The following is a 106219-nucleotide window of genomic DNA, read 5'->3' as shown; positions in this document are numbered from 1 at the left end:
CCCACATCTATTAAAACGTTTTTATCGTTTCTTTCCATCAACGAAATAGTCCCTCCTCCTTCTCCCCTCAAAATAGAAGAAGCAGAGGAGGAGGAGGAAGAAGAAGAAGAAGAAGACGAAGACGAAGACGAAGAAGACGAGGAAGAAGAAGAAGAAAAAAATGAGGAAAATAAGGAGGTAATTTGGTCTTTTACTATATTTTTAATAACAGAAATAGACGGAATAACTATTTTGTTGACGGAGAGAAAACATAAAACGTTTTAATAGGTTTCTGTAGGTACTGACTTGTTAGTAATGACAATACCCATGGATTAAATTATTAATCTCTCAAAAAAAACATAATCACTATAAAATTAATTTATTTGAAACAAAATATATTTTATTTTATTTTATTTTATTTTTTATATTTCATTTCATTAATTTCACAATTTATTATTTAAATTTATAAAATAATTAATTTTTTTAATTTAACGAAAATATTAATGTCATGAATTTTATGAATACAATCTCATGTGAGTTTAATTCTTGCAAAATTAATGGATGAAAAATTCAATTAAATTGAGGTTTTCTATAATGAGTGTATTAACTATTATATAATCAAATGGCCATTAAATAGAGCAAAATGAGTAGTGAAATTTAAAATTCATAAAAAAAATAATTATATTATAATATTTCAAGTATTTCTAAAAATATAAAAATCGAGATTTATTTATAATATTATAAATTAATATCTTAAAATAAAAATTATATATAATTGATGTAGCTAAAAATAAGTTTAATATATTGTACATTTGCAACCACTCTAACACTTAACTCAATAATTTATCACAAAAAATTATTATAAAAATAAGTATAAAAAAATATATTGAGATTAGAATGAGTGTATAATAATGTCTTTACTTTTATAATGTAATAAAATAGAATTAATTAGTGAATTTTTTAGAAATTCGATTGATACTGACTAATAGATAAAAGATCTTGTATTTATAGGCATAACTGAAAATTTATTGGAACATATGTTTCAAATATAAACTATTATAATGTTCAAATCTTATTTTTTATGGGTGAGACTTCTATCACTCTGTATTATAATTTATTAGAATTTTATCATATGATTTTATTTTATGATGATAATTTATAATATATTTTAAACGATTGTTATATCGTGTCATTAATATACATTGAATATAAAATAAAATAAAAAATAAAGATGATTTGATTATATTCACTAAGGAGTAATAATATTCACTACAAAATTGTAACAAATAATAGTGGAGTAAGTGAGAATTAAAATAAAATAATTATAAAATACCCTTATCAGAATTACTGTAAAAATGTATATTTTTATAATATATTAAAAAATATATATGCAAAAATAATCGTGTGATTAATTTAAAATAATTTGAAATTAAAAATTTAGTTGTTATTTAATATTTAATTTTTCCAAAATACTAACTACAAATTATATGTAGTCAATTAACAAAAGTAGTATTTATGTATGTTTTAAAATATTTAAATATATACTTTTATAACCAGTGTAATATAACGTTATACTAAATTATTATTATTATTGTTATTATTATTATTTAATTTAATAATAATGAATTATATATGATTAACGAGTTATATTTAATATATTGAACTTTTAAAATAATGTATTAGAATATATACTTTAAGATTGTGCATATTTTATTTTTATATTATAACAAAATAAAGTTAGTTAATGATATGGAGTAACTAACTTTAGACTTTACGGCAGATTTTGATTGAACCTAATTTTTGCTGCCGACATCTGATAGAGATCGTTTAGGGGTTAATTTTGCTTTTTAATTATTTTTTTGGATATTTTAATTATTTTTATAATTTTGCATATTAGAGTTTTGTTTTCTATTATAAATAGCCTCCCTTAACTATTATAAGCTCACTTTACAATTTTTGAGGAATTTCAATAAGACTTTTAGTCTTTTAACTTATCTTTTCTCTTATTTCGCCTTAGCCAAATGATATTGGTTAAAACTCCTAACGAGTCTAAATAGTCCTTAATCAGATTGGTATCAGAGCAAAGTTCGACCATGGCAGATAACCAAGAGGTGCGATTTGCTGCGATTGAGGCATCTTTGGCAGAATTGAGGGAGATGATCGGACAACTGATCCTGCAACAAAGAATCCACCAACCCGCTGCCGCACACCCCCAGCCAGTCGCCAATCCTATGGTCACCAATCCTGTGCCTGCAAATCCCCAACAGAATTATCATGAATGTAACAAGATCAAGGTAGACCTTCAAAACTTTTCTGATGACGAGGAAGTGGATGACGATGACGGATCTATTGCTGGTTCTGAAGATGGAGAGGTCACCTATGTGGTGAAGAAAATCTTATGCTCAACAAAACAGGAGGATGAGACGCAAAGGAGGAAAATTTTTCAGGCAAAGTGTCAAGTAGGAGAGCCAATTTGCAGGCTAATTATAGATAGCTGCAGTTGTGAGAATCTGATAGCTAAGCAATTAATGGAGAAATTGCAGTTGCCCACACAGCCGCATCCTTCACCATACAAAGCCAGATGGATTAAGGAAGGTCCGACAATTGAGGTCAATAGAATCTGCAGTGTGCCTATCTCGATCAGTAAATCTTATACTGAATTTGTTAATTGTAATGTTGTGGATATGGATTGTTGTGAAATTTTGCTAGGTCGCCCTTGGCAGTTCGATGTTGATGCTTTGCATAAGGGAAATGAGAATTCATACATGTTCGCGTGGAATCAAAAGAAGATTACTATTTTGCCTTTCGGTTCTGCGAAACATTCTAAAGTGGAAGGGAAGAATGTTGTTGCTGTTTCTACGGGAGTGCAAAAGCTATTAGGCGCAGTTGAGAAATCTGGAGGCATACTGACTTTATTGGTGAGAGCAAAAAGTGCAATGGAGCATGCACCACCTTTACCACCACCCGTCAAAGAGCTGTTAAAGGAGTTTCCTAAGATAGTGGAGGAATCATCCAAGCTTCCACCTCTGCGGGATATCCAACATCAGATTGATCTCATTCCTGGATCAAAATTATCGAATCTGCCTCATTACAAGATGAGTCCAAAGGAGAGTGAAATCCTCCAAGAACAGGTTGAAGAATTACTTAAGAAGGGGCATATTAGGGAGAGCATTAGCCCCTGCGGAGTACCTGCCCTATTAGTTTCAAAGAAAGATGGGACTTGGAGAATGTGTGTGGATAGCAGGACCATCAACAAAATTACAATCCAGTATCGATTTCCTAGTCCACGACTGGATGATATGCTGGATCAGCTATCCTGATCTAGAGTCTTTTCTAAAATTGACCTTAAACCAAGTTTGTGTAATACCCGGCTAGACTCCGGTATCGGAATTCCTACCGTCCGGTGGAATCTCGGATGTCAGAAACCTCTAGAAGGGTAAAATCATGTTTTCAAAATATGTTTTAATGTATTTTATGGTTTTAAGCAAGAAAGAAATTGAGTTTTGAATGAAAAAGACTATGGAGGCATTCCTAGGTTCGGCCGCCGAACCTCAAGTTCGGCCGCCGAATATTGGATAGTTTAGGGGGGCAAGTTAGGCTTCCGAAAGTAGCAAAGGTTCGGCCGCCGAATCTCATGTTCGGCCGCCGAACTTGCATGAGTTTTGGAGGCACTTTAGGCTGCCGAAGGGTGGTCTGGCCAGCCCATATATAAGGGCTCCATGGCCGAAACGGGCGAGCTTTCTCCCCCTTTTCGGCCAACGGTGAGTCCATGCTCTCCTATGGTCGTTTTTTATGTTTTTCCTCCAATCTTTCGAGTTTTAACGAGTTTTATCTTGGTTTGAAGATATTTGAGCAAAAAGAGTGAAGTTGGTGACTTGGAGACCAAAGGAGCGAGATCTCCCCCATCTCCGAGTTGGATCGTCTTCCCTCTCGATCTTCAAGAGGTAAGAGTAGATCCTCACTTCTTTTCATGTTTTGGTTAAGTTTCATGAAAGTTTATAGGGTAGAAATGCATGTTTAGGTTATTATTGAGTTTATGGGTTTATGTTGAGTTTTTGAGCAATGTGAGTTGTATATGTATGGTTGATGTGTTGTAGTTGGGGTTTAGGATAGTTTGAAACCCCTAGGAGCTTATGTATGTGTGTATGCATGTTGTAGAATAGGTAAATGCATGATTGAATGGATTGGGAGGCTTTTGTGCATTGTGGAGGCTGAGTTCTGCCCTTTGGAAGAACTCAGGTTCGGCAGCCGAACCTGCCTGTGGAGGCAAGCCTTTGGCTGCCGAACCCTGCCCCCGAAAGTGGACTTTCGGCTCTGGAAGGGAGTTTCGGCCGCTGAAGGTGCCGCCGAACATGCATGAGTTTCGTCTCTGGAGGGAACCTTCGGCCGCCGAAGGTGCATGACTTTCGGCTCTAGAGCGACTTTCGGCCGCCGAAAGTGCCCTGTTCAGCCTTCCTTTGTATGATTTCTAGGATTGTTTTAAGGTGTTTTAGGGGGTTTTTGGGGAGTATTTTAGAGTCATGTTCATGTATGTTTGGTTCCTCATTTGAGTCCACCTGTGTAGGTTCGGACCCGAGGAACCGAGGACCCCAGCAGTGAGTCAGTTGCTTCAGTGTCTTGTCAGAGCTAGCCTAAGGTGAGTGGAATAACTCTTTATGATTTAAAGTAAATAAATCAGTTCTTAGCATGATTCACGCATCATGAATGCCATGAGATATAGTAGGGTGCTTGCATTAGAATTCACGAATATGTTGCATTGCATATTATGTTGATGATGTGGATGAATGTTGGATGATCCTTTAGCCCCCACTATGATATGATATGATTATGGTACGGTACGGAAGACCAGTGAGGCCCATTCTACGCCCCTGGCACTATGTAAGAGAAAGACCAGTGAGGCCCATTCTACGCCCCTGACACTATGTAAGAGAAAGACCAGTGAGGCCCATTCTACACCCCTGACACTAATGGAATGTTATGTTATGTTATGCTATGTAAGAGAAAGACCAGTGAGGCCCATTCTACGCCCCTGGCACTATTGGAATGTGTAGAGGGCTATTGGTGACAAATTCATCCTTGATGTGATTTGTTTGTGATGTGATGCATTCCATGATATCATATGTTTTAAATATAGTGTTTTATTATTCTGCTCACTGGGCTCTAGTAGCTCACCCCACTCCCTTAATCCCCCAGGTTTGCAGGTACGGGATAGACCAAGAGGTCAGCTAGAGTAAAGTCATGGTTATGTAATAGCTAGTGGTGGACATGATAAATATTAAAATGTATTGAATAGTATTAAACAGTTATGTAATGTAATGGTGTTATTGAGGATAGAATTGTGCTTGACCCTAGTATGTTGTTAATCCCTTTTTAGTACATGATTTTAATGATGTTTATGTGAACCAAACTTAATACATGTTATGTTACCCATTAGAGCATTGTTGAGGACTCCAAGGTGGGGTTGATATTTATGTTTATGAGTTGTGCATGCACAGGTTAAGTTTGGAGAATGAATGAGAAAGTTCAAAATTTTTATGTAATTGTTGATCATGTATGGGATTAAACAGGTTTACAGGTTGTATGTTAGGCTTGCTACGGGTCCCGGCGGCCTTAAGCCGATCTGGATCCTAGCGCCGGTAGCGGTCCGGATTCCGAGTCGTTACAGTTCGGATCAAGGAGGGAGATGAATGGAAGACTGCCTTCAAGACTAAGGAAGGCTTATATGAGTGGCTGGTTATGCCCTTTGGTTTGACGAATGCACCTAGTACTTTTATGCATCTCATAAACCAGGTTTTGCGTCCTTTCTTACGCAAATTTGTGGTTGTTTATTTTAATGACATCTTGATTTTTAGTTGCAGCAAAGAAGAACATTTACAACATCTCCGTCAAGTCATGACAGCCTTGCAAAAAAAAAGAGTTGGTTGTTAATCTTAAAAAGCGCATTTATATGACGAAGGGCGTTCTGTTCCTGGGGTTCGTTGTTAGTGCAGAAGGGATACATGTTGATGAGAAGAAGGTAGAAGCAATACGGAATTGGCCCGTCCCTAAAACTATTTATGAAGTTCGCAGCTTTCATGGCCTTGCCATTTTCTATCAACAGTTTATCAGAAATTTCAGCAGCATCGTTGCCCCTATCACAGATTGCTTGAAGAAAGAGAGAGTGCAGAAATTTGCATGGACTGAAGCTGCCAACAAGAGCTTTAAAGGGATTAAAGATAAGCTTACTTCTGCCCCTATTCTTACTCTACCCGGTTTTGATAAATTGTTTGAGGTTGAATGTGATGCTTGTGGAGTTGGGATTGGCGGAGTGTTGTCACAATCTAAAAGGCCTATTGCCTTCTTTAGTGAGAAACTGAATGAAACTAGGAAGAAGTGGTCTACTTATGAGCAGGAGCTATATGCAGTATTCCGGGCTTTTAAAACTTAAGAGTAGTATCTGATGGGGCGAGAGTTTATTATTCACACAGATCATCAATCTTTGATCCACATGTGAATAAGATGCATTCTCGATGGGCAGCTTATTTTTGAGTCTTTCATTATGTTATAAAACATAAGGCTGACCATAGTAATAAGGTGGCAGATGCTTTGAGTAGGAGAGCTGCTTTGTTGATTACAATTAATCAGGAGGTTGTAGGTTTTGAATTCCTGAAGGATTTGTATGCTACATATGATGACTTTGCTGATATATGGGCTAGAGTCCAAACTCAGCAGTCTATTGATGGGTTCTTGATATATGATGGCTTTCTTTTTAAGGAGAACAGATTATGCATTCCTCGATCTTCTTTGCGGGAAAAGCTGATTCGAGAGATCCATGAAGGAGGTTTGAGTGGTCATTTGGGGCATGATAAGTCTATTACTGGGTTGGAGGAGCATTCTTACTAGCCACAATTAAAAAGGGATACAGGTCAGATGGTCCAGAAGCGTCCAATCTGCCAAACTCAGAAGGAACATTCGCAGAATACAGGCTTATACACTCCATTGCCAATTCCAGCACATCCTTGGGAGGACTTGTCTATGGATTTTGTTCTTGGTCTTCCACGTACTCAACGTGGATCTGATTTCATTTTTGTTGTTGTTGACAGGTTCTCTAAAATGGCACATTTTATTTCTTGTAAGAAAACTAATGATGCTTATCATGTGGCAAAACTATTTTTCCAGGAGGTTGTTCGCTTACATAGCGTCCCTAAGACTATTACTTCTGACAGAGATGTGAAGTTTCTAGCTCATTTCTAGGTGACTTTATGGAAATGTTTTGGAACTGAACTTCGATACAGCAGTGCTGCCCACCCCCAAACTGATGGACAAACTGAAGTGGTGAACCGCACGCTTGGCAATCTTTTGCGCTGCATCTGCAGTAACAAGAAAACTGCTTGGAATCTTGCTATTGCCCAAACAGAATTTGCTTACAACAGTGCTATCCACAACTCCACAAAGATGTCACCATTTGCTGTTGTGTACAGGAAAGTCCCAATGCATACAATTGATCTTATTGCACTTCCCACAGGTTCTCATAACAGTATTGCAGCAAGCAACTTGGCAAAGCAGCACGTGGATGTTTTCAAACAGGTACAACAATGCCTTACAGAAGCCAATGACAAATATAAAGATACAGCTAGTAAACATAGGCTTTTCAAGTCCTTCATTGTCGGTGACCAAGTCATGGTATATTTACACAAGGAGCGTGGTGGAGGACAGAAAAAGCTTGACACAAAGAAGATTGGTCCATTCCAGATCATTCAGAAGATTAATGACAATGCCTATGTTCTTGACCTCCCACATGAGATGAAAATTTCTAAGTCGTTTAACGTGGCGGATCTATTTTAGTACTATCTTGCTGATAACAACTCGAGATCAAGCTCTTTACAAGTGAAAGGGAATGATATGAAGCAACTAGCTTTGGACTTTACGGCAGACTTGGATCAGACCTAATATTTGCTGCCGACATCCGATAGAGATCGTTTAGGGGGTCAATTTTGCTTTTTAATTATTTTTTTGGATATTGTAGGTATTTTCGTAATTTTGCATATTAGAATTTTGTTTTCTATTATAAATAGCTTCACTTGACTATTAGAAGCTCACTTTTCAATTTTTGAGAAATTTCAATAAGACTTTTAGTTTTTTAATCTATCTTTTCTCTTATTTCGTCTTAACCAAATGATAGTCCTTTATCAATTAATGACTTTTTAAAAAATACAATTAGTATGGGCCAATAGATAAGAGACATTGTGATTATAACTGTAATGAGAATTTATCATATCTGAGATATATAAAACAATTTTGAATATCGATCAAGTATTTGACCGAATTTTTTTTATAAGTAAGATTTTGATAACCAATAATCACGATTTATTAAAATTCTATCATGTTGTTCCATAACATAATAATAATGCATAATATCCTTGGTTATTATGTTATAAAATATTGATTATTTATTTAAAAAAAATACTAAAATAAGCAAATTTTCATGGAAAGTTTTTTAAAAAATGCATGAAAAATTGTTTGAAAATTTCTTTTATTGTTTCCTATTTGGAAAATAGTTTTTACTGGAAATTTCTTAATAAAACTTTTATAAGAAAAATGTTTCATCAAATGATAACTCACACTGTTTTAAACACGTTGATATAATGAAATTAAAAAAAAAAAACTGAATTTAATAATTAAAGCATGAATTTTGCAATTTTAACATTTTTTTAACATTTTACTGATTGAGTTATGTGTAATATGCTATTTTACTGAAGAATCTCCAATATTTTTTTTTAGTTTAATAAAATTAAAATTTAAAGATTAAAACTATTTATTTTAGAAATAAGTGAATATGATTATTAATTTTGACATATGATAATCTAAAATTTAAAAAAAAATAAGGTTTTTTTGTATATGAATAAATTTAGTCTGAATAGTTCACATATTTCTTTTTTATTCATTTTTTTTATTTTTTAATGATCCATAACTGCTACTCTGCATTAGTACCGTCTTTCTCCTTTATTCTTTTTTTTTAATTATTTTTTAATGACTTATAACTGCTATTATGTAATAGTACCGTCTGTTACTGTCGTACAAAACTGTACGTGTGAACATACTTGCCTTTTTCATTATTGTTAGACAACCATTTAATTTGCTTTCAGCGCTCATGCTGATAGGATCGTGATATAACTGAATCTGTTTTGGGTCCTTTTTTTATGAGCCCTGAACCCCGATCAAACTAATCTGCTTGATGGTAGACGGAATTATACGCTAATGAATTATTTTACGTAGTGAGTTTTAATGAGTTTTAGGCGAAGTATCATATAAAGGCTCGTATCATCAACATATATTATGGATTAAAACATTTAACATATTTATTGCATTTTGGTCCTTTCAAATGTACTTAACGAAAAGTTAGACAAAAATAGCTTCAATTTGATAGAATCTCAATAAAAGAATTAAACTGTTAATTTTAAAAATAAAGTGATAAACTCTATTTGACTTCATAATTTTTTTTTATCTTTCAATTTTTAATTGTTTTAAAATATTATTTGCATTTATTTTTTATATTATAATTAATATATAAGTTTATTATTATAATTCAATTTAATTTATCTTATTTAAATATGATTTTTTATTAATTATCTATTTTTTAAATGAGAGTTTAAATCATTTTTAAATATTTAATTTAAAAAATATATTCTTAATAATAATTTTATTTTTTTCAATAAAACTTGATGTCTTTATTGTATATTGAAAATTGATATAATTAGAAAGTTTATAAAATAATTACCATTGAATTAAAATAATTATTATTTTTTATATGTGTAAAAAGTTAAAGTAAATAAAAATTATATGATTAATGAAATATTTATTAATTTTGATGTGTCTCATATATATAAGTAAATTACCTTTTAAAAAATAAATAGTGTAAAGCATTCTAAATTTTATAAATTTTGTTATGAAAAATAAAAATTTACGAGTTTTTAAAAAGTAATTGAGATTTATTAGGTATGATTGTTTTTCTATTTGAAATAAAATTTCTATTTATTTGATAAAATTTTATTAATACAACTATTAATCTTGCTTTAAAAAAAAGTAATTGAGATTTGAAAATATTTATAATTTAATTTTAACTTTTTAATAGTAAATAATTTAATTTATGAGTTTTTATTTCATGAATAAAATATTTTATGAAATTTACTATTAATTAAAGAAGTTAATTTAAATTAAAATTGTTAAATTATTATAAATATTAAAATTATAAAAATTAATTTATTATAATAATTATTTTATTAATAAAATAAAAATTTTAAACTAAATTATTTCTCATTAAAATAATAATAACTAAATAATAAATTTTATTAAATCGCAAACACTATATTATAAATGACCTTTTTATAATAAAATTTTATTATTTAAATTTTAATTAAAATTTTAAAAATTAATTTTTAAATATTATCTATTATTTTTTACAATAAAATCGTGAAAAATTATAAAAATACATTATAATTCTTTATAATTAAAATTAACAAATATTAAAAAAAATATTTATATATGATACTAAATTTAGAGCTCTTTAGAACGCAAACATAATCAAATCTCATAAATCAATTCAGTCATTACAAAATCAAAATAAATAAAAGTATCTAAAATAAAAAATTGATGGTAGGAAGGGAACCTAACAATTAAATTAAGAGAGAAGTTTTCGTATAGAAAAATACAGTACATAATAATTTATCTCCTTACTTTAAAGAATGAATTTTTTATATCCAATATGTATTTTTTAAATGAATAAAAGTTTTAGTCATACTTAAAATTTATAAAGAAAAATAGTATTTTTCCTTTTTTTCAAATGGATTTTGTGAATATTTTCCATTGACTTTGACGAGAAAATCTAGTGAATGTCACTTTTCCGAACGACTTTGATGAATGCAAACATTGTAAGATTCCATGAAGAAAGATAGCTGAAAAGGGAGAGAGGAGTGGAGATGGCCTTTATTTTTATTTTATTTTATTTTATTTATGACAGTTTGCCTGCTTCGCAATAATTTATTGTATCCACAATTGTTTAGTATTATATATTAATTCATATATTTTATTGCAAAAACTAAAGTTTGTACAAAAATTATACTTTTCAATATTAAATTTGTTTATACAGTTGAGAGTTTTAATTATAAGAGGTGCACAAAATAATTAAGGTATAATTATTGAAATAATGTTTTTTTAAAAACAATTTTGATGTTTTAAAATTCGAAAAATAGAGTTTTACGATGGTTGAATAAGTTTAGTATGAGATGAGGGGATTCCTCTCATTTTATTCTTTTCTTTTGCCTGCCAGTAATATGTAACGGCTTAATTATCATTGGACCACATGTCTCTGTCATTCAGATATGGACGTACGAAAATATCAGACACCTGCTCCATGTATAATGCCATTTAATTTTTTTTGGCATGCGTACGAACGGACCCACTAGGTGAATGGACTGATTACCTCTTCCTCCCTTGACTAGGCTGGAAGGAGAGATTGAAATTGAAGTTCAGGGAGGTCTGATTTTAGAGTCAAACGAACTAAATCGACCCATTCAGGAGACTTAAAGACCCTCAGATGGAGATCATCATTATCGGTCCGGTTTTATAACAAGATGGTAAAATTTGCCGGTGATCAAATTTATTAAAACAATGCAAAATCAACAACTTCAAAAATAATAATTACTTTAAAAAAACGTCACTACATTTTTAAAAACAATAAAAACGTGAATTTAATTAGCAATTTTACAAGCATAGTCCCATTTTCTGTAATTTTAAAATAAAAAAAATTAATACTCATAAAAATATCAATGCAACTGATATTTTACAAGTATATATATATTTTTTTAAATTTAATAAATTCATGTAACAGATAAAATAACTATTGAATTCACCGTATATTTTATGTTAAACTAATAATTTATATAACGGAATCGAGTAATAGTATATCAGAAAATTCCCGACTGTTGCCATCCTACTTGCGAAAGACCAACGTGTCAAAGACATGAGGCTTAAAACGTAAAAGCAAAGGGCTTAGAGTGGCTGCTGGCTTTGCAGTGGATCCCTATTCGTGCAAAACTTCAACAGTTGAAGACACCTCCAATCGGAAAGCTTCGACGGTTACCGGCGTTCTCAATAGTGCTCTTTCAAAGTCACAACTTCAGACGAAGAGAGGTAGAGGGAGGGAGAGATGGGGGAGGAGAAGAGACACCAGATGATGCAGAATCTGTTCGGCGATCAGTCTGAGGAAGAGGAAGAGATCGATTCCGAGCACGAATCGAATCCCCAGCCTAATTATGCCTCTGTAGTAATCTCTATCCCTATCCGCTCTAATGCCTCTACGTGCACACTCGCTTGCTGTACTCTTTTGTTGCTAGGTTCTGTGTGTGTGTGTATGTTTTCGTCTCCACAGGATTTGAAGCGTGCATGTTGGCTTATGAGTTCATTTTTTTTGCTTGTTTTTGCCTCATTGCGCTGGTGGATCGGAGCGTGGAGCTGCTAAGCGCCAGTTGTGTGTGTATTTTTTTTATATGGTTTTGTGGGGATGTTGTGTTCATTAGGGTTGTTTATGTGGTAGTGGAATTGAAAAGTGGACAACTTTTTAGAACTAGTTTTGCATAAGATCAAAGCATTATTTTGCAATGTGCAATTTGTTTCATTTTTGTCTTGGATTAATGGAATATATAGCTTGAGAAAGCTGATTCTTACATTAGGATCAAATTCAAACTATTTTCTAAAATAAATATTTTATTTTAAATGAGGAAGAACAAGAAGAAGAAGGGCGGCAGGGGCCTGAGTGTAAGGTGGTCAATCACAATAAACTGCTTCTTCTTACAACTTTATTTTTGTGATGATTTCTCCAGGATGAAGCTGAAGGAGGGCTAAGGAATGAGGGTGAAGATGAAGTTGAAGGCGAAGATGAAGTGGATGGGCATGGCGATGTAGAAGTGGAGAGCGAAGATGAAATGCAAGAGGTAGAACCTGATCCAGGAGAAAGTGAGGGTGAAAGAGAACCAAGTTCTGAAGAAGTAGATATTGGTGATGAGAGGGAAGAGAGTGAAGCAAAGGATGCAGAAAGTGATGAGAAAGAAGATTATGGTCATAGAGTGGCAATGAGCCGGAGAAATGATATAATTGAAAGTGGGTCAGAGAGATCTGAGGAGCAACATTATGCTGACCGTGAAGACGAGGAGGTTGATCAGGCCAGAAGCCCAAGGTTATTTCCTTTTTGTCTAATATGTAGTATTGCTAATAATGTGCACTGTTGTGTGTCTCCTTACAAAAATAATCCTAGATGTTATTATGTGTTTCATGCCTGTCTAGTTTTGAAGTTTACCTCATTGATTGGTATGGGAAAATTATGTGATAGCAGCAAATCACCTGATGGGGAAAAGGATCAAAATCCCATTTCACAGTCGGCCGCTGAGATTCGTGATGTGTTTGGCGACTCAGATGATGAGGAAGAGGCCGGGTATGCGGTTAGAAACGAAATTGAGCATGATTCACATGTGAGTATTGGATACCAAAAACAGTTAATCACAGTATTGAATACCAAATCGAGTACGATAAAAAAAAAATCAAATAGAGCACAATGTTTGTCGCTGAGAATGATGCATGTCATTTTAATTCCTCAGAGGTCTCCAATGGAAGAGGAAGGGAGCTATGAGAATAATTTAAGACCGGAGGATATGCTGATGGATGAAGATGCTCGATATGGGTCAGAAGAGGACACTGAGGTTAAATCTAAAGAGAAGCCGGTTGGCCCCCCATTAGAGCTAGAGATTCCATTTCAGCGACCTCCAGCTGATCCTACCAAAGTATATAATTCTTTATTCTATCTGCTATATTTTTTTTTTCTGAAGCCGTTGCATTTCTTGGCTGATTGATTGAAGCTACTGTTATTTGCAGTACCATGTTTGGTTATACTGAAAACAACATGGGAGAAGTTTTTTCTTATTTCAATAGATCTGACTGGAATGTTTAATGTTTATATTTCTGTTACAAAGTGGCATGGTTATACGAATGTGCGGTAATTTTCTTTCCTAATTATTGTATCTATGGCAAATATTTCTTTCCCAATTCTTGTATCTATGGCAATTTATTGCCATTAATGATTATATTAAATATATATGCATGCATATTTATATGTCTTTATGTAGTATCCTTATAGAAAAGATGCAGCAGAGAGAAGGTTTGCAGGAGTTGCCTAGTTGCTTATACTATACCTAATTGTATCTGAATTATTACTTAATTTAATCATCCTATTGTTAAAAGAACATTTCTCGAAGACAATCTTTTAGTGGAAAATGTATTTGCTGGCAGTTGTTCTTCTTAGTGCTTTCAGTTTATGTGATGCTTTTGATATGTTAATGCCTATACACATTTTCACATGAGGTGAATTTATTACTTGTTTGCAGATGAATATGATCAAAGTTTCCAATATAATGGGCATTGACCCAAATCCATTTGATCCTAAAACATATGTGGAAGAGAAAACATTTGTGACGGATGAATCTGGTGCCAAAACACGTATACGCTTGGAAAATAACATTGTACGGTGGCGGACTGTTAGAAATCGTGATGGCAGTAAATCCGTAAGTAGATTCCTTGAATTGTATACAGTATATTTTGGAAGAAATGTTTCATAAATTGAAGAAGAAAAATTTAGATAATGATTTCATGGTATGCAATAATCTATTCCTTAACCCCCCCCCCCCCCCCACCCACCCCACACCAACAATGGGGAAAAAATATTGGTAATCTTTTTGGGGAACTTTGTTATTATGAGTCAAAAGAGTTCTTACTAGCTTTTACTGTTCAGTTCTCTACTTGTATTGGTGTTTGGGGGTCTAATGAACCGTGCTTAGTTTCCTTTGTCCAGGCTGAGTTTCTTCTATGGCTTTTATTGTATTTCTTTAAGTCTTAATTTGGCCAACAAATTTCAAATTTGCTTAAATTGGCATGACATGGGTGAGAGCATGCTTTTGATTTATTATACTTAATGTGATCTAATAATAACTGGAATGTTTTTATCCTCTGCTTTTGATATGTAGATTGAAAGCAATGCTCGTTTTGTGAGATGGTCAGATGGCAGTTTACAGTTATTAATCGGGAACGAAGTGCTTGATATATCTGTGCAAGATGATCAGCATGACCAGACACATCTTTTTCTTAGACATAACAAGGTGATGTCCCATGCTTGAACCACACATGTTACATGTGTGGTTCAAGCATATTATATCTTCAAATTTTTATCTCCTTATTCCTTTCTATTCTTGCTCTTTCTATTTATGTTGTGGTGGCTGCCAAGCATCTGTTATGTGCAAGACTTATTAAGACGTTTGATGGCCTATTAAGATGCATTTTTTGGTCATTGATTTACTTCAGTCTAATTGAGTTGTCAAAGCTTCTACATTTTCTCATGTATAATTTATGTTGCTTCCTTATTTCTCTGCAATCAACCTGTGGCTGGATTTTTTTCTTTGCACGTGTAATTTTTATGTGTAGTGGAGCCTAACTAGTTGGGGATTTAGTATTAGTTTTTGCCAGACCTAGCCACTGGTCCAGTTCAAAATGTGAACTGGAACCGGTCAAATGGTTCCGGTTTACGAACTGGACCAGACTGTTTATTAGAGTGCTGGTTACAGGTCTTCCCTCCTTAAACTAGGACTAGAACCGGCTTATCCAAACCGTAGCCAGCCTAACTTTTTTTCCTTTAATAATTTATTTTGGTCCCTTTATTTTTTTTTACTATAGAAACTAAAGAAATGATGTGCTAAGATCTAAATCTTATATATTTATGTATATGTATAAAATATTAATATCATTGTAGTTTTAAAACTTTCGAACCAGGGCCGAACTGAAACCACTTCAAACCTAACCTTTCCAAAATACCGAACTGGCAGTTCCATCCGAGCCTGATTAGTTGCTGCAGGTTCTGTTATTGCAATTTTGTATTTATGCAATGGTTGAAAAGGATTGGGAAATTGCTGCAAGTAGAAGACCTTGAGTTTGACACCTATTTTCTGTGGGATTTTTGTGCCATTGTGCATTCTGATTGAGAAATAATCTGGGAATTTGAAATTATTTTTTGAGAAAGGAATTGTAAGTTTATTTGTATTATCTCTGTATTCTTTTCTCCATTTGCTTATGGAGCCTTTGCTATTCTGGATTGCAATGATCAGCTTCCAAACTGAGGTTTTCTTGAGCTGGATGTTGGGGCAACAATTGTTTAATTTATTATGTAGAATCCCTATGCATTAATTGTTAAACTGGACTTTTGCAGTCTATGAAGGTCATATGCAACACACATCTATATTTATTTGTGCCAAACTCAGAATAAGTACTATTGAATTTGAGTCTGTTCCTATGAACAGATCTTGAGCTAGAAACACTTGGATTTGGAAGCTACACTTTTGAAACTTCATGTCCAATGCGGTACTTTAAGTTTGAGTGTTAAATTTTGGAGAGAATATTGGACAAATTACATTTTAATTCATTTTAATATGGGTTTATACAAGTGATTGAGTTGCTTTGTGCATCAAATGACTAGCCCATTTAACCTTGCAACTCAATGATTTATATTTTGCATTTCATTTTATAGATTTCCAATGTGTGATCCTGATGCTAAGAAAGTACATATCTTCTATTTTATTAAAATATGGAAGCAGACTTCGTTTTGACAGCCTATATGCATATGTTGAAAACAATAGTCCTTTTCTTTGTCTTCCTTGCTATGTTTATGTGCTATTAGTTCCTCTGTCTTCTCCTTTTTTTGACCTTAGGCCATATTGACAAGGGAAATCTAGCTTCCTTCCCTCTGAAGTGCATTTATTAGATCTGCTCCCAAGTCTTCTACTTTAGGGGCCATTCCAAATCTTTATTTGTTGGTAAAGAAAGAATGTAAAAAATCTTTGCTTCTGCTTTCAGTCACTTCTTCAATCACAAGGAAGAATTCGGAGGAAGATGAGGTTTATGCCATCATCATTGACATCAAATTCTCACAGGCTCTTGACAGCTCTTGTTGACTCACGGCATAGAAAGGTTTATAAAGTCAAGAACTGCATCACCGACATTGATCCCGAGAGAGAAAAAGAGGAAAAAGAAAGGGTAATTGGTTGCTTAAAGCTTTAGTGCCATATATTAGCTCTGTTGTGTTCATGGATTTTCAATTTATGTAGTCCTTTTGATTTTGTAGGCTGAAAATCAAACAATTAGAGCAAATGTACTTCTTAATCGGAAGAGGGAAAAGGTAAGCCGAAAGTATACACAAACTGTAGAGCGAAGGCGTCAGCTCTCGCCTGGGTTCTTGGAGGGTGCTCTTGATGAGGTTAGCAGTTGCCAAATACATTGCTTATATTGCTTCCACATTTTGTTGCTCATTTGTTTAGTTTTAAACCTTAAGGTATGTCTCATTATGTTTCTCATATTATGCTTGAATAATATAGCTGTTGGCACTTGGCACTCCCTTTATGCAATTTTAGTTTATTTTCTTCTTCTGTGCTCATGCATGTCTGTTATGCTTCTCATCTTAAGATGCGTTTGAGCATAAGACACTTTTTCTTTGCTATGTTTGGATCAACATCGGTTTTCTTTCTGCTCAGAAATCAAATTGAATCTTCTATACCTATCTAACCTTTTGACCTTTTTCAATCAGGATGATGAACCAGATTACTTTGACTCTCGTCGTTCTCGCTACCGCTTTGAAGAAGATATGGAGGTGGAAGCTCAAGCAGAGAAACGGATTATGAATGCTAAGAAGGTCTTGTAACCTGAAGTCAATGTGTAATTGCCTTTTACTGTGAAAATGTACTCATTTTAGTTGTTGCACTAAAATAACAGGGACACAAAGATATTCTACGCAAGTCATCTTTGCCTACTGTTAAATCATCGAAGCGCCCTGTGAATTTCTCTGATAGTGAGAGAGAAGAGTCTGAATATGAAAGCGATCGGGAGGAATTTGAAAGATCTCCCGCCTGGAAAAGGGTTGAGGAGCCAGAGCAGGATTATGAAGAAGAAGAAGAGGAGGAAGGACGCTATGAAGAAGAAGCAGAAGTGGATGGAGCCTCGGAAGAGGAAGAGGAGGCTGAGGTATGCATCAATTTGTTATAGATATACTCAACTATTTGTTTCAGTATGACATGTAATTCATCTTCACAGTGTTGAATGTTGTTCTACCATTGTGATTAGATGCACAAGAACATTTGAATAATTGATACTTTGATAGTATTACTATCTTGTAGTTTAAACATTTTCTCACCTCAACTCCTCACATTTATTGACCTAAATCTCCTCTGTACATATTTTAGGGTATTAAAAATTGATCAAAGTTAAATTTGACGTATTTGAATCTAAGACATCCAAACAACTGAACATCGTTTCTTTAATCATCTGAAAACTTTCTTTTCCAAGAGATGGCTTTTTGACCTTCCTACAACAAAATGCCAAATGGAGCCTAAATCACTGGTTGTTTGTACTACACAATTGAGTATTTTGGGTTTTTGAAACCTTGAAAACAAGTTCCTAAACTCCTGGGGTCCTGTTGTGTTAGGACTGCAGTAATTGTGATTTTTCTTATTTACATCTATTGTATTGCTTCTCACACGGATGAATAAATTTGCTTCATATTATTAGGAAAATTTTGTAATGCTTTCATTAGATAAAATTGCAAATGTTTCTTTTCTTGTTGAATGCTGCCTAGTGAATGGTAGATCAGCACAATAGGTAGTAATTGATTTCCTTGGAGTTGAGGTCCATAGTTCCCTGGTCCGAATCTGTATCTGACATAATTACTAGAAATGCTCTTGTAACCTTAGTTGGAGAACAGATTAAAAGCTCATTGTTAAGTTGGAGGTCAAATTTCCTATTTGATAACGGCAGATGCAATAGAAGAATTTTATTTAATGTATTATTGTGATTTTAGTCCATATTATTGTTGTTAGTTATCTTGTTGGTATCAAGTACATAACTTCAAATTTTATGTCTGTTATTTTCCAGGAGCCAAAACAAAAGTCCAAGGAGTTTGGAGGTCGTCACAAACGAGCAGGAATTGAATCAGATGAGGAATCCCCTCCAAGAAAGATTTCAACCCACCGGCGAATGGCAGTAGTTTATGACAGTGATGAGGAATGAATAGTCCTTGAGTTGATTATGGTATTCTTGCCTATGATTATTGTTTATAATTTTTTTTTTTTGTATTATGTGTACTGACCTTTTAAATATTAGTTCATGGGATATGTGAAGTAGAAGCTTGGTTAACTATAATGTGCATAAGATATTCAGGCATTTGATTCATTATGTAGTAGAATCTCCTTGCAAATTACAAAGATGTTTAAATGAAAGGTTAAAACATGCTGATGGGCAACTCTAATTTCTACTGATTTTAGCATTAACCTATTGAGGAGGTCAGTCCTCGGCTCATCCTTGTTAGGTGTGAGATTTTCATGTTGGGAAATTGCAGAAAGTTACCTAATTATATGAATTACGTACACACTTGATTGTTTTCAGAAGTAAAATTCGAATCTTGTGTTTGACAAGTGAACTAGTCAAACGTTTAACAAAAACTTTAACAGAATTAGTTCAGTTTGGGTTGCATTTCTTTTTTACCTTGGTTAATAGAATAGTTTCGTCGTTTCATCTGAGTTCTAATAATTTCTATCTTTAATACATTAAGAAAATGCTAAGTGTCCCTTAATTCGTACTCGGCTAGAAATCACATTTTAAACTTGTCCGAAGATATTTTTATTCACCAGACGAGCTATAGAATGTGATCATTATTAGCAATTGGATAGACTATTTTCTTGTCGGCAATAGAAGACTCCAGAAGGTTGGAGATCTTGCCTAAATCGGCAACGTTTTGTTAGTCCATCGCTATCGTCAATTCCTGCTCCCTCATGTCGATGGACTTTCCATCCACAGCGACTCATCTATCTTCTAGAGAAGGTGCCCGTGTCCCCATGGTGGTTCACAACATCAGCTCCAAGCCTCCAATGACCGTGATGAAACTGAAAGCAACAAATTGAAGAAGAGAAAGTGAAACTTAGAAGCGGCTTTCAATAACCTAGATGGAAGATCGGCATTTTGCTTAGACGAGAAGGAAATAAATTCAAAAAGCAAACTTATTTTTTGAATAGTAAAATTCTAATTTTACCTTGTAAGTATTTAAAAAAAATTAAGGGTACTTTTATCATTTTAAACTCTTTTCTCTCCCTTTGTAGAATTTAAATTTATTTATTTTTTATCCTTCTTTCTATTTTTTTCTCATTTAAATATAAATTAAATTGAAAAAAAAAAAGTTTTTTAAAATTTTTCTCACTCGTGTTTACTTTCAGGTCCTCCAAGAAAGCGCAAAAGCCGCATGCATCTGAATCGGAAAAAACAGAAACCTTAATGGATTTGAAGGTTAAGCATTGGGTTTTTACTTATAATTTGTGTGCAAGTGTCTGAATCAAAGGCTCTCAAATTAACCGCAACGATATTTATCCTTTTTTATTTAATTGCTTTATAAATTGAGAGAGTAGCAGAAGAGATAATTAGAAGAATTAGCAAAAAAATTGGTAGCATTACCTTTTTCTCTCTCTCATTTAATTAAGCTTATAATAGAAAATGAATTGAAATTATATCAAAGGACTAAAGTTAACAAAAAATTAAGAATACTTTACAAATTTTTTAAAATATAAGACTTTGCTCACAAATTTATAATATACAGAAATTAAATTATAAATACTATTTAAATAGTTAATTTCGGTTTAGAAATTTAAATTTGAAGATAAAATTGTTAGAATAATATATTTAAATATTAAATACTTCTAAAAAGAATAAAAACAATAATTTTGATGTGAATAATAATTTTATTATTTAAATTAATTTAAAATTAAAAAATTTTAAATTTTGGGATATTTATAAATACTAAAAATAAAAAATTTTGAGATGAAATAATTAAAAAACACATTGAAATATTAAATTAGACATTATAAATTAATAGATAATAAGTGGTTTTTTAATTATTAATAATTAAATTTAAATTTTAAATTAAATATTAAATAATTTTTGAAAAAATAATATAAACTCGTCGATAGCTTTATCATTTAATTTTTAATTTTTAAAATGGGTGACATAATTTAAACTATTTTAGAGTTTCTTAAAAAAATTTAAAGGATATATACAAATATAATAAGATTATAATTTTGTAAAATATAATATTTCTAAATTAGATGATAAATATATTATTTAAATTAATTTTAAAATTTATTAGTACATTTTAAAATGATATTACAAAAATATAACAAAATTAAATTATTTATACAGTAATTTAATTAATTTTTACTGTTTATTTTTCTAATTACATCTTAATTATTTTAATCATTTAACTATTAAATTTTCAACAATAATTATTATTATTATTTATAATAAAATATAATTTCATTATAATTAAGATATTATAATAAAATTTTCTTCTATTTATTTTTTTATAATAAACAATGCTTTAAAATAAATTATTTGTTCTTTTATTATAATACTAAAATGGTAAGTATAACTATTACTGTCTAAAATTTATTAAAAACTTTCATACACTTTTTTATAATACTTATTTAGAGAAATAATTTATTGAAATTACAAATTAATTTATAATTCATCATAATTTAATATACCATAATTAAATTTAATATATGTTAAATTTCAATGTAATTTATATCGTATTTAATTTATTTTAAATCATTAGATATATTCTGAAAAAAATTGAATATATATAATTTATAAAACTATTTTTTTTATAACTATGTTGGAAAGAAATAATATTATTTATATTAGAATAATATTATTAGATTGAAGTAAAATTATAGTATTAATTTGATTGAATTTAAAATTTTAATGAAATTTTAAAGTTAATTTCCAATAAAATTAATTTAATTAATTAAATAATATATGTTCATGTAATTAGTTAAAAAATAATAATTTTAATTGAATGAATATAAAAGTGTAATGTAATTAATTTTGATTAAAAGTGTATTATATTTCATAAATTTGATATAAAACAAGAATAAAAATTAAAGTATATACATATATATATTTTCTCTTTTGACAAAAATCGAAGTATAATTTCTTTTAAGAAAGGTTTTACTTTGGACACGTCAGAATATGGGTGAGCAGTATTCGGTTTAAATCGAAAAAATTGATCGAATCAAATTGATTTAAAAATTTAGTTTGATTTTTTATATATTTTAGTTCGGTTTGCTTTTTAATTTTAGAAATTTTAGTTATTTCGGTTCGGTTTGGTTTTTATCAGAAAAAAACTGAAAAAACCAAACCGAACCGATTAGTAATAATAATATATTTTTTCAATAATATTGAGAAATTAAATCATATTAAAATTAAAATATTTTAATTAAATTTTAAAATATTAAAAATAAAGTGTAAAAAATAAAAAAAATTATTAAAAATCAAAACCGATCAAATCGAAATGAATCGAACCGAATCAGACCGGTTCGGTTCGATTCGGTTTATATATTCCAAATATTAAAGATGTAAATTTAATTGAAATAATGCTAGTATGGGCATCCACACCTTCACCACATTGTTTAATCCAATGAGAATAAAGAAAAATTGGAAAAGAAAAATTTTTAAAAGAACAATACCAGAAGTAACTATTGCTAATTGGCTAATTTTGGGCAAGTCTAGGAGGTTCTGCTTGCACCAAACCACAAGTGTCTAGTAGATTCTAGCGCCACGTATCTAGTTCCTTCCAGATGTCTCGCTTTCTCTCATATAAAGTGTGCTCTCCCTGCCTCACTCTGCAATCAAATCCAACAAAGAAGCGAAGCCAATTCTCTAAATATTTGATACTGCTAACGCTCTCGGTTTGAAATCCAAGCATTTCTCTCTGCAATCAGTTTCGTTTCAAGTCGTTTTGTTTTTGATACAAAGCTGAGGTTAGAACTCAATCCATCTGTCTTTCTTTTTGCTTTACTAGTTTTTTGGATTCTATTATGTGTTTTGGTCTCTGAATCTTTCTCTTTTGTGAGTTTTCTCTAAGTTCACGAGTGATCGGCTTTGTTGGTTTATGTTGGGTAGTATACTTCATTGGTGTTTGCTGAGTTTCTACTGGCTGTGTTAATGGTTCTCTGTTCATCTGCCATTTGCGTTGTTGTTTTACCTTCTTGTATGTGCTCTGTTTCTGTTTTAGGCGCTGTCCAGAGGAATGGGTTGTTGATTTTTTAATATTGTCTATTTTACTATTCTGGTATTTCATAACATTTGTGATTGTCACGCACTGTTTGGCACACTTGAGGAAAAGAAAACGAAAGAAATTTAGTAAGGGATAAGAAAAGAGATGACTAGAAATTTGAATTTTCCTTTTATTTTTTGGATTTTTTACCTGTACATGGAAAAAATCATAAGCTGGAAACTGGTATTGACTTTGAAAAATGGTTAGTGGAGTATCTCCCCCTTAGTTCCTTTCTTTTTCTTTCTCTTTACCTTTCTCATCTAAGTGCTCGAACAAAAGAAATGCTTTTGAGTATGTGGTGTCTTATTAATGATTTCTGTAACAGATATTTGTTAGGTAGTGAAAACTCTTAAGAAATGGATCCGGGAAAATTTACCCATAAGACGAATGAGGCTCTTGCTTCGGCTCATGAGCTGGCAATCAGTGCTGGCCATGCCCAGATAACACCTCTGCATCTTGCTGTTGCTCTGATTTCGGACCCTGGTGCAATCTTTAGCCAGGCAATCTCCAATGCTGGTGGTGAATCTGCCTCGCAGGCAGCACAAAGAGTATTCAATAATGCCATGAAAAAGCTTCCATCTCAGTCTCCTCCTCCTGATGAAGTTCCACCAAGTACTAGTCTTATTAAAGTGATAAGGCGTGCCCAAGCATCACAAAAGGCACAAGGTGACTCCCATTTAGCAGTTGATCAGCTCATCTTAGGTCTCCTTGAGGATTCCCAAATTGGGGACTTGTTAAAAGAATCGGGAATAGCTGCTGCAAAAGTAAAATCTGAGGTTCAGAAACTTCGGGGAAAAGAAGGGAGAAAGGTGGAGAGTGCTTCTGGAGATAGTACATTTCAAGCCTTGAAGACTTATGGGAGAGATCTTGTGGAACAAGCTGGAAAGCTTGACCCTGTCATTGGAAGAGATGAAGAGATAAGGAGAGTTGTTAGGATTTTATCACGGAGAACCAAGAATAATCCAGTTCTTATTGGCGAGCCTGGAGTTGGTAAAACTGCTGTTGTTGAAGGTTTGGCTCAAAGGATCGTGAGAGGAGACGTGCCAAATAACCTTGCTGATGTGAGGCTTATTGCATTGGATATGGGTGCTTTAGTTGCTGGTGCAAAATATAGAGGAGAATTTGAGGAGCGATTGAAGGCTGTATTGAAGGAAGTGGAAGAGGCTGAAGGGAAAGTGATACTATTTATTGATGAAATACATCTTGTTCTTGGAGCTGGTCGAACAGAGGGGTCTATGGATGCTGCTAACCTTTTCAAGCCCATGCTTGCTAGAGGGCAGCTCAGGTGCATTGGTGCAACAACACTAGAAGAATACAGGAAGTATGTGGAGAAAGATGCTGCATTTGAGAGAAGGTTCCAGCAAGTTTACGTTGCAGAACCTAGTGTTAACGACACAATCAACATTCTTCGAGGTTTGAAAGAGAAGTATGAGGGTCACCATGGTGTTCGAATTCTAGATCGAGCTCTCGTAGTTGCTGCACAGTTGTCAAGTCGATACATTACTGGTATGCATTAACTGCAACTGAGTTTCATTGTGTAGAATAATGCATTAACTGCAAAAGTATCTTCGAAAAGAGCTAGGTTGTAATATGCATGTGTTTTTTTTATTTTTCAGGCCGTCATCTGCCTGATAAGGCAATTGATTTAGTTGATGAAGCCTGTGCAAATGTAAGAGTCCAACTTGACAGTCAACCTGAAGAAATTGATAATCTGGAAAGGAAGAAAATCCAACTTGAAGTGGAACTCCATGCGCTTGAGAAGGAGAAGGACAAAGTTAGCAAAGCTCGACTTGCTGAGGTAGCTGGCTTCTCTTTAACAAAATTTGGAATTTTTTTTTTTGTTGTCTCTTCTTACGCTGATTATTGCGTATTCTACCTTCTCTTTTCTGTAAATCCAACTTTTTGTATGATGCATTTCAGGTGGTAAAAGAACTTGATGACTTGAGAGACAAGCTTCAACCTCTGATGATGAAATACAAAAAAGAGAAGGAGAGGATAGATGAAATCAGGCGTCTCAAGCAGAAGAAAGAGGAGATACAGTTTGCAATACAAGAGGCAGAAAGAAGATATGATTTAGCTAGAGTTGCTGATTTGCGATATGGGGCATTGGAGGAAGTTGATGCTGGCATAGCTCGGCTTGAAGGAAGCACAGATGAGAACTTGATGCTGACAGAGACAGTTAAACCAGAACATATCGCTGAAGTTGTGAGCCGATGGACTGGCATTCCTGTTACAAGGCTTGGTCAAAATGAGAAAGAGAGGCTAATTGGGCTTGCAGAGAGGTTGCATCAAAGAGTGGTGGGGCAAGACCAGGCAGTTGATGCTGTTGCAGAGGCTGTGCTTAGATCAAGGGCTGGCTTGGGAAGGCCACAGCAACCAACTGGTTCATTCCTTTTCTTGGGTCCAACTGGTGTTGGTAAAACTGAGCTTGCTAAGGCCTTAGCTGAACAACTTTTTGACGATGAGAATCAGTTGGTGAGAATTGACATGTCCGAGTATATGGAGCAACACTCTGTCGCTCGACTAATTGGTGCTCCTCCTGGGTAAGTGTTAATGTGCTTTAATTCCACTGTATTTGCAAGTTTAGGTTACCGTAATAGTATCTCACGTTTGTGTTCATATTCCAGGTATGTGGGACATGAGGAAGGTGGGCAGCTTACGGAGGCTGTGAGACGAAGACCTTACAGTGTTGTCCTGTTTGATGAAGTGGAAAAAGCTCACCTTTCTGTGTTTAATACTCTCCTACAAGTTCTGGATGATGGACGGCTGACTGATGGCCAAGGTCGCACTGTAGACTTTAGGAACACAGTAATTATAATGACTTCCAACCTCGGAGCAGAGCATCTGCTATCGGGATTGATGGGCAAATGTTCAATGCAAGTCGCTCGAGATCGTGTTATGCAAGAGGTAAGCTGAATTGCCTCGTCTCTTTATGTGTTTAATAGTGAATCTCAAGTTGCCAGTATATTAAATTGCTCGTATCTGTATTGTTATTTTGACAGGTGAGGAGGCATTTCAGGCCAGAGTTGCTAAATCGGCTTGATGAGATTGTGGTGTTTGACCCACTTTCTCATGACCAATTGATAAAAGTTGCCAGGTTACAAATGAAGGATGTAGCAGTCCGTCTTGCTGAGAGGGGAATTGCATTGGCAGTGACTGATGCTGCATTAGATTACATATTAGCAGAGAGTTATGATCCTGTAAGTATTATTAACATTATCTAAAGGCTAATGCTTCCAGTGTTATCTGCTTGGAAAAGATGGTAACAGTATCCCCTCCTCTTGTTGCAGGTATATGGTGCTCGACCAATCAGAAGATGGCTTGAGAAGAAGGTGGTTACAGAGCTGTCAAGAATGCTCGTAAGAGAGGAGATTGATGAAAATTCAACCGTCTACATAGATGCAGGGTCAAAAGGAAATGACTTGGTTTATACAGTGGAAAAGAATGGAGGACTGGTTAATGCAGCCACAGGACAGAAGGCAGAGGTGTTGATTCAGATACCTAGTGTCCCAAGGAATGATGCAGCACAGGCAGTAAAGAAGATGAAGATTGAAGAAATCATCGACGATGATGAAGAGATGATGGAGTAAATGACAATCGGGGATCGTACAAAAAATAAGTTGTTTTTTTGCTGTATTATCTTCGTCTAGAGACGTTAGTAAGGTAGGGGGAAGATTCCCTCTGCTGTTTAATAGCAAGTGTTAATTACTGGTGGATCTGTGTTCTGATTTTGAACCCTGAATGTAAATGTGAACGTATTTGAACATATTTTTTCCAATTTTTTCTTTTTCAAGTTTTATGTCCCAATTTAATTGACTTTTAATTGTCCTTTGTATTCAAACTGGAACTTAATTCAAGAATCAAGACAACGTTTTGTTTGGATAGAAATCAAAAAGAAAATCGAACAGTTGGCCAAATGTATTTCCTTCCATAAAAGCATGCCTCGTTTAGTTCCATTTCTAAACCTTGGCTTCCTGGGAGCCAAAATTTGAAAGAACTTGGGGGATTGGAGTTTGAATGCCAAAGTTGCTCGCGGTTCAACTGGCATAGCATGTCTCAGAAATCGAATTGCGCAAATTGATTGTCAAATTCTTTATTTTATGAGTTTCAAATTTAAAATCGAAGTGTATGCGAGAGGCAGATATCATTTGAAGGGGACAAAGATTACAAGACTGGGCTTGATCATATAAAGGAATAATTTCAGCTAAATCTGTACATATGCGCGAGTTAAAAACTAAAATATGCCTTGCAATATTTGAATTTAATTTAATAAATATATTAACATTTTTATGTGACATTTTTCTAAAAATTTACCATTTAATTTGATAGTATTTTAAAAATTTTCAAGTGGGATATTAAGGGATTGAACATCAATACAATATAAAAAAGGTTCAAAAACCTCCAAATGCTCAAATAATGCAAGAAATCAAATTATATCTATTATATTATATATTTATTTAAATCAAATGATGCACATTTTCATCAAAATATTTTGAAAATTAATAATTCTTATTGACTTGTATTTATATAAAAGATTAAAGAAGTATAGAAGTAAATTTTTTTTCCATGGAACTAACAGAAATAATACTATTCAATATCTTACATTATTTTCTCAAACTACATAACATTTGAACACACAAAAAAAAATTTGAATTCTATATAAGGATGTGTCGTGTTGAATTTCATATTTAGTTATATAAATAAAATTTCAAATTTAAGTAATACATGTTTAATTATATCAAACTATTGTCAGAGATGAATGAAAAAAAGAAATGCTTACAATAATCATTTTAGATTCAGATGGTCTAATTAATTAAAAAAATAATAATCAATATAATAAATACTTTTCAATTAATATATTTCATCTATTTCATAATTTTTATTCATTTTATTTTTTATATATATTAAAAAAATTTATTTATTATATTTATTTTAAATATATTAAATATTAAAAATATTATAATATAAAAATAATAATAAAAAAATATGAACAAAAGGAATAATAAAGAATGTAAAACAATCAATTTTGAGAATGACCGTAACCAGTATAAGAATATAAAATAATCAGTTTTGAGAGTGAACGTAACCAGTATTTTTCATAGAGAAAAAGTTGATTTACTATTTATTCATCCTATGATATAATTATTCTAGACTTTTTGCCATTCATTCCTGTTATAAAATTAAACTCTCAAACCAAAACGGGCTAAGGCTAGCACTATACCTAACAAGGTGTATTAAAAGTACGCGTGCTGCATATTAAAAATGGGGTAAATTTTAAAATATGGCTCTTGGTATATAATAAAAAAAAAAATTCTGTTTAATTCACCATTAATCAATCATCAATTGAAACAATTAACTTAAATTATTCTAAATTTTTTTCCAACTAATATTATCCTCAAATTAATAATTATTTTGACAATTATAACATCCCACCAAAGCAGGATGGAAAATAAATTAATATTTTTATTTAATTATTATGATTTTTTTATAACTCTAAGTTTTAATTAAATTAATATTTTTATTTTAAATGTTTAATGAGTTAATATAAAATTATATAAATATGAATATGTATTTAATCTTATATTTATTTACAAAATTAGAAACATGGATTAAAAGTGTAAAAAATGGAATATTTTTAGGTATATTCCCTTTTCTTTTTGTAGTACTGAAGCACTTGTTTGTTAGACCAGAAACATTTTTACGTTTATGCCCTTGCGGCCTCACCTTATTTATTTTTTTACCAAAAAAAAAATCCATATTTTTTTAACTTATTTTTTTTATTTACTTCACAGTTGGCTTCTATTATAGCTATGTTGGTTGGTTGTGATTCACGTCAGAAAAAGTAGTTGGGTCATAAATGTATCTAGTTAGGTTTGCTTTCACTTTTTCTTTTTATTTTTACTTGTTTAATTATAGGTTATTTGTTTTATTATATTAGTTTATTTTTAATATATTATTTTAATTATATTAACAATTTAAAATTAAATAACTCAATATTATTAAATATAATAATTTTATTTTCAATATATATAAACTAAAAATGTGTTAAAAATTATTATTTTTGAAAAAATAATAATTTACATTTTGAGTGGAATAAATTAAAAAAAATGTATATTCAATGTAAAACTAGTTCTTAAATAAGGGGGTAGTAGCCGGCCCGATTTTGATTTGAAATTGACTGTTACAGCCAAACCGGGTCATAGATGAAAACGACTTGGCTATTTGTCACTTATATGAATTATAGGAGTTGATGGCCCACATAATTAATAATAATAAAATATATAAATAATTTTATTCGGATAAATTGATTTTTTTTACTCTAAAAAAAAAACTTTACGCACTTTTTTGATAATTTGTTAGGATAATTTTCAGATAAATGCAGAGATTTTATTTATTTATTTTTTAATAAAAAACGTATTTTCATGTATTTCGTGACCAGATAAATTTTTCTCAAATTGTTATATGAATTAACTGAGAATAATAATATTTTAATTATTTCACATATTTATTAACCGTTTGAGTAAATAGTAGAATTAAATAGTTAATATTTTAAAAATACAAAACTTAGAGATGTGTTGACAGTAGAGGACTACGTGTTAGTTTCATTTACCACGAAACTAAACAATAAAATTTCATATATATTATTATATTTAAATAGATAAAATTAAATAATGGAACTCTCCTTGTCTTCGAAAGGACAAAAGCAGTGGTACATCTGCAATGAGGGTGAAAGGACGCGATGGCTCCATTAATGCCCAAAAGTATTTTCATGGAAAGATAAAAAGCCAGTATTTACCTCGTCAAATATTTAAATTTTTAATAAATTAACATAATATTTACGTTTAAAATGTATTTTGTTTAAATGTAATTTTAATAAAAAAATTAAGATATGAGAGTTTAAATAGAATATTTTAATATTTTTAAATATAAACTAATTCCATAATATTAATTTATATTTAATAATAATTAAATAATATATTTAATTTTAAAAATAATAATCTAAATAATTTCCCATAAAATTTTTTTATTATTTTGTAATTCAATATTCTCGCTTTTTTCTCATTTTTAAACTTAATTTCTTCTTTTCTTTTACTCATAAAAAACGATCTATGTCAATTAACTATTAATGAAGAAAAAGATGTTGTCCTACATTAAGAGTTTCATAGATATTTCGATTGTCACTAATGATTTCTGTATGGTAGAAATATTTCTCACATACAATCCAATGAATTTTCTTCATTATTTAGCAGATTTATGATATTTTTTAGATGAATATTTATTATAAAATTAGAGGTAAAAAATATTTATTTTGATTTTTTTAATAATATTGATTTTGAAAATATAGGAAATTGAGGCCATTGATTATATACTCAATTCCTGCTTGTTTGGAAAGAGATACAAGGTAATGAAAATTCTCTCTATATCCCTCTAATTCATTCTGATTTTTGGATTATGATTAAAGACCTCAATTCTGATTATTATAACGAGACATTGGCTAAATTAATCGAGAATTTTGTTGGCCACTATAAATAGTATGATATGAAAAATATTTCGGTTATGTCGCTGGATCCTATGAGAGTTAAAATTTGTTTGGACATTCGACAACTTTTGAAATGGCGAAAGAAGTTTGTTGGAGATATGATATTGTATTTACTGTAAAGTTTTAATACAAAAAGTTTACTATTTTTCGCTATCTATATGGAAAACTGAATCATGTGAATACTTTCTGTAACTTGCGGTTGAGATTGAAAAAATAAGATATTAAATTTAGTTGGGTGATTTTCTTAGAGCATCTGTTCGTCGGAATTAGAGACCGACAAGTATGTGACTGTGTGATTCCGACAATTTTACTCCGCCGATCAAAATTGGCATCAACTAATAATTTTGAAAACACTAATTTAGCAATATATAATAGGCAATTCTCTTTCTTTGGTAAAAGTTATAATAATATTCTAATCGCTAATATTTTGACTTCGAAAATCTTTTAGGTATAATTATTTCTCAGTTTCAGATGATATCTCTCTTTATTTTATAATAAAATTTTATTAATATGCTATGTGGTTTTACTTTAAAAAAATTTATTAATGAATTAAATATTTATAATTTTAAAATTATATATATCGAATAATTGTGTCTAAAATTTAAAAAATTAAATAATTATATGATTTAAAATTATAAAAATTAGATAATGCGTTTTGTAGTTATATGAATTAACTGAAAATAATAATATTTTAATTATTTCACATATTTATTAACCGTTTGAGTAAATAGTAAAATTAAATAGTTAATATTTAAAAAATACAAAACTTAGAAATGTATTGAAAGTAGAGGACTACGTGTTAGTTTCATTTACCACGAAACTAAACAATTAATTCCATATACATTATTATATTTAAATAGATAAAATTAAATAATGGGACTCTCCTGGTCTTCAGAAAGGACAAAAGCAGTGGTACATCTGCAATGAGGGTGAAAGGACGCGATGGCTCCATTAATCCCCAAAAGTATTTTCATGGAAAGAAAAAAAAGCCAGTATTTACCTCGTCAAATATTTAAATTTTTAATAAATTAATATAATATTTACGTTTAAAATGTATTTTGTTTAAATGTAATTTTAATAAAAAAATTAAGATATGAGAGTTTAAATAGAATATTTTAATATTTTTAAATATAAACTAATTCTATAATATTAATTTATATTTAACAATAATTAAATAATAATCTAAATAATTTTTGAGAAAAATTTTTTGAAAATTTTTTTTAACTCGATATTCTCGCTTTTTTCTATTTTTAAACTTAATTTCTTCTTTTTCTTTGCTCATAAAAGACGATCTGCGTCAATTAACTATTAACGAAAAAAAATGTTGTTGTCCCATATTAAGAGTTTCAAAGATATTTCGATTATTACTAATGATTTCGTATGGTAGAGATGTTTCTCAGATACAATCCAATGAATATTCAGAATATATAAATCTTTTTGGCAGATTTATAACATTTTTTAGAGGGTATTTATTATGGAATTAGAGGTAAAAAATATCTGTTTCGGTTTTTTAATAATATTGATTTTGAAAATATAGGAAATTGGGACCTTTGGTTATATACTCGATTTCTACTTGTTTGAAAGGAGATACAATGTAATGAAAATTCTCTCCATATCCTTCTAACTCATTCTCATTTTTGGATTCTGATTAAAGTCCTCCCTTCTGGTGATTATAACGAGACATTGACTAAATTGGACAGGAATTTTGTTAGTCACTGTAAAGAGTATAATATGAAAAATATTTCAGTTATGTTACCGGACCCTATGAGAGTTAAAGTTTGTTTGAACATTCGACAATCTTTTGCAAAAGAAGTTTGTTGGAGATATGATATTGTGTTTACTGTAAAATTTTAATACAAAAAAGTTTACTATTTTTCGCTATCTATGTAGAAAACTGGGTCACGTGGAGACTTTTTGTAAATTGCGGTTGAAATTAAAGAAAAAAAATATCAAGTTTGGTTGGGTGATTTCCTCAAAGCATCTGTTCGTCAGAATTAGAGACCGATAAGTATGTGACTGTGTAATTTTGACAATTCTGTTTTGCCGAGATTTGTATCAGAATTGACATCAACTAATAATTTTAAAAATATTAATTTAACAGTATATAACAGGCAATTCTCTTTATTTAATAAAAGTTATAATACTATTTTAGTCGCTAATATTTTAATATGAAAATCTTTTATATATAATTATTTTTTTATTTAAAATAATATCTCTCTTTATTTTATAAAAATTTATTAATGTATAGAGTAGTTTTACTTTAAAAAAATTTAAATAAAGAATTAACGGAGAATTTACTGATATATAAAAAAAGAATGAGAGATATGGCAAGGGCGAGGGCTGGGGTCGAGGAAGGAATCAATTGAAATTTTACTAATTTTCTTACTATTTCTTGCACTTTCTCATTGGTGTGTATTTTAAATGCTTATATATAATATTTTTTTTTTATCTGTATAGCAATATATTACAATAAAAATTACAAAATAAAAATTAACGCTTAAATGAAAAATCAAAATCAAAATTTTATTTAATTGAGAATAATTTAATTACAAAATTTTAAATTTTTATAAAATATTAGAATTATGGCGATTTGATTAATATTTTTATTTAATTTTTTAAAATAAAAAAATGTTTTTTTTTCGTGGGAAAATTACTTCTGTCAGCCAGTTAAATTATTTTCAAAGAGATTTAAACTTTTTACTGTGTTATTATATATAAATAAATAAATACGTCAAATCAAATAATGGATTCTAGGACAATTATATGCAGCAAATGTTCAGAAAGGACAAAAGCAGTAAAGGGCGCAAGGGCTCCATCAATGCCCAAAAGTCTTTTCATAAAAGAAAAATGCAATAATAATAAACTTGATTTTTAGTAATTCCCCTTCTATATTTGAAAGTATTTTCTTAGTTTTTATTAGTAAATTATTGAATACTCTATGTAATGTACATGTATTTTCGTGTGAATAAAAAGTAAATGATGGTAAAAACCAACTTCGCATGAGTCAACATGCACACATGTATTGTGTCACGGTTTCAGATTTTGATACTGATTTAGAACCGTGTGATACTTGATTTGAACTCTTTTCAAGCCAAGTCAGCCAAACTCTCTACACATTCACCTGGATAAAGAAACGTAAAGGTTAGAACCTCATGTCCCATTCTCATAAAAATAAAGAAAATCACAGTTATCATATGAAAATATCATGATCGGATAATTATAGCAATATAAGCACATCAACAAACAACCAAGCACAGAAATTTATTGAATGGGCTACTTATTTTATTCTAGAGGCAAAATAGTCATTACACAATCATATCAACGATCTATTCCCAACTTGCAGACTGAGGAGAACGCCTGCAAGAGAAGAAGGCACAATCCAGGGACTCAACAAGCCTACGGTGGCCAGTCGGGCCCAGCCCTTGCTGGTGGCCAACTAGTCACTCCCCCCTAAAGAGCCTTAAAAACAAGTAGAACTATGGTGGGAGGAGATATCAATATATCTAAGGTGACACTCCCTCCTTAATAAATAAATAAAAAGGAATTACAAGAAATTGACATGACCCTTTTCTTACTACTAATTTCTACTAATTTATCCCATTATTGTTTTTCGAAAATTCTAATATTGGAAAATTACAATTTTGGTCCTTGAAACTCTATGACCATGACACTCCCCCACTTATGGTCGACGTCCTCGTCGAATGAGCATTAATGAAGTCCACAATCTTGTGTGCGTATGCCTGTAGGCTTGACTTCTTCTCCCAACTGGTTTCTTCATCACCAAGGTCATTCCACTTGACAAGGTACTCTTTGTGTGGTGGACGCATGGTGGACTTGACGACTCGTTCCGCTAAGATTTCTTCCACTCCTTGATTGACAGGTGGTGCGCGGGTTACCGCTGGTCGTGATGTTGTGTTACGATTTGCATCAGACTCATCGGCATTATATGGCTTCAATTTGCTGACGTGAAATACTGGGTGGACTGTTATCCACTTTGGAGGTTCAATCCTGTAAGCGGCTGGTCCAATCTTGGCGACTACTGGTATTGGTCCTTTATACTTCCGGACTAATCTCTTGTCACGGTTGCGAAGGAATCTCAGCTGCTCTGGCAATAGCTTCACCATCACCAAGTCACCAACTGTGAACTCCTGCGGGCGCCGGTTCTCATCTGCCCATTTCTTCATATGACTCTTAGCTTTCTCTAACTGAGCGCAGGCAAGCTCCACATTTTGTCTCCACTCCTTACTGAACTGGAATACTTTCGGATTGCGGCCGGAATAAGGCCCATCTACATTATAAGGTGCCAACGGTTGTTGACCTGTCACAATCTCAAAAGAACTTTTGTTAGTAGTAGAGGTCTATAAAGAATTAAAACAAAATTGAGCAACGTCAAGGAGGGAAACCCAATTCTTCTGACTGGCACTAACAAAGTGCCGCAGGTACTCCTCCAACATTCCATTAACTCTTTCCGTTTGTCCGTCTGTCTGAGGATGATAACTTGAGGACATCGCCAGGTTGGTGCCCAACAGCTTGAACAGCTCTGACCAAAATGACCCTGTAAATCTTGCATCACGATCACTAACTATGCTCTTCGGGATCCCCCAGTATTTTACCACATGCTTGAAAAATACTTTAGCAATCTCCTCTGCCGAGCAATATTTTGACACCGGCACGAACGTGGCATATTTGAAAAACCTGTAGACAATCACCAGGATGTGATCAAATTCCCCTACTCGTGGGAGTCCAGCGATAAAGTCAATGGAAACACTTTCCCATGGCCTACTCGGCACTGGTTGTAATACCCGGCTAGACCCCAGCATCGGAATTCTCACTTTCCGGCGGAATCTCCATTGGAATCTGGAATTCGAGGATGTCAGAGTTTCCTAGAAGGGTAAAGAAAGGTTTTCTAAAATGTTTTAAAGTATTTTTAGTGTTTTGATTAAGAAAATTTGAAGTTTTGAAAAGAAAAGACCAAGGAGAGAAATGTAAGGTTCGGCCGCCGAACCTCACTTTCGGCCACCGAAGGTGGCTAACTTTCGTTGCCACCGAAGCCCAAGTTCGGCTTCCGAAGGTGGTAAAGCTGTGGAACTAGCTTTGGCCGCCGAAGGTGGTTGACCGGCCACCTATAAAAGGGCCCCTTATCCGAATTTGAGGTGAGTTTTCTCTCTCTTTTCGGGTATAGGTGAGTTCTTGATCTTCCTTGGTTGATTTCTTGGTTTTCTTCAAAGTTGAGCAAGTTTAAATGGTTTTTATGTTGGTTTTGAAGTTTTTGAGCAAAGAAGCAAAGTTGTGAGGCTTGGAGGTTCTAGATCAGTTTTTCCTTGCATTTTCGAGTTAGACCATAAATCCTCTCGATCTTCAAGAGGTAAGCATGGATCCTCACCTTTCTTGATGTTTTAAGTGAGTTTTGAAGGGTTTTTGCATGGTTTGCATGGATAGGGTTTATGTTGATCATAAGCCATATGTGTGAATATGTGTTATTTTTGGGGTTTGAGCTAGTTCTAAGCCCCTATATGTATGAAGAAGAGTATATGCATGTGTTTAGGAGCTTGGTTGTGAGTTGTGCATGTTTTGGAGAGGTTTTGGAGGCTGGAGACTTCAGGTTGGATCGAGTTCTGCCTTCTTGGAGAACTCATGTTCGGCCGCCGAACCCCTTGAGGAGGTTATTTTGGCTGCCTAAACCCGCCCCCGAAAGTTTGGACTTTCGGCTCTGGAGTGGAGTTTCGACCGCCGAACATGCCGCCGAAGGTTGTGACTTTCGTCTTTGGATAGGACTTTCGGCTGCCGAACCTACCTCCGAAAGTGCCTGACTTTCGGCTCTGGAGGGACCTTCGGCCGCCGAACCTGCCGCCGAAAGTCCCCTGTCCAGCCTTCCTTTGCTTGTTTTTCCATGCATGCTTGAGATATTTTAGGGGGTTTTGGGAGGAATGTTTAGAGTTATGTTAGAGTTTGTTGGTACCTCATTTAAGTCCTCCATTATAAGAGCGGACCTGAGGAACTAAGGAGGCCCTCAGAGTTAGCTGGTTCAGTGGTATTCCAGCGTCTACTAGAGGTGAGTAGAAAAGAACTACGTTTTCAATGAAATGAAATGTTTTAGCATGACTCATGCACCATAAATGCCATGTATATGTTAGGTTGTATGCATTAGTATGCATGACTCATGCACCATCAATGCCATGTTTATATGTTAGGCTGCTACATTAATATTCACGAAGATGATGCAGTGCATAATACTTTGTTGATGTGGATGGATATTAGAGAATCCTTTAGCCCTCAAAGTGATAAAGAAGACCAGGTGTGGCCGTATCGCCCCTGGCACAGAGTTTATGATATGTAGAGGGTTATTGGTGACAAGTCCATCCATGATATGAGTTATTTGTGATGTGATGCATTTCATGGAAGCATGTTTTATTAAATGATTTTATTAGTGTTCTACTCACTGGGCTCTAGTAGCTCACCCCTTTCCTTAACCCCCAGGTTTGCAGGGCCAAAGATAGCAATGAATAGCTACAGGAGAAAAGTTTATGCAATAGCAGTAGTGGACATATATTGTAAAATGATGTATAGTCATGTAATGTCTATGGATGATAGAATTGTGCTTGGCCCTAGAGTTGGTAGATCCTTTTTGTACATGATCTGTATATTATTATGTTTCATAATGATATGTAATGAGAACCAAGCTTAATATATGAAATGATGACCCTGCTAGAGTATTAATGTGGGCTCTAGTATGGGGTTTTATATTACAGAGATAGTGTGCATGCACAGGTTAAGCTTGGTTGTAACAGCCCGGCCCTTTCACCGGCACTGTTACCGTTCACGGCCCAAGGCTATCCCTCGCCTGGCCTCGTGCCACCTCGGGCTTTCCACTGGCGTCGTGAATAGCTTTTAACATCCATTTACCCTCACGGGTTCCTGGCAGGATTTGTCCCCTTGGGTTCTTGCATCGCATCCTTCCCCAAGTGGATTTGGCCCAAATTTCCCTTTGAAAATTAGATCGCCTCCCCCACTACTCGAACCCTTGACCTCCCACTTTAAGGAAATAGTCTGGTGAGAGTGAGTACCAATTGTTCCATGCAAACCTGGGGGATAAGGGGAAAGGGGTGAGCTACTAGAGCCCAGTGAGCAGAATAATAAAGCATTTAAAACACATGCTATCATGTAATGCATCACATCACAACTAATCATATCAAGGATGAACTTGTCACCATTTAGCCCTCTACATATTCCAATCATGCCAGGGGCGTAGTGCAGGCCACACCTGGTCTTTCTCTTATACATAACATAACATACATAACCAATGATGCCGGGGGCGTAGTGCAGGCCACATCCGGTCTTTCTCTTACATAGTGCCAGGGGCGTAGTGCAGGCCATACCTGGACTTCCATATCATATCATCATGTGATAACATCTGAGGGCTAATGGATCATTCAACATTCATCCACATCAACAACATATTATGCAATGCAACATATTCGTGATTTCTAATGCAAACAACCTAAAATATCACATGGCATCCGTGATGCATGATTCATGCTAAGATTTTCATTTATAAAAAGATAAGAGTTTATTCTACTCACCTCTGGCTAGCTCTGACACAGACTGAAGCAGCTGATTCACTGCTGGGGTCCTCGGTTCCTCGGGTCCAAACCTACACAGGTGTACTCAAATGAGGGACCAAACATACATGAACACAACTCTAAACTATTCCCCAAAAACCCCCCTAAAACATCATGAACAACCATAGAAAAACATGCAAAGGAAGGCTGGACAGGGCACTTTCGGTGGCAGGTTCGGCGGCCGAAAGTCCCTCCAGAGCCGAAAGTCAGGCAGGTTCGGCGGCACCTTCGGCGGCCGAAACTCCCAGACAGAGACGAAACTCATGCATGTTCGGCGGCACTTTCGGCGATCTGGATCCTAGCGCCGGTAGCGGTTCGGTTTTCGGGTCGTTACATTGGTAGATGTAAAAGTTCAATTTTTTATGGAAATTGTTGATCATGTATGGGATTTACCAGGTTTATAGAATGTATAGCAGGCTTACTACGGGTTTCGGCGGCCTTAAGCCGATCTGGATCCTAGCGTCGGTAGCGGTCCGGTCTCCAGGTCGTTACACTGGTAATGGCTGTAACAACCCTGCTGATTTCTGTCTGTCCGTCTTATCCTGTTGACACACCAAACAAGTTTTTGTATACTCTTGGACATCATTCGCCATTTTCGGCCAAAAGTACCCCTGCTTTAGAAGTGCTAACGTACGCTGCCACTCTGAATGGCCAGCCCACCTAGTGTCATGATATTCCTTTAATAACAAGCGTCTATGTAATACCCGGCTAGACTCCGGTATCGGAATCCCTACCGTCCGGTGGGACCTCGGATGTCGGAAACCTCTAGAAGGGTAAAACTATGATTTTATGAAATGTTTTCATGTATTTCGTGTTTTTAAGTAAGAAATTTAATGAGTTTTTACATGAAAAGTCTTTGGAGGAAAACCCAGGTTCGGCCGCCGAAAGTCAAGTTCGGCCGCCGAACATGCATGCGTTTTGGAGGCACGTTAGGCCCCCGAAAGCATGAGTGAGGGAAGTCCAGGTTCGGCCGCCGAACCTCATGTTCGGCCGCCGAACATGGCATGCATGCGGAGGCACATTCGGCCCCCGAACGTGGTCTGGCCAGCCACTATAAAAGGGTCCCTTAGCCAAAAACGGGCGAGTTTTTCCCCATTTTCGGCCAAGGTGAGCTTTCCGCCGCCCCTCACCCATTTTTGATGTTCTTCCTCTAAATCTTTCAAGATTTTCACTTGTTTTCCCTTGGTTTTGAAGATTTAAGCTTTTGAAACAAGTTTTGGAGCTTGGAAGTCTTGGAGCTAAATCCCTCCATTTTCCGAGCTAGGGTCGTTCTTCCTCTCGATCTTCAAGAGGTAAGCTTCGATCTATGCTTCTTTTATGTTTTATGCAAGTTGATGGGGTAGAATGCATGTTTAGGCTTGTTGTTAGGTTTATGGGTTTATGTTGTGATTTGAACAATGTATGTTGGAAATGTGTTGTTTGAAGTGTTGTAGTTGGGGTATATTATAGTTTGAGACCCCTAGGTGTGATGTATGATGTGTATGCATGTGTAGAAACAAGTTTATGCAGGTTTTGAGGCGTTTTGGAGGCTGTGGACACAAGGGAGCCAAGTTTCTGCCCTTCGGCAGAAACTCAGGTTCGGCCGCCGAAGTGACTTTCGGCCGCCGAACCCCCTTGTGGAGGCAGTTTCGGCTGCCGAAGCCTGCCCCCGAAACTCAAGTTTCGTCTCTGTCTGGGAGGTTCGGCCGCCGAAAGTGCCGCCGAACCTGCATGACTTTCGGCTGCAGAGGGACTTTCGGCCGCCGAACCTGCCGCCGAAAGTGCCCTGTTCAGCCATTTCTTGCATGTTTCATGTGATGTTTTCAGGATGTTTTAGGGGGTTTTTTGGGGAGTATTTTAGAGTCATGTTCATGTATGTTTGGTCCCTCATTTGAGTCCACCTGTGTAGGTTCGGACCCGAGGAACCGAGACCCCCAGCAGTGAGCCAGCTGCTTCAGAGTCTCTTCAGAGCTAGCCAGAGGTGAGTGGAATAAACTTTAAGTTTTAAAGCAAATTAGTGAAATGTTTTAGCATGATTCACGCATCATGAATGCCATGAGATATATTAGGTTGTTTGCATTAGAATTCACGAATATGTTGCATTGCATACTTTGTTGTTGATGTGGATGAATGTTGAATGATCCATTAGCCCTTGTATGCCATGATAGCCTATGTGAGTCCAGGTGTGCCTGCTACGGCTCTACGCCCCTGGCACTATGACTGATTATGGAAGTCCGGGTGTGCCTGCTACGGCTCTACGCCCCCGGCATGTATAAGTAAGAAAGATAGGGGCTAAATGGTGACAAGTTCATCCTTGTTGTGAAATGTTTGTGTTATGGCGCATACATGAAAGCATGATTTAAATTAAGGTTTTATTATTCTGCTCACTGGGCTCTAGTAGCTCACCCCACTCCCTTTATCCCCAGAGTTGCAGGTACAGGATAGATCAGGAAGTCGGCTAGAGTGAAGTCAAGTCATGTATGTTGTAATAGATAGTAGTGGACATGAACATGATGTAATGAGTACTTATGACCATGTAATGAAATGAATAATTTAATGATGTATTGAGGATTTTAGTAGTGCTTGACCTAGAGGTGTGTGAATCCCCATGATGTACAGAGTGTTTAATGAGTAATGATGTTAATGACCATGATTATCCAAGCTGATATGTATGATGATGATACCCCATTGGAGTATTTGATGAGGACTCCAGTGTGGGGTTTATGTATGATTTTGTGCATGCACAAGTTTTGCTTGGATAAGAGAAAAGAAAAATTTTTACAGATCATGTATATGTTGATATGTATGGGATTCCACAGGTTTACAGGAGGTATGTAGGCTTGCTACGGGTCCCGGCGGCCTTAAGCCGATCTGGATCCTAGCGCCGGTAACGGGTCGGATTTCCGGGTCGTTACAGTCTAAGTCCCCCTGCTTTGGGAACATAGATTTTGTTCCCTCTTGTCATGATCAAGTCCGCTTCTAACCAAAATTGCCTTGTTTTGCCATTGTCTATTAGTTTCCTCAAGGCCATGGCTTGGGGATCCTTTTGTAAGTCTTCCCGAATCCTTTCTTTCAACGTTGTCTCTGCTACGCTCTGCGACAAATGAGCTATCCACTTCAGAGTTGCTATCTCAAGTTTTCTGCTTAAAGCATCGGCCACCCTATTAGAACTTCTTGGGTTGTACACAAACTGAAAATCAAACTCAGATAAATATTCGTGCCACCTTGCTTGCTTAGGTGTTAGTCTCGGCTGAGAAAAGAAATGGCTGACACCCGTGTTGTCTATCTTGACTACAAACTTCGACCCCAATAAGTAATGTGTAATACCCGGCTAGACCCCGGCATCGGAATTCCTATTTTCCGGTGGAATCTCGGATGTCGAAAACCTCTAGAAGGTAAAATATGTTTTTCCAAAATGTTTTTCATGTTTTTGATGGTTAATTTTTAGTTAAAGTTTAAAAGAAAGGAAAAGAAAGAGAATGAAGGAAGAGCCCAGGTTCGGCCGCTGAACCTCATGTTCGGCCGCCAAACATGGGGTGCATGCGGAGGCACGTTAAGCCCCCGAAGGTGGTCTGGCCAGCCACCTATAAAGGGGTCCCTAGTCCAAAATGGGTGAGTTTTTCTCTCCCCATTTTCGGCCAAGGTGAGACTCTGCCATCCCTTGTCGATCTTGAGTCCTTCCTTCAAGTCTCTCATGATTTTTATGAGTTTTTAACTTGGTTTTGAAGATTTACGAGTAAAGAACGAAGTTTTGAAGCTTGGAGACCCGGAGTTCTATTTCTCCCATCTCCGAGTTTGGATCGTCTCCCCTCTCGTTCTTCAAGAGGTAAGAGTAGATCCTACCTTTCTTTTATGTTTTATGAAAGTTTTGAGGGATTTTAGGAAGCTTTGATGCATGGTTAGCTTAGTTGTTAAATGATAGGGTTATGTGAGTTTAATGATGCAATGTATGTTCATTGTTTGATAAAATGTGATGTTGTTGGGGTATAGGCTAGTTTTAAGCCCCTAAATGCTTAAGGATGTGTTTATGCATGTTTAGGAGTGTTGTGTTTGAGTTTGGAAGGTTTGGGAGGCAAAAGTGTGCATGAGAGGCTGAGTTCTCCCGTTCTGGAAGAACTCAGGTTCGGCAGCCGAAGCCATGTTCGGCCGCCGAACCTGCCTGTGGAGGAGTGTTTTGGCTACTGAACCCTGCCCCCGAAAGTTGGACTTTCGGCTCTGAAGGGGAGTTTCAGCCGTCGAAGGTGCCACCGAACATGCATGAGTTTCGGCTCTGGAAGGAACTTTCAGCCGCCGAAGGTGCCACCGAAAGTGGCTGAGTTTCGGCTCTGGAGGGACTTTCGGCCACCGAACCTGCAGCCGAAAGTGCCCTGTTCAACCTTTCTTTGCATTTTTTCTATCAATGTTTTGTGAGGTTTTAGGGGGGTATTTGGGGAGTTGTTTAGAGTCATGTTAGTGTATATTTGGCACCTCATTCGAGTCCACCTGTGTAGGATCGGACTCGAGGAACCGAGGAGCCCAGCAGTGAGATAGATGCTTCAGAGTTAGATCAGAGTCAGTCAGAGGTGAGTATAACTGAACTATGTTTTAAAATAATAAAGTTTTGAGCATGTTCATGCATCACGAATGCCATGATATATTTTAGGTTGTTGCATTAGAATCTCACAAATATGTTGCATTGCATAATATGTTGTTGATGTAGATGGATGTTGGATGAACCATTAGCCCTCAATATGATATGATGATTAATGAAAATCCAAGGCTGCCCATGTCCACACGTCCTGGCATTTGTTATGTATGATTTATGAAAGTCTAGGGCTGCCCATGTCCACGCGTCTTGGCATTGTGTTATGTTTAAGAGGAAGTCCTGCGGAGCTCCGTCGAGGGCCGGGCACATTGGATATGTAGAGGGTTATTGGTGACAAGTCCATCCGTGATGTGAATTGTATGTGTTGTGATGCATTCCACGAAAGCATAATTTACGTATATGTTCTTTTGTTCTGCTCACTGGGCTTTTTAGCTCACCCCCTTTCCCTTCACCCCCAGGCTTGCAGGTTCATGATAGACCGGGGAGTCTTCAAGGTTGAAGTCAAGTTAAGTGTAATAGTTAGAGTGGACATGTATTGTAAAATGATTTTATGTAATGTAATGTATTTGAATGTTATGAGGTTTAGTATTGTGCTTGGCCCTAATGTTATGTTAATCCCCTTTTGTACATGATCATTATAAAATGTTTTAATGTTAAGAAATGTCAAACCAAGCTTGATGTATGATATGATGCTATCTCACTAGAGCATTTGATGAGAGCTCTTGTGTGGGGTTTATGTTATGATTTTGATGCATGTTCAGGTCAAGCTTGGTGAATGAAAAAGTTTAAAATTTTTATGTAAATGTTGATCATGTATGGGATTATCAGGTATGTCAGGTTGTATGTTAGGCTTGCTACGGGTCTCGGCGACCTTAAGTCGATCTGGATCCTAGCGCCGGTAGCGGTCCGATTTTCGGATCGTTACAGATATTATCTCCACGTTCTTAGACAATGAATCACTGCTAACAACTCCTTCTCTTGGGCTGTATATCGAACTTCTGCTTCCTTCAACTTTCGGCTCTCAAATGCTACCGGATGTTCTTCTTGCATGAGTACTCCTCCTAGTGCCAGGTTGGAAGCATCTGTCTGCACCTCAAAAGGTTTACTCACGTCGAGTAGAGCTAATACTGGTTCAACCATCATCGTGTTCTTCACATCATCAAAAGTTGCTTGGCACTCGTCCGTCTACTGCCACTTATTTCCCTTCTTTAGGAGCTTTGTGAGGGGACACACCTTTTGGGAATATGTCCTCATAAATCGCCTGTAATAGTTTGCCAATCTCAAGAAGGATCTCAACTCTACAACACCTCTGGGTACCTTCCAATCTTGAATGGCTTTTACTTTACCCTGATCCATGCTTATTTTTCCCTGCTCGACCACATGACCCAAGAACTTGATTCTGGTTTGAGCAAACGCACATTTCTCTTTCTTGACGAAGAGATTATTCTCCCTCAATTTCTCAAATACTAAACTAAGATGTTCCCTGTGTTCTTTCAGTGAAGAGCTATATACCACAATATCGTCAAGATAGACCACCACAAATTTATCGAGATATTCATGAAAAACCTGGTTTATCAAAATGCAAAAAGTAGCAGAAATATTTGTTAGTCCAAAAGGCATAACTAAAAACTCAAAAGCACCATACCGTGTCGAACATGTTGTTTGACTGATATATAAAAACAGAATGAGAGATATGGCAAGGGCGAGGGCTGGGGTCGAGGAAGGAATCAATTGAAATTTTACTAATTTTCTTACTATTTCTTGCACTTTCTCATTGGTGTGTATTTTAAATGCTTATATATAATAATTTTTTTTTATCCGCATAGAAATATATTACAATAAAAATTACAAAATAAAAATTAACGCTTAAATGAAAAATCAAAATCAAAATTTTATTTAATTGAGAATAATTTAATTAAAAAATTTTAAATTTTTATAAAACATTAGAATTATGGCGATTTGATTAATATTTTTATTTAATTTTTTAAAATAATTTTTTTTTCGTGGGAAAATTACTTCTGTCAGCCAGTTAAATTATTTTCAAAGAGATTTAAACTTTTAACTATGTTATTATATATAAATAAATAAATACGTCAAATCAAATAATGGAATTCGAGGGCAATTATATGCAGCAAATGTTCAGAAAGGACAAAAGCAGTAAAGGGGGGCAAGGGCTCCATCAATGCCCAAAAGTCTTTTCATAAAAGAAAAATACAATAATAATAAACTTGATTTTTATTCATTCCCCTTTTATATTTGAAAGTATTTTCTTAGTTTTTATTAGTAAATTATTGAATACTCTATGTAATGTAAAAGTAAGTGATGGTAAAAACCAACTTCGCATGAGAGAACATGCACACATGCATTGAATCTATTTTAGAATTTGACCACCCTTTATATATAACTAATTTGGAAGATTACAGCTTCACTAAATATATATATATATTTTTAAAAATATTTTATATAATTTTTAATATTTAGAGTATTTAGAAAATTTAATTAATAAAAAATATTTTTTATTAAAAAGTCATTTTAATAAAAATAATCTTTTAAAAAAGTTATTTTCACTTTTTATAAATATTTTTAGGATCTTCATATATACATTTATTAATAAATTTTTATTTTTCAAATTAAAATTAAGTAATAGAACATATATGATCTCGTTGAAAAAAATATTTTTCATATTTTATAAATATAAGTTTTTTTTTAATAAATAAATGAAATTTAAATAATTTTTTATTTGATTATAAAAGATATTTTTCATATTTTTTACTATTTAAAATGTTTAAAAAATTAATTAGTAAAAAATATTTTTTATCAAAAAATAAAGTATTTAAAAAAATAAAATTCATCTTTAAAAAAAAATCATCTTCCGTATCTTAAAAATTTTATTGATACCTTTGCATATAAATTGTTAATATATTTTATTTTTTTAAATTAAAATTAAATAATATAAAATAAATGATTTTATTAGAAAATACTTTTTATAAAAAAAATTTATATAATTTTTTCAATAATTTTTTTTAAATACAATTTTTTTATAAATAAATAGAGTCTAAATTACAAAATAATTATTTTTTTTTATTATTTTAAGTATTAAAAAATGTAATGAATTTTTAAAATAAAAAAATCAACTCAGTTATAGTATTATTATTTCAAAAATTTTTCGATAATTCACATGAAAAATAATAAAGAGACGATCAAGAGAAAAGTATTGTTCTTTTGGGTAAAATTTACTTGATTTGACGCGAAGCTTAAATTTTATGATGGGTTAAATCTCTTGATTTTACATGCAATAGTGTGAACCGTAAATCTTTCTGTTTGTAGTCACCGACACCTTGGCTGGTTGATAATTTTCTGGGTAAGTTATTATCAAATTTTTGAATTTTGTGTTATTATTTTAAAAATATTTAATTAAAATATTTATTTATTTTACAAAATATAACTCTTCAATCATTCTATTAAAAAATTATTAATTATTTTAAATTATTTATAAATATTGTAATTTTATTTATATATTATTTATATCTATATAATTTTAATATTTTTATTATATAGTTCTGTCAATTAAAATTATAATAAATTGATTAATAATTTTTTAATATAAAAATTAAATATTTGATTTAATAAAATATAAAAATATTTTAAATGAATAATTTTAAAATTTTCATAAATTTTTAATAGCAAATGGAAGAGTGGTCAACCTTGCACAACTTATATATCCACTAATCAAATCAAGGGAAATTAACTGGTTGGTTAATGTTGAAAAACAGTGGAGAATAATAAAGTTTGAGTTGTGTTGTAATTTTGAAGGATAGATGAGAGTGATTTTTTTAGATGGGTAGATTATTTATAATAAAAAAATTAGTTGCTATTATAAAAATTTTAAAATAATATAATTAAATTTATATAAAATCATAACGATTTAGATTTAATCATAGATTTAAATATCAAAACAATAACTATAATAAATCTCACATATAAAATCTTAACTAATTATAAAATCTTATGTGGTGAGATAATTATATTTAAAATTTAAAAAGTAAAAAATAATATTTATTGATAAATTAAAAATTTTTAAAATATAAATTTATTTTTTACATGTTAATCATCTAAGCTTCCACCATTCTCACGAAATTGCGATAGCACGAGCTAACTACCACCGCAGACCGCAAGCTCGCGCGTTGAGACCTAATTTTTAATTCGCCTACTTTTTTGTTAAAAATATTCTAATGGCGACATCGTCTTCAATCTTTATATACAAAATATATATAAAATCCATTGTCATGCACCTCTGTATCGCTTCAGCTTAATACGAAATGTCTCCTTTCCTCTTGTACTCCATAGCTTTCGCCACCTTCCTCTACTTCTTCCTCCACCTTCGCCACCTCTTCCTTCACCGTGCCTCCCGTCCTCTTCCACCGGGCCCGAAGCCATGGCCTCTCATTGGAAACTTGCCTCATTTGGGCTCTAAACCTCACCACTCCTTAGCATCCTTTGCTCGAATCTATGGACCTCTCTTACACCTTCGCATGGGCTTCGTGGATGTTGTGGTGGCGGCTTCTGCCTCCGTCGCAGCTCAATTCTTGAAGGCTCATGATGCTAACTTCTCGAACCGGCCACCGAATTGCGGTGCAAAATATATTGCTTATAACTACCAAGACCTTGTGTTTGCACCATATGGTCCGCGATGGCGCTTGCTTAGAAAGATCAGCTCCGTCCACCTCTTCTCCGGCAAGGCATTGGATGATTTTAGACATATTAGACAGGTTAATTAATTGTTTTATTTATTTTTCCATATTATCATAAGAAAATTATTGCGGATATTATCACTTATACGAAAAAATCTTACATATTCTTAAAAAACAAATATATAATATTTGTACCTTATTTAATTTTTTTCTTAAAATATAAATAACAAAATTTATAAAATTACTATTTAATTTCTCACAATTTGGTGAAAATTACCTACTTATTCATTTATTTTAATGTTTTTTCAAGCAGTTGATTGTTTAGCCCCTATTTTTATTTAAAATATTAGTAATATTTATATAATGTTTAAAATCTCAATTATTCAAATCGGTCTCTATAATTTATTTGAGTGATTAAATAATTAATGATTTTAAAAGATAAAAATTAATTAATGTATTTTTTTAAAAATAAATAAATAAATAATTAATGGTACTTATACTTGAATTTAATATTTTATTATTGATGAAAATGTGAACCACTTAGGTCAAATAAAGGAAAATAAAGTATTGCCATTATATAATCTATAGGGTGTAAGTAATCTATAGAGATTATATAGTCTTCCAGATCCACAAATTTTGAGCTGAAAAGTTGGTTTCCGCTAATATGCGCAGTTAAGTTGACAAATAACTATAAAATATCTAGTTTATTTCATACATTGAAAAAATATTTTCTTAAAAAATTCATTTTCTTGATTCTCACCTTGACTTCACATTTAAAACATACCTTCGGAGTTAGGACTTGTTTGGTTAGATAATTTAATTAAAAAATTTTAAAATTTTAAAAAATCTTAAAATTTTATTTATTTAATTGATTTTTTTTATTTTCTGAAAAATTAAATTATTTTTTTCCTTTGATAAGTCTAATTAAATTATTTTTGTGAAAAGTAATAATCTTTTTGAATCAAACAATATCTTATTTTACTCTTCTTCATCATTTTTTAAAGAGAAATACTTAAAATCTTCTTAACTAATTTTTTGAAATACTTTAAATATTAAAAAATATAAAAAATATTATAATTATATGATTAAAAATAATTTTGAAAAAGTTAAAATAATAGATTATGTATGATTTTGTAATACATTTTTAATTAATAGTATTTTATTTTAGAATAGATATATTATTAAACTAAAAATAAAATACTTTCAAAAGATTTATGTAGATGGAAAGTGTAATCAAAGGACAAACAAGCGATAGATCTTTTGGAGAAAAGAAAAAGTTTTCCACGCAACTCATATAAGACGTCATTTTCTCCACTTTTATTTGACTAAGGCTCGACGTAACTAATGATGCAGCAAGAAGTAGGAGTGCTCACTCGCGTACTGGAAGGTGCGGGCCCAACGCCGGTTAACCTAGGACAATTGCTGAACGTGTGTACCACCAACGCCCTTGGCCGCGTGATGATAGGTAAAAAAGTATTTAACGACGGTAGCAGCGGTGGTGATCCGAAGGCAGATGACTTCAAATCAATGGTGGTGGAGTTGATGGTGTTGGCCGGAGTTTTCAATATCGGCGATTTCATTCCAGCTTTGGAGTGGCTAGATTTACAAGGTGTAGCAGCCAAAATGAAGAAGCTCCATCGGAGATTTGATGATTTCTTGACTAAGATTGTGGAGGACCACAAGATTCATGGCTCCAACTCTGGCGAAAAACACAAAGATATGTTGAGCACGTTGATTTCTTTGAAAGAAGACGCCGATGGCGAGGGAGGGAAACTCACCGACACTGAAATCAAAGCGTTACTTCTGGTAGTTTCTGTCTTTGTCCTTATTGCGGCTTGTGATAGATTTATTATTATTATTATTATTATTATTATTATTAATTTTTACATAATAAATTTTTGAATGTTATTATTAATTTTAATTATTTTGGTTTGTAGAACATGTTTACCGCGGGCACCGATACTTCTTCAAGTACAGTAGAATGGGCCATCGCAGAACTCATTCGCCACCCTAATATGCTGGCCGAAGTCCAACGAGAGCTTGATTCTGTGGTGGGCCGAGATCGTCTCGTAACTGAATTAGACCTAGCTCACCTCACATATCTCCAAGCCGTCGTGAAGGAAACCTTCCGCCTCCACCCATCAACGCCGTTATCTCTTCCACGCATGGCGGCAGAAGAGATTGAAATAAATGGTTACCGCATACCTAAGGGCTCAACTCTTCTTGTGAATGTATGGGCCATATCCCGTGATCCAGACATATGGGCGGAGCCGTTAAAGTTTCGGCCTGAAAGGTTTTTGGGAGGAGGAGAGAAGGCAAATGTTGATGTTAGGGGAAATGATTTTGAGTTAATACCATTTGGAGCTGGACGGAGGATATGTGCAGGAATGAGCTTAGGGTTAAGGATGGTTCACTTGCTAGTAGCAACTCTAGCTCATGCATTTGAATGGGAATTGGCAGATGGGTTGATGCCTGAGAAACTGAACATGGAAGAAGCTTATGGGCTAACCTTGCAAAGGGCTGTGCCCATGATGGTGCACCCAAAGCCTAGGCTATCCTCCAATGCTTATAATACTGCATAGGAATATGAATTGGGACAACTCTTTCTCTTGCTACTTGAGTTCTGAGTTTGAGTTTTATTTGTTCCAACCCTTATTAGGCATGAAAAAAGAATGAAAATATAGAAAATTATGTTTGAGGATTGAAAGCCTATTTGTACTGTTGAGTATTCTCCTATATAATAAACTGTCTCGGGTAGTTGATCCCCAAAAATGGGTAGATGTACATTTTGTTTGGAACACTAAGGATTTATGTTTAAAAAAAACCAAACTATGAGGGCAACACCACATTTATAATTGTATATATAAGATAGATTATAATTCATACGTTTTATGTATGATTAATTGTCAATTTATTAAAAATTATATTTAACTCCATGGATTCGGATATATATTTATATAGATTGCTTGAAAAGTAGAGTTGAAGGGGAATGCAAGTGAATTTAGGTTGGAAGAGAACAGAAACAAGAAAAGTTTAAAGATTTGAATGTTTATTTTGGTTTGGTTTGTCATTTTTGATATAGCAAACACAAAATGGATGAATTGGAATATCCCCTCCCGGTAATATGACGATTAAAGGATACTATGAAAATTGTCGTTTTTTTCATATATCAGAGCTAGTATTAAGGATTTATCAATTGTCTGCCAACTCCCTTCAAGTCCCATCAAAGCAGCCAAGTAAAGAACTACGAAAGGAGAGCCCGTCACTGCGAAGAGACAAATCTCACCGAAAAACAAAGCCAAAGAAAATGCAAACCAAATAGATCCTAATCGCAAACCTTACACTGAAAATACACACTTAGCAAAATTTGAAAAGAAATAAATCTAAACAAGAAAGAAAACACGGTCATAAGAGGTGCCGAGGTGAAGCAAACCCACTGCTGGAGTCGAACTCCTTTCCCTGTCGCTTTCTCTGTACGTTTTCTTTCTCTGTTAGTCGAACCCCAGTTCCTTTCATTTGAACGTAAATAATGAAAAACTAGAGACCAAAGCCTCCTATTGGTTGGTGCTTTCACGAACTTTATTATCCTTTTCCATCTATCACGTAGATGTCTTCCTCTGTCTCATCAGTGCAATCCCTCTCAAATTCCGAATGGATTATACGTATTTAGTCTTTATTACTTTTCGTTGCAAGTTTTGGGACTCGTGGTATTATAGCCAGAATTGTTTCCTTCCTTCAATATAAATATATTTTAACATAACCCACTAAAGGTCGCCTCTCAAAGCTATGTAAGATCAAGAATGCCATGGAACACTACTGTCACACCCACTGCTAGCCGTTTGGGATGATTTTTACATTTGTTTTAATTATGCTCCTAGTTTTGGATAATAACTACGATTCTCTGGCCTGGAGGCTGAAGCCCAGCTGCAATGTGCCTGCTCACCGACTGGTTGATGTCCCTAGCAGTACCTTCAAATCGAACGGAACTTAGTTGCCTTACCCGGTTGGCAACTAGAGCCGGCACATAATTCTATTTACTAGTTCCTTTGTATTAAGTCCCAACGGTAACAAAGTACATCAACTAAGAAGATCCTTCCCATACAACTCCAGGCAGAAAGTAAGCATAAAACATCCACATGTAATAATTTCCAAGCGTTAAATATACCAATTTCTACCATCTAAAAGGCTGACAACGCTAGATATAAATAATTGTGCATTTTGAATGCTAATATAGTAATTTGCTTTCCAATATTCGCGGATTGACTAGACCAAAAAATATTTACAATTTCAGCCGTAATTGGCCCCATAATGTCTTCAGTTCAAATGCCTGTTTCCATTTCTTGAGACTTCACTATTTCTTCAATGCAATATTCTTTTTCAAAACCAAGATAACAATCTGAAATTAACATCAATTTTGTCCCCTGCAGAAGAAATTGGTAAGGAGTAATTGTTAACATAAATACAGATATTTATGAACAAGTAGCAAGTAATGCTAAGATTGTGCAATATATCGTCTTCTGAGGCTTGAACGTGAGTGGGTCCCAAACATCGCAACAGAAAAGCCATGGCATCTGCCTACTAACAGACTCACCAACATAAATATGTTCAGAATATCCTAATGCATGTTCACAAGGTTTTTGTTGTCTAAGCAGAGCCTTAGCAACGATCTACTCCAGATACACAAATACCTGAACTTGTGCTAAACATGACCTTTTTTTTTTCTGCATGCATCATCAGAAACTATATAAATTTGCATTTTACCGAGAACCTTCCACTTTTTTTTTTTTAGCTTCACATATTTGGATCAGCATATACTTTCTCCCTCCTTTATGGATAAGAAAAGACATATAGAAGAAAAGCCATAAGCTTTGAAGGGAAGGCATGTTGACCTGTACAGTGGTGAAGGACGATGGTAAATCCATGCGAGTAACCAAGCGATCAGAGAAAGAAACTCTCTTCAAAGCATAAAGTTCAGAGGTGGATGTGTTACCAAGAACTAACCACCATGCTTCATCTTTTATCTGCAAAATACAACGACTTAAGCTTGTATTACCAACTATCAACATAAAAGGCACACTTTACCTTAGGGAATCGAGGGATAAAAGCCCTTGAGCTTTTCCTGGAGTTCGTCCTCTCCAATTTGATGTTCAGGGAAAGAGACTTTGTGCCATCAGCATCCTTCTTCTGAAGTTTTAACTTTGTTTTAATGCAGGGAAAATGATGCAGATCCTGACCCAAACACAATGTAAGAGTTGAATAAGAAAGATTATATCAATTTTGCTGTTGAGAAGATTCAAATGGCTACCTTCGGATATTGGCCTATCATAAAAGCAAATAGTATTTTCAAATTTTGGGCAAACTACTCCGGTGAATTTAGACACATTTTCAAAACAACCAGTTTGTCTGAACTTTTGGAAAAATGTCAGCTTTTAGCAAACAGAATTACAGAGCAAACTAATTGGTTTTATCTCCATCAACAATGACTCAATAGAAGTTGAACCTTTGTTTTAAAAAATAATGGTGTTCTACATCTTTTTACTTCCAGCATTATTGTAGACCATATAATCCTAGTCGTCTTGTGTGGAAGGCTTCTGCAAAGCGTTGCTGCTCTGCTGGCAGCATAGTATGGGGTTTTGCCATCCTGATGGTTGTGATGACTGATTACAGGATTATGTCTATTCTTCTAAACTTCTGGTGCGACAATAGCAGCAATGGTTTCCAGCTACCTGAATAAAATTGCCTAAATAACTATGGAAGCCGTTGCTGTAGTTACCTAATACCTTACAACTACAAAAGGATTCAAACTCTCTTCCCCAGAGCTACAGTTCCTACTACTAATGGATTTTATAAGCATGCACCAGTCATATTCAGTTGATTCATTGTGGTACACTACATCCATAAGGATTAAAGGATTAGTACATAGTCTAATCACCCCATATTTTTACGGCTGTTAGACAAGCACAGAATTGAGGCAAACCAAATGTTCCAAGTATTCCAGAAGCTTAAAGCAGCATATTGATTCATTATTCTTCTCCTCTTTCTGGAATTTTTTATTTTTCCTCATGGGGGTTGGATGGATGAGGCTGGAGAACAGATGAATCGCCTCTCACCCCCAAAATGAAAAATACAAATTACTGCAAGCATACCTGATACAATTTTGAAGCAGGAAAACTTCCAATCATGGCCTGCAAAGTCGCTTTTGGAAGATCCAAAAGATGCTGCACACTGGATATTCCTTGTTTGCTTAATGATGACAAAAGATCAGCATTCATGCACGGCAACATCCACAAGGAAGAATCTTTATCAAACCACAGACCCTGACAACACATGATAGGAATTGCAAGAGGTAATTATTACTTTTATTGAACGTATCAACTGAGCTGAAATGAAATTGAATAAAAGAAGTCATTAGAAGCTGTTAATCTAAAATACGAGCACCACTGTATTTTCAATTATAATGAACTCGTAGATATATTTTCATATTTTCACTTTGAAGAAGAAAATGTCTGGGAGTGGGAAACTATATTAATCATTAAGAGAATCTTCAAGACATGATTCATAAGTCATGACAAGGTCAAAACAAGACTGCTTGCAAGCAAAATTCCTAAAAAATGCAATTAAATTGAGCATAGGGTAGTGAGGGAATTTTCAATACTATGTTCCACAAGAATTTTGGCACAACAACATTGAGTTAGCTTTTGGAATTCTCTCATCCTAATGTCAGGTTTAGTTTTTGTGTGGATAATTAGCAAAATAATATCGCAGGACTATTATACAGTGGTCAGCCAACCAGCTCCTAAGCCACCAACCATGATTGCTCACTAGAGAATGAAAGTCAGCATATCATCTTTAAGAGCAAAGAGAAAAATGCAGAGAACAACAGAATAAATAGTCAAAGTGACAAGGAGAGAATGGAAGTATATCCCTCACATCCATCTGGATCCACCCTTCAGAATCTTGGCTATAAAGTCACCAGTTAACACATATAACTCGGCTAAACCAATTCCAGAACACATATCCAGAACACTCCCATTTGTATTCCCCAAAATTTCTAGGATTTTTATAATTTCATAGAACTGCTAATCTTATGCGAGGAAAACTATTATCCACATGACCTGGCTGCCTTAAGCTGAACACTTAATTTGTAACTACTCATATCTGTCAAATTCTGACTAAAGAATATTACTTGCTATTTGACTAGGTGCTCTAGGCATGAACTTTGTCCCTTCTACAATTATATCCAATTCTTTTAATTTTATTAATAGGTCATGATCTTGAATCATTGATACAATTGTATTCCTTTTGAGCCATTTGCCCAACATTGGCATCATTCGTTGACTGTTAAATTCCCACGTTGATTTGGGGCATTCGAGCAGGTCATATTTTGAGATCCAGAAAGCATGCCAAATCCAAGTGGATCAATTGGCTAACAAAAAGAACTATACCTACAAGGCCAAGCCGAAAAAGGAGAGATCAAACTCTAGATGGCCACCACACGTCAACAACTGGACCTATAAACTTAGATATATTCTAGTTGCAATTGAGGGGGAAGGGTTTGGACTTTGGAGTAACTCACATCTGTTTTTATCGAAGACTTGCAGCAAATATAGGAATAAGAGCCGAGCCAAATCAGTTTAAGACATTGTGGTAGAGGCAATAAGTTCAAAACATAAACTCTAACCAACAGTCAACTAGGTCAAAGAATTTCACATCAACATTGACACTGAGCAAGAACCAATATTAAGAAGTTCATGTGATATTAACCCTACTGAGAAATATGTCTTCGAAATGAATATCCTATTAATAGTCCATATAACTTCAGAGTCCTCTATGCATATACCCATATAACTTTACTTTCATGTATGCACAGTAAAGTGGAGCCATATCATATCAGTTTCTTCTCAAATGTCTAGGTAAACGCTATCTATTATCCACATCAACCAATTAATGGGAATTTTGAAAATATATCTTTTTTTGGGGTTTACAAGATATGTAGAAGCACTAATTAGGTTTATCACCCAAGAATCCATATAACTGTAAAATGCATTATTAGTATTTCCTTTATTACTAAGCCTACAATAATAGCAATTTATATCTTCAATTTTTATAGCAATCCCTTACCTTTAATTTGTTATAAAAAAATCACTTAACTTCAGTTTTATAGCCCAAAAATTCTTCCAACCTGAAATAGCAGGTTTCCAGGTTAAAAAATAAGATTACCCTTTTACCCCCTTGCTATCTCCTCTTTTTCCCTCTCTTCCTCCTTTTTCTTCTTCTCACATCCTATCTCATGATTAAATATTAATAAAAATATTTTCTTTTTATTTTTTCATATAATCTTTTTTCTATATATCTATTAACAAAATTATTTATTAATTTTTATTTTTTATCACGAAGGAAAGGGATAGAGAAAAGAGAGGGGGGTAAATAGTGATATTCCGAGGGGCAAAATAATAATTCACTTCTTATAATATGGGAACCTGCTATTGCAGATCATGAGGATTTTTATGAAACAAAACTAAAATTTTGGGACCTTATGGTAACAAATTAAAATGGTCAATGCAGCATAAGTTCAACCAAACAAAAGGTCCTGGGTTGGGTAAAAATCATGTAATTTGCAAACGTGTATAATAACAATGGTGGACTCCCTTCATTCTTAGTAACAATTTAGCATAAAATGCAAAGAGAAATACCTGCATGACCATTTGTAAAAGACGCATGCACGTAAGTGAGCTTGAGAGCCACCCACTATTGGCACAAATATCTATCATGGCCTGTATGATACGTATACTTTGATCTAACACTGATTTCAAATCTGTCACATAATCACTAATGGGCAACTCTAACTGGGAAAAATGAGCCTGAAATCAGAAATAACGAGGATTATTATAAAATGTAAAGCATAAACCATGTTATAAAATGCTGCAAATAGCAACACTTGACCTGAAATAGGAGATTTGCTTTGACATGCGGATCATCTAACTGATTCTTGTTCACCATATACCGAACTCTCTGAGACAATGCTTCATTATAATTTTCCTGTAATGAGGAAATGCACAACTTAAAGAAAGGTAACCAGCTTGTACATGCCTTCAAACTAAAACTTTAGAAAGTTTTTGGACCGCAGTAGCTCAGATGTGCATATATTGTAGAATTGGCAAGAGATGTAATCAAGTAAGATATTATGCCACTATCAAATCTGGCACCCCCAAGTGCTCAGCTCTCCTCAGTCCTAATTTATCAAATCTAACAATTATAATACTTTCTTTCAATTTTTGAGAAAAGGACAAAAAAACTGTTCTGACCTAGAATAGACTGGCCTGGTTCCAGGCCAGAACTAGACTGTAGTCATGCCCATTCCTCCTCTACCACCCAAAAAATAGAGTAAAACACCCCGGGGGGGGGGGGGGGGGTCGACGACACAAATAGTAGCTATGAATTATGATCCATTACCGCTTGGACAAAGCTTCTGAAAACAGGCAGCATCACCGCTATGATTTATATTGCATCTCATAAATCTCAGAAAATCCAAGAGAACATGTCTAATGCCACTGCCAGATTGTGAATTCCCATCAAGAAACCAAACTAAACAAACAAAACGACTTTTCTTTGTTTTGAAAAAAAGTTCTCAAAAGCATTAATGTTTTGCAGTGACTAAAATATTTTAGATGCCATGCAGCATACAAAATCATTCTTATAAATGAAAACACTTATTGACAGGCTTCTTATGACATGTTCCTATTCCTAAAAGCATGGTTTCGAATCGCGGTCGAATGCAATGAAAACAGGCCTGTAATGGTCATAAGGTAATGATAACAGCCTGTTATTACTCAAATTTTTTTGAAAAATTTGCAAAATTTATGAAATTGGCAAATATTTAAAGATATAATCAAAATAAGTTATACAACTTAATAATAAGTGCAAATATATCTAATAAATACAAAATCTATTAAGTTTTAAACATCATACATAATAACTAACCTCAATTACTACTAGAATGAGCATTCAATATTTACATCATGCAAAATAATTTAAAATATTTAAAAAAATGTTATTTTTTATACTTACTACCTATTTTTCATAAATTTTGAAACTTGTAAATTTTATATTTATATTTTATACTTAATACTTAGTTATAAAACTCATTTAAATGATAACTAAGTATTAAGCATAAAATATAAATATAAAATTTACAAGTTTAAAATTTATGAAAAATAGGCAGTAAGTAATAATTCTTAACTTCTAAAGTTCTACATTTCTATTCTAACATTCTAACTTCTAATTATTTATAATTATGCATTCACTAAAAAATGATATAAAAATATCTAAAAACTTATGGAAAAAATGATAAAAACTTACGTTCTGAATTTCTAATATAAGTCATCTAACATTCTAATTTCTAATTATTTTTATTTATGCATTCACTAAAAAATGATTAAAAATATCCAAAAATTATTGAGAAATAATAAGAACCAACTTTTTGCTCAATAACACTTCAAAACCAAATCATCCCTCTTCAACACAAGAATTTCTAGAGAAGTTGATTAATAGCACTTGAAGAGTCTTAAAGTTGTGAGAAAATTTAGAGAAACTTGAGAGAAATAAAAAAAGGGTAAATTTTAGCTTGGAGGAAAGTTGAAGGCTTCAAGTGTAAAGAAAAGAAATGACTTCAACCTTCAATAATTCATACGCTACGCTGCAAGTGATCTTTTGCAGCAATTCTAAAGATTTCTATCCATCAAATAAAGGTAACAGCCTTTATGGCTGTTGAGATACTTTCTGTAAATAGCCTAGATTTGTAGTGATTGTGTGCATAATTAGGGATATGATTATATGATATGATTGGGATATGATTAGCCTATAATTAAGGAATTAATTTATTCTTGTAAGTAGTATATATACCCCAATTAGCTTGAGGGGAATAATCAAGTATCTTTCTCTCAAAATCTCTTTCTTTTTTCATCAATGTTTCATGGTATCAGAACCAAGCATCTTGGGCTATATGTGAGTGGTAGATCTACCACCTTCATTTGGAGGTTTTCTGGAAGTCAATTAATCTCACTACCTAAGCCACCAGCATCGCCGGTCCCCGATCGGCACCTCCCTAAAGCGCCGTCACCAAAGACGCCGCCAGTGCGTGACTCTTATTCCGGCGACCTTTTCACGCTGGCAACCCTTTCCCAGACTTGCTCGATGCCCGCGACTCCAGCCTACTAGGTTCGGTCACCTGCCCAGCTCTCCTTCACCCATCCTTTGTTCAACAGTACCTTTAGGACTGTTGGTCACATCCTGAAGCAGGTTCCTTTCTTCCAACTCTCTCTCTCAACATGTCTCAGAAGCAGATAACCCTAGATAACCCTAAATACAGTTCACATGGCCCAATCAAATAGAGTAGACTCACGTTCCAAACCAAATTCAATCACTCTAAATGAAGCAGAGTACATAAAATATCTACAGTTCCGAGCTACTTAGCAACATTTTTCTCCAAACATTGCTCATTCTAGTAACTGTTTTGCTTATCTAACCAAGTCTTTACCCATCGGTTCATGGATCCTCTACTCTGGTGCTTCTGATCATATCTCTGATAATTCTAATCTTTTCTCTACTCTTATTTCACCTTCTACACCATCTAAAGTCACATTAGCTAATGGTTCACAAACTCAAGTTAAAGGGATAGGTAACTTATATCTCATTCCTTCTATCCCTTTGACTAATGTTTTATTAATGTCCATACAATCTAATCTCTGTTAGCAAATTTACTAAAGATTTACATTGTTTAGTCATCTTTACTACTGAATCTGTGGTTGTGCAGGACCGAAGTGCTGGGAAGATGATCGGAGCAGGATATGAGTCACACGGATTATACTATTTTTCCATGTCTAACTCTCCAAGTGCTTTTATGTCTACCACCTCCACTGAACTCATTCATAGTCGTTGGGGACACACAAGTCTGAACAAGTTACAAAAACTGGTTCCTAGTTTGTCTTCCTTGCCTTCTTTAGAATGTGAGTCTTGTCAACTTAGAAAGCAAACTCGAGCTTCTTTTCTCAAGCGGGTCAATAATAGGGTCACTTCTATGTTTGACATTGTTCATTCAGATAATTTGGGTCCAAGTCGGGTTAGTACAACTCTGAGATTTCAATATTTTGTTACCTTTATTGATGACTATTCTCGTTGCACTTGGCTTTTTCTGATGAAGAATTGTTCTGAGTTATTCTCTATTTTTCAAAAATTTTATGTTGAAATCCATAATCAATTTAGTGTTCACATTAAGGTATTGCGAAGTGACAATGCAAGAGAATATTTGTCTTTCTTGTTTATTCATTTTTTATCTATTCAGGGTATTACTCACCAAACTTCTTGTTCTTACACGCCACAACAAAATGGGGTGCCGAGCGAAAAAATCGACATTTGATTGAAACAACCCACACCTTACTCCTACATCACAATATTCCATTGCATTTTTTGGGGGAAGCTGTTCTTACTACCTATTGATTAACCAAATGCCTTCCTTTGTTTTGTAGCATCAAAGTCCTCATTATGTGCTATTTCCTAACCAAAATTCTACCCCGTTGTCTCTGCTATTTTCGGATGTATATACTTTGTTCATGATCATACCACTGGCAAAGACAAACTCCGGTTAAATGTGTTTTTTTCGGCTATTCACGGCTTCAAAAAGGTTACAAATGCTATGAACTTACTATTAACAGATATTTTGTGTCTGCAAATGTCACCTTTTTTGAAACCTCTGCTTACTTTTCTTCGAGTCCAGCACATAAAACCTTTGCTCCTAGAGTTTTGCCTATAACTCTGACTCTTATCTCTCCTTTGCCTCAAGTGTGTCCATCTCCCACCTATATGCCACATCTTCAGGTCTATACACGTCGGTCTCACCCATTTACTAATAATAATGACATTTCTCTCCCTAATGCAGATACTTCTAATGACTCACCTCCCATTCCATCATCACCTACTTTGGTCATGACTTCAGCAACAATAGTTACTCCTCCTCTTGCTCTTCGAAAAGGTATTCGCTCTTCTCGAAATCCTCATCCCATTTATAATTTTGTATATTACCATTGTTTGTCTCCTTCCTATTATACTTTTATTTCTGCTGTGTTTGTTGTCTCTATACCCAAAACAGTTAGAGAAGCATTAAATCATCATGGTTGGTGTAATGCTATGATTGAAGAAATGATAGCTCTTCATAACAATGGAACTTGAAAATTGGTATCCTTATCGCCTGACAAATCTACTGTTGGTTGTCGATGAATTTACACAGTTAAGGTGGGACCTGATGGCAAAATTGATCACCTTGAAACTCGCTTTGTAGCTAAAGGTTACACAGATCTTTGGACTTGATTACAGTAATACTTTCTCTCTAGTAGCCAATATAGCTTCTGTTCGCCTCCTTATATCATTGGGTGCAATTAATCACTGGACCCTTCATCAACCGGACATTAAAAATGCCTTTCTTCATGGAGAGCTCGCCGAAGAAGTTTACATGGAGCAACCTCCAGGTTTTGTTGTTTAGAGAGAGTCAAACTTAGTGTGTCGTCTTTGGCGCTTATTGTGTGGACTAAAACAGTCTCTAGGAGCATGGTTTGGACGATTTAGCACTGTAGTTCAACAATTTGGAATGTCTCAAAGTAATTCTGATAATTCCGTATTTTTTCGTCATAATAATAATAGATGCATCTATTTGGTGGTCTATTTTGATGATATTGTCATTACAGGAAATGACCATGGGGATTGAAGTGGCACAGTCTAAAACAGGTATTGTGATTTCTCAACAGAAATATGCTTTGGACATCTTGGAAAAAACACGCATATCAGACTGTAGATATGTGGACACTCCCATGGATCCAAATGTCAAACTTGTTCCTGAATAGGGAGAGCCACTTAAAGATTCTGCTAGATACAGAAGATTAGTTGGAAAGCTCAATTATCTCACTATCACGCGATCAAATATTTCCTTTGTCGTAAGTGTGGTTAGTCAATTTCTTCAAACCCCTTACAGTAATCACTGGGATGCAGTCATTCGCATTATTAGATATATCAAAGGAGCTGCAGGACAGGGTCTACTCTACAAGGACAAGGGTAACTCACAATCTGTTGGCTACTCATGTAGATTGGGTAGGTTCTCCTATAGATAGATGATCTACTTCAGGATATTGTATTATAATTAGAGGGAATCTTATATCCTGGAAAAGTAAAAAACAGGGTGTGGTTACAAGATCAAGTGCAGAAGCAGAATATCGAGCTATGGCTCTAGTAACATGCGAACTCATTTAGTTAAAGCAACTTCTTCAGGAATTGAAATATGGTGATACTAGCCAAATGAAACTGATATGTGATAATCTAGCTGCTCTCCATATTGCATCAAATCCAGTTTTTCATGGGAGAACGAAGCATATAGAGGTGAATTGCTATTTTATTAGACAAAAGATTGTATCGGATGCATTTCTACTAGCTTTGTCAACTCAAATGACCAACCAGCTGATATTTTCACAAAATCTCTTCGGGATTCACAAATCAAATATATATATAACAAGTTTGGAACATATAACATGTACGCTCCAGCTTGAGGGTGAGTGTTGAGATACTTTCTATAAATAGCCTAGATTTATAGTGATTGTATGCATAATTAGGGATATGATTGTGTGATATGATTGGGATATGATTAGACTATAATTAGAGAATTAATTTATTATTGTAAGTAGTATATATACCTTAATTGGCTTGAGGGAAATAATCAAGTATCTTTCTCTCAAAATCTCTCTCTCTTTCTTTTTCATCACTGTTTCAATGGCCATTAAAGTCCTTGGAAAACATTGAAATAACGGCCGTTACGTTAAAACCATGACGTCAAGGCTTCATATCTTATTTTAGGTTTCTCCTGTGTGTACTATTATATTATAGTATCTCTCTCTCTCTCTCTCTCTGTAGGTTACTGATATGATGTTATGTCAGAAATGCATAATTATGATTGCACAGATCTGCCATCCCGCCCAAAAAAAAAAAAAAAAAAAAATCTAAGGCCCATTTGGTTCACACATTGGAATCAAAATCAAGCAAATCGAAAATAGAATAGAGAATTTCCATTTATTTTTGGTTCCTTACTGAATTGAATTCAGATTTCTTTTTAAGGTGATTGATTCGCACATATAAGCTGCGGATCTAAAATGATAATCGTTTTGTATTTAATGAAAATCAACCTAAAATTTTCATATATAAATAACATTATAAGGCTGAAAATAAAATCTCATTACTCAAAATTTTTCATAGTATCAGAGTTTTTTCCTGATTTTTGGGTTTAAATTCAATTTTTCTTCTTTAAGGTTTCAAAACTTAAATCCTTTTCCTTATTTAGAAGAGACCCACGCCCATGTTCAACAAGAGAAAATTCGTTGATATGCTATGCTCTATACTGCACCAGTTGAAAAGGTTGGGTTGGCTACTAATTTGAGCACACCGCAACCTCCTAATTCTGAGAAAGATCACCTGCATTGTGACTATTATAGAAAACCGAGACATTTGCATAGCGATAGGCCGTTACCACTGCTACAGGCCTATTTCCATTATCCGTGATTGCAACCACGATTTAAAACTTTAGTAAAACTTTAGTCTAGATCAAAGACAACTTCACTTGAAACTAAATCAAGTTCTTGCGCCCACTCTTATAGATCGCAGAATGTAGAAATGTATCATTTATGCCATCGCACGATAGAAAGTCGAGTTTATCTATCCTCTCATTCGCTTGTTGAGCAAAATTTTGTTAGCTACGACTCGATCTATCTTGGTTTTGGTTCAACCCCCTATTAAAGCTTTGAACTAGTTTAGAAAATTCACTGAGATAAGTCATCCAAACATGCATCAAATTGCTGCATGAAAGAGTTCGGCTTCTCTTCTAGATTTGTTGAACCACTCATGATGACAGGACAGGCTTTGATACCAAGTTGTTATGGTCACGGGTTACAGATTATATTCTGGGATGATTGATAGAAAAGAAGAAACTCATTAGAGGGAGGGAGCTCTTAACACCTCAAGACTCAAAAAAGAGAGTCTCAATCTCACAATTACTAGAATAAATCTATTTGTTTTTATTGAATAAAATAAATTACTTTTATAGTGGAGGTTCTAGAACTTCTAATCAAAATAAAAGTCTAATACAAGCAACCATTAGATTTATGATAAGATAATAGAAAATAAGATAAGGTAATGGGAAATTTGAAAAAAAAAAACTACTAAATAAATAAACCATGTTTGTTGTGAATTTAGACTATCTATTACCCATAACATCGAGTCGACATGAACATGCCCTGCTGACCATAGGTTAGGTAATTTTGATCTTCTATCTACTTTCAGTCTCACATATCATCTTCTTATGTCACGCTAACTGACAACTCAAAATATTTGTGTCATAAGTTCTAGTGATCCTTAACAAGGTACAACTGTACAAGTGTCTAGGGATGATCTTGACTCTAGGACATATTTTAGGGCTTGATTCTGAGGATTCAAATTCCTACTTAATTAGGACTTTGTATATAAAAATATTATTTTTTTGCACAACAATATATCAAAAGTATAATATTCTACATTTGTATATAAAAGTAAGTATTATTGTTCTCTACAACAATATATCAAAAGTATAATATTCTACACTTGTAAACAATTAAAATACTTATGGATCAATGTGTAATGATATTAGAATGAATTGTAAAAAAGATATAAAATTTAAATTAAGGGACTAAATTGTAGATCTCATAGGGCCAAAATTGTTTCAAATTAAAAATATAATAGGGAGTAATAGAAGCTTAATCGTGATTCTAACAAGAGAGACTAATTTGTGTTTTCATTCAAATGTCAAGGAGTTAATAGCTAGGTTTTAAACAAATACGAATTAACATATAGATTTCATAAAACCAAAAGAACTAAATTATAGGTTTACCCTTTTAAAGCTTTATAGAGAATAAAAATGATTATCCATAAATTTAAAATATTATGTGTTAGAAAAAAAAAATTAATGAATACAATATGGAAATGGAAGATTAATGAATACTGTTAAATTTGGGTCAGGCCTAACTCACCCCAAAAGCTAGCTCAAGAGGAGGAGTGCCTATGGCCCATATAAGGAGAACATTACCCCTTTCCACAACTAATGTGAGATTCAACACAACCCCTCACGCTCAGAATTTTACTGGTACGTGATATATTTATGATATATTTATGGGAGGCTCAACATCGGATGGGGAGGCTCTGAAACCGTGTTAAATTTAAGGCAGGCCTAACTCACCCCAAAGGCTAGCTCAAGGAGGAGGAGTGCTTATGGCCATATAAGGGGCACATTACCCATTTCCACAACTGTTGTGGGATTTAACAAATGCAATATGTTAAAAATAGAAGGTAGATTAAATGGAAATGGTGATTCCCATTTTTTAAAGCGTACACTTAATCCTTCATTTTTATTTGAAATAACATTCAAATATCCATTAACTTCTATCTATAATATCTCATTTAAGTAATTTTTAACACTTTGTTCTTCAATTTCCATTCATTAAAATACTTCAAAACTTTCAGGAAATACTTACAATTTCAGCTATTTTAAAGTGGCACCAAGTAACCTTCAAGTAGGTTGTAAATTTTTATAAAAAGTATTTGAGGAAGAAATTACACTTTCAAAAAAAATTTGATCATCTACTAACTTTGAACTAATGTCTATAATGGAACGAAGAATTGTAATTTTAGAGGGATTAAATATGGAGGGTGTTTTAGTTTTAAGAATACAAGAACTGATTTGTCAATTACGCTAAAACTTAGGAATCAAAGTATAATTTATATAATATGAAATTCTTCACCTATATTGGAAAGGATTGAAGTCTCTCTTTGACCGGTTGACTAATAGAATTATGGATAGAATTATGGATGGAAGGACCTTCAATTTGAACGGATTGATTATATAAGGATTTAAGTGTTCAATTTTAGAAATATAAGAAATGATCTATTAATTACAGTTAAACTCTCAGAAACTAAAATGTAATTTATCCAAACAATAAACATATACTCATCCAATTTTGTCAATTTATAAAAATACATAGCACAATTAGCAAAATTTAGAATATAGTCAGCAATATATGTTTTATAATAAATTATCAATAATATAACTAATTTGTATTTAATTATTATGGTTTTTATAAGTTTAGGTATTGAATGGGTTAAGAGTTTTAATTCGAGCGTTCAATAGGTTAATCTCAATTAGTAAAAGGTTTAAGTATACATTCAGCCAAATGCGGAATATATGGTCTGCATCAATGGATGCTTCATCGGCACACAAGATTGCAACCAAACCCCTCCCCTGCCCTGCCGGCACCCAACCCTCAAGATCATCCCAAATAAAGATGATATTTATCAACAGTGTTATAGGAAAAACTATCTCACAGGATTTCTATGTAATCCGCAACATTAGTGCTAGAGCAAGTGTTTGTTATAATCTAATGTGCACGTGGCATTCAACTAAGAGAGGGAAAAAAAAAAAAAAGAAAAAAGAGATTAGAACTCAACAGGCCAAGAGAAGTACCTCATTATGCCGCACAGGAAGTTCATCATATTCAGAAGCACCAGATAGAATATGCAGAAAAACCTATGATAAAAACAATTCTAAGCAAAAAGATACAACGTAATTACTCTAATATAACTACACTTTTTGTTTTTCTTTTCTTAAAGAACTTACTTCAAGAGATGTATCAGGCCCTATATTTGATCCAAACATTGAAACAGTCATGTAGCTAAGGTAATACTGCGATGCTATCGTGCCCAACATCATAGACTCCACATTGTCTTCATTCAATTTGATGCAACCACTGTCTTCCAGATCTTCAAATGTGTTTTGCACTAATCTACCGAACATACATTTCCATATTGTTAGCACTCAGAAAAATGCAAATTGGAAGTAGAAAAATCTAAAGAAATATGGTAATGATGTTGTGTCCTGCTTTTTATTAGAATTAGAGAAACATTGAACATCATTTAAGAGTGATCATCAAATAATTGATTGAAAGGTATTTCATTTTTACCATAACAATGAGAATCATTTCGTTTTGTCTACGAATCAACTTTTCAAAAGCATTGTTGTTTGAGGTACATTATGTCATTACTCATTAGTCGAATTAATTTTTAGGCTGAAATCATTCATTTTCTGTTATTTAACCAATCATCAACTTTGAATAAAAATTGCTTAACACTAATTTTGAGTTTATATCAGCCAAAATAATCAACCAACACGCCCTTGTTACCTGGACATGTAAGAACTGAGAGTTTCAGGCTCTGCATTCTCAAGACCATAGTAGGCTGGATTAACCATCTGCAACATGACAAAACTTTTTTGGTTAGTGAAAATCAATGATAATTTAGACACACCTTCTACATAGCTTAGATGTCACTTCTTTATAAAAAAAATGAAAAGACATCTTGAATTTTTTATATGAAGAGCAGGCTTTTGATGAATCAAAAACAGGCGGGAGACAATATATCATATATTTCATTAAATAAAGTAGAGAATGCAAAATGAAACGAAAAATTAAAAAAAAAAAACGTTACTCATAGAATCAGAGTGAGGGAACAAAACAAAAACAAAAAATTTCATCAGATTTTAGATTGCATGATGATTGATGAGACATTATAAGACAAACTTGCGTGTACTTCTTAAATAACTACTCAAATTTTAATTTGCACATACAGAAGTTTGAAAAATTAATAAAAATGCGTTAATAACAATAATTAAATTTGAAACTTTTCTATGACAATTAAATAATTTCAACGCTTCAATTTTAATTGTAAAATAAAAATTGAAAATTAGTAGATACCTTTAGAAAATTTGAAGGGCCAATCAAAGAAAAATAAAAATTGCTGCCTTTACTTTAAGATTCTCAATAAATATTTAGAGAGAGTAATAAAATTTTGAGATTTTTACTAATTTTGGTGAGGTATATATTATGTATATATATATTTATATATTAGGGTTTAAGAAGGCAGGGCTGGGGGGCAGCCACCCCTAGGCCCCCCTCCCTCCGCCCCTGTACCCAGACAACCAATTCAGAACCTGCACCACGTTTGGATGCCAAAAATTGAAGAAGGATGAACAACATACCTCAACTAATTTAAACATGGCATTTCTCATGTTCAGGATATCTCAAATAAAATAATTATTTGCTTAAATTAAGTAGATTGGTTATTCTATCACACACTGAAATGAAAAAAAGTGCTGCTGTCAAGAAGTTTTAACACATTATGCATTATTATTTACTTAAATTTCAGGGGCAGATACTATATGAGATCTCAGTCAAGTCCTAATTTTATGTTAGTGTTAAACCTAGCGATATTGTAGTTTAGGCAGAAAAAGGCTAGGATACTAATAGAGAAAGTCGACAAGCTTCAATTTAAAAATCCTACCATCGTCAAATTTAGAATTAAGATCAACAGTTCAATAGCTTAGGACTTGATTGAAAAAAAAAAAAACTGATTTATATTTCATATAAAATTTGAAGAATTATATGGTATTTATCCTTGCTGCATCCACTATGGTCGACCTTCATACCAATGAAAAATTTTCCCCAATAAAAGAAGCAACTCTAAGGCAGCAATATATATGCATGGCGAAGGGCAAATTTTAGTCCTTAAAGTATTCGCAAATAGTAATGCAAATCCTTTTCAAATTTTAAAAATAAATCAAATATGCTCTTCAGGGGACAACCTTTAAAATTTTAAAAGGGGACAAATAAGTCATTCAAATTTTAAATAGAGATTAAAAAAAGGTTAAATTATAATCTTCTAACGTTGAGGTCCTCATTAGCCATTCTACATATTTGATTTGCAATATCATTGCGGGAACTTGTTGCATCTCAAAGCAAATTGACAAGTTGCTTATTGCCGAATGGTTCAAAAGGCTGCTTCTTTACGGGCGAATTTTCCTTATCATAATCACCATCACTAATTTAATTATGATTTGGTGAAACATGATTTTGATTATTTTATTGAGAAGAGAATAGACAATAGAAGCTCCCAAATATTGTCAAAAGATGTTAGTCACAAAGCAATGGGAGAGAATATATAGGGAAAATACAATAAGAACTTCGTTGACCTTTTTTAAAATTTGAAGGATTTATTTTAACTTTTTGATCTATTTTTGAAATTTAAAGAACATATTTGATTTATTTTATCAGTTGAAGGGCTTGTTGGATATTTAAATAAAAAAAGTTGACTTATATGACTGTTGGCCCATACTTTAAGGGCCAAATAGGGGAGACATACACTTAATGAAAACTAGAGATTCATCAACTGGCCTCACTTCAGTATCAGATTCCCCACACGATTTAAAGTCCAGCTGGCAGACTTTATCATAGATTTTACACCTTTTAGACTATTAGCTATTAACTACCAACTAAGGACCTAAAGGATTCAAACTAAAAACACCAATTACCACTTGAGTCCATATTTCATTTTCATATTGCATTGTGATGATCATAAAAAACGATACCAGTCTGCGGAATAAGTAAGTCCATGTAAGATAATGCACAGCGTCCTCTTTATGGCAAATTGTGCCAGTAACTATCTCTGCATTGATGTGATCATGCAGATGCTCCTTTAGACTACTTTCAACAGGAAACGGTTCGTACAAAAACTGCAACAAAAGAACAGTTGTCATAGTCCCACATTCCAAAACACACCAGTTAAAGGTACCACAATACATTCAGAAGTTGCCAGCAATGATCTGACCTTTTTATAGAAGCTCTTCTTGGGTTCATGAACAAGAATAACAGCTTTTCCATGCTGATCATATTGTGGGCGGCCTGCACGACCCATCATTTGCAAGATATCTGTGATAGGAAAATCAACGTATCTCTTTGCCTTTCCATCATAATATTCTGTACCCTGCAAGAGAAATGCGTATTTTTCTGAAGCAATTTCATTTGTGCTTCTCATGAAGAGATTCAACACAGAGATAACAGAACGAACTTAAAAATTTAAGACACTTCCTATTCTCTCATAAGGCAACAGTATAATAATGATCTTTATGAGACTTGCATCTCAGATGCCAATCAATAATTCCGCAAGTCCCAGACCTATGTATGACTTGTGACCAATTTTACAGAGGACTAGTATGCTTATCAATTTATTGTATTTCTTCAAATAATTTTCTCCTCTGTTTTTTATACTATAACCTTAAATCTAACCTTAAATCTTGAGCCTTAAATCTAACCTTGCAGTAGGTAAAACACCTCCCCCAAGCTTGCCTTAAATCACTGCAAGACGCATAATTACTTAGAAAGCTCATACTGATTTGGGCAACCTTACAACAATGATCCATAGACCAATGGTATAACTACCTCCACCAAAGCAACTTTTAAGATTTGAATAATAAAATAAAGTGGAGAACTTATTTTTAAGATTTGAGTAATAAAATGAAGTGGAGAACTTAATTTTAAACATGCATATTGACACAGGTAAGGTAACAGAAATGATTTTGTGAACTGCTGGTGCTTATCTTTTTCAAGAAATTTAAAATTTTACTATGATTTGTTTTTAATTTAGAAATTACACACAAATTCTATTAGGAAGATGCTGGTTATTATGCAGGACTTATGAGAACTTGAAATCTTTTTATTTCACAATCCAAGTCCTCTAGGTTTAAGATTAATTTTGACTTTAATTACATCCTTCTAAGGATTTTAATCAATCACAGTTATTTGGACTTGTAATCTAATTATAATATTGATGACTGATGACAACAGTACTTTCAATTTGATGCAATGCAAGGAATTTAGGTAGGTAGCGTCATCAAGCCCTAGAAACCTTTCATTCAAACCCTGGTCAATTCCTTATCAACAAGGCACAAGCGTCACATTCCCCACCCCCAAATAATTGTTCATATATGAAACTATTAAAGGCCAATTGATTAAAAAAGCCTAAGGTTTGCACATATTTACATTGTAATCCAATTTTTTTAATTTTAGTTTTATTGGCCCAACTTTTGCATTTTGATGCAATTTTAGCCAATCCGTAAATTTATAAATTTGATAGTCTACGTGGCATTATTATTATTATTATTATTTATTATATAAACTAGTGACTAAATGATGGAAAAAAATCCAACATTTATATTATTTTGCATTCTAATCCAAACATTTAAATTTTGGATAAATTGACCCAATATTTGCATTTGGATGTAATTTTAGTCAATTTTCAAAAATCAAAATGTAAGAGTTCAGATAAAATGTCATATGTAATATTTTATTATTTTGTAAATATAAACTAATTCCATATATGAAAATAATATTAACTCATACTTAATTATATTTGATTATAGTTAAATGATATATTTAATTTTAAAAATAATAATAATCTAACTATTAAATATGCAGCAATAGTAGATAGAGTTTGTTTTACATTAATAATTATGAAAATTTTATAATAGATATATTATCTTTAATTATTTTGTATGCTGCTATTTTGGATTAAATAACATGCATGCTATAAAATATTCATAATTATTGAAAATATGAACTACATATTTCACAATTAGATTGTTTATCTTTAATTTTGATTTTGAAAATCGGCCAAAATTACACCCAAACACAAACGTTGGGCCAATTTATTCAAATTTAAACTTTTGGATTAAAATGCAAAATGACACAAACATTGAGCCTTTTTCGGCCAATTGGCCAATTAAACAAAAATACATGTGTCATGCCACCTAGACTAATTGCCACGTAAACTATCAAATTTAGAAATTTACAGATTAGCTAAAATTGCACCAACTATAAAACATCCCCAAAAGTTATCCTTCATTGCAATTGTTCTGCTGCCATTTAATCCATTAAAATAGTTTCAAAATTTTGCATTAGCTATGGAAGTATCTATTAAGCTTTCATTTGTCAACAATAACCAGTATGTCCAGATTTGTATATTGCTTCGTGTCTGTATCAGAAAATCCAAATTATTATCAATCCCAAATTCCCAATTCTTTCTTACATCAATAGCACAAGTAAAAAAGTGTGTAATTTCTTCAGCAAACTTGTGAACTTTGATATACATAATTTGACTTACCTTGATAATTACCAGATGAGCAGGAAGATTCACCCCCCAAGCAAGTGTGCTCGTGCATACTAGCACCTACAAGTCAATAAACAGAATCAATTTGATATTTAGATATATGTCCTTCCCAAATAAGCAAAATTATAGACCATGTAAGTGAGAGATGTGCCTGTATCTTATTGTTTGCAAAAAGTTCCTCAACCAGAGATCTATCTTTGTCGTTTAGTCCTGCATGGTGTAACCCGATGCCAAACTGTAAGGTGTGTCTCAAGTTCTGATCAGTGACCTGAGAAAGAACCATCTGCAGTGCATCTTCTGGCATACTTAAAAACTGCCTTGGATGCTCATCTGCTGCTGCAAACTACAAACACAAAAACACCTTGTTTAAATGGCGAAGATGTTATAGAACAAGCTATATTTCCAAACAATGCTACATCTCACCTGAATAAGGTCAAGTGCAGTAAGCCTTGTCTGGCGACGAGATGATACAAATATGAGTACTGGTTTTGTAGGCGAATGGGTGCATATTGCAGCATATGCTGGTTTGTTCATGCTATTCATCCTTGGGCAGTAATATTTTCCAGGATATCCCTGTTTAAAATTCCAGACATGAAGGGAAAAACATTAGGCATTCATCAAGTTCCATATCACCAGAAAAAAAGGGACAAAACCAAGAAATGCATCACTTGACTGTCAAAAGCTAGACCGGCATACAGTGGAAAGTATAACGTGCATGAATGAATAACACAGACCGAGAAATATCATCATTAATTACATAGTTGAAACAGTAATAAGTCAAATATTTACTAAAGGCCAAATACATATGTAGACACCTGAACTTTACAAAAAAAAGTCTTGTAACACCCTTAACTTTTAAAACGTCCTATTTCACACCTATACTCTTAAAAAGTGAAATTAATTAACCATCAAATGCACAGTCGCTTGTCGCGTGAACACACACATGCTGCTGACATGTTAAAAGGTCATTACGTGGACATTTGACAGAGTTTTTTTTTTCATGTTAGCATTAACTAAAATTTCTCACTCTTTGCCTTCATTCTTGATGCTGACTGTGCATCTAAAGGTTAATTAATTCCACCTTTTAAGAGTATAGGCGTGAAAGGGACGTTTTAGAAGTTAAGAGTGCCATGAGATTTTTTCTGTAAAGTCTATGGGATAACTATGTATTTGGCCGTTTACTAAATAAATGAACATGCGATAGCTTTACAAGTATACATTGCCAGCAGCGGACATAGAACATAGTAAAATTAGTTCCACATTATCAATTAGCTACACAAAATTTGTGCACTAAAATAACTGCCCAAGGGCATGGTATGAATAGTTAAATGATGTTCTCCACTATTTTGGGATAACTTGAAGTGAAGCTGATCATTCAATATCTTATTGTCATACTTTTGTTGTAAGAACATCTATTTGATGGCGTACATAGTACATGTCAGTAATAATATTATCACAGGCAGTGATGTGTCACGTATAAGAGGAAGAGATTCAGGAATAATGGTAGTTTGGGAAGAAATAATTAGATTGTTCTAGAAAGGCGAGAAATAGAAAATAATAGTTTGTTATTCTGCTGCAAGGAAGTATAAAAGGGAGCTAGAAGAGTCTGTTATGCATTCCTGCATTTGAATGAATTTAAAGTTGGGATGAACATTTATATCGGTATTCTTCGAACTTGGGATGAACATCTACGGCAATTGAAGTTGGTATTGCAGTTATTGAGCAATCAGCAGTTTCAGGTCAATAGAAAAAAGCGCATGTTTGGCCGGATGAGGATGGAGTATCTGGGAAATGCAATTTCTCAAGGAGTGGCTATGGACCCTTCCAAAGTGTCCTGTGGGATCAATTGGCCTATTCCAAAGTCTCCCAAATGTGTCTGTGGCTCTCTTGGGATAACCGGATACTATAGGAGATTCATAAAAGGCTACGGTAGCATTGCTCAACCATTAACTCAGTTACACAAGGAGCAGCAAGGAAGCTGCGATGGTCTTCAGAAGCTCAAGAAACATTTCAAAACCTTAAGCAAGCTCTGGTAACCTCTCGTCTTAGCTACACTCGACTTTACTAAAATATTCATTGTAGAATGCGATGCATCAAGGACTGGTTGGGAGCAGTTTTGATGCAGGACAAGAGGCTGATAGCTTATTTTTTAGCAAGGCTTTATCTCAGAAAAACCTTAATCTACATATGAACACGAAATGATGGTTTTGGTTCTTGCAATTAGGCACTGGAGGCCTGGTATGGAAATTTTTGGTACACACCGACCAAAGCAGCTTAAGACATTTGATGGAACAACATATTACTACACCGCTGATGCCTTGTCCCGGATAGAGGAAAAAGCTGAATTAAACACTCTCTACAGTTCGTAGTGGTTGGATTGGGACTTGTTTGAACAAGAAATTACTTCAGATTGTTCTCTAGAGGAGATAATTCAGAAGTTGAAGAAGGGGAAAAGTTATGGGCACTACACTTTGATTCAAGATGAACTGTTCCATAAAGGAAGAATTGTGCTACAAGCAACTTTTTCTTGCATTCCAAAACTCTTGGAAGAATTTCATGCGACACCTACTGGAGGGCACTCTGGGACATTCAGGACCTATAAACGTCTGTCTTCCAACTTGCATTGGCCAGGAAAGTTGAAAATGGTCCAAAAGTTTGTATCTGAATGCTTGGCCTGCCAGAAGCATAAATATGAGACCTTATCTCCAGCTGGTCTCCTTCAGCCACCTCCTATCCCTAGCAAAGTTTGGGAAGACATAGTCATGTATTTTATAACAGGTCTTCCTACTTCCTTTGGAGCTGGTGCACTATTGGTGGTTATCCGACAGATACTCTAAATATACTCATTTTGTTGCATTGAAGCACCCTTATTTTGCAAAGTCTGTGGAAGAAAAGTTCACTAAAGAAATTGTCCGACTTTACTGCATGCCTCGAACAATTGTGAGTGATCATGACCCTATTTTCATGAGCAGTTTTTGGGCTGAAATGTTCCGATTACAGGGCACTTAATCAAAGATGAGTACAGCCTACCACCTGGAATCGGATGGTCAGACAGAGGTTTTAAACAGAGGATTAGAAACATATTTATGATGCTTTACTTCAAAACAGCCAAAACAGTGGCATAAATGATTGAGTTGGCTGAATTTTGGTATAACACAAGTTACCATTCAGCTGCGGACATTATACTGATTGAGGCAACTTATGGCCGAGGACCTCCGACATTGCAACAACTTTTACCGAGTAAGACTAAAGCTGAAGCTGTAGCAGTAGAAATCAGTACTCGTGATGAATTATTGATGCAGTTAACTTATAATTTGAAACAGGCACAACAAAGAATGGTAAAAGCTGCTAACAAGCACCGTAGAGATGTGGAATTTCAAGTGGGGCATGTTGTCTTTCTCAAGAGAAGACCACACAGACAAACTTTCATGAGAGGGGTTATCCATACAAAATTGGTAGCTAGACATTTTGGCCCTTTTCACATTGTCCAAAAAGTGGGGATGGTTGCTTATCGTCTACAACTGCCTGAAGATGAAAGAATACATCCGGTCTTTCATGTTTCTCAACTTAAAAGAGTGGTGGGGAATCATCCGGTTGTTCAGGAATTTGCCAAAGACTTAATTGTGGAGGAGGATCCCATTGAACCCGAGGCCATCATAGACAAGAAAACTGTTTTCAAGGATGGGCGCAAATTCAATCAGTTGCTGGTTAAATGGAAAAATCATTCAGTTGAGGAGGCCACTTGGATGGACTTCGACGATTTTATTAATCAGTATCCAACCTTCAGCCTTGAGGACAAGGTTGCTTCTCAGGAGGGAAGTGTTGATAGAAGCAGCCCATCAAGTGCATGTTTGGGCCAAGAACGAAAGGCCCTGAAGGTTTATTTCAGGAGAAATGTAAAAGGGAAAGAGAGAAAGGGTTATGCAGAAGAATCCAGAATTTGCACTGCTGGGGAAAAGACAAAATAGTTGGTTATGCTGTTGGAGGATTCCTCGGGTGACAGGAGCGTAGGAATCTGAGAATGTCTATAAACAATTCTCTTATCAGTAGAAGGGACATCTTTTTGAGTTGTTTATCTACTTTTCAGCTTTTGTTGGGCTGGGTAAGGCTAGAAGATTATTGTATGGTTGTTATTCTTTCAATGAAGGCTTCTGCCTAAATTTTCAATAAAATCAAACTTCTATTTCCTGGGCTATTTCTGTTGTATTCTCTTTTTCTGCTCCAACAACTATGCTAGAAATCACAATCTCACAAAGAAAGTATGCACTATATATTGCAGGAAACTAGTATATCAGACTACATACATATGGCTACTCCAAAAACCAAATCTCAAATTTGTTCCTGGACATGGTTGTCAATGACAAATCCTGAAAGATATCAAAGACTTGCTGGGAAACTTAATTATTTAATAGTCACACAACCATATATTTCTTTTCCGTAGTTGTGGTGAGTCAAGCTCTCCAAGCCCTAGTCATTGGGATGTAATAATCCGCATTCTCAATCTCATGTATGTACAAGGACCTCCAAGACACAGTGACAGCATGAAGCTCACAAAGATGACATACACTCACACATGAGAGTGAAAATTGAGAGGTCAAGTGGAAATGCATAATACCAGACTATGGCTTCACCAACGTGTGAGCATATCTAACTAAAACAACTTCTTAAAGAAATGTAAGTTTAACTTCTTTTAGTTACTGTGCTTCGTCCACTCAGTCTCTATTTCTCTTTCTCTCACTCACTCCATTTCTTTCACTTCTCAAAATCCAAGCCATGCCCTTCCTCACTAGTCACTACAGAGCCAGAGTCACAATGTGCAGAAGCAAACCTCTCCTTTTAATCTCCATTCTCTTTCTCCCAATCATGAAACCCAAACCAACTCACATAAACACAATAGCAGAGAGCTACATTCACGGTGGCAAGCAGAAGCATATAGGAATCTGTTATGGATGCCTTCATGGGAAAGAGGAACCAACACGGTGAGAAGATATGGATTAGCAGCAGTAGAGATATGTTTCAAGCTGATAAATTCAAAGAGATGTGCTTTCAAGATCAAGGGATGAGGATAAGACAATAGATAGGATTTTATCCTTAATTTTATCTCTAATTTTATTTTTAGTTTTATCTTCGAATTGAGTTTGCTGTTATCGACAGTAGGATTTGAATTGTTTCTCTTAATTTAGAATTCTGATGTATTCATGGAACCTCCACTACATATATGTAGTTCTTAATTCAATAAAGGGCATCAGCTAAATTATTTACAAATCAATTGTAAGTTGAGATTCCTCCTAAAGAGTCTTGACATGTTAGACTTAAGAGCTCCCTCCAATGAGCTCCTATTTCCACTTACTTCAGCATTATAGGTTCAGCAAGGTGAGGACGTAACCAAAACAAGGGCAAGCGACTCTCGAAGAAGGTGATTTCTCTATCAATCGTCCTATGACTAGATCCCTAGTTCACAAGCTTCACAGAATCTCTCTTCCCTACATCCTTCGAAAGCGATTGTTACAAGAAAAAACACAAGGTTCTGAGGTTCTTGCTGAAAGATTGATTGATTTTGTCAACTTTGGTTTCTGGGTATGGATTGGTTGTGTTGTTAATTTTAGGCTTCAAGCTGTTGAGATTGGGGTCCAATCAAGCAGATAATAAGTGGGTTCTATTGGGATTTAAGCAATATGGCATACTTGTCTAATGCTTACAACTTAAACAACAATTATATATTCTCAGGAACTTCAAAGGACGCAATTTCTCTATAAAATTTTGTTGACCGTTAGTTTTACCAAAACATCATAATCAAGTCAATCCAATGGGGAAATAAGACCAATTCTCTTGCAACTTGAAAGTGATAGATTCATGAAAGCAAGCGCCCAAAACAAAGGGGAGTCAACTACAATGGAAGCTCATGAGAGCACCTAAAGAAGAAAACAATCCAAGAGCAAGTAGAGAAAGAAAAAGGTCCAATACCTACATTTGATACATAAAGAAACAGCAAGAATTACTTTCAAGGGAGACAAAATTACTGAACTTTTGCATCGATCAAGTGGCTGTAGAGTTTCTCTCAACCCTACAATGTCTCCAAATACACAAAGCAACCCACTGTCACATCATGAGATTGTGACGACTCCTCAACTTGTTAGATCCTCCTATACTGATTTAGGAACAACCTACTCAAACTAACCTACTTAAAAGCTAATGGGAGAACTACCAACGAACCCAAGCAGCCAGACAAAATTACCATTTTCATAAAAGAGTTATACTTGCAAACATCTTTTAAATATATTTTTGCCCGAGTCATGATAACCCTTAATCTTGCAAGAAGTTTGGTGAATGAATATACTTCTCCAACAGACTCTAATGCTGCTTTTTCAATTCCTCATGAGAAAATTAAGGTGTTAATCAAGACCTACATATTTCTTTAAAGAAATATTCAATTCACTTGTTGCATTTATATTTGTTTGACATTGTAATTGAGAATATACACAAACATAGAAAATTAAGGTGTTAATCAAGACCTAAATATTCTTTTAAAGAAATATTCAATTCATTTGTTGCATATACGTTTATTTGATGTTGTAATTGAGAATATACACGAAAAGATACAAACATATTTAACTAAGCTCATAAAGACTTGTGGAACTATCTCAATCATAAATACATACACAGCATGGGATGGGACAATAGACAAAAGAAGAGAAGACATTACCATTAAATAATAAATTTAGGATGTCATGCAGAGAAAAGATTATCAAATTAAGAAAAGCCAGTTTTTGTTATAAGAGAATAGAGAAATAATCAATGTCAAACACAGTATCCGCTTGCCTGGATATGTACTTCTAGAGGCACAGGCCTTACACTTGGCTTGAAGTTGAAAAGTCCCATTTCACCAACTCCCAACCAATCAGACAAGTCACTGGAAAAAAAAAATTAAGGAAACAAGCACAACAGAAAAAGCATCTCACTGTCCTTAAAATTTGTCAAACGATCATCTAAATACCCTTGTAACTACTACAGTGACACAACATGATCAAGATATAGAATTATTTAATATTCATTTATGTATTTATTTTATTTTGAAAAGAAGATAGAGGGGAACTCGTGAAAAAGTGTTTCACCTTGATATCATCCCAATCACCTCCTACAAAAGAGGAAAAATAAAGAAACAAGACTAGGACACCATCTAATTTATTTTTTTTTAAAAAAATAAAAATAAAAAACAGTAAGTGCTCGTGAGCAATATGCTTGACCAGTAGTTTACAATTATTACAATTTCAAAATAATATTAAACAAGTAAATAAACCAAATCAATTTCTTTTCCCCCTTTTCTATTCATATATGGGCATAACATTTTTTTTAACTTCTGTACGATGGCAGTACATTTAATAGTTTTGTCGTGCAAGCATGGGTATGGGATTACTGAAACTACTCTATTGTTAATCATACATGCATGCAATATTCTCTAAACTTATATGTATGCTAAAGTTCATTTAACAGGCCCAATTTCACCATTAATAAAATACAAGGAACATTAATTTGAAATATTTTACTATGTGACTAAATTCCACTCCAGTCAAATCAGAAATGTGCATATTTTAATGCATGTATGCACACTTTGAATCATATGTAGTACCTATGACACAGTTCGATTTTTATTATTCGAAACCTATAAAGAGTACTTTCAGATTCTAATGGAATGTGGATTTTTGTGTCAAAAGAAAGCTATTTTTAAATAGAGCCAAAGCAACAACTCCAAAGTAGTTGAGCAAAACCTGAATTTCAATAAAATCTAGCTTTTAGTTATTTCTTTATTTGTAACATATCCCATAAATTTTTATTATTTTATCTTATTTATTTATTTATTTATTAAGGAATGAAACTCTAAGTATGTGTCAACAGGTAGTTAAAATTCACGTCCTTCCATATAAAACATAGCTGGAGAAAAGAGATAGAGTGAGAAATTATTAATGACAAGATAGGCTGATGTCAGATCCTTGAATTGTGCTTCATACAAAACATACCCTGCATTTGCCAAAGCTGTTGAAAGACCTACGAATCGCACTGCCCGCTCTGTTTGGGATGATATGTATCTCATCCTTGAAACAATAACCTGGACAAACAAAGTTCTCAGTTAAAAATATTAACGACGCTAGAACAATTTTGGAAATTAAGGAAACAAGGCGAGATAATTAATGATTGTGAAGGGACAAAAGATGCAAATATGCATACACCCTTAGTTCTAATTTCCATCTTAGTTAACCAGTCAGGGTAATGTGAATATTTGGACACAAGTTTCTTCTCATTCCAACCACTTCATTACGCCCAAACAATTTAACATCCTTCTGGCTGTTTATCTACTATCTAGCTAGAACAAGAAGTCCTAAAGATGTCATAGTATAATCCAGAACAAATGACATTCCCCTTTGTTGACTTATTTGCTGATCCTAGCTGATTCTAGGGATATGATTTGATATGATTAGGATCCTTAATTATCTTTGTAATTATTATTTGATTATTTGCTTCCTATTTAGATATGATTCTTTGTATATAAATAGTCATGTAGACAGATTGTAAAAATTAAGAGAGAAATATAAGAATACTCAAAATTTTCCTAAAATTCTTCATGGTATCAGAACCTTTTCCTGATTTTTGGGTCCAAATTCAATTTTTCCTCTTTAGAGTTTTCAAACTCTAGATCTACCTTTTTGAGTACTAACCCATCTAGGAGCCTCTCCTCCTCTCACCGCCGGCACCAGGAGAACCGCCGGACTGCCGCCGACCAATCAACCAGCTCCGACGCCGGAAAAGCCCGCGCGTGAGGCTCACGTGCCTCCACTTCCCGGCACGTGACCCATCGCCTGTCGCTGCTTCGCCGCTCCGATCACTCTGGCGACGATTCCGACAATCTTTTCGGCCTTCCCGTGCTATTACCCGGTCTTTTGGTGAATCGATTGGGCTCTCTTGTGTGTACAACCTTGGGTACCTCCTATTCTTTCACGGTTCATAAATCTTTACCATGGCAGAAGGTAAAAAGGTCTCAATTCCTAACTCTGATAATCCTTCCTTGCAAATTAGTCCCATAAAACTTGATGAAACTAATTATCTTGCTTGGTCAAGGTCTTGTTTGTTGTTTATCAAGGCTAGAGGACTGCAAGGCTATGTCACTGGTAATAAAAAGCAACTGGATGAGAGTGATCCAGATTTTCCTCAATGGGACTCGGATAATTGTCTTGTTATGACATGGTTACTTAATTCTATCAAACCTCATATCTCTAAGTCCTATTTGTTAATTGAATGGAAGGCTTTGTCTTTAACTTATTCCAAGATTGGGAATGATGCCCAAATTTATGATATTCGGAATAAGATTCATAGTACTAAGTAATGAGAAATGACTATCTCCCAATTTTATTCTGAGTTATGTGACTTATAGCAGGAACTTGATTACTATCAAGACTTCCAGGCAGACTGCACTGGAGATATAGTCAAATTTCGGAGAATGATGGAAAAGGAGCGGGTCTATGATTTTCTTGCAGGGGTGAATAACGAATATGATCCAACTCGGGTTCAAGTGTTAGAAAGAAATCCTTTTCCTTCTCTAGAAGAGGCCCACGCCCATGTTCAACAAGAGGAAAGTCATTGACATGCTAAACATCCTATGACTTAGATAAACCTATTGCACAAAGAAAAGGGGTCAGATCTTGTACTAAACATCCTATTTCTAACTTTCCTAAATGGAAGGAAGCAATAATTCAAGAGATGAAAGCATTGACTAAAAATGAGACTTGGGAGCTTATCACTGTTCCATCTGGAAAGAAACTCGTTGGCTATAAGTGGGTGTTCACAGTGAAAAGCAAAACTGATGGTACAATTGAACGATTTAAAGCCAAATTGGTTGCTAAAGGATTCACCCAAACCTATGGAGTGGATTACCAAGAGACATTTGCCCCAATTGCAAAAATGAACTCAATCAGAGTTCTATTATCTTGCGCAGCTAACTTGGACCGGGACTTGCAACAGTTTGATGTGAAGAATGCTTTCCTCCATGGAGATTTAGAGGAAGAAGTGATCATGGAAATTCCTCCTGGATTCGCTGATGAGAAGACACAAGAAAAGGTGTGCAGGTTAAAAAAGGCTTTGTATGGGCTAAAACAATCTCCCAGAGTTTGGTTTGACAGGTTTAGCAGAGCCATGATGTCCTTTGATTACCAACAAAGCAATGATGATCACACTCTGTTTATCAAATATCATAAGAGTAAAATCACCCTTCTTGCTGTGTATGTTGATGATATAGCGGTAACAGGAGATGATAAAGAGGAAATGGCTCAACTAAAGAGGTTATTGGCTCAGGAATTTGAAATAAAAAATCTAGTAAAACTGCAATATTTCCTAGGTATCGAGGTGGCTAGATCAGAAAAAGAAATTTTCATCTTCCAAAGGAAGTACATTCTGGATCTTTTGGAAGAAACTGGTATGATGGGGTGTAAACCAGCAGAATCTCTCGTTGAAAGTAATCACAAGCTGGAAGCAGGAACTGGTGAGTCCGTGGATATTGGAAGATATCAGATATTGGTAGGAAGGTTGATTTATCTCTCACACACTCGACCGGATATAGCCTATGTTGTTAGCTTAGTCAGCCAATTTATGCATGACCCTCGCGAGACTCGTATGCAGGCTGTACTTCACATCTTGAGATACCTAAAGTCTACGCCAGGGAAAGAACTCTTTACTCCAAACATGGTCATCTCCGAATTGAAGTTTTTACAGATGCAGATTGGGCAAGATCTCTCGATGACAGAAGATCCACCTCTAGCTACTGCACAGTTGTGGGAGGGAACCTTGTCATCTGGAGGAGCAAAAAACATAGTGTTGAAGCAGAATACAGAGCAATGGCCCAAGGTGTATGTGAACTCTTATGGTTGCAGAAGTTATTGGAAGAGTTGAGATTGCCCGAGAGAGACAAGATAACCTTGTGTTGTGACAATAAAGCTGCTATAAGTATAGCACAAAATCCAGTCAAACATGACCTGACGAAACACATTAAAATTGATCGGCACTTCATTAAAGAAAAATTAATAGAGGTGTCTTGAGTCTAATTCATGTGCTTTCTACTGGGCAACTTGCAGATGTGTTTACTAAAGGGCTCAACAATAAGATCTACCCTAATCTGATTTGTAAGTTGGGCATGTGCGACATCTTTGCACCAACTTGAGGGGGAGTGTTGACTTATTTGATGATCCTAGCTGATTCTAGGGATATAATTTGATCTGATTAGGATTCTTAATTATCTCTGTAATTATTATTTGATTATTTGCTTCCTATTTAGATATGATTTTTTGTGTATAAATAGTCATGTAGACCAATTGTAAATATTAAGAGTGAAATACAAGAATACTCAAAATTTTCCCAAAATTTTTCACCCTTGATAGTTGTGTTCAAAGATAAAAAAAAATAAATAAAGAAATAAAAGAAGAGCACATATTGCCATCAGAAACTAACCCTTCACCCATGCATATTTGGACATGTACATAAAATGAAAGAACGAAAACTTATAAAAAATAAAAAAAAAAAAAGAAAAGAAAAAGGAATAACAAATGTTACAATTTAGAATTATAAAAAAGAAAGAAGAAAAGAACAAAATAAGGATTACATGTTCGGCTATGAAGAGTCTATATCCACAAACATAAAACCTCCAAAGAACTAAATTATATTCGCTTGTGTATCTTTCATAGTACATAGAATTGATATTCATAATGAAAGATACCAATAACAAATCATCCTTAAGATTTTGATAATCAAATTCATGAGCTTGAATTCATAAAATTCTCATAAACAAAAAATCTCATTAATTTTAACATTCCCCCTTAATGAGACTTCTATAAAAGTCATGGATTTATAATCAAGCACTCTCCCTCCTGTTTTAAATATATATATATATACATACATATATATATATATATTTTTCCGTTTTTTCTCTTTTCTAAAACTGTAGAGGGAGGAGGTCCTCTATCCTTGGAGAAATATTACTCCTGAAAAAGCTGGTAGGGCCTTGGGTCCTAGGTTTTCAACCCAGATCTACATTCTTTCCAGCCTTTGGGACTTCAACCCAAAAGGAGAAGAAAAAGAAAATTACAATCAGAGGAAAGAAAGATAACATATAGAGTAGGGACTTCAACCCTTGGCCCTGATAAAAAAGTAGAATAGATTCGGGACTTCAACACTTGGCTCTGATGAAAAAGAAAAATAGCAAGAACTTACACCCAGGCTTGGATGGATACCATGTTAAAATTTGGAATTAGAAAAAAAAAAAGAAAGAAAGAAAGGAGAAAGGAGAAAAGAACAAGACACAATTTGGCAGCAGAGAGCCAATATCAACGGAACCTCAAAAAAAAACTACAATCATTCACATATGTACCTTTTATATAGTATATAGAACTCCATATTGATAATGAAAGATATACAACATATATTGAATGCCATCAACAATAAATCACTCCTAAGATTTTGGTAATCAATCATGAGATTCTCACAAATTATTCCTAATCCAGTCCCACCTTTCTTCAAATAAACATAAACCAGAGAGGACAGTCATGGAAGATTATAATACAACTGACAAAATAAATTCTTCATCTTACTGGGAAAAAAAATAGAAACATATTACAGTTACCAGCATTTAATAACTAATACCTCAAGGATAGGTCCACGATCGGCACCTAACAAATGAATCTCATCCAAAATCATAAGCCCAACCTATCAATCAAAAGGCACATGCTTAGAACAACATATGAAATGCTAGCACATGGAAAAGAATAAATTTTTAAAAAGATATCCTTTAGAAATGAAGACAAAACATCAACTAAATCACCTTTGTTACATAGCTGCGAGTATGCCAATTACGACTTATACCATCCCACTTCTCAGGGGTAGATATAATGATATCCGCAGACAAGAGGGCCATCAAATCAGGTGTGTAATCTCCAGTCATCTCAACCTGATAAAACATCCTCTCAATTCCAGGTGAAGATACACCCACATTATATGCATGCAACATCACAGACAAAAAACATCTAATGAATAAATTTTGTCACCATCTCTTTTCCAAGCTGAGAGACAAGGCGTTTTCTCCAATCGTTCATTCTCTCCCGTACAATAGCCTTCAAAGGTGCTATGTAAATAACCTGTGTTCATATAAACAATTAAGCAGAGTTCACAAGGATATGAATAGCCCAACACATTTGCTAGAACTACACAACTAAACTAGATACTAAATACCACCAGAAGTCAATAAACAAACCAAAATTTTAAGAAAAGACTGTCACCATTAAACACAACTATAACATACTTTTCATACATACCCTGTAGCAATAGTTCACCCATTTTTTTATATTCTTCCATTCAATATCGGAGCTATAGCTCTGATTACATTGTTTTCTTCTGCTGGACCTCTAATGCCAGCAGGTAACACAGTGGGCCATTTAATAGGGAAGAAAACCCCTGCCCTTTCATGTTTTGCATTAGTTTTTTTAAAAACTATTTTTCTTGAAGTCACTTTCACCTTTTTTGTTATTTTTTGGTAAATAAAAACTTAGTAAGAGCACCACCAGGGTGCAACCAAAACAAAAGCTCATTGCCTTTTGTATTGCACACAAGGGGGGTGGGGGTGGTGGGGGTGGGGGTGAGGGGGGACCTTCATATCAGGTTGAGTATCGAAGAGACGAAGCATAGCAAGTTCAGCTGATATAGTTTTCCCACTACCAGTGGGAGCTCCTAACAAAACATTGTTGTCCGTGTGATAAAGGACGTGAAATATCTGCAATTTCAAAACAAAAGCATCATGTAACTAATGCAGTATAGTTTGATACAGCTAAAAGCCATTAAACATAAGCCAACAAAATCTATATTGAAACACACCTGCGTTTGTATAGGATTAAAATGAGAAAAGTTGTATAAAGCTTCATATGTAACATTGCCAAGTGATGAGACAGGGAGTGGTTTCAAATCTAGAAGTTCTGTATGTGTAGTACGAGCCTGAACACACCACATATTTGTATGAGAACACCTGATACTTGAAAGTGCTAAGTAAATGGGAAAGTGAGGAAGGAGAGGGCAGACAAAAAAAAAAGCATTGAAACAATCTTTGGAAACAAAATATTAGACAAAACACAAGTACCTCTGGCAGTGCTAGATTATGGAATGAGATAGTGTAGAGAGCCTCTGCATGCAACCATGAATCAGAAACAGCACGGATGTAGTATTGTGGTGGATGTGGTTCAAAAATTGGCACAGTGAATGTGAGCTTCTGAGGATCTGCTCGTGCCATTCGCTTTGTCAAAGTGAAAAGCTCTGAATGGTAGATGTGATCATTCTCAGAATCCTGTATAAACTGTTGTCAAGTCACCAGCAACTAATGAAATATAAATGACCATCTAACTTATTACAATTATTCAACTTGGCACAAGTATGCAATGTGCATGATCTAGTTCGTACAACACAACTTCAAAGGAAGCATAAAATTTCAAAACTACCATTACTGCAGGAGTCAATGAGAGCAACTTTCAGAAAAAAGATAATGTCAACTTGAATGAAAAACCTGCACATTCATTAGTATAAAAAAAAAGCACTTAATTAAGTCAACAATACAATACATTCCCCAGATAATCTTATCTTTACAAAAAAATTATGGAAAAAGAAAATAAAAGTATTTGACAAGGCTAAATTATGGATTTATAGACAGACACGTTGATTTTATGTTTCAGGTGAGCATTGTCATGCATCTGACTGCACTCAAGAGACCCAGTTATAAACATATTGAGTCAACAAGAATTAATTTCAAAGCTCCTGCTAGCTTTCAATGAGGCAATTTTTGGTTCAAAAATTTTCTTATCTAGAAAGTGTACCATGCCTGCTACCCCTGGAAAACAAACATGTAAGAATGTGATTTTAAGTCAGCACCTCAACAACAATCCACCAACGTTGTGAAGCACCATGAAAACGATCTTTCCATGTGAATTCTGGTGTTATGAGCAAATCCACCTAAAAAATTGAATAACCATCATAAGTCCACTTCCAAAATTCATTTCAAATTCAAACGGTTAAACAGAAACTACATTTCCAAGTACCTAATATAGAAGTCATTCAGTATGAATTACCTTCAGAACAGTTCTGGTGATTGGACTTACAGTTGCAGATAACTGGATCCATGGGAAGTACCCTAAATATTGCTTAACCAACTTCCATCGACCCCACAATAAATGAAAATTAGAAAAGGGGAAGTGAATAATCAATTTAGAATGAGAAAGTTCATTATTTACAAATATCTATAGATACCTTCCCTCCATGGGGATAACGGATAAGTGCTCCAATATCTTTTTCCTCCATCTCCTGTAGACGATCTAAATCAGCCCCTCGCTCTTCAAGCTTCCGCAGAATCTGGGTCAATTAAGACAGAAAATCAAAGAATGCTCTCCATGGGAACAGAGAGCAAATAAGTATACTAGACAAACTTCGGCCGAAAGATCCTTGTCAAACTGCCTAAGTGGATGTTGGTGAGGCCAAATCTGGCGATCTACAGCCTTGCAATACTCTAACATGAATAAAGACATCTCACTCCAGCCTCTGCGTAAACAAATTTCAAATAATGCACGCATGATTCGAGCTAAGCTTGCACTTATATATGCAGCATCAGAGACCAACGAAAAAGAATCAATCGAGCCGCGAGATATGTACAACTGCAGAATTACAAAAGCAACAGATCATACATTAAATGCTACGCTTCTTTCCCCGGAAGATATCATTAAGAAAAGTTAAAACCTGAATGAGAATTGAAATCTTTCCATGTTTATTGGATGGACCACCCCTAACTTCTAGAGGGCATGCCATGCGCAACAACATCTCAAGCTCATTCTGCTCCTCCTCTCTAAGAACAATATTCTCAAATTCAGAAGAATGGGCTACCATATCAATAACCTACAGTAGCAGCAATAAACCATCAAGATAATTGAATAAGCAAACAATGAATAACAGGGCTAGAGGGAGGAATTGAAAATCCTAAAGCATACAGACAAATCTATATAGCTTTCTAAAGCACTTATGACAATCCTCATTCTCTAAGTCATCAGGTTATCTTTCTCCAGGGAAACCCGAATAATCCAAGAAATACCCTAATAAACTAAACCACCAATTAAACTGATGTCAACAGCAATTTCAAAGTTTGGAATCACCTCGCTATCATTCATGTGGCGTCTCAACATCTCATTGTAAGTTTCAACACTAGAATATTGGATATAAAAGTGGCTTGCTATGCGGCCAAGCTCTGTACAATAGAAGTTTCCACTTTTCTCATCAAACCGCATCATTTTAGCTTTGTCAAGTGCACGTGCAGCATCTGTTATGAAAGATCTTTGCTTTAAACTCAAAGAAGGATCTGCAATAACCTGAAAAATACAAGATGTTGTGTAAGCATTCAAAAGAAACAAGGTATACATCCAGAGAAGCCCTTGAGAATCAAGACCATCCAAATTCACAATTATAAAATAGGCAAAAAAAAAAAAGGAAATATTCCAAGTCCTGTAGATCTGAGGCTCAATGTTCAACAAAAAAAGAGATCTGCAAAAGCAACTTGCACTTGCCAGTTAGGAATAGCTCATGGCACATATGGAATCAAAACATTTAGTTATTTCATGCTTCTGTAATAGCATTGAATGGAAGGATCCCTCATAGCAAAGCAACAATACCAACAAACCCAATACATCACGATACTTCATAAATTATGGGGCTCCCCATTTCTGCAGAATGGTTAAAACACTTCATCCTGCAACCAGTTGTTCTGATTTTTAAGGAATTAAGAGTGCGGAATGTGAGGTAAAACTAATTGAACAATGTTGAATAGGACAAATTCTTTGTCAGTTAAATAGGTCATATCAAGAAATTAAAGGACTGCAAATCAGCAAAAAGTATGATACCTCATCCCATCCAATGCCATATGCCAAGGGATTCTGCCTCATCCTGATGAAAAGGTAGGTATACCCTAGCCATGCACAGGCTTCCTTGACATTAGTGACAGTACCCAATGCTACTTCTGCATTTAAATTATCTTTTAAGGAGCTAATAAACTGCAAAATCAAAGGAAACACCATATATAAAAAATGGGGAAAATGAAACCTCTGTTAACAACATGGAAGTAATAGGAAGTTGCAAAGCACAATCAATGAAATACGCAATAACTGTAAAAATGTACAAGATAAGCAAAAGATTAATGTCATGATTAAAATAACAAGCTATTTTATACTCTGAATAAGCTGCAACTCATTTAGAGCTGTACAAATCTGAAACACACTGATAAGCAATTCCACCAATGCAGTAACTGAACTTTTCCGAGAAATTGAGAGATCAAAGCCTTTATTATACTTGGAAAAATCCAATATCAGACACAATATCATAATAATTCAGAAAATAAGTTCATCACACATAATGAATATTTGAATAGCAGAAAACAAAGAGAAGGCTTCAAGCATCAGAGTATATCATAGACCATAATTTGTATTCAAGCCGTCTAAATATTTTGATCTCCCTTCAAGCAACCAAATAGATCATTCTTAATTAGTATTGAGAAATCTAAATAGTTGGTGCATTCCCAGGAATAGGAGAAGGCATCAAAACTTCAAAAGATAGATGGTCCTCCTTGAAAAGGGAAAAGTCAAAATCTCTTAGTAATCCAGCTTGACATTCAAAAATATTTTGTAAATCAAACTCTGCAGATGAAAAATATACATCTAACACTCTTCAGATTTCCTCCCAAATTCAAAAACTAGTAATTACCTGACTTTCAATGGGCAGTTGACTTGTCAGCAATCTAAGATAGTAGGCCAGTTTGTCATGAGATGTGATTATAATGCCTTCACCACTCTTGTCAAATTGAGGTCTCCCAGCCCTCCCAAAGATCTAAACATTAACATGATAAGAACAGTGAGAAAAGCCCAGCAACAAATATAAGTAGGTGTTTAGAAGTATTCAAAAAAAATTTAGAGTTCAACCTGCATAACATCAAGCATGCCTAGATCTCGCCACCCACCAGCCTTAGGATCATATAATTGGGTCCCCTGGAGGATTACAACAGATGTAATGAATTTAAGGAGAACAGCAAATTAAAGCTTGTCCGTACTTACTACGTATCTGGTTATGAAGACAATTTTATGTGCTGTTGCTGTTTCTGAAACTAATCAGCATTCAAGAAACAATCTTAAGCATAATCCAAATATGATATCTAGATAAAGATACATTAGTTAAGATCTTTTAAATTTGTTGAAAATCCATTTTAACAGATCACAATTTTAGGTGTTTCAGCAACAGAAGGTCAAAAGTTTTAGTCTTCCACTGGAGTACCTTTTTTATTTTTGGCACAGGAAAATACTACATACTTCTTACAGTCTGAAGAAAAGAACCGACAGTAAAATTGTGAATTGCAAATGTCAAGCAAAAAAGCACTGTGAGTATGAGGGTAAAATATGTTAATAACTAATCCATCAAGCATTATTTCGGCTTTTTCTATACAACATTAAAACAACTGCTGTAATAATTACCCAATCAAGATATTTCAGATCCAATACTATGAACCAACCTTAATCACAACGGTGTGAGCAGGCAGATTCACACCCCATGCCAAAGTTGCTGTGCAAACAAGCACCTGGAACAGAAATAACATAATTTAAGGAAAATGTGCAACCGAATGATAAGCCATTAAGCTGGATAAGCGTTACCTTCAAGAGTCCATCAGAGAAAAGTTGCTCAGTCAAAACCCTATCAGCACGTAACATCCCCGCATGATGAATGCCAACAGCAAATTCAAACAGTTCAACAACATCCTTGTTTCTAGACTTAACAACCTCTTTCTGAAATACATAAATTTGGAAAATTATTGATATCAATAAACAGTAATTCCACCAACATATCTTTTATATTCCAGGGCCTGAACAGAGGAGGATAATGTCACCTTAATCAAGGAAAATTGTGGATGTGCATCATTTTTAAAGAGCTCCAAGTCACTATACTTCCGAGCAATCTCAACCTGTTCAAAGAGAAAATGCCAAGAACTATAAGAACAAAGAAAACCATCCCCATAAAACACTCTCCACGTGTTTGTGTTGGTGTAGCATTGTGCAGGTGTGCAAGTGTATCAAGCCTTCTGGGGACACATATTGATAAATACAATTTAGAAGAGTATTGAACCATTAAAAGAATAGTACTTCTATTCCATACATCTAACAGAACCTTGCAAAATAGAAGAGTTGAAGGATTAATGTTCTAGCAAAATGATTAAACTATACTCTGAAATCTCCAGTTACCTATAAGACCTTTTGCTATCGTCTCTGCTCATAGTTATAGGTCAAATGATTAAACCACATAAAGTTGTTCAATGGCCTTAAAATTCCTCTTGATTACCGTAAAAAGTGATAGCAAAACCCGAAGGTTCATAATTGGGATGAGTATGGATACGGGATTTGTTTGTGAGTCCAACAGCTGCTACCCCTGTGGATAGAGTTGTGTGGTAACTCCTAAAGAAAAGCAATAAAGGGAACTCGTGGAACCAGACTCCTTGGAGGAGTGGTAATTCTTGGTTACAGCATCACTATGAAAGAAATGAATACTTTTGGATGAGAAAGGTCTTAGAGGAGATGGAGTCCTTGTTTAACACTAGTACACTACAATATTATAATTGCAAAAATGATTTCCTTCCAAATGAAAAAACATGAAGGAATAAATCCCTTGTCTTGACTCAGTTTAACCGAAACAAAATAGAATTTTTCAGGATGGACAGGATATAAATCTAGATGCAATTTTGTTGAATTTTGTGTCTTATTCCTATTTAATTTTAGTTTTCTGATTGAGGTTATTTACTTAAATTGATTTTAGAGACAATTCATCACAAAATAAGAACAGTAAATCTCTATAAATAAATGTTAGAAGCAGAGATCGGTAACTTTCATTCGAAAAAATACAAGTGAAAAAGGTATTCTCAGATCACAAATATTTTGTGTACAATTATTTTGGCATTGGTTTTTGAAAACTGAAGTACCCATAGATCCTTTCTGGTGCAGATCAGTCGAAGGGAGACAATGATAATCAGCCAAAAGCACAAACTTTCAAAAGCAAGTATTCCAACCCTTTGCCTCTTGCATGGAAGATGTGGGAAGCACTACCAAGCAACATGTCAACTTACACTGCAGTCCCATTTATTTTATTACTTTTTAACAATGGGTAACCTATAAAAAAATTTTAATATATTTTGCAAAATATTTAATGATGCATATTGATATCAACCTCAGTCTGATTGAGCTGAACCTTTGATCTTCTCTCTTCTATATTTTGGTGACTATGTCAGCTCTACAAATATTGAAGTTGCTCGATGATTAAATTTTTATACAAATTTCTTCTTTGTTAGTCCTATGTTATTTAAATTCTCTCCATGTCAATTTGTTCTTATTTTTCAGTGGTAAGAACACATCAACAGCATATGCATTTTACACACAATAACACATAAATATCAAAAGTTAGGATGTGTGCCAAGAAGCATACTAATTTGGCAGCCGTTTTAGCTGTATCTTTTCGCGAATGAACAAAAACCATTGCCTGATGGCCTTGCCTCAATGAATCTACAACCTAAAACGGAAAGGGGGAGAAAAAAAAAAACCAACAATATCATCACTCTCCAAAAATGCCAATCTAAGACACATATTACATAAGAAGTTGTCCAGATGGAAACATTTGTGTACCTTCCCGTAACAAATCTCATTCAATAACTCATTGCGAGCTGCAAAGTTCGGCTCACTAATTCCAATGTACTGTTGTGCAAGGGGCACAGGACGATAACTAGAATCAAAGAAGAAGAGGCCTGTATCTGGGTTCACTCTAAGAAATTGAGCAACCTGGAAACATTCAAGAGGAAAGGCATCAAAATTTAGACATTTCAGTTTAAAAAAAAAACAAAACAAAAGGGCAAATGTGATTTATAATAGAGAAAAACCTCCAAATAATTGGGTAAAGTCGCTGAAAGTCCTACAATACGTATCATTGTCTGTGTTGACTCTACCTGTCATGAGAGAAAAAAAGTGCAAGAAGTGAAGAACTACTTAGTTCTGCAACCACCGACATATTTAGGTAAAATTTAATTGCAAGGGATCATGCCAGTGGATCTGACTGAATCTAATGCAAATCCTGGCGCATGCATTCAGAAGACTTTACCTGGCGCAGAGTCCTGGCAACAAGTGCTTCTATCACAGGGCCTCTATCATCATTCAAAAGATGCACTTCATCAATAATTAAGAGCTTCACCAGCATTGAAAGTGACATGTCACTGCTCTTACGAGTAATGACGTCCCATTTCTCAGGTGTTGTCACTATCATCTTATTCAGATAAATTGAAAAAGGGAAACCATTAGTTGTAGCACACATGCTGTCATTTCATGATAAGAAGGCATAACTAAGAAGTGGGAAGGCGGAGGTGAGAGTGAGGCAACCTGAGTTTCTTCAAGTTCATTCTTTGAGAGCTGCATGTCCCCAGTAAGTTCTCTCACAACCATATTCAGTGGAGATAAACGACGGCTGAATGTTGTAGTGACCTCCGCAGCTAATGCCTAGCAAGAACATCATAAGAGATGGGCAATTATCAAATCAAAAACTCATAGACCGGGAAATAAAGGAGGTGGGCACCATAATGGATGAAAAGTTTACCTTCATAGGAGCAACGTAAACTATCTTAAATTCATCTTTGTGCAAGTAACCATCCTTGAAGTGCTGTCCAATCTGGAAATTCCATTAACAATATAAATTCCTAAAATTTTAACAATATGAACTCTAGTTTCTATTACTCAATATTATAGAAGCAAGATTTAAAACAAAATGTGTCTCTCGCAACAGGAGCGAAAATTTATATCAACAAAACCATGGGTGACATCAATAGGATAAACCATATTTTTTAAGCAGACACCATAAGAGAAACTGTACCAAACAACCAGAAAATTGCAGTCAGAAAATCCGAAATTCATAAAACAAAACACTAGGGATAGTTTTTCACGCGTATATAACAATATTAAGCATTGAAATTAAAAGAGGTGTTATAGGCCCATAGTTGTTATAAGCATCAGCATCAACAAGCCTTAGGTCTAGCACCTCTACAATTGTCAAACATACGACCTAACTGAGGAGTGCACTCTATTGCCAAGCACACTGTCACAAGAAAACCCTAATCAGACTATTGGAGAGAATGAGAGAAGAATAGAGAAGATAAGAGGAAGAAGAAAAAGAGAAGAAAAGGGAGAACAGAGATAGAAGATTCAGGAGGAAATTGAGAGAGAATAGAGAGTACCATGGATTGTAATTCTTGGATGATATTACAGTTGCTTTGCTCTCTATTTATACAGCAATTACTCTCTCATAAGTCAAAACTGTCATAACAGTCTCCTCAACTTCCCCTCCCAAAACTAACTAAATAACTGTTCCCTCCAATATTAACCAACTACAGCTGTTGGCTTCTTTCTTCTCCAGCTAGATGTAACACCCAAATCCCTTTTCCAATGCACAACAAATGTTTCAGGTTTACATGTTGCTTTATTATATTTTAATTGCCACAATCTTTTTTCATATGTTATGTTTTTTGATCTAAATATTGATATATATCATTGCGTATTAACTATTAACACTTGTTGAATCCCACATCGATTGTGGAAAGGGGTAATGTGCCCCTTATATGGGCTATAGGCACTCCTCCCCCTTGAGCTAGCTTTTGGGGTGAGTTAGGCCTGGCCCAAATTTAACATAGTATCAGAGCCTCCCCATCCGATGTTGAGCGCCCCATAAATGTGCCACGCACCAGTAAAAATTCTGGGCGTGAGGGGTGTGTTGAATCCTACATCGATTGTGAAAAGGGGTAATGTGCCCCTTATATGGGATATAGGCACTCCTCCCCCTTGAGCTAGCTTTTGGGGTGAGTTAGGTCTGACCCAAATTTAACAACACCCAATTAAACTGAAAGCAACAAAGAAAGAAAAAGAAGGACAAGATATGTGTTGCAAATATTTTTCAATTAAAAATAAGGAAAAAGAGAAAAGAAAAGAAAATTTAGAGAAAAGAACTGTTCCTCCTGTTTCTTTTATATACCTCAGTATGGATTACTGAAGTTAAAAATTCCAGTACCTAGATCCTAAATGAAGTACACATTGATTAAGTTGTATTAACTTTTGATGTTGTCTTACAACATATGGTAATCCTGAGTTTCTATGAAGTTCATTTAAATTTTATCTCTTTTGTTCTTCGTTTTTACCTCTCAAAGGCACTAGGCTCTAGGGACCCTTGTGCCTGTAACAACTATGTACATACCATTAATTCTAAGCAGTATGCCTAAGGTCTCACAAAAAAATACAGAGTTACACACAGGTTTATGATTAGTAGTTTAGCTCTCCATTCCATCCCAAAGCATCTCATACATGGGAGAAGTGACCTCACAAAAAAAGGAACCAAAACATAATCCATTTATTGCATACCTCATGCAGAATAGAAATCATAGCTATATTTGTTTTGCCAGCTCCTGTTGGTGCACATACCTGCAAATACATAGAAAAAATTTAAGACAAGCTAAAAGCTTTCCTTTTACCCAGAAGTTCACACACATATGGTGATCTGAAAACAATTGCATGCATGATAACAAGTAATCAATCTGGCCAAATTCCATTGTCAGCAAAATCAATCCAGCACCAAAACATTCAAAAATTATAATAAATCCATCAGGATTCTCAACTTCAGTTACAAATATTTGTACATGCAAATGCAGCTGCTTCATCCTTCTCTCACCATTACTAAGCCATTTGCAACTGCAATGGCTCACAAACTTTTTGCCTTTGCAGCTGTGATCTCTTAATTGCATAGTCCCCACTGCCACACTACTTTTTCTTTTCTTTTCTTTTCTTTTCTTCTTGTTATAATCAATGAGATTTTTCCTTAACAAAGAATCTCACGGGTGATTTTCGTGAATCTCATGATCATGAAAAAAATCCTAAGATGATTACCAAAATATTAGGACTGATATATTCTCGATAGCATTCGATATATATTATGTATCTTCTATAATAAATATGGAGTTCTGTGTACTATGGAAATATACACAGGTGAATATAATATCATCTTTTTGAGGTTTTGTGCCCCTCAAAGAAGATCACCGTAGTCAAATCATATTAATCGTTCTCTTGTTCCTTCCTCATTTCTTCTTTATAATTCTAAATTTTAACATGTTACCAGAGTCTAAGTTAAAGTTCCTGCTATTCTTCTTCTTCATTAGAGCCAAGGGTTAAATTCTCTACTCTATTTTACTCTTTTATTAGAGCCAATGAATGAAGTGCCTGCTATATTCTACTCTTTTATCAAAGTGAAGGATTAAGTCCCTACTCTATATGTCGATCTTCTTGTCCTCCTCTGTTTTGCTCTTCCTTTGTTCTACTTTTGGGCTTCAAGTCCCAAAGGCTTTGAATAACCTAGATTTGGGTTTGAAAATCTAGGACCAATGACCCTCCAAACCTCTTCAAGCGGAATCCCAATGTCAAAGAACCTCATCTCTTCACTATAGTAAAAGAGGAAAAAGGGAAAAAGAAAAAAAAAGGGGGAGAGTTCATGACAATAAATCCATGATTTTTGAAAAATATTAATTATGGGGAGTGTTAAAATCAACAAAATTTTTCATAATGAACAACCTTACAAGTGACTTATGGGAATCTCATGATTATGACAAAATCATGAGATTGATTACCAAAAGATCAGGAATCATATATTATTGATAGCATTCCATATATTCCTACATCATAAATATAGAGTTTATGTACTGTAGAACATACACAAGTGAACAAGACATAACCATACACAAGTGAATACAATGCAACCCTTTTGAGATTTTGTGTCTGTGGATATAGGCTCTCTGCAGTCGCACCATGTAAATCCTTCCCTTGTTCTTTTCTCTTTTCTTTTTCATAATTCTAAATTTTAAGACTTTTTTTCCCTGTATTCAGTTGACATAATTTAATTTGCACATCTAAATTTTTTATGCTATGGTAGGATAGAAGAAAAAAAAAAGCAAACAACTAGATTTGAAGCTGTCATCATAGGTGTAAATGCCAATCTACTGCTTGGTAGTTAATATAAAAAAAAAAAAGTAGAAGACATAATGGAGATTGAAAAAAAGATAGATTCATCAACTACTTGAAATCATGAAAACTTGATGGGGTAAAGCATAGCTATTTGTAACTCAGCAAAGAATATAATTTTATGGATCATTCATACATGATTCAGACAATTTATTCATATAGCGAAATGCTAGTGCATTCACAAAATAGAACACTTACAAGTATATTCTCATTAGTGTAATAAACAGTTTGAAATATCCGGCTCTGGATTCGGTTCAATGATTTGTATCCATGAAATGCAGCTTGAGCAAAATCATCCAACTCCTTTATCTCAATCTGACACATATCATAAGAAAAAAATATAGCACAAAAAAAAACGAAGATTAACTAGCATAGTAATTGAATAGCAACAGCCTTCCCGGAAAGGCAGCCTGCAAATAAACACAATGTGAAGACAGAGATAGAATTTGTATACAATGATAAAAATAGACCACAATAGCTAAATATTTTCATCAACCAAAAGTAGCTTTTTATCTGATTCAGAGGCCCCTTCTGGCAGAGGGATTAACCTTCCCTGTACATGTATAATGCTTCTTCCATATGACAAATAAAATATGAGGAGACTAGAACTTCAAACTACAGAAATTTTGTACGACGAAGGCTTTTAAATAACTGAATAGTACCAAATTGACCACTGTTTTAATGAATTGCTCTACAGAGTTGGCATAACTACTCATTAACTGAAGAATTTAATAGAATATCATTACAATCTTGTATATCTAATGAGATAAAATTTCTTTAAGTTGTGTTTAAAATATATGCACACACAGACATGCATATAGAGAGATATATTAAAAATACACACTTACATATATATACGTTTATATGCATATTCACGCATATATATATATATATATATATATATATATATATATATATATACACACATAGGTTACCCTATACTAGTTGGGATTAACACAAGTTATAATCTATTTAATACCTGAACTAAAATTATAATCTATTTAACACCTGAACTTATAGAAATCATAACAATTAATTTAGCCATATTATCGATAATTTATTGGAAAAAAAAAAAACTAATCACATATTATTGACTGTATTCTAAATTTTATTGATTACACTCTAAATTTTCATAAAATGATAAAATTAACTTCACTTAACTTTTTCAATTTATTAAAATTTAGAGCTCATTCAGCAAAATTTAGGGTGCAGCTAACAATATGTGTACTCTTTTCTCGACTGGAATTTTTAAAATTTTCCAACAATTGTTTGGACAAGTTTTGAAGCTAAGTTTCATTTCACAAATTTAATTGTGCAGGCCTAGCCTCCATACATGACTCAAATTGGGCAATTTTTCCCTCAATTTGTGCTTGTGCCTCTCACAAATGAGATTATATATAATCATGTGCTTCTGCTGACTCACCCATGACGATCGATTCTAAATTTCTAATAACAATTTTTTGAGCTCACATGCAAGAGATTCAGTCATAGGTCAATTAACACGGAAATTCTCCTGCTTTGAGACAGCCTCTCCCTTGTTGCGATTTTGGCCTCGCCTAGAAGAACTTATGGTGAAAGGATGGAATGAAAGAGCTCGAAAGAGGGAGCTCTTAACACCACAAGACTCAATTGCTAGAGACAATCTCAATCTCGATTTAGTGGAGATAAACACTTTGCTTACCTTTATTTTTGATACATACATTGTACTGAGAGGATCCTAATACTTGTGTAAGCTATAACTAAATAGAATGATACAATCAGATTGGATAGCTACTGAATTGAATTATCTACTCCTACCGGATATGAATTAAAACCCTACTTGATAAAAATAAATTCCTAATAGATAATAATGTTGCAACCAACTTGATGTGCAATCAGATTGATGCCAATCCATTCTCATTGCCACAAGTCTTGCACCTCCTTTGATACGTCTTTCCTGTAAATGCACCTGTAAGACACTCTCTCTCTCTCTCTCTCTCTCCTTTACTTCTGATACATACATTGTAATGAGAGGATACTGATACTTGTATAAGCTATAACTAAATAGAACGATACAAGGATATTGGATAGCTACTGAATTGAATTATCTACTCCCGGATATGAATCAAAATCCTACTTGATAAAAATAATTTCCTTATAGGTAACAATGCTCCAACCAACTTGATGTGCTATTAGATTGATACCAGTCCATTCTCATTGCCACCGAGTCTTGCATCTCCCCCCTTTACTTCTGATACATACATTGTAATGAGAGGATACTGATACTTGTATAAGCTATAACTAAATAGAATGATACAAGCATATTGGATAGCTACTGAATTGAATTATCTACCCCCGGATATGAATCAAAATCCTACTTGATAAAAATAATTTCCTCATAGGTAACAATGCTCCAACCAACTTGATGTGCTATTAGATTGATACCAGTCCATTCTCATTGCCACCAAGTCTTGCACCTCCTCTGATACATCTTTCCCATAAATCTAATAGCACATCAAGTGGTTCCCCCTCTCCCCCCCCCTCTCCACCTTATGCCTCCCCTTCTTGCCCATATGTCTTCCTCGAAGTAGCAAAGATCTAGAAATTCAAATATTGTCACTCCCTTTCATCGAAAGACAGCCCCACCTCACCTCTTTTTTTCTTATTGATCTCCGACCTCCCACCATTCTTTTTTATTCTCCTCCACTTTTGCTCCACAGTTGCACACTTATTCAAATAGACTGTAATAGCGATAATATGCATTGCACCACAAACACTAGTGTCCTCTAACAATTGCCAAATCACAAGGGTGTATTGAAAAAAACTGAATCAACCCTTTGAAAATCCATCACAGATCAACCAATAAGATATGTAATGTTGATATTTAGGCTCAGTAGGGATTGTGGTTGGGAGAACAAAAAGTTTTTTGTAAAGCACCATTTTAGATGTTGAAGAATTGCAATTTGAAAAAGTCATTTCCTATGACTAAAATATTTTACTTTGAATCAAATTTTAATACCCCCTCAAACTAACATATATAAAAGTGTGTTTTTTATTTTCTGAATAGGAGATCTAACAGCCATTACCCTAGTCTATACTCAATGTTTACAGAACTCTATACCTAATGAAATCATACAAGTCCACAATTTACTCTGAGTATGCCAATAACACTTCTCCCAACGAATATTTTATTTATAGCAATTAAGACAATAAAACTTAACCATCCATCATAAAATATAAAACAATATTAGCTTATATGAGATAACTGATGTTCAATACCTTCATATAGTTGGCCTTTGAAAATAACAAGCATACACTCTTAAAAACTAGCTCAAGCACACATGTATAAATCAATTATTTGACTTCTCCATAGCATATTTGAATTACCAAAAAAAGGGGAAAGATGGACTACTCCTAACCCTAATTTGATGCTAGAATCTCAAAATGCAAATCAACAGGGCAGAAAGTTATTAGAAGGACAAAATAACAAAAAAAAAGCAATTTGACTGGAAAGGAGATTCATTCTTGGCATGCATCTGTTTTTCCTCCTTAGTCCTTATGAATAAAATAATTTTTCACTTTAAACATGATTCTAAACAATTAATCAACAGAATTTTTTCCAGAAACAATGAAAGAAAGTAAAAGCAACAAGCATCTTATTTTGCCACCAATTCTATTTCTTCTTTTTTTTAAACATTTACCGGGTCAATTTAGTCATGTATCACGATATATGTTTGTCCGTTTTCAAAATCAATATAAATTGCAAAATATTACACAGAATTACTGGGTAATCAATCATGATTGAGATAAATTTATATCACAATGAATTACCAGCTTTTCCCCAGGTTTCATTTGTGCAGTTGGTGTTGGAGGGATAACAACTTCCTCATAGCCCTTGTAATGTTTCCTTATAGTACCTTGAGGAAGAGCAGTTATTGATAATGAATGAGATCCTGCGCCAGAGCCAATCAGATCATCCAAAAGATTTTTCCTCTCGCTGGCTTGAAGTAAAGAAGAAAAACTTGCAGCTGAAGCATCATTATCAACCCCATGTTCTGTTCCACGTCTATGTCTCTTCTCCTCCTTCCGCCGAAGTTTATCGATTTGCCTTTCAGATTCTGTTTGGACAGTAACCTACAACAGAAGCTGGGATGTGACTTCTTGGTGAAATTTAGAGTTCCTAGAAACACGCAAACAGGACTATATTGCTAATACCTGGGTGCCATAACTAGGCATACGTGATTGAATGCTTGACACTGTCATATCTGATTTCAGTACTGACCACCCATGACGGATTGCATCAACAAGTTCCTTTCGATGCTGCAAAACAAAAGAAACCTCAATGATAACACCTGAAATATAAACACTGTTAAATTTGAGAAATTCAATAATCAATATGTGTCTGTGCACACTGCACATGCATGTATGTGCACCCATGTGTGAATAACAAAGAGAAATGAAAATAGTTCAAGAAAATAATGACACTTCAAATATTTGTTAAGGAATGTGAAGTTCTGAGGACGAAACCATCAGTAAATCAAAAATAATTTATTGAACCTTTTGTAAGATTCTGAAACAATGAAGTTACATCCCTCAAAATAGCATCTCAAATTACAGATCAGCAAAATAAGACTCCATTAGCTGAGTAAACTTGATAGGTAGCACATCAAAAAGCTACAAGCAGCTATAGTAATTAAATCCTTACTGATATAAGGTCTTGAACGATCTCAAACGCACTATCCCCAACAAGATCCAACAAGTCACCGGCTATCTTAAAAACAGAAAAAGAATAAGAATTAAGAAACTGATTCTGATAATATACATTATCAAAGTTGACATCAACAAATTCAGAGAATCTTAACTATTAACCATTACCTCCTCGCCAGGTTTATTTGAATCAAGTACACGGCATATAGCCATCGCCAGATCATCTTGGGAAAGCTGAGAAGTACTTTCTCTTACTATCTGGTTGCATGCATCTCTTAACCAACTTAAATTGAATTTCCCACCATCAGCAGCAGAATGATTATGGCCATAGTCATTATGATCATGCCATCCATCCTGAAACAAAGAAGGCCCCGTGGTTTCTGCATCCTCCTCGTCCTCCAAAGTAATGTCCACTAGAAATCTGGCTGGAGTTTGGAAAGCAAGATCAGCACCAAACTCGAGATCCCTGTCGCTTCCATTCACATGGCTTTCTAAAACAAGTGCAGACTCATGGCTGGTAGGTTGCAAACTGGAAAGCCTCTGTGCTAGAGTGGCAACTCTCTGGATGTTAGCATCTAGAACTGCATGACCAATAAGTTTTTGCAATTCTGACCTGCATTCAACATTACTTACAGCAATCATAATTCCTGAATACTTGTCACCATCTTACCATTTATCTACTGAAAACAAAACATCCAACAAAAGCAAAATGTCTTTACATTCAAAAGAACACTTTAACAAACATAAATTTGACATATAACATAACTATATATGTGCTATCATGCTATGTTCCACTAACACATAGTTTGATCAATATGAAAAGTTAAATCATAGTGATAGGATCAACATCATAACATTCATTTATCAATGGCAACATTACAAATATCGAGGTATTGAAACTCGATAGTTCTTTGAACTCATGTCCTAATGCCATCTCAATTTTCCTTTTTTCCCCTTTTTATAAGGCCAACGGCTCAGTTTGGATAAGAAGGAAAATTAAGGGAAGGGAAAATGGGACATGTGATCTACATGACAATCATGTTTCCATTTTCACTTGCCATTTAACTCCCTCTCCTAAGCATATCCTATAGGGAGACTTTAACCCATTCCATATAGTGAAGAAGCCAACTCTTAACTCAACTTCTTTAAGTTTTCAACAGGGCCATAAGTAATTCATATCACAGCAACGAAAATTTCACTCCCAATACTGAATCCAATATGCATCAAAACCAAAAGATGATAAAGCATCCAAATGGAAATCCTTACTTCCTTTTGAGAATACTGGAATCATCATTATCTTCCTCTACTGGTCCTGGTCCACCAAATAGACGGTAGGCAGTGAGTGCCACTTCACGGAACTCTTCAGAGGGTACCTCTCCATCTATTAAGTCCACTACTCCCCCAATGAACTGCTTGTAAGCTTGTGTCACTTCAGTTGATGCTGTTTTACAAGTTCTGACTAACTATAAAATCATTTTATTAAACAATACAACGAATGATTGGGTATTTTATGTGTTATATACCTTCTTCCCATCGATAGACTATCTTCCTTGCAAGTTCCGATTCATTAAGTGAATTTGCAGTACTAAATCACCCAATAAGTAATAAAAAAAAAAAATCAACTAATTAGCATTTTAGAGAGATTAGCAGGCGAAATCAGTAAGAATTCTTGAACTCAGTAAATGCTGAAGCGCTACATTGTTAATGGAAAAAAGAAAAGTACTACAGAAAAAATAATAACAGCCTTCGCAGCTGGTAAGCGGGGGGGGGGGAGGGGGACGGCTTGGCATTAGCACCATAGACTAAAACCTGGGAAAAGTAAAAATCCTACCAACTTCCGCAGACTTTTGAAATCAAAATTGCGAGAAAATGGTTATTATTGTCTGAAAAAGTGTCTAAACATCACATGTTTATAGGGAAACTTCCTGCCTATAAAGAATTAGTTAAGGATTACATAAATCCTACGGAAATGGAAGATATATCTTTAAATAAAAATCCTGGAATTTTGATTAAACGAAAATATATCCGCAGAATATAGGAAAATAATCCAGCAAAATCATTTGGCTAAATTTTCTGCGCTGTAATTCCTGCCTCAATAATAACTCAATCTCATAAGTCTTTGAGTCCAATAAAAGTTTTGTTTTCCAAATTACGACTCTCTCAACTAATCAGAACCAGTGTTTTAACTATATTTTCTAGCGTTTTCTAGCCAACCAACCGGATGACAAAAGAATGAAAGGCTTTCTTTCTCTAACTATAATTACTTGCGATGCTTGAGGCGGTTCTGGAGGATGATCTTGCGCTGGAGATAGGCTTGATCAACGTCGAATGGATCTCTGAGAGAGTTTGTCAAGCGAGGCAACTGCATTAACATTTTTCCGTCTGTGAATTGATCCTGCAACCCTAGAATACGACGTCAAGAAGACGAGATGTATACAGCAGCGAAGCGGGCGCCAATACGAACCACCGGCTGTACAAATTATGCAGGTCTAGTGTTTGTCTAGAGTCAGATAAGTTTGGGAGAAAATAGAAACGGAAAGGTCTGACCGGATTTATAAAGGGTTGGGCTAAGCCCGTGGAGGTAAGGGACTTTGTTGATCTCGCACACTAACTACGAATATTTTCTATTTATAATTATTATAGTGCCGTTAAGTTTTTGGTATTACTAAATAAATTAATTTTTATATTTTAAAAAATTTATTAAAATATTTTTATTTTTAATTAATGAAATATTTTTTATTTTTTTCATTATAAATAAATAAAATTTAAAAAAAATTTAAAATTTAATTTTATTCTCAAATAAAATCTTTTATTTAATTTATAATATTATCATTATTATTTATTACAAAAAATTATACTTTATTTATATTATAATTATATTTTATATTTTTATTTTTTTAATTAAATTATATTATTTTAATGTTCGACCAAATATATTTATTATTATTATATAATTAAAAGATTATAAAATTATCATTTTATATTATTAAATATATTTATAAATTACTATTTATATTATTATTTAATTTTTTTACTTTTATCAATAATTTTATAATAATATATTTTTTTTAAGCAAAACTACTTAATAAAATTTTATCAAATAAAGATAAATTTCATTCCAAACAGAAAGATAATTATATATAATAAATTCTCTAGTCAAAATATGAGCAGTTATAGTAGCATTACAATGAATTTATCTAACACAAATATCAGTTCTAAAGTCTATCAAAATTTTACGATCATTCAAAATCAAATCCCTGCATAAAATAATTTAGCAAATGTACTTCTTAAGTGTCTGTCTAAACACATGCATAAGATAATTTGGCAAATATGCTCTTTTTTATTTCTCATCTCTCGGGCATAAATCATTAAAGTCTCCCGAACAAAACCACGAAAGAGAGCTTCTATAAGATAAAACTCGAATAAGGTTCCAAAACTGACGCTGTTGTTGCGATTTCAGAAACTCATAATAACCAGTAAACCTCCATTAAATATTACCTTTCGAAACAACCGAATCAATAAAATTTGAAGAAAAGTCAACCACATAAATAGACACATGACTATTCCACATTAACAAAAGGCCTCATCCAAATCCTTGTCTATCCTTATCTATTGACCGAGAAGCAACCATCAAAATGTAAAAAATTACGAAAAAATTCCGAAAAAATTATATACGAGAACTAAGAGTTTTTGTTTTCATCAAAAATAAAATGTTCGACTTGTAACTAGTAACCAAATCCTTCATTGCATTAACTGTCCGAGGATTGCTGAGTCCTCGACAGTTCCAACACAGGACAATCATTGCTTTCGGCTATCCCGACCTTTAATGGGATGAGCTGCTCATATTCTGCATATTCTGAAAATTGATTGAATTGTATGTAAGAAATATCCCACCATACAGAAATCATAAGTAACGATCGAAATATCTCTAGAGCTCTTAATAGGGACAATATCTTCTTCTTCATCAATAGTTAATTTAAAAAATATACACTTATTATATATGCAATAACAATACAATTTATTTTGATTCTCATCCAACTTTTAGATTTTCACCCTCAATCCTCATATCCATCTATCTCACTCAAAAGATTATATTTTTTATTATGGTTTCCTATTTTGCACACCTACACCTTTTGACTATTGATAGCTATTGAAACGTTATGCTCACCAATACAATTGGTGAGACATTCCTTCACGCAAATCTCGATATATGCAGAAAATGAGAGACATATAAATGCTAAGAGATGCAAGATAATAAGGAGAGTAGGTAAATTTCACTCATTATCTCTAAGTTTAGGTATTGTACAATATGGTCTTTAAACTTCATTTTATAATATAAGACTTTTCAAAATTTAGTATAATGAACAAAAAAACTCATTCCCACCTAGTATAGCCAGTTTCTATGTTATTTTGCTTATATAGTAATGTTCTGAGATTCAATAAAGAGTAGGCTCAAGGTGTATATTTGTGAACTTAATCCGGTTGGCTCATACCTTCCTTTTATCCTCTAGTGATGCATAACCATCGTCCTATACCTATACACCCTGTCATTATCATGCAGAGCTGTACGAACAAACGTATTGTGTGCTTTCCTATCGCCAGACAATCATTTAATTCCCTTTGGCACCGTGTGGATACGATT

At 34.2% G+C, this 106219-nt stretch overlaps 4 protein-coding genes across 9 annotated transcripts; 3 read left to right on the top strand and 1 right to left on the bottom strand.

Moving 5' to 3' along the window:
- The first annotated feature begins 11958 nt into the window (after window positions 1-11958).
- Window positions 11959-19346, top strand: LOC110617909 (protein LEO1 homolog). 4 transcript variants are annotated; one of them, XM_043957641.1, is made up of 11 exons: window positions 11959-12280; window positions 12837-13189; window positions 13343-13481; window positions 13608-13790; window positions 14391-14567; window positions 15027-15158; window positions 16903-17082; window positions 17171-17302; window positions 17630-17734; window positions 17815-18063; window positions 18970-19346. In XM_043957641.1, exons 1-11 carry the CDS (start codon window positions 12164-12166, stop codon window positions 19102-19104), a joined length of 1902 nt encoding a protein of 633 aa, XP_043813576.1. In that variant the 5' UTR covers window positions 11959-12163; the 3' UTR covers window positions 19105-19346. The 4 variants fall into 4 exon arrangements, with proteins under 4 accessions (XP_043813576.1, XP_043813578.1, XP_043813577.1 ...); XM_043957643.1 differs by having other exon boundaries at window positions 11961-12277; XM_043957642.1 differs by having other exon boundaries at window positions 11961-12280; window positions 13346-13481.
- Window positions 19347-22745: 3399 nt separating this feature from the next.
- Window positions 22746-26990, top strand: LOC110617408 (chaperone protein ClpB1). Its single transcript, XM_021760159.2, has 7 exons — window positions 22746-22901; window positions 23523-24703; window positions 24814-24995; window positions 25118-25740; window positions 25825-26104; window positions 26200-26397; window positions 26488-26990. Exons 2-7 carry the CDS (start codon window positions 23554-23556, stop codon window positions 26785-26787), a joined length of 2733 nt encoding a protein of 910 aa, XP_021615851.1. The 5' UTR covers window positions 22746-22901; window positions 23523-23553; the 3' UTR covers window positions 26788-26990.
- Window positions 26991-47056: 20066 nt separating this feature from the next.
- On the top strand, window positions 47057-50383 carry LOC110617654 (flavonoid 3'-monooxygenase). The gene is made up of 3 exons (XM_021760596.2): window positions 47057-47689; window positions 48965-49417; window positions 49549-50383. Exons 1-3 carry the CDS (start codon window positions 47240-47242, stop codon window positions 50191-50193), a joined length of 1548 nt encoding a protein of 515 aa, XP_021616288.1. The 5' UTR covers window positions 47057-47239; the 3' UTR covers window positions 50194-50383.
- A 1305-nt stretch (window positions 50384-51688) lies between these two features.
- LOC110617908 (DExH-box ATP-dependent RNA helicase DExH14) lies at window positions 51689-104123 on the bottom strand. 3 transcript variants are annotated; one of them, XM_043957223.1, is made up of 49 exons: window positions 103842-104120; window positions 103101-103162; window positions 102844-103018; window positions 101746-102205; window positions 101576-101641; window positions 101086-101190; window positions 100702-101004; window positions 97090-97206; window positions 95245-95304; window positions 93437-93508; window positions 93223-93339; window positions 92948-93109; window positions 92730-92795; window positions 92479-92631; window positions 92282-92365; window positions 90699-90773; window positions 90466-90597; window positions 90327-90392; window positions 89743-89808; window positions 89528-89650; window positions 88672-88821; window positions 87931-88143; window positions 87521-87676; window positions 87214-87438; window positions 87038-87139; window positions 86860-86940; window positions 86663-86743; window positions 85881-86084; window positions 85622-85738; window positions 85398-85520; window positions 84799-84888; window positions 84576-84701; window positions 84398-84460; window positions 79735-79823; window positions 78539-78629; window positions 72143-72292; window positions 71871-72062; window positions 71714-71779; window positions 69383-69538; window positions 69144-69287; window positions 66904-66971; window positions 66342-66507; window positions 66189-66251; window positions 56555-56650; window positions 56305-56472; window positions 53758-53928; window positions 52694-52840; window positions 52501-52632; window positions 51689-52032 (listed from the first exon to the last, which is right to left on the bottom strand). In XM_043957223.1, exons 1-49 carry the CDS (start codon window positions 103949-103951, stop codon window positions 51931-51933), a joined length of 6306 nt encoding a protein of 2101 aa, XP_043813158.1. In that variant the 5' UTR covers window positions 103952-104120; the 3' UTR covers window positions 51689-51930. The 3 variants fall into 3 exon arrangements, with proteins under 3 accessions (XP_043813158.1, XP_043813159.1, XP_043813160.1); XM_043957224.1 differs by having other exon boundaries at window positions 101746-102190; window positions 103842-104119; XM_043957225.1 differs by lacking the exons at window positions 51689-52032; window positions 52501-52632; window positions 52694-52840; ... (1 more) ...; window positions 56305-56472; window positions 56555-56650 and adding an exon at window positions 57106-57162 and having other exon boundaries at window positions 103842-104123.
- Window positions 104124-106219: the final 2096 nt, after the last annotated feature.

Source organism: Manihot esculenta, chromosome 6 (assembly GCF_001659605.2).
Source record: "Manihot esculenta cultivar AM560-2 chromosome 6, M.esculenta_v8, whole genome shotgun sequence".
In the NCBI taxonomy this organism is placed as follows: domain Eukaryota; kingdom Viridiplantae; phylum Streptophyta; class Magnoliopsida; order Malpighiales; family Euphorbiaceae; genus Manihot; species Manihot esculenta.
Note: the sequence above shows the minus strand (reverse complement) of the source record. Positions and strands in the feature narration are given on the sequence as shown.

Bases quoted from the DNA above. Each gene is read 5' to 3' on its own strand.
- LOC110617654 (XM_021760596.2), top strand. From the start codon at position 47,240: ATGTCTCCTTTCCTCTTGTACTCCATAGCTTTCGCCACCTTCCTCTAC. The intron at 47,690-48,964 runs GTTAATTAATTG...CTAATGATGCAG, and splicing joins ATTTTAGACATATTAGACAG to CAAGAAGTAGGAGTGCTCAC. The intron at 49,418-49,548 runs GTAGTTTCTGTC...TTTGGTTTGTAG, and splicing joins AAATCAAAGCGTTACTTCTG to AACATGTTTACCGCGGGCAC.
- LOC110617909 (XM_043957641.1), top strand. From the start codon at position 12,164: ATGGGGGAGGAGAAGAGACACCAGATGATGCAGAATCTGTTCGGCGAT. The intron at 13,791-14,390 runs GTATATAATTCT...ACTTGTTTGCAG, and splicing joins CTCCAGCTGATCCTACCAAA to ATGAATATGATCAAAGTTTC. The intron at 18,064-18,969 runs GTATGCATCAAT...GTTATTTTCCAG, and splicing joins AAGAGGAAGAGGAGGCTGAG to GAGCCAAAACAAAAGTCCAA.
- LOC110617908 (XM_043957223.1), bottom strand. From the start codon at position 103,951: ATGTTAATGCAGTTGCCTCGCTTGACAAACTCTCTCAGAGATCCATTC. The intron at 102,206-102,843 runs GTAAGGATTTCC...GATTGCTGTAAG, and splicing joins TCCAGTATTCTCAAAAGGAA to TAATGTTGAATGCAGGTCAG. The intron at 97,207-100,701 runs GTAATTCATTGT...GATATGTGTCAG, and splicing joins TGAAACCTGGGGAAAAGCTG to ATTGAGATAAAGGAGTTGGA.
- LOC110617408 (XM_021760159.2), top strand. From the start codon at position 23,554: ATGGATCCGGGAAAATTTACCCATAAGACGAATGAGGCTCTTGCTTCG. The intron at 24,704-24,813 runs GTATGCATTAAC...TTTATTTTTCAG, and splicing joins GTCAAGTCGATACATTACTG to GCCGTCATCTGCCTGATAAG. The intron at 26,398-26,487 runs GTAAGTATTATT...CTCTTGTTGCAG, and splicing joins TAGCAGAGAGTTATGATCCT to GTATATGGTGCTCGACCAAT.